Source organism: Canis lupus, chromosome 1 (assembly GCF_048164855.1).
Source record: "Canis lupus baileyi chromosome 1, mCanLup2.hap1, whole genome shotgun sequence".
In the NCBI taxonomy this organism is placed as follows: domain Eukaryota; kingdom Metazoa; phylum Chordata; class Mammalia; order Carnivora; family Canidae; genus Canis; species Canis lupus.
In genome coordinates, this window is record NC_132838.1 from 21,742,831 (window position 1) to 21,855,216 (window position 112,386).

General features: G+C 40.3%; 1 protein-coding gene across 1 annotated transcript; it reads right to left on the reverse strand.

Annotated features, from left to right (window-relative positions):
- Positions 1 to 3,624: 3,624 nt before the first annotated feature.
- LOC140631518 (uncharacterized) lies at positions 3,625 to 110,873 on the reverse strand. The gene is made up of 21 exons (XM_072822859.1): positions 110,450 to 110,873; positions 110,004 to 110,253; positions 107,708 to 107,846; positions 91,880 to 91,987; positions 90,967 to 91,200; positions 90,218 to 90,424; positions 87,198 to 87,428; positions 85,895 to 86,048; positions 83,871 to 83,980; positions 82,977 to 83,090; positions 81,443 to 81,589; positions 80,392 to 80,639; positions 74,238 to 74,837; positions 73,523 to 73,700; positions 72,580 to 72,711; positions 71,839 to 72,025; positions 70,291 to 70,410; positions 21,345 to 21,522; positions 20,913 to 20,988; positions 12,641 to 12,813; positions 3,625 to 5,779 (listed from the first exon to the last, which is right to left on the reverse strand). The coding sequence occupies exons 4-12, from the start codon at positions 91,961 to 91,963 to the stop codon at positions 80,505 to 80,507; spliced, it is 1,416 nt and encodes a 471-aa protein (XP_072678960.1). The 5' UTR covers positions 91,964 to 91,987; positions 107,708 to 107,846; positions 110,004 to 110,253; positions 110,450 to 110,873; the 3' UTR covers positions 3,625 to 5,779; positions 12,641 to 12,813; positions 20,913 to 20,988; positions 21,345 to 21,522; positions 70,291 to 70,410; positions 71,839 to 72,025; positions 72,580 to 72,711; positions 73,523 to 73,700; positions 74,238 to 74,837; positions 80,392 to 80,504.
- Positions 110,874 to 112,386: the final 1,513 nt, after the last annotated feature.

Consider the following 112,386-nt stretch of genomic DNA (forward strand, 5'->3'; position numbering starts at 1 on the left):
GGAAATCTTGTTTTAGAAGTGGTTATTTTGGCAGTTGTTATATGTTGGCAGTTATTGGCCATGGAATCACTTATGTTACTAATAATAGATCTAGGTTCTGGTGTAGGGTGATGATAGTGGATGTTAGGATTTAGTTTGCAGGCACCCTAACTACAGCTACAATGAAGAGGTCATTATGAATTTGTCATTTTTGTCAAGTGGGAGTGATAGTGTGACTTAACTGGATTCACTACTAATACAGGCAGCATTGGTTCAAATGAGTAAGTAATGGATGGCTTTGAATAACACGTCCACAGAAATTCTAGTGCTTATAGATTCAGGTGATAGCACACTGAAGGGTTTGGTGAAGTTCTGTCTGTTGTATTAGTACGTATGGCAGAAATGGAACTGTAGAAATGATGGCACACAGTAATAGTAGTGGATTGTAGAACTGACGGGTGCAGTGCTTTCTATCATGAAATTTCAGTAGAAGCTGTGGTAATAGCATGTTTTATGAATGTAATGCTATTATTGCAGCTAAGGACTCAATTGAATGGGTGGGGGAACTGCTAACTGTATTGTGATAGTAGATTACTTAAAATTTGTGGTTGCACTTTCCATTAACAGGTAATGATGATCGTAGAGAGTCAACATTCAGCTAATGTCATTATGGTGTTGTGACTGGAAAGTCAGTTGAGTTAGTAAGCAGCATAGTATATTTTATTTATACTTGAGGTGGTGGCAGTGGAGATTGAAGATAGTGTTTCAGTTGAGTCAGAAAACAGACTAGCCCAAAGGAGGTACACCTCATTTCCACTCCACTTTCCTTTCCCTCTCTCCCCTCTCTGAAAATCACAGAAACAAATCAAAATAAACAAAATAGAAACATTTTGATTAGAGTCTCTTTAAAAAGCACAATATTATTCCTACGTCTATAGATGATCTCTATTTCACAGATTCCCATACTTATAAGTACATAAGTAAATATACAATCTGCACAGCTCATTAAATACAATTCAAGGGGGATATTAAAATTTTTGCAAATTCTCTAATTTTCTCATTTCTCTACCTAATATATTTACGTAGACATGTTACCAAATGAACTACTCACACTTTGGGCCAAGTTAATATAAGTCGTACTAACATACAATATAGAGAGCTAGTTACTATATACTGCATATTATTCCAAGAATACTCACTTAATTCTAGAAAGTAATACCTGTGTAGCATTAAATGCATCGAGGTAGAGATTTTAATTATGGTGGAATGCTGTGTAATACGTAAATTTGTAAATACTGCTTATTTATTGGTTGGAAAACCCTTACAGTGTTTATTCCAGCCATCCTAAGAGAAAGGGTCATTACAATTTATAGTTCCATAATCCAGTGAGTATTAAACATTTGTTAGGCTTGTATAGTGTCTGATCGTTTAAGACTAGGTTTATAATCAGCTTTCAGAATGCTTAAACTGACTAAGGTGTATCTGTAGTGTCCAAAGCAATTACTTTAGTATATGTTCAATGTTGTTGTTGTTTTATTTTAGATTACTTTGTTTCCCTTTTATTTATATCATTGTCAAGCAGCATGTGATTTCACAAAAACCTGCCTGATAAATGATAATTTCTACGTCATTTACCTTTTTATTTTCCTGTATTAGTCTCTGTAATTTTGCTTCCTCTCAGTTTATTTTATAAGCAGTCAGGTTTTAGATGACCTCAAATCTGGTGTTCCGTATCACACTGAAGACTTTAAAATATAATTTCATCTGAAAAAAAGTCACTTGGAGACACAATTATCTTTTTTTACTATGTTTTTTAATTTTGATATTAATTGTGAATCAATATGAATAAAACTCCGAAACTCAAAAAAAAAAAGAAAGAAAGAAAGAAAGAAAAAAAAAAGAAAGTAGACTAGATTCAGTCACAGAAGTGGAGGTAGCTACAGCAAATAATGTAAATTCTGTTGGGGAGCAGAGTAGGGTCTAGAAATCCTGTTAAACTGATGGTGATGACAGGTTTATTTGAAACGGGAACGATTCAGAGCTGGCTGGAAGTTTCTGGATGAATTATGTAGTTGTAACTTCAACAGTGGTGGTAGGGATTGCAATATGGAGTAGAAAGGGCTGAACTGGTGTACTGGAATCTGATAACAGAATATTCAGCAAAAGTGACAGCAGTTACATTCTAGTCATCGCAGAAGCAGTTCACTTGAAGTGGTGGCAAGTCTTGTGGTTATAGGTTTATTAGAAACAGTAGTGGGGGCTGTTGGAATTTTAGCCTCCTGGCCATGCCAACAGGTGTCCTAGTAGTTGGTTAAGATGAAATGGTAGCTGCTATGGTGGCTCTTGGTTCAGAAGTAGTAGTAGTCACGGCTGTGGTGGCTGTAGCCTCAGTGGTAGTGCTGGCAGTTGTTGTGATAGTCAGTAAAGATGAAGTTGTGGCTCTATAGTGGTTGTAGGCCTCACAGAGGCACTAGTGGTGGCCATGGTAGTTATAGGTTCAGGAGAGGTTGTAATGGTGGCCATGGTGGTTGTAGCCTCAGTGGTAGCACTAGCAGTAGTTCTGGTGGTCTGTTCAGATGCTGTGGTAGCTGCTGTGGGAGTTCTACTCAGTAGAGATGATGTTTGTGGCTGTGGTTGTTGTAGGTTTGGTAGACGTCATATTGGTGGCTATGGTGGTTGTAAGTTCCATAAAAGTGGTACTGTTGGCCCTGCTGGTTGGAGGTTTGGTAGAAGTTGTAGTGGTGATAGTGACGGTTGTTAGCATCAGCGGTAGTGCTGGGAGTAGTTGTGGTATTAGGTTCAGATGACATGGTGGCTGTAGTGCTGGTTGTAGGTTCATTAGAGGCAACATTGGTGGCTGTGGTGGTTGCAGGTTCATTAGAAATTGTAGTGGTGGCTGTGGTGGGTGTAAGTTTGTAGAAGTTATAGTGCTGGCTATGGTGGTTTTAGGTTTAGCAGAAGTTATACTGGTGTCTGTAGTGGTTGTAGCCTTACTGGTACTGCTGGAAATTATAGTAGTAGTTAGATGCTAGCTGGCTCCTGCTATGGTGCTAAGTTCAGTAGAGGCAATAGTGGCAGTTGTGTGGTTGGAGGTTCGTTAGAGGTTGTAGTATATAATTTATATAAAAATTTAAAATACAAATATAAAATATAAATAAAATATAAATATAAAAAATAAAATATAAAAATAATAATTTATATAAAAATTTATATAATAAAATTATTTATTTTTTATTGGTGTTCAATTTACCAACATACAGAATAACCCCCAGTGTCCATCACCCATTCACTCCCACCCCCCGCCCTCCTCCCCTTCTACCACCCCTAGTTCATTTCCCAGAGTCAGCAGTCTTTACGTTCTGTCTCCCTTTCTGATATTTCCCACACATTTCTTCTCCCTTCCCTTATATTCCCTTTCACTACCATTTATATTCCCCACATGAATGAGAACATATAATGTTTGTCCTTCTCCGACTGACTTACTTCACTCAGCATAATAAAATTAGAATAAGGATTAATGTCAGTAAATTTACTTCTGTAAATTCTAAAGTACTGCACATACACAATGTGCAATATTGTAGAGGAAATACTGCATAGTGTATAACACCTAAGTCTTGAGATCGGAGAGTCTTGAATTTAAATCCCATACTTTCTTTTTCCATACTTTTTTTTTTTTAAGATTTTATTTATTTATTCATGAGAGACACAGAGAGAGAGGCAGAGACACAGGCAGAGGGAGAAGCAGGCTCCTGCAGGGAGCCTGATATGGGACTCGATCCCGGGACCCCAGGATGCTGCCCTGAGCCAAAGGCAGATTCTAACCACTGAACCACCCAAGCGTCCCCAGACTAGCTCTTAAATGTCCCAAAATATGGGACTCTGTTTCAGAAAATAAACCCTCATTTGGGTGTTGTGAACGATGCTCACAGGCAATCAGGAGCAGTGCAAAGGCACTGGGTACCAAGGCTGAGGGAATTCAGGGCACCAAATAAGAGAGCCCAAGGATGAATGGTTACTTCCTGCCCTATGTTGTCTAGCCCTTAGAAAGGAAGTCAAAGGTGAAGGAGAGGAAGGCCTACACATTTCTTAGATTAAAAAGACAATTATCCTCATTTTTTGTTTGTATCTTTTAAAAGAGGAACAAGATAGGGATACCTGGGTGGCTTAACGGTTGAGCATCTGCCTTCTACTCAGGGCAGGACCCCACGGTCTGGGATCAAGTCCCACATCAGACTCCCTGCGAGGAGCCTACTTCTCCCTCTCCCTCTGTTTCTGCCTCTGTGTGTGTGTGTGTGTGTGTGTGTGTGTGTGTGTGTCTCATGAATGAATAAATAAAATCTTATTTAAAAAATAAAAAAATATGGGGATCCCTGGGTGGCTCAGTGGTTTAGCACCTGCCTTTGGCCCAGAGCATGATCCTGGAGCCCCGGGATCAAGTCCCGCGACAGGCTCCCAGCATGGAGCCTGCTTCTCCCTCTGCCTGTGTCTCTGGCTCTCTCTCTCTCGTGTGTGTGTGTCTCTCTCTCTCTCTCTCTCTCTATGTCTATCATAAATAAATAAATAAATCTTTTTAAAAAATTAAAAAAATAAAAAATAAAAAATAAAAAAATAAAAGAACAAGATTAATAGAAATTCATCTAAACCAGACATTCACATTCAGACCTGTGCTCCAGTACTATTACTGCCACTAACTAGCTACGTTACATTCTAAACTTCCTAGACCACACACTGTTGCCCATCTATGGCTAAGTAAAGGCATCTAAAGAAACTTTCACCTCTTTGGGTCATCAGAGACATATTCTCTAAATAATTCTTATCAAAAGCATCCTTCCACAATGTCTCTTGACATAAAGAGTTTATCTTCTCTTAATCTGTCAGTCTCTTCAAAATGTCTCTACAGCAGGATTAAACAGATTCATTAACAGATTAATCAGATTGATAATTAATCTGGGTGTAGTCCAGAGCTAGAAGCACTGAACCAAACTGTCAGGCATCGTCAGCAGTCAAAACCAAGTTCTTCCCTTATGGGAAAAGATCAGACCTCAAGGTGAAAAAATGAAAATAACAAGAAACAGAGTCAGGAATTCAGGAAATCTGTTTCTGGGCACCAAACCAAGATGGTGCTAAATGTTTCTGAGTCAAGGTTGAAAACACATGAGGTCAAAATGAGAAGGTTAACAGGAGGTCCACAGTTAGGCTCAGAGGCAGGAAGGGAAGAAGAAGTGAGACCCACAGATTAGGTCCCCAGGCCTTAACACATGATTTCATCTTCCATCTTACAATGTTATCTCACTGCCAATACAGTTGCTGTCACCATCTACTCTGCCTTTCAAACAAAGAGAACTTAAAACTTTGCTTTATTTTCTTCCTTTGACTCTTATATATTTTCTCTAATTCTGTATATCTTCTTTTGTTCCATCAAAATCATTAGCTTTTTCAGTGAAGACTCCCATAAACCTACCTCTTTTGCATTCCCTCTCAGTGACTTGACATGTTCAAAGAATGCTATAGATTTTTCAAAAGAACAATAGTAATGTTCATTTGGTTGTTTTCCTTCAGAATATTAGATTAAGAGTATTTCCGTGTGGATTACATCATAACCTGGAGAAACAGTTTTGCCCCAAACATTATCTGACAATGTTGGAATTCTCTGTTAGGAAATTCTGAGTGTCCAAGTGTCCGTCCCTGTGTTGGTGCAGACACCAGTTAAATCACTACCAACATCACCAGTTATATCAGTTGATATTGGAAACTGACATGATGAACTGTGAGCTTCATGGTTTCTTGGGTTCAGGAATAACTACATAGAAAAGAATGGAGGGAAAAAGAAGCTATTATTTTTGCTGCCTAAGGTAATACAGTCTGACAAATATAAATATGACATATTTGACCAAATAAGATCATTTGAAACCTGATTAAAGAACAAAAGAATACATTCATTATATTTATTCTCAAAACATGAAAATCTAGTTATGTCATCCTAAGTTACACTTAATTATTTTATATAATTATTGATGCTAAAATACAGAAATAAGCATTACTTTTCATCCTCGTTATATTTAATACATTTCTTAAATACTATTACATTGCGATCTGGTGTAGGGAGATCATATTTTTAAAACTCCCACTATGAAAATTCTAGAGATTTTAAGGCTTATCAAGAACAACTCTGGGGTTATATTCAAAATGAGAAAACTAAGATCTAAAGAGGTAAAGTAAGATTCTGGATTTAGTAAATTGCAAAAGCCACTTCTCCCACTGCAATAAACAAACAAACAAAAAAAAAAAACAAGGAAAGAGCTTTGAAAAGATGGAATTTAAAATTTAAAAGAGCTTTTAAACTAAACTAATTGTAAATTAAATCCAAAAATATATTAAAAAATCCAAAAATTTCATAACGATTTATGATAAAATTTCTCAGCCAACTAGTAATAGGAGGATTTTCTATCATCTGATAAATAATAGCTCCATAAAACTTAAAGTTAACGTCATAATTAATGTTGAAATATTTCACACTTTGCCCCAAATTAGCAAGATGTTTACTTTTACCACTTTCATTCAATATTACATTGGAGGTCATAGCCAGTGCATTAAGAAAACAAAATTTTAAAACTTGAAAAAAAGAATAATGACATGACTGAGTTTATAGAAAATCTGAAAAAATCTACAAAGAAAATATCATAATGAATTAATGAGGTCACTGGATACAAGGTAGGAACACAAAAGTCAACTGAATTTCTATAAAATAGCAAGAAAACACTTAAAATTGAACTTAATATGCCACTTAAAACAACACAAAAAGCATCTAGAAATAAATCTAAGAAGAAAAGTACTCAATCCCTATATTAAAATCTCAAATCACTGCTAATAAAAGTTAAAGGAGACCAATATAAAAGAAAAAAAATACACCATGTTCATGGATTTAAAGAATTTAGGTCCTAAGATATAAATTATTACAAATTAATATACAGATTCAATAATCTCCCAGTCAAAACTGCAGAAGTATTTTAAAAGAAATCAACAAGCTGATTCTAAAAGTTTGTATAGAAATGCAAAGGATCTTGAATAGCCAAGATAACTGAGAGAGCAATGTTTAAGACTACCTAATTTCAGAATTTATTATAAAGCTACAGCTATTAAGACAGGGTAGTAGTGGTACAAGAGCAGATAACTAGAACAATGGAACAGATATGAGTCCTAAGACAGGCCCACAAATATACAGTCTCTTGATTTACAAAAAAAGGCATCAAGTCAGTAGAGCCAAGATGATCTTTATAATTATCTGTACATAAAAAAATCTCCATATTGAAACAATGTTTAACCCTACCTCCTGCCATATATAAAAATGAATTTTAAATGGATCATAAAACCTAAATATGCGAGTGAAACAATCAAGCTTCCGGATAAAAACACAGGACCTTTTCATCTGAGTATCTTGACACTATGAAGACACAGTGAGAGAGCTGCAAAGCTAGAAGGTCCATGAAGACCATCTTCAGGGCAGGGAGTGCTGATCTAGAATCAAGAGAATAATTTCTCTGCCTTGTAATTTCCTTTTCAGGGCATAGGGACAAAAATATTTTTCCTCACAAAATGTAATTATCCATTCAAATTTGTACTGATACCACTCAGCACATTTCCATTGCTGCTCCCAAATGAAGATCTCTAATCAGGCATGCACAGTTACATAAAAGGCAATCATAAAATTATTGCCAATACTGAATTATTTCTTCTAAAAACATAGTCAAATAACATTGTATAGAACTGAATTCTAAATATTTCATCTGAATACAATTCTTTACCAAAAAAAAAAAAAAAAATTCATAAGAAATTAAAGAGGCCAATCTGAAGGATTTGCTAGTTTGCTGCCCGGGCCTAGATTTCTCTCACAGATTACTTTCTGACATTCAAAGTTATGTAGAAATCTTTGAGTTATGGCAAATCTACACATTACACTAAAAATCTAGGCAGTTAACACAAAATGTATATGTAACATTTTAAAAACATAACTTGTTAAATGCAATCAAATGCAGATTTATTGACTTGTGCTTGAATTATGATAACTGCAGAGAATTATTTGAACAGGATATTAAATTGTTACTCCAAAATTGCTAAAAATCTTAATGAATACTAAGTTTTTCAATTATGTATGTATTGATATGTAAAAAGTACAAGTTTTCTAATTTTCTAAGTAGTAATAGAACAGCTAAAAATTGGCTCCCATGTGAAAGTTTTAAGAATTCCTTTTTGGGAAGAACCATGTTATCATAAAGAAATATTAGAGTTATATAAATAACTAGGTTATTAACCATGACTTTGTAGAAAATGGAGAGCCTGGTAGAAAGTCAAGCAATTGTCCTTTTGAAAACAAGTAAAACAAAGATTTCAAAGACCTGGAGCTGGAAAGGAGCCTATTATATATCCAGAGCCATGTGAAACTTCCTAAACCAGACTTTTAGGGGCAGGATCTGGGAATCTGATTTTTTGGCCAAATGTCAAGTAATCTTTATCAATGTTTGAGAAATATTGTACTAAACAATGATTCAAAGGGTGATCATGGAGTATCCTTATATATTTAGGAAGAAAATTGCATGTGTGAAGAAACTTCAATTTTCTTAAATTAAAAAAGGGGTAAGTATTTAAATTGCTTATTCATTCAGCAGCACTATTCACTCCCTACTATACCCAATCATCAAGTAAGGTGCTAAATGGTCAATGGTTAATGAAAGAGTCAAAATTCGATCATGTAATTCATTTACTGGAATACAGTAAAATATATATTATGTATTAAAACACTTTCTTGATCATTTCTAAAGTTCTCTTATAAATGCATCCTTTAGCTAAAAGTTTCCATTGGAATCCACAAAAGCAAAGTAAAGTAGCCTTGGGGTTTATAGAACATCAAAGGTGTGAAAAATCTAGGGGAAGATTTTGTTCTACGAAGAAGTAGGAGACAATGCTTTACCCCTCCATGCTGAAACTAAGCCAAGTGGCTTCTGGGACTGCAAAAGTACAGTGATCATATAATTCATCAATCCAAACCAAAATACTTTTGAAAGCAAAGGGAAACAGTATTAATAATTTAATTTAACAGAAACAACACTACTCCATGCACACTAGGACCTGTGGTCACTTAGCTATAAGGAACCTATCTGAATTAGAAGATTTACTACTACTGAGGCACCTGGGTGTCTCAGTCCATTAAACGTCCAACTCTTGGTTTCAGCTCAGGCCATTATCTCAGGGCTATGAGATCGACCTCTGCCTCAGGCTGCATGCTCAGTCGGCTTGTCGCTTTGTCTCTCCTCCTCCTCCTGCTTCCTCTTTCTCTCTCTCAAGTAAATAAATTTTAAGTCTTTGAAAAAAAAAAATAAAGATTCACTAGTACTAACCAGGACCACTGGATAAGCTAAAGAATTTAAAAATTAATTTAGTATCTCTAGTGAACACATATTTAAGTTGAATAAAACACATTTTACTTGAGCTTTTTAAAAAAGTTAATATCGCATTGTAGCACTAAAATATACATATTTAGACTGTGCGCTGGAGTCCATAACCATTGAGTAGATAAAATTTCACATTGTATGTCATGTAGTCCCCCCATAAAACAATATCAAAGGTCTACCCTATTATTAATTAACTGCTACAAGAGCCAAAGGAAGAATGAACAACTAATTTATCATGTCCTAAATTTTCAGTATAAAATTCAAACTTTCTCTATTTCTAAAGAACAAATTTTATCCTTTTATTGCATCACAGACCAACTGCTAGAGCAGAGTGCACCTGGATTATTACAATGTGCAAAGAAACATAGGTAACTCTTATTGATATGTTGAGCATCTCCTACTAAAGCTCTTTTGACATTTGCAGAATTTTAAGCCAAAAGAATCTGGAAGTCTATCTATCTATATTAATTAAGAACGGCTGACAGTCCTTTAACAATTGGTAATTTTTTTTTAGCAGAAAGAATCCAGTTAGTATGTCATCTGTTATAAAATGAATCATAGTAGAGTCTTTAAGATTATAACAAAATTAATTTATTGATCAAGTTACCCACTTCAAATACTTCCATGACTGAAATGTCACTGTGATCTGATACTAATCAAAACACTTTTGTATTTCTGCTGCAGTTCTTCGGTGTGATGACAACCAATATGACAGTTCTAACTCTCTCATCTTAATAATTTTCTTAGGCCAGGTTATTATTATAGTTCATCATGTTGTGCTGAGTGATCAAAATGATAACCAGATACCATATTTAAAAGATTTCATCCAATACAGTATTTAGATTTGCATTTCCTATTGATTTAAACTGGATAAGATAATCATTCAAAATGCATAGAAATTGTAAAAGAAGTTTTTAAGTGTCAAGTCAAAATCAAACCACCACAATGACTATGCCAAAAAAAAAAAAAAAAAAAAAAAAAAAAATCAGGATCCCTGGGTGGCTCACGGCCCAGGGTGTGATCCCAGAGATCCGGGATCGAGTAGCACATCGGTCTCCTTGCGTGGAGCCTGCTTCTCCCTCTGCCTGTGTCTCTGCCTCCCTCTCTCTGTGTGTGTCTCTCATGAATAAATAAAATCTTTAAAAAAAAAAACAAAATCAAGATGGGAAAGTGAACAAACTATCTATCTGCATATTTGTTCAAGAAGCTATCTCTCTTGCCCCTTCCAACAGAAAACAACAACCTAAAGAAATTAAGGGGTTATTTTTCTTTCCCATCAAGAGAAGGCTGCAGGAGGGCAGCTCCGGTGTAGATCTGTGGTAAGGAAACAAACCTTTCATCCCTTGCTGTAGAATGTCACTGGGGCACACTACATGGGCACTACTCCACACTTGGCTGGCTTCTAACTCAGTCACAACCAGTCATTAATATTATTGACATTTCTTGGGAAAGGTTACCTTTTCTAGAACATACCATACTGATCTTATCTAATCCTCCTAATACCTCCCTGAATTAAGTATCATTACTCCATTTTCCTGATGAAATACCAAAGCCTTTAGTGATACTTCACAAGCCTTGAGATAAGTTGGTGGCTTGCCATTCATCCACCCAAAAAATGGTAATTAAATACTTACTATATTCACTGTGTCACATTAGAGGCTAAGAAAAATTAGGGGATGCAGGAGAGGGAAAGATACTTAGAAAATTAATTTCTTATGGATAGAACAATACAACTAGACACTCTGGTGACATGCATCAAGATATATCAAGGCAGCACGGTTGTTTTCTGGTAGGAAAAAAGGAGTGGTGCAAATACTTGAAGACTTGCCCACTAGCTAGAGGAAGATGGGATTTACACCCAAATTTCTATTGAAGGCTCAGAATGCCTGGGCAGAAGGCAAGACTTACTGGCTCTGCAGACTGAATCTCTGTCTGGGGTTCAGGCAAATGATCAGCATGAGAAAACCCAAACACAAATATCAGGGCTGGGACGCCTGAGTGGTTCAGTTGGTAAAACATAAACATCCCACTCTTGATTTCAGCTCAGGTCATGATCTCAGGGCTGAGAGATCGAGTCCCAGGTTCACATAATGGGTGTGAAGCCTGTTTAAGATTCTCTCTCTCCCTCTTCCTTTGCACATCCCCCCTAAAAAAAAAAAAAAAAAAAAGAATACTGGGTGAGAATTAATTACCTAGACAACAATTAGGCAGTGATCCTGTATTGCCAGCTTTGCCCTGACCTTTCGTGACTGCACCTGTGCACACTCACGCACTCATGCACGCATGCATTCAGCAAGCATTCACTGAACTCATCCTGTGCCAGGCCTGAATTAAGCACTTCATGCAATGCTTACATTTTATCATCTAAACCTTCACAACTGCATTTACAAGCAGGCAACTTGTAAATGGAGCGACTCCATTTCACTTACAAGGAAGTGTATGGGACTTGCTCAACGTCACACAACCAGTGAGTACGTTGGGCCCCATGTCTTCCTCTTAGCAAACCTCCACTCTTCTTCCAAACCCCAGCCATACTGCCGCCCACAGGGGCCTTTCCAAGCACCTTCAGGCAGAGCTTCCCCTGCCCTCTGCTTGCTCCATTGCTCTGTCTTGCCTCTGAGCGGCTACTGAGTCAGTCAGTACTTGTGATTAATTATCTACATACACAGCTCTCTTTCAAGATTTGAGTTCCTTGGGGAAAGGAATAGTGGAGAGGTGACATTTCACAATTATTTCTTAGCTAAAAAAATTTAGGGGGCAGCCTGGGTGGCCCAGTGGTTTAGCGCCTGGCCTTCGGCCCAGGGCGTGATCCTGGAGACCTGGGATCGAGTCCCACGTCGGGCTCCCTGCAGGGAGCCTGCTTCTCCCTCTGCCTGTGTCTCTGCCTCTCTCTGTGTGTCTCTCATGAATAAATAAATAAAATCTTTAAAAAATATAAAATAATAAATAAATAAATTAATTAATTAGTAAACTGAAGATAAAGAGGAAATGTAAACACCTGGCATCCCCAAGGCCAGGAAGTGTAATAGAGGAAGTTGGGGGATTTTTTTCTCTCCCATTTTTGATAATAACAATTCAGGTTTAAATACTGTGTGAAAAGTAATTCAATGGAAACGAGTTTGAAAATGTTCCTCACCAGGCGTAGTGTTAAATGCCCTGGGCTCATTCCATCCCTTCTCCCCCGAGCCTCAGGGAGTGTGTAGGTCCCGCCTCACCTAAAGCCCACACCACCCTCAGGGCCACGCCTGGGCATCTGGAGCCTTCCAGTTCCTTGTGACTCAGCACCTTGTGTCTCAACAGGGAGGGCTGCACACTTTCTCCAGGTAGGTGTGTTTGCCATAAAATCCAGGTCAGCCAGAAAAAAGAGCTTGCTCCGGGGACTGAGGAGCTGTGGAGAGAAGAAAATCCAGAATATTAAGAATTCCCACAGGTGGGCAGGCCGGGTGGCTCAGCGCTTTAGCGTCGCCTTCAGCCCAGGGCGTGATCCTGGAGTCCCGGGATCGAGTCCCACGTCAGGCTCCCTGCATGGAGCCTGCTTCTCCCTCTGCCTGTGTTTCTGCCTCTCTCTCTCTCTCTCTCTTTCTCTATGTCTATCATGAATAAATAAATAAAATCTTAAAAAAAAAAAAAGAATTCCCCCAGGTTCGGGTGTTAGGGCTGTAGGCCCTAGAAACCAGACTCTGTCTCCTAAGGATTTCCAGGCCCTAAATCCAAAATGGAGACCACAAAGCCCTATCCTAATCCAGCTGGATCTCCTAATCCATGATGCTTAGAGACCAACACCTTCCCTTAACAGAAGCCCTCCAGCACCATTTGTTTAGTAGGAAAAAAAAAAAAGACATCTGTATCCTAACCCTACGAAGAGTCATTTATTTATCTTTATTTAACAAACACTTAACTAGTACTCACTGAGTGCCAAGCAGTGTTCTAAGCACTTTATGAACATTAGCTCATTTAATTCTCAGGACAGTCCTAAGAGACAGTTTCCCCATTTCATAGACAAGCAGCGTTTCGGGGGCACAGAGAGGTTCAGCAGCTGGTCCAGGTGGAAGCTGGGAAGGTCTGGCTCTGGAATCCAACTTTCGCCACCACACTATGCTGCCTCACGTTTCAAAACAGCATCATATTTTCATATTAAAATAATGTCCCAAATTCCTGAAACAGTGGCAACAATTTTAATAGTTCTTCGAGTCTAGCCAAGCCGCCAGATCCTGAGACCTGGTGCCCTCCGGCCGTGCCCCCGCCTGCACCCCAGCTCAAGACTACCTCACTGGGGTTCCCTGCAGCAGCCCCGGGGGCCTCCTGCTGGCGGGCTCTCCAGCTCCCCCTCGGCTCATCTACTGCCTCATAATCCGACTTCCAGGTCGGCCCTTCATCGCCAGCTTCCTCTTTCCTGCCAGGCCGGGCTCTGTCTCCTCCTGCACCGGGTATCTCTCAGCGAACTGAAGCTCATGTCCGGGCGCGGGGACCACTGTCTTCCAGTCCCACGGGCTAGGGCTACTTGCCCTCGTACTGTTCCTGCACCGACCGGCATAGCCTTCCTCTTCTAGGTCTTCAAAAGGGACCCGTCAGGGAAGGCCCACCTCCCGAGACTTCCCTCAAGCCCGAGCTTCTTGGGGCTCCCTTCCATCTGAACTCCACCTGAGAGCCCGCGTCAGAGTTTCCAGTTCTGCACGAAGGAACCCCGACCTGAACCGCTCACCCCTGCTTCCTGCCTCCTCAGGGTGCATCCTGCCTTTAGCCTCAAACTGGACTGTCCTGAGGTCCAATCTCCGCGTCTGCTCTCTGCCCCATCCCTTTGCCCTTTTCCTTGCTCACTGCCATCCCCACCGATCTCTTTCTTCCCTCTTCACCTAGGTGTGGATGGGTGTGTGACTCCTATTCCTCTGTTCACAGCACAACATCATTATTGGTTCTTCGTGGCTCTTCCCTTATTCACTTTCATCTCCCCAGCTTGCTCCCATTCTACTCCACCTTACAGCGTGGATGGTTTTGCAAAATGAGAACGACTGTTCAGATTCTTACTGCTCTGGCTCTGCCTCTAAGACCCAGGGATACTGCACTCCATACGTTAATCTACCCACTTTTTGCGCAGCCTCCCCTTGAGCTATCTACTCTCCCAGGTGGATATCCAAGTTGTCTCTAGCTCTGGTCACTGCAGATAAGTTTGCAATCAACACCTGTACAAGTACTTGATGGAGACAAGGCAAAATTTCTTTGAGACTCTCTCTCTCTCTCTCTCTCTCTCTCTCGATTAGGGGAATTGCTGAGGCACAGATGTGTTTGTCCTTAATTTGACCAAGTAGTGCCAGACTCTGTAGAAGCACTGCCACCTGCCTGCACTGACCCAGCTTTGTAACTTTTTGCATTGCAATAGGCCTTCAATTCAGTGCAACACCTGGAGAAACACCTTTTAAATAAAACCAATGTTCAAGCCCCACCCATACCGTTTAGATTTGAATCCCTTAGGGTAGGGCTTAGGTGTTGAGGTTTTAAAAATCTTTCCAGGTGATTCTAATGCACAGCCATGGCTGGGAATCTCCGGTATAACACTATACCCCTTTATATGACATATACCTCTTTATATTGTTTGAACTCTTTATGTTAACTTGCCTTTTTTCTCTGATTAGTCATGATTTTGAATACATCTTTATATACTTAATAATTTGGGGGGTTTCTGGGCACCTGGTGGCTCAGTGGTTGAGGGCCTGCCTTCGGCCCAGGGCGTGACCCCAGGGTCCTTGGATCGAGTCCCACATCGGGCTCCCTGCATGGAGCCTGCTTCTCTCCCTCTGCCTGTGTCTCTGCCTCTCTCATGAATAAATAAATAAAATCTTAAAAAAAAAAGAACAAAAAACAGAAACAAACCTCTGGGGGTTTCTTACATGGTAAACTGTTGTCCAGCATATTTCCATGATGAAAAGAAGGTTAAAGTGATGATCAGGTATAGGATTGAAGGGGGAAATCATAGGGACTGAGCTACATAACAGCCTAAGGAGCAATCTCACTCCCAACAGCCTCACTGATAGTAGAATTAGGGAATCTATCCTAGTTTGTGAGGCTCTGGTCTTCATAAATTCTCTGTTGAAGCCACCAATTCCTTATCTGAGTGCTTCTTCCTGAATTACCACTCAGCCCCATCAGAATTAGGGGTGGGAGTCACACAGGCAAGCACCGAGGCAGAGGAACCCCTCCACAACTCTCCAGCCTCAGACAGTGTCCTCTTGGCCTGCAGTCTGCCCTGGCCAGCAGACCAGGGCCAGCCACGGGGAGATGTGTCCTACAGCTGTTACAGCGCAAGGTCTCCTGTCGCCACTGGCTGGCAGTCAATGGGAGACAGTTACTATTCCTGCTCAGGCATGTTAGGGTTCTGTAAGTTGCTGCCGGGCCAGCTTCGCGGCAAGAACTCTGCTGTCCGCAAGCAAGCTGCAATGGCAAGGCTCATATCTTCATCCATATTTCCCAGCAGCTAAGCCTGATAGCTTCCCTAGCAGGGGCTTTGAATGTGCACATCTGAGACAGAGTCAGGAATATGCTCAAACATTCAGATCCAGGGTGCAAATTCATGATGCCACATTGAGGCAGTGCAGGTAAACAGAGTCACTTTGTTCTCCGTTTGTCCTCCACAGAGGGTTGTGCTAAGGGGGCTTGGACTCTGTTATCCATCAATGCCAAGAAACTGCAAGTCTCTAATAATGTTTGAGACTTGGTCCCAAAAGCCCTAAATGACTTCAACATTTTAAACACTTAAAAATTAATATACTAACAATTAGCACAATATGACTCACATAATCAGGAATCAATTATATTAATGTGGGATGTGGCTGCATTTTGATATGCTTGATATGAGGTAGGCCGTGAACTCCAAGAGCATGAATGCCCTTGGAATAAGGTCTTAAAATGGTCCTAGAAAACCTGTGATCCCAAGAAGGAATCAAAATGACACTTCGGTGCCATGTTTTCCATGTCTTTGGAAATCAACTTGTCAACTTTAGAAATACTGAAGGCTGTATTTTAATTACATTAGGCCTGCAAGCCAGCAGTGGATCTCAGATCCTTGGCTGCATATTAAAATCACCCAAGGAGCTTTTACAATTTTCCCTGTTGGGGCTAAATCCCACCCCAGTTACATAAGTATCTCTGGAGGTGGTACTCAGGGAGTCCGTGTATTGTAAACTCTCAGGTAATTTCAATGCACATCCAAGGATGAGTACTGCTGGATTTGAGAGAGTCTTCATCAATCAGTCTCTCTTTACTTGCTCTTTATTTGACCAGAACCCAGATAAAAGATGAAGGCTCTTGTAGAAATAAAGGCCAAACGGACCCTAGTTAAGCTCTGTTTCTAGAGAGGAGTTATTTTTCTGAATTCTCAAAACAGCTTGCTGGATCTAGATACACTTCTAGAAGCTTAATTACTGAGAACACTGGAAGTACAACAATGTTTTGCTTCAGGACTTTTTTTTTTTTTAACATCTGGAAATTTACAGCTCCAAATTCACAATGGCAACTGCAAGAACATGTCAAGGTACCAGCAAGTATGAACCTGAAGCGACTGATTCCACAGATTCACAAGGGACTGAGAAATGAGGCTCCTCTGCCTACGTCTTCAATCTGTACTCTGGAATCAAGAAAAATTGAAATTTCTCACCACTGAGTCTTTTTAATAAGAGTGTGGAATGGGAGATTATGGAAGGAGGAGCAATCATTCTTCCACTGAGGCTGACATTTGAAATCACCCATAGGAGAATAATAATCAAATTCATGCATCATGGTCATTACAGTTTGTAGTTTTTCTTTACCTAAACAAATATTGGTTTGAGAAAAATGATTTTGTCCTAATTATAATTGATTTAAACATTAACTATTTGCATTACATTCATGAGTGAATTTCAGAATCCTGCATTTCAAACCCCGAAAACCAAGTTCAGGAACTATTTTCATTCCTCAAATTCATAATGTGTTTATGATTCTCTTTCTCGTTCAACAATTTCTTGAGAAATTAAAATCTACACAATCAAAATCAGTTGTAAATTTGCCAGTGTTAATTTTGCCAGTTATGGAACATCAGTCTGTGTTCAGCATTTAGCTATAGCAAGTACTTCTCCTTTATTAGTCATTTCCATTCACTAAACAAATTTAATCAAGATGAAAAGAGATAAAAGTTGTCCAGACTTTTAAGAATATTTTATTTTCTGAATCAAGTTGTATATCAAAAAGCTCCAGCTGATGACTATTTTCTTATTCTGTGTTTAAAGCAAAGGTTAAAATCATAGAGCTTACAGAGTCATAAACAATAATTGGTGTTAAGACATAAAATCTTAAATCCAGAGCATCCTCTTATTTGGCTGTCTAGTAGACTACAGTTTATTACCAGCACCTTCTAAATCACCCAGAGCTATTTCTAGCATATAGCAATATTTGAACACAGCACACATAGTAGGAGAATGTGATTAAAAACGGATGAATGGGCCAAGTCACAGTGAGTTCTAAAAGCTGGAGTGGAATTCTCAATCTTCCTTTGGATCTGGAATTACTAACATGTTCTATCTTCTGCCTCCCTGCTCTGGCTTCCTCTCTGTCCCCTAAACTGTTTTTAATCCAGTAAACCACATGGAAGAAATCCTCGTTTGTCTGAACTACCTTTTAACAATCTGCTAGATGACAGATTCAGGACAGGCCTTTGGCTCTGATCTGCTTTCAAAGGCTGGAGTGCTCAGGGAGCCTGGATGATGCTGAGAACAAGTCCATGGTCGTTCTGCTCCAGGAGACACCAGCTGACCCAGGGGACCCGAATCCTACCAAGCCACATAGGAACCCACACCATTAGTCTGATAGCCTCCTAAGCATATCTGAAATGTGGTGTCTGTTCCACTGGCACATTTTCTCCTTTGTTTTCCTGTGTTACTTATAAGACTTTTTTTCTCCTACAGCTCAGAATTGTTTCTTACTAAAGAGAATAAAAACTTTTTACTGGTGATTTTTTTCAGCTTCTGATTTATCCATACTTTGTTTTATTGCCGAGTTCTTCCTGAGATACAATTCTTTTTAAGATTTTATTTATTAAAAAAATATATATTTTATTTATTTGACAGAGAGAAAGAGCTTGTGTGCAGAGGGAGCCACAGAGGAAGCAGCAGGAGGGGAGAAGCAGGCTTCCCACTGAGTAGGGCCAGATCCCAGGACCTTGGGATCATGACCTGAGCCAAAGGCAACTGCTTAATGGACTAAGCCACCCACCCAGGCGCCCCTGAGATAAAATTCAAAGTCATTTCCAGAAATCTGAGGTTAAGGCTAATACTTGCTCTTATTATAATGCTTTTTTGTCATAAACTTTATACCAACCATAGAATCATATTTTGAAGGTGATCATTATATAAATGCAATTCTCTATGATTCGGACCATATCCATAAGTGGTAGGTATAAATTATTTCTTTTAAAATGCACTGAAAACAATTCTGCACAATCAGCCTAAGAGTGCCTGAACTATTAAAAACCTCTGTGCTTTCCTTCTTATACTCAGTGACTGTCACAGAAAACAGGAAAAATGTGATTTATCATTTTTTCATGTCTGCTATTTACTGTCGGCACTTCTATCCCTGTCCAGAATCCACAGGGCAGGGATCTTGATTTTGTTCAGTAATGCATCTCAGGTCCTAGGAAAACATCCAACAAATAATAAGCACTCAGTAAAGACTTGTTGCTAAATGTAAATAACTTTGTTTTCAACTCTCAATATTTTTTCTTTCCTATTTTTACCTCAAGAATAGTCCTGGCATGTGCCTATATCCACCTTGGGTTTACCTGTTTGCTTTTTTATTAAAACTTTTAAAAATTAATAATTTGGGATCCCTGGGTGGCGCAGCGGTTTGGCGCCTGCCTTTGGCCCAGGGCGCGATCCTGGAGACCCGGGATAGAATCCCACGTCGGGCTCCCGGTGCATGGAGCCTGCTTCTCCCTCGGCCTATGTCTCTGCCTCTCTCTCTCTCTCTCTCTGTGACTATCATAAATAAATAAAAATTGAAAAAAAAATTTTTAAAAAATAAAAAATAAAAAAATAAAAATTAATAATTTGTTTAAAAATATATCGCACAAACACGAAAAATTGCATATTAATAATGATAAAATCAATAGCCACACGTCAGCACCACCCAAACTGAGATATGAAATTTTACCCATATCCCAGAAACCTTCTACATCCCTCCCAGAGGCACAACTGGAGGTAACGCTATTCTAGTTTTAGAGTAATTATTTCCTTGTTTGTCTTTGTAGTGTCATATATGCTTACGCAAATCTAAACAACTTCTATTACTTTAATTTTTGCTCTCCAGAAGTGTGAATTTACTGTTCACCCTAGAACTCACAACTTCTCAAAGTCAAAGCATTTATGACTGCTTAAAAAGGCAATTTGTCACTACCTCTCTAATCACTTGTATGAAAAAATAACTGCATAACAAATTTTATGAATTTGCTAATGAATTTTTGCTTAAGTGGAAAGAAAAACAGAAACAGCAACAGAAGAGAATGCAAATATTAAAAACAAAAATAGCAGGCAATAATTTGTATATAAAAGACTTAAATATTTCTTCAAAAGTTTACTGGCATGTTTTTGGTCATTTTATACCCCCGGAATTTTTTCTATATTTCTTGTCCACACTCGGGTCCTGAATATGTTGAAAGCAACTCTAGCATTCATCATTTTACACTAGAATTTATAGTTTGTATGCACAAAGGGCTGCGTTTAATTGGATGTCAATTATTACAAAGGATCTAAACAGGTATGGATCGAGGGAACAGATTAAGTGGACCAGAAACCATTCCACACATTGGATACACCCCTGTAAAATGGACCTGCTGGTTTTTACTTCCTTAGACTTAATGCTATTTGGAGACACAACCTCCTTCCCCACCACCTCTAAAGAAAAGATTTAAAATGTCATTTTCTCCCTGCTCCATGATTAAATACTGCTCCAAATGACAAAGTGTAACATGAATGGTAAAGTATAATTTTAAACATATAATAATAGATACCCACGCATAAGCCACCCCCAAAATATTTTTATTGTTCATGGTAGATTCTACAAGAAGTTGTACAAAGAATAAATGATTAACACATTTTTTATTTAGAACTTTAATCATATTAATAATAACATATCCTGATGGCTAAAATTACGAAAGGATATTCATTTCAAAGTACCTGTATATCAAGATAACTAGTATTCGAATAAGCACGACTTGTGGAATGTAATCATACTGGAACTTCATTTTGTTTCCCTCTGCCTTTTAACATTTCTTGGAAGGAACATAGTTCTTTCTCTGCCCCTACATGACATCTCAAGCAGTCTTAAGAGTTTTTTTTTTATTATGTTTAAGTGATTAATCAATTGTCCCAGAATCACATTAACTTGCCAAATACTATTGCAATTCGGAAATCAGAGTATTAGCGGTGCAAACTCTAAATGTGACACAAAGTTAAATCATTTTCTCACCCTCAGGCAAGGCTGAAGGAGGGCTGCAGCAGGTGGAGGCAACAGGGGGTCAGCTGTTTCTCTCTCTATCCCTCTCCTGTAAAGAGAGAAGGCAAGGGGACCAAATAAATTCTTGACTGGCATGTTACAGAATGGCTTCACATTCTGGGAGCTGGCATATAACGGAACAGGACACTCTCTTTGACAATTAGCGTGGACTCTGCCTACATTCTCTTACCCACATTTCCAGGATTTCTCACCTACCACACACTTGATCCAGTACATGAATCTTCACTCTGATTTTTCCCACAACTTACTTTGAAATCCAATGTATTTGTTTGCAGGGCTGCCATAACAAAGTACCACAAATTTAAAAAATAAATTTAAAAAAATTAAAAAAAAACAAAGTATCACAAATTGAGTGGCTTAAATAAGAGAAATTTATCGTCTTACCTTTTTTGAGGCTAGAAGTTTGTTTGAGATCAAGTTTTGGCAGGATCTGCTCCTTTTGAGGAAAAATCTATTTCATGCCCCTCTTCTAGCTTCTTAGTAGTTTGCTGGCAATCTTCGGTGTTCCTTGACTTGGCCTCACCCAGTCTCTGCTTCCATTCCCACATGGCACTCCGTGCGTCTGTGAGCAAATATCCCCTTTTAGTAAGGAGATCAGTCAAAATGGATTAAAGGCTCACCTTACATCAGTATGACTTTATCTTAACAGATTACATCTGCAACAACCCTAGTTCCAAATAAAATCACATTCTGAGGTACTGACTTCAACATACGAATCGAGGGAAGACAGAAATCAACCTATAACAATATTCTTCATCTTAAAATCTTGGCTGATACTTCCATTTTAATATTCTGTGAGTACTCTAGTACTATCTTTGTGAAGAAGTCATGGTGAGAATTATTCAATTACCATTCATAAACTGAGGCAAAGTACAGGTGAGTACTTAACTAAAGATCTATAAACTTATCATCATTTAAGTGTCCATAAAAAAGTAGTAGAATTGTTTCGGTCCTCACCCTGTTCCATTCCACTGCATGGTCAAAATCTCATATGAATCTAGGATTGAAAATAAGTTGGAAAATAAAGTCTCATCTCCTTCCTGACAGGTTGTAATATATGTCTCTAGGAAAACAATATATATAGTATTTATATATAATATGTATTATATACAATTTTTATATATGATATATAAATATTTACACTTATTTTATGAATATATAAATATAATTAATATAAATATTATAGACAATATACAAAGAAGCGGCAGCAATGTTCGGTAATGCTCTATGGTATCTTGAATACTGGAATAGTAGAGAACACCAATAACTTTGAAGTCACCAGGACTTAGCCTGAATTACAGTTCTGCTGTTACAAGCTATCTACATTTGGTACAGTACTTACTTCCTTTTATCCTTTTCACTTTATTTTTACATTATACTTTTACTTTACTATTTGCATTATAATGGGACATACTTATTCTAATGCATTTAAATAATACCAAAGCATTTAGAGCAAAATTCAAATCTTTCATAAATTTTCATGAATACTCCTAATAACTATGTTAATATTTTATGAATTTTATTCCAGGATGTTTTCTATATACAAATATAGAAGGTAAATGAAAAGACTCCCCTCTCCAAGTTTAATAAATCAATTTAATTATGCCAAATATATAACATAATGCAACCTGGTTTTTAACAACATGCAGAACGTTGCAGACTTTTTTATAACATAACATTTAATATAGACCTACTTTGTTCTTGGATTTTAAGTGGCTACATAATATTCAATAGTATGGAAAACTAGAACTTATTAAAGCATTCCCCTGCTGATATATCTCAGTTGTTTTCTAGTTTTCACTGTTACAAATAATGATACAATAAACGCTGTTGTACAAGTATTTATATATATATGTGTGACTATTTCTTTAAAATAGATTTCTATTAAGTTGAGTTGCAAGATCAAAGGATGTATGCATTTCCCATTTTTCACAGGTTCTATGAAATTGACCTCTATCAAGTTTGTATCAACAATGGTATCAATCTTTTCATATTCTGCAAAATATAACTGAAAAGGCATATTTCATTGTAATTTAAAGTTGTCTTTTTTAGAGAAACTGGCAATAGCAGTATCATATGGACATTAGCCAATTGTTATTTCTTCCAGTATAAATTGTCCATTTATATATTTCACCCACATTTCTGTCATTTATTTACCTTATTTTTATCATAATAACTCTTTTTTACATGGTTGTGCATTCTTTGTTTTTTCTTTCAGCATAATAGTTGAGAACAAGGATTCTGAATCAAACTAATGGAATAAAATCTTATTTCTGACACTTCTTAGTTATGTGTTTGTCTAGAAGTTCCTTAATCTCCCTGTGTGTATGTTCCTTCATATGTGAATGCTTGTATTAAGATATTGATACTAACCACAACCTAGGTTGTGAGGACTGAGAGAGAAGGAGTACAATTTAAACTGAACAGTGCGGGACACCTGCACCCTGATGTTTCTAGCAGCAATGTCCACAATAGCCAAACTGGAAGGAGCCTCGGTGTCCATCGAAAGATGAATGGATAAAGAAGATGTGGTTTATGTATACAATGGAATATTCCTCAGCCATGAGAAACGACAAATACCCATCATTTGCTTCAACGTGGATGGAACTGGAGGGTATCATGCTGAGTGAAATAAGTCAATCGGAGAAGGACAAACAGTGTATGTTCTCATTCATTTGGGGAATATAAATAATAGTGAAAGGGAATATAAGGGAAGGGAGAAGAAATGGGTAGGAAATATCAGAAAGGGAGACAGAACATGAGAGACTCCTAACTCTGGGAAACGAACTAGGGGTGGTGGAAGGGGAGGAGGGCGGGGGGTGGGGGAGTGTGGGTGACAGGCACTGAGGGGGACACTTGATGGGATGAGCACTGGGTGTTATTCTGTATGTTGGTAAATTGAACACCAATAAAAATTATTTTATTAAAAAAAATAAAAATAATAAACTGAACAGTGCCTGGCACAAAGCCATCACTCAATAAACAGTATTTTGTTTCAAAAGGCATGACTGATAGCCTTAAGCAACCTTAATTTCCTCACCTATAAAATGGGATAATACCTATATCCTACAATTATTGTGGAGATTATATAAGATAAAACAAGGGGCTTAGAACAGTAACAGACTCAACTCTCAGAATATAACTGCTCTTTTTATCATCTTACCTAAAATCATTATAGAACAAAAAATGTCACCACTTAATTTCTGGCTATATGCTAGAATTTCCAGCTGCTATTTAAATAATCATGAGGAAAAAAAATAATAATCATGAGAAGGGATCCCTGGGTGGCTCAGCGGTTTAGCACCACCTTCTGCCCAGGATGTGATCCTGGGGTACCGGGATCAAGTCCCACAGAGGGCTCCTGCATGGAGCCTGCTTCTCACTCTGCCTGTGTCTCTACCTCTCTCTCTGTCTCTCCTGAATAAAAAAATAGTTTTTAAAAATGAATGAATGAATGAATGAATGTGAGAATATCTCTTGAGTTCATCATATATGCCAGGGAACAGACTAACAACTGCCTCATGCGTATCATCCCATGTAGGTCTCAACACCTACAAGGCAGGTACTGGTGTTATCTCTATTTTATAGATGAAGACTCTAGGGTGTGTATATATATATAAGTGTAACACTTGTCCAAGTTCACATGTTGGTAAATGACAGAAATCAAAACCAGAAAATCTGACTCCAGGGTTTATGACCTTGGCCACGATATTATGCTGATCACCTGGCAGAGACAGAATCTATAAAATCTTTATCTTTGCTTTTTAGAATAATAGATGAAGTATTTGATTTAGTAATTTAAAAAGAGTAATACAACACATTACAGATTATTACGTTAAGATTTCTGTGGTCATTGGCAGTCTATCCAACATGGAAATATATTAACATCATTTCCAAGTTAAATTAATTTTTGGCCTCCTATAAAACTTTACATGGTTGTCAATTGTCTTTCCCATGAGACAAGTCCACTAATTAAAAAGGTGGGATATAGGAGGAAAAAGCACTAATTTTTTTAGTAAATAACATTTATTTAGAAATAAATGCTTAAAAGTAAATTCTGAGTTTGGTATTTTCAAAATAATCCACCTGCACGTAGAATCTGAGGAGTCTTATGCTGTGTTAAAGTGCCATCTGCAGTAAACACTGAAATATCTACACAAAATGTGTCTGCAGAATATTCCTCTCCATGTTTATTTCAACTGCAACTCCTTACATTAAGTCCCACTCCCATCAGCCATGGTCCATTTTTACTCCATGGTTGTTTCCCTTCATTATTAACAGCTTTTGGAATGCAGGGACTATTTTTGAAAGGAAATGAGCCAGTCAGACATATCTAGAGGCTTCACAGATGGCATTTTTTAGAATAGTTTTGTTTTCATTTTGCTATTGAAAAGTCCTTTTAGACCCCTTTGCAACATGCAATAATGCACTCACATTAACTGATACATGATGTGTGCTTCTGCTATTTTTCCTCTGCTTCACTTGGCAATTAAACACATGATTTCCCTGCAAATGACTATAATTTTTTGCTTCCATAATATTTATGTCAACTCCAAAGGAGCTGGGAGTTGGCATCCTGAAAACCTGACCATTTGAGGCAATGGCAGCAGCTTGTAATTTCATCTGTATCCACTAATTACTGGATGATCAGAACACCAGAAATAAAAAAATCATATGCTGAAAAACCATAATGTGTGCCCTCAGCTGGCTAAATCAGTAATTTGAAGCCATGTGCAAATGAGCACATAACTTTCTGAGTGATTTATTGCTGTTTTGGGAATACACACTGAGCTCTGAAAATATTTCATTTGACCTAAACTACAAACTTCAAGTTGACTGTGACTGGGAGCACCATGCACATCTCACCCAGAGGGCTGCAGAAGCAAGCCCTTCTGTGTCAAAAGGGACGTTCTAAAAAAAAAAAAAAAAAAAAAAAAAAAAGGACACTGTGCAGAACCGTCACTGAAATGGTCTGAACAGGGTAGCATTCAGTTGAAGACAGAATCCATACACCGCAACGTCTGCGGTGATCTTGATTTCTGCCCTTGGGCATCAGGGAAAGAATATAATATGGGGTTTAAGCTTTTGTCGCATCCCCCAGCTCCTTCTCTTCTAAGTTCACAGGAGCCTTCAACAGTAGCCTCACCCAGTTGCCTCGTGTTGTAGAAGACAATTAATATAAAAGAGGTAAAATGATTTTCTCTAAGTTACACATATAAGTAAAAGTAGCAGAGCCCAGCTAGAGTCATCTCTACCTTACTACACTGGGTTCACGGTTGTGTCCAGGGTTGTCTCCTTGCCACCCGGGGAGGACTTGGCTGGCTCCCACGTGCGGTGGCTGCCCTGGCCAACAGACGGACCCCAAGCTGTGGCCTAACAGAGCTCTTCCCTGCTGCACATCTCGCCCCACGTCCCTAGGTTTCATTGACTTGGCAAATATCCAGTAGCTACTGACTGTTCTACTACATAGACATACATTGAGACTTACACTCTTTAGGCCCTGGAGATATAAATAGCACACAGTCAGTTATTGTTATTTGCAGTAGTTATGTTCTATAAAGTAACTGCAAACATTGAATTAGCAAAGACTGAACCATTGCTCCTAGAAGAAATAAAGGATTAGGTTTCTGCAAGCTTTTAATCACAATATTTTCATCAAAAGGCCAATACATAACCTTGTTTTATATGTGCTTCTGCTTAAAGATGTCTTACATAATATGTATCACTGATTTATTAACATTGAATTTATGGCCAACAGCTCTGTAATTCAGGTCTAAACAAACCTTATCTAACATATATCTTCTCTCTGAGGCATATCACAGCTCCCTTGAGCTTAAGAACACAAGATAGCACTTGAGCCTGTACTCAGGGACCATTTTAAACCATGTAATCACCAACAAGGCTCTATGGGACCTGGTCCACCCTCTACTATAAATTCTTTGCTATCAGTTCCTACACCTTTTCACAGTCTCTCACTCAACTCCATCCACACTGGCCTCCTTGATGCTCTGATGTCTTGCCAATCAGATTCCCCTCTCAGGGATGTTGCACTCACTATTCCACTATTTGGCATCTTTTTCCACTAGATATTACTTATTATACTTCTATATACTTATTACTTTCCCACTTCCTTCACATCTTTATTCGAAGGTCAATTTCTCAAAGTTGTCTTCTTTAAAACTAAACACATGGGGCACCTGGGTGGCTCAGTCAGTGAAGTGGCTGCCTTTGGCTCAGGTCATGATCTCATGGGTCCTGGGATGAGCCCTGTGTGAAGCACTGCATATGACTCCCTGCTCAGCAAAGGGTCCGCTTCTGCCTCTGTCTCCCCACCCCGCATGCTCTAATTAATAAATAAAATCTGTAAAAAATAAAAAGTAAAAAAAAGTAAACATACAAACACAGTCATCTGCTTATATGCTTTATTTTTCCCTAAAGTAATTACCACCATCCAAAATAATATATATCTTAGCTACTTGTCTCAGTAAAATTATCCAAAACTTGGAAATAGCTAAATATTTGGGTGTTCTTTTAATGCAGTGCTGAGATTTACTTCTCTGCTGTATAGGTTATTTAAAAATTTTTGTAGAAGCAGAGGTCAACTTAAAAGATCTTTATCTGGTCTGGTAAAGATGCAAATAACATCCAGTAGATGTCTGGTGGAACACCTAAAATCAAAGTTTATGGTTTACATCCCCCTTGGTGATTAACCAGTTTTCGTATCTAACCCAGCAACCTTGTTCTAACATTGGATATAAATACCTAACTTCTTGAATGATCCTTAAAGTTTTTTTAACATCTTACTTGTTCCATTAATTAATGAGCTGAATACAATCTTTGCCACATGTCTATTTTATATATGGCCCTCTTGAAAATCGTACTTTTAACTATTTATTATTTGTCTTCACATGGAATATAAGCTAAATGAGGAAAATAATTTTTGTCTGTGTTATCAATGCCTACCACCATACTTGGCATATTATGTGCACAAAATCCTGTAAACTAAAAATTTTACTTTCAGGAATTCTAAAGAATCTTGAATCTCTCTATTCCTTCTGTTGACTTTAAAACATGATCTCATAAATCTCTGCTCTTCCCTTTTATTTCTTTTTCTTAGAAAAGGGTTTGAGAGAGCACACACAGGGAGAGGCTTTAAATCTATTTATGTTATGAGCCTTCCTTCTAGACACATATTTGTGGTCAGACATGGTACTTAAATGGAATATCTAGTGGAAGAGAAAATTAGTCCCTAAAAAAGAAAAAAAACTAAAAAATTGTGCTTATTGCATATATGAGCAGATAAATCACTTCAAACCAAATCTTTCACCATTGACTGGCAAAGAGAAATCATCTTATGGTTTCCAACTATTTGTTAACTCAAGGAATTTTGACAGGAACTCTATCCAAGTCATTTGTGACCAAAGTTTTCTCTTCTCCAACTAGGGGGGAGATAAAAGAAAAAAAAAAGTAAGAAAACCTAAAGGACAGGAAGAAAGAATGTTTGGTACCTTTTTTTCTAAGCAATTTACCTAGATCTCTGCTTTGGCAGCTTAGTTAATGCCTTCTGGAAAAAAGGAATAGGAAGAATGGATGTGCAGAGAGGAAATGGATTCCAAAATCCATTGAGACAAGGACTTGAACTTTTAAATCATACTAGGAAGGGCCTTGGGGTGCATTCTCCAATAGATATATAATGTGAACCACAAATGTGAAGCATATATCTAACTTTAAATTTTCCAGAAGCCCCATTCAAAAATAAAAAAGTAAATTTTCGTAGATTTTACTTAATTCAACAAACCCAAATATATTTCGATATGTAGTCAATTTTTAAAAATCACTAATGAAATATATTTGCATTCCTCATTTTCATACTAAATCTTCAAAATATGGTGTGTATTTTAGATTTACTACACATTACAATTCAGACTAGCCACATATCAAGTGTTTAGGAGCCTTGCATAGCCTTGCATAGCTACCATCCTGGATCATGAAGGAGGCTAGTCAATTTACATAGCTCTGAATTAGACATTTATATCTACCCTTTTGTAATCTAGTATTATTGCCAACAATTTTATTATCCTTATATGGCTAGGTGAAGAGAGATAACCAAAATTTATCAAAACACCATCAGAGTTAATGAGGAACATTGATTTTCTTTTTTCATTTTGACTCCCACAAAAAATAAGACCTCAGGCCATACCTTTAATAAAAAATGCAGCCTGGAACCATGTGAAGGTTAGATCTTAACATCATATATTATGCTTTGTATATTTATACTTCTTTATTTGGCTGCTTCTACTTCTATTAGAATCTATACAAGCTAAAAGTTATTTCATGGGTCTCCAAACTGCTCTTTTCCTAATACCCTCATTTTAACCTAATGGCCATAATTGTTTCTAATAATAAACATAATTAGCCTTCACATTTATATTGGTTTTTCACACATATTATCTAGTTTGAGCTTCAGAGCAATCTCATGAGGTAAACCCAATTTAGGGGGAGGAGATTGTGATTCCCACAAGGTTCAGGGATTTATCAAGGTCATACAGCTTATAAGTGGGGGGAAAACTTGGTTCATGGAAATGTGTAAACAAAGATCTTCCTGAAGTGAATTTCAGATATTCTTAGTGTCGGTTTTACTTTTTTTAGAGAAGTGACTTACAACATTATCAATAAGTAAGTGTGAGAAATAGGCTGCATTTTCCCATGAAATTTTCCTGGGTTTAAATAGTTTTATATGCCTACCAAACAAATCCGCCTTTTAAGCCTCTTTCCCCGCAAACTGTCAAAGATCAAGAGTAAGCAACCCCTGGGTTATTGTCTGAGACATAGTAAACACAACATATTTTGATGAATGAATAAATGAATACACAAATTTGTTTCCAGTCTTTTCAAATATCTTTATGTTGAGGCAATGAAAAAGGAACACGCTATAGAAATTAGTTGCCTCATTTTACTGAAGAGGAAACTTACACGTAAAAAAATTACCTTGGGTCAACACTGGCCAGTAGAAATATAATCCAAGTCACATATGTATTCTTAGATTTTCTAGTAGCCATATTTTTTTATAAAGGTAAAAAAAAAAACCCCACAGTGAAGTGAACTTATTTATTTAATCAAATATATATATTCAAAGCATTATCATTTTGTAAATACTTTTAAAATTTATTAATGAGATAATTTATATTCTTCCCATAGGAAGTCTTGGACATTTGGTGTGCATTATACCACCAGTTCAGACTAGCTACATTTCAAGTGCTCAAAAGCTGTATGTGGCTAGCGGCTACTGCAATGGAGAGCAGTCTTGGGGTGCAGCACAGATAGGACTTCAGCGCTCTACTCTTCGGATTCCTCACCATCCCACAAATATTTATTTATTAAGCATTTACCATATATATGGTTCTGTAGATAAAATTTAGGGGCAAAAATCAAATAAGGCTCTCAAACTGTTAGATATTTGAGGTATACTAAATTGAAAGACTGACTCTACAACTGGACCATGGCCAGACCATATGTGGCAACAGAACTTGGACCTACAACTTCCAGCAGCAACTAGCTGGGAAGACAAACCACAACTGGCCTAGAACAGTCAGGTGTTAGTCAATGACTAACAGCTTTCCTAATTTTTGTTCCCTCTTCCAACTTAGGACCAACAAGAGAAAACCAAATATGCTCCCCAAACCAACTACATAAGATGACCTGCTTCTTGTTGGTCCACCTCCAGCTTCCCCAAGCCATCAGCCTCCAATCAGGGCATAACTAAAGCCTTCCCTTTTGTCCACCGTGAAGCTTTCCCACTAATCTGCAGCCTCCGAGTCTATGTCAAACAAGTAATGATGGCTGACACTCCTGCCATAGCGAGTTCTGAAAAATGTTTAGTAACAGTTATTGAACACCAGAAAGGAAATCAGCACCTCAAAGATATATGCTTTCATGTTTACTGAAGCATAATTCACCACAGCCAAGATACAGGAACAACCTCGGTGTCTATCAGTGGATGAATGGATAAAGAAAATGTGGTATATACATTCAATGGAATATTATTCAACAAAAATTAAGGTGAAAATCATGACATCTGTGACAACATAGATGAACCTTGGGAATATTAAGCCAAGTGAAGTAAGCCAGACACAGAAAGAAAAATGCTGCATAATCTCACTTAGATGTGGAAACTTAAAAAGTCAAATTCACAGAAGCAGGGAGGTAGGGGAAATAAAGAGATGTTTGCCAAAGGATACAAAGTTGTAGCCATACAGGATAAAGAAGTTCTAGAGATCTAATGTACAGTATTGGTAACTACAGTTAATAATAATGTATTGTATACTGGAAATTTGCTAAGAAATCTTAGGTGCTCTCCTTACGCAAGAAAAAAAATGGTAATTATGTTGAGAAGATGGATATGTTAGTTTGACTACAGTAATCAATATATCTATATAAAAACACATTACAGTTATATATGTACAATTTTTTTCTTTAAAGATTTTATTTATTTATTCATGAGACACATACAGAGAGAGGGGCAGAGACAGAGGCAGAGGAGGAAGCAGGCACCATGCAAGGAGACCGATGCAGGACTCGATTCTGGGAATCCGGGACCACGCCCTGAGCCTAAGGCAGATGCTCAACCACTGAACCACCCAAGAATCTCTACAATTTTTATTTTGAAAAATCAAAGTTTTTAAATAAAACATGCACTATGACAGTGTATAATGAGACCTCAATGTTTTAATTTTCCTAAGGCAAGTGCCATTTCTTCCCAAGACAAGGCTTTATTCTACTACTTATTTGAACTTCAATAAATGCTTGGCAAAATGAAAAATACTATTTTCCAAATAGATTTGAGCTTTGAAGATCAGACATGTTTCCTTATCTCTTTATCCCTTTTTGCTTATTTTTCATTGTACTTCTCTTAACACTCCTGAATGGTTTCTAGCACTCCTTCACTAAGAAATAAAAGGAAGGAAGCAAAATGTTTCCCATTAAATAACTATGGCTCACTCAAAGGTGGTTTAAATCATTGTTTTCTAATTTTATGTTTATTAGTAGTTCTCATTTTATTCAGGCAAAGAACTGTGCAAAGATTTGACTGTATTAAACCTGAAATAATTTTCAATCCTTTTGAATTTCAAATAGTTCAAAAACCAGAAGTCTTTTCTTCTCTTCATTTGGGTACTCACTAATATTTCACTAAAGTCATTTTTAAATCTTAGGAAACTACATTGTTTCATATTTTAATTTTACCCTTGAGTTTTGTGTTTTTCAGTGGTTCTTTCACATTTAATGTACTTTTATTTATTTGGATTTGCTTTGTCTAAGAAAAATTGAGACAACTGGAATTTTAAAAACTGAGACAACTGGAAGTATTTGTCAAATAATGGTAAAATAAAGTATGAAGTGCTCTGAGATTCAAAGCCTATAACTAGTTGCATGCAACTTAATTTATCTTAATAGGTTAAGCAAGGTACTTGAAAAATTCCTTCAAAAAATTTTAGTTATTAACAATATATATGCTCGTTATTTTTTTTGTTGTTGCTAATATCCTTGGAATTCCCATATCTAAATGGTCATAAAACCTAGGCTAATTCAATAAAAAAGCATATCTACTGACCTCACTTAATGATACAAAGTTTACCTTTCAAGACTATTATTTAAGTAGTTAAGAAAGTTTTAGTTGCATATTTTATGAAATCCTAATGTGTATATTATAAAATAATATATTAATATTCTAATAATGTATATTTATAAAAATAAAGCTCTGAGAAATAAAAACCTTTGAATTCTTCAAAATAAAATAACATCAAACATGAAGATGCCATTATTCTCAGAAAGGACTCTAAATTCCAGAATAATTGAAATAGACAGTGATTGTCCAAAGCCTGTTGTCCACTGACAGATGTCCACAAGAAAACCCAAAGACAGTATTACTGTCCACATAGCCAAGAAAGACAAAAGCATTTCAGGAATGAGGTCATGGTCAACAATATCAAATGTCGCAGGAAGTGACTACTGAAAAGTGTCAAATGAAAGGTTGTGATGACTCTAACAGAGTGATGTTAATTATTTGGCAGAGCAAAGCTAGAATGCCATGGGCTGGGCTAGTTACAGAAAGTAGACATATAGTATAAAATTATATATTCTGGAAGTTTGTGAAAGAAGTGTGTGAAAAGGGTGATTGCTAGGAAGACACTCACAGGGTCAAAGGAGATTTTTGAGGGATTTCTGTTTATAACTTTCTTTAATGTGGAAAAGACCTGAGAAAATGAATGTATACAGTGAGGGGAAGAGACATCTGAGAAAGAGAGAAAAAAAGGGGGAGTTTGAACTGGAGGTTAAAGATCTAGGCAACTTTAGATACAGTAAGTGTGTGTGGAATACGTCACAATGTCGATCACAAGATGAGGCTGGGTTAGTTAGTCTTCCATGAGCAACAATGTCTGAATTACTACTTATCTGTCAAGAAAGCCATGAACTTTAATGAGATAGAGACTACCAGCTCAGAAAGCACAGTCTAATAATAATAATAATAATAATAATAATAATAATAATAATAATATCATCATCATTGCTTAGATGTGTCCAAATCCCCAAGAGGCTTTTCTTCCAGATTTTTAATTGACACTCCCTAAATACATAATAATTACAAAGGCAAAAATACTAAGTTTATGGTAAAGAATCCTGGCAGACACTGCTTTAGTCAACTAAGGTTAACATCAGCAGATACCAGTTTAAAAAAAAAAATCAATGTACACCCAGATGTGATACACTGAGAATGTCATTTCTGAGTTAGCCTTCCTGATAATGCATAACCTCAATCTAATCATGTGTAAACAAATTCAAGTTGAGAACATTCCACAAAACAATTGACCAGTATTCCTCCAAAATATAAAGGTTATGAGAGACAAGGAAAGACTGAGGGACTATCACAGACTACGGCAACATAACAAGTGAAGACAATGGAGAATCCCAGATTGGATTTTGGAACAAAGAAGTTAGAAAAACTGGTGAAATCACATAAAGTTCTGTTCTTTAATCAATGGGATTGTGCCAATGTTAATTTCTTAGTTTAAATAAATGTTCTATGGTTAGATATTATATAAGCAAATCTAGTTAAAAGGCATGTGGGGGAACGCTCCTTTTTGCAACTCTACTCTAAATCTAAAATTTCTTTTAAAAAAAACAACACAGCAAGTAAAGTCCTCACTGTTCCCTCTGCAATTCTATTCCTTTCTCTTTCCCCCAAAACTTTCAAGGTAAAATTCAACATTCTTAATTTTGTCCACAAAAAGCTCATTTTATCCTGCACCAACTTCATCTCTATCTTCCTTCCCACCATTTTCCAACACTTTCTGATCCAGACAAAGACACTAAATACAAAAATATTTCCCAAATATTTCAATGTGTATCACATCTCTGCATATTCACTCATACAGTTCCTTCTGCAGAAAATGCCCTTTGATGCCTATATCTATTAAATATGTATTAAATTTTCAAATGACCTGGGACACCTGAGTGGCTCAGTGGTTGAGCATCTGCCTTTGGCTCAGGGCGTGATCCTGGGGTCCAGAGATCGAGTCCCACATCGAGCTCCCTGCTTCTCCCTCTACCTATGTCTCTGCCTCTCTCTGTGTCTCAAATAAATAAATAAATAAATAAATAAAGTCTTTTAAAAAAATTTCAAATGGCCCAAGTGCCTTCCTGGAGTTTCCTATCTCACTAGAGATTTCCTTATCCTGTGTTACCAACTCTCTGTTCATTCTGATATCGTAACACTTATCACACTGTATATTAAACTATAATTATGCATTTATTTATCTTCTCTACTAATCAGCTTCCTCAGAGTTAGAATCATGTTTGACCTAAGTATACATATCTAACAAGCAGAAAATCTTTAAAAGGGTACTTAATAAATGCTTGATGAAATTAATGAATGAATGAATGGTCCAGCCAACCAACTAGATGGCATTTGAGTATCTGAAACTAAGTAACCATATTTGTAAGTACCATATTTGTATAGCCCCCTGTTTATGTTTGATCAAAGTGACAGGGCAATTTTAATCTCTTTTCAAACCATGAGTTACACTATGAAATTGAAGTAAACATCAAGGATTTACACAGTCCAACTGGAGAGCAACAGAGGTTGAAACACTAGAAAAATATTTCCAAAAACATAAGGCAGACAAAGGATTGATAAGATATAAAGACTTATTCTGGGGTTTCGTAGAGTGCAGGGACTGGCACATAGGGGGCATTGGTGTGACTATAAATAGTACAAACTGGAAAACCACCTGAAATAATATATCAAATTTTTTTTAATGTGCATAATCTTTAACCCAGCAATTAATATGTATTAACACATTGCTCAAGAATAACCACTAGCTGTAACATAGACATGTTTCATGTTGACAAGTTTCTGGAGCAACAATATGACAGGATGGTGCAAGAGCTGAGATTTTGTATGACTTCATCTTTGTTTTGTACCAGTGCAGAAAACAAAGACCAGGATGCTGTATCATGTGAAACTAAGTGTTCCCTTCATGTCTACTGAACTAAAGTCAAAACTAATTGGGAGTTACCCCTGGGTGGCTTAGTGCTTTAGCGCCTGCCTTTGGCAGGGCGTGACCCTGGAGACCTGGGATCGAGTCCCACATCTGGCTCCCTGCATGGAGCCTGCTTCTCTCTCTGCCTATGTGTCTGCCTCTGTCTCTCTCATGAATAAGTAAATAAAATCTTTTAAAAAAAAAAACTCTTTTTAATCTATCACTTTTAAATTTCAAAATTCTACACATGTTGAAAGGTCCTAGATTTTTTCAAGATCTTTCTCCTAACTAAAAAAGTAGGTGTTTAATTCCTATCCTTTTGGTCCCAGAAACACTGTAACTGTAAAACACTCTAATGACTTTTGCTATCTGGGTGATGTTCTTCCAATACATATTTTACATGTCTATGATACATTTCACAATGCACATATTTAAAATATTTTTCAGGGCAGCCCTGGTGGCTCACTGGTTTAGCGCCGCCTTCAGCCCAGGGTGTGATCCTGGAGACCTGGGATCAAATCTCACATCAGACTCCTTACATGGAGCCTGCTTCTCCCTCTGTCTGTGTCTGTTCCTTCCTCCCCACCCCCCACCTCTGTCTTTCATAAATAAATAAAATCTTTAAAAGATTTTTTTTATATTTTTCATTTATATGCCTTTTCTTCTTGTTCTCTTTCTCATTTCCAGTCTGTTCCTTCTATCATGATAAATAGAACTGAGTATTCAAGAGAGGATTTTCTCTTTGAAAAAAAAAAAACTAAGAAATCATGTCCTGTCTGGCAAATTTTCAAAAGTAAGAAACACAGAAGGCAGTGACTTCATCTCTAGATAATTACCTTAATTACTCAAAGGGTATAAATTTGAATACATGCTTTAAATCTATTATTGAGATTGTTAAACCCTGTGCCTCTGACCCAAGTGACACACACATATATCATTCAATCAACACCTAATGAAAGAAAGTTCCAGGCAACCCATCCATATTTAAGACCAATATCTTGACTTCTCTCATCTCATTTCTGCTTTATGATTTTTCTTGTAGATATAGACTCGGGAAAATTCCCCATACTTGCCCCTACCACCATCCCACCCCTTACTGATGACCAATTTGCCATAGTTTTGATCCTGGATGACTTCTTCAGATACGGTTCCTCCTTGTCTTTTGACCCTATCCTCTTCTGGCTTTTGCAGATGACTAGCCTTCAAAATGCTGCCCAAGTCCCTGTTCTGTAACCCACAATCACCTATGTGACACTGACAGGAGTAGCATGCTGACTTGCCTGGCTTCTCTTGATAAAAGACCATAAACATTCAAACTTTAAAATTTGAAGAAAAAAAAATGTTCGAACTAGCACAAAAGATCACCTTAACATTTGGTAGAGTCGGAATACAAGGATATATATAGAACAAAACCTCCCTCCCATATGGTCATCTTTGTATCAAATGAGTATGAACATTAAAAAAAAAATGGACATTGTTTCTGTGGGGAGGGGTATCTGCTGCCATTTACACTGATCCCACATAAAGAGACCCCGTCTCAAAATAAGAATGCTATTGTCTGAGTTTTGCTAGGGCAACCAGTTAGCCTACTGCATTTATCTTTAAGAAGTACCTGTTAGCATCTTTTCCTACCAGAACATGCCCATTTACCCTAAACAGGAGACACACAAATAAATGTATGTCAATGTTCCAATGGTGGACAACAAAGGCAGGTCATGGCCAACGTGAAAAAAAATTAAAGATGCATGCCCTTCTGATGATTATGAAAGGGGTGTCTCCTTTATTAATAGTAATTAAAATACTAATTCACATTTGTGGATTGCTTACCACCTGCCAGAGCTTTTGCTAACTTAGAGCCTTACAAGCATTGTCCCATTTAGTCTTCACCATGACCTGTAAGATAGGAGCAATGATTATCTTTATTTTGCTTAAGAAGAAACAGCAGCTCTTTAAAAGATTTATTTATTTGAGAAAAAGAGAGACCATGGGGAAAGGGGCAAAAGGGAGGGGGGGAAGAGAAAGAATGTTAAGCAGGTTCTACACCCAGAATGGAGCCCAACGTGGCACTCATTCTCATGACCCTGAGATCGTGACTTGAAAAGAAATCAAGACTCAGATGCGTAACCAAGTGAGCTACCCAGGTGCCCTAAGAAGCTTAGACGAGCTGATACACATTCCAAGTCACAAAACATATGAGATAAATTTTCAATGATGGAGGAAGGAATAATAGGTCCCAAAGTTCCATTAAGAAGCTATCTTCTCTTTTGGATAAGAAAACAGATACATGAACCCAGTCATAGGAGTATAAATATTAATTTAAAAAGTCAAAAAGGAAATTATAGAAATTTCTGCATTGACCAATTCCACTGTCTTTAAATATCCTAGAGGAGGTTACTCTCCAAGAACTTCTACCTATATTCCTCCTCCTGTAGAATTTATAGATTTCTTCTCATGAAGAAGATGATAAGAAATCATTCCTCAGTGTCTATAGCTCTTTGTGAAGAAAGAGATTTTCTTATTTCAATCTTTCAAATTTCACTGCCATTTCAGTTTTCTAATATTTTTCTCTCTCTCAAAATTAGCTTAAATGTACATACCCGGAGACATTACCAAAAAAATAACAAGGGGATTATAGAGAAGGAAAATGACCTGATTTCATTAAATGACCCAAATTTGACAAACTCAGATTTTTTGAACCACCATATTTGACAACAGGACTATAGGGACTTCAGAGTTAATCAAAAACTTTCCTGTGATAAAGCTACCCACATGCTCAAAAAGACTGATGCAGGGGAAGGAAAGATGGGCTACACCACAGGAGCACTTACAACGTAAGTGGGCTTGCAACTAATAATGCAAATAGTTTTCATATAAAACTTGTATGTGCTAAAATACAAATGAATTCCTGTGCACAGGAAAACATCATGGATAAGTATAGGACAGAGTAATAAAGGAGCACTAGAAGACTCAGCAAGGGATCCAGAAATCAGTTTTTGATTTTCAGAATGCCCACATCATGATAACTCATCTCCATCACGGCTCTAAGTACCTCCCAGAACTCAGGAAAGTATCTTCTTAGATGATTTCAGATTAGGAACGTTGTGGTAGGGATCCCTGGGTGGCTCAGCAGTTTGGTGCCTGCCTTTGGCCCAGGGTGTGATCCTGGGGTCCTGGGATCGAGTCCCGCATCAGGCTTCCTGCATGGAGCCTGCTTCTCCCTCTGCCTGTGTCTCTGCCTCTCTCTCTCTCTCTCTCTCTCTCTCTCTCTGTGTGTCTCTCATGAATAAATAAATAAAATCTTTAAAAAAAAAAGATTTATTTATTTATTTATTTATTTGGGATGGGGGCAAAGGAAGAGGGACAAATAGACTCCATCTGTTTTTCTTTTGTTAATACGCCTTTCTTTCACCAGCCTGATTTACAGGGCCTCAGCTGGAGAACTTAAAATGGGTAGAGGAAGAGATTCTCTCTTCTTTCAGTATCAACTATGTAAAAACTAAAATGGGGGCAGCCCAGGTGGTTCAGTGGTTTGGTGCCTGCCTTCAGCCCAGGGTGTGATCCTGGGGTCCTGGGATCGAGTCCCACGTCAGGTTCCCTACCAGGATCCTGCTTCTCCCTCTACCTGTGTCTCTGCCTCTTTCTGGTCTCTCATGAATAAGTAAATAAAATCTTAAAAAAAAAAAAAAAAAAACTAAACTAAAATGGCATTTGTGGCAAACCGCAAGTATTTTTGTGTCAGTGACAACCTATATTTTGCATTCTTGTGAGGTTTATGCATAAAGTAAGTATTCACAAAGTTTTTTTGTTTGGTTTGGATGTTTTCAATTTCATCATTACTTCCAATCTTTAAGAAAGTATAGCTGAGAACAGTATATTCAGGAAGGAGCAAAGTACACGGAGAGGCAAGAAAATGGCAACGCAGTAAGAAGCTATCCTGGAGAACAATACTGAGGGTCCACCATCCACTATGAGTTTCTAGGGAATCACTTAGAAAAAATGTTAAAAATTTTGAATTGTTATATGTAGATAACTATTGAAAAACATATTAAAGGACTCCTTAAAGGGGTATTAGGACTTAAGTCCACTGATATAACTGCATTTGGCGTTATCTGTCCCAAATTAACTTTTTGGCAAGCTGAACAGCATTCCTTGTACAAATAAACAGTATGGCCTGTTTTCTATGAATTTTTTTAGAAAAGAATAAATCCCTAGGATTATCCTTCTGATAAGGCCCGGTGCTGTGGAGATGGGCATGCCACTTAAATTCTCTATCTTCTTTGTCAGTTCTAATGATGTGTCTAGACATGCAGAAGGAAGTAAAAAATTGAAGCAATCAACTACATCATTTGGACAGAAAATCACATACAGCTGAAATATTGAGTTGATTGGATAAAATGAAATAAACTTCCCGCCAGTCCTCACTTTTCACTGCTTGCTCAGACACAATTCTTGTCTAGGATGTAATAACTGGGCTCAAAATTGGCACAAACAAATAATTTGAAAATGTATGCAATTCAGCTGGTAGTCAGTTCACCCTCATCACAGAAATAGAGACCACTAGTCACAATGAAGTAAACCAACAGTTCTCCATGGTCACAATTCCTTGGCCAAAACCTAAGTTTGCATATATATTACCTCAAAATAACTGGATAAAAGTTGGCATTTCAGCCAAATATGCAGATTTGATAAACACACAGATATGTCATCTGATCTTTGCGTTTTCCATTTCTCTACATATTTACAAAATATCTATTAACTAAAACTTTTTCTACAAATATGGAAGAAAACTGGACTATTAGACATTTGGGTGGGATTTACTGGGGAGACAGAAAGAAAAGAAGCTTCCGGGAACATTATATGTAAGTTATCTCTTGCAATCCTCACACACACAAAAATTGTCATTCCTCCATTCAACAGAAAAACTACATCTGAGTGCCCACTGTGGCAATACAGTTAATGTGCAAAGAGAGATGGCTCCAATTCTCAAAGTTCACAGGGAGATAGACACTGAGCAAATATTGAATACTGTGTGCTCTAATAAAAAGGAATATAATGCTCTGAGAGTATGTAACAAAGGAAGCTGATCTAGACGAAGGATCCTTCATTCCAGAGATGAGGCCACAGAAGTTCAGCATACTGATCAAGGTCACATAGCCAAAAAGTTATAAAGGAAGAAATCCTTTCCTGCCTAACTCCAGAGCTCTATGCCCCTTCCCTTATGTTTCTCTGGAGCTAAGACAACTGCATGAAAGGGATAGGAGGTAGTCACAAAGCCAGGAAGAATCTTTGCAGTGGATTATACCTTTCTTCTAGCTCATCCAGTTTAATATTTCCTACAAAGGTTCCTAAATCTGAGGAAAAGGTTTACAAATCCTCACAGACTAGGGGTACCTGGGTGGCTCAGTTGGTTAAGCGTCTGCCTTAAGCTTGGGTCATGATCTCAGGGCCTGGGATCAAGCCCCACATCAAGCCCCGTGTCAGGCTCCTTGCTCAGTGGGGGGTCTGCTTCTCCCCTCTGCTTCTGCCCCTCCTCACGCCTCATGTTCTGTCTCAAATAAATAAATAAAATCTTTTTAAAAATCCTTGCAGAATTGATGAATTCTGATTTTATTCATTTACCACACCTCTCTGGCTACATGCTGACACCTCTCTGGCTGCATGCTAGGACTTGATGTAGATAGCTGAGCGGGTCCATGAATTCCTGGTTGGTAGTTATTGCTCATTGTCATATTACAAACACAATGCAGGAGATAATTATGAAAACAGTCCCAAGACCCAAGGCAATCACAGGTGGAGAACATGGCTACTATTCTGTTGTGCAAATTATCATTAGAAATTAGCATTAGGTTGATTTCATACTTCCTGTATTCGTATTAAAGGTGGTACATATTGACCAACTTCTTCACATCTTGGTATGTCATTGTTAGGGTGACCCACTGGCCCAGCTTTTCAGGAACTTTCCTAATTTTAGAACTATAAGCCCTAATCCTGAGAAATTCCTCAGGCCCAGGCAAATGAGGATGTTTGGGCACCTGGGTCACTGTGCTGCTCAGGGATCAGAGAGTTATAGGATAATCTTACCTTTTGGAAACACATGCAAATATACATATTTTGATATTGGATCAAAATACATGAGGTGCTCAATGACATACATGGAAGTTCAAAGAAGTTCTCCTCATTAGCAATGTCGATTTCACCACAATGTACAAACTGGTAATCAAGTGCATTAATGCAGCACTGCCATCAATCCCTGCATACACACACACAAACACAAATATTTGCAATGCATTGTCTCAGATGATTTGTACTTTTGGTATCCATTAAATAAACCTGTGCCTTTAGCCTGCACTGGAAGAAATAACCATGGCTTCACATCTGGGAAGTATGCACACCACTTCACACAGTCACACAGTCCAATGCAGTTTTGACTGACATCATCCTGCCAGTCCCTTACCCTCCCCAAGGTACCCCTCCTCTAGCAGGTCAAGCGCAGTCATTACCTGATGTCTTGACAGAGTCCAAACATGATGTGCAGACTGTATAGCTACCCTGCAGGAAAATGCCTGCTTTTCTGGCTAGTACAAATCTATGTAATACATATGATGGGTTTGTTCCCTTCTTTTTGTTTTCACAGATGAAGACCAACTGACAGGTAAAGTTTTTTGTTTTTATATTTTCCTACAGAAAGCAAAAGAGGTCAAAATTGATACACAGTGAACTCATGATTCTTTGCTTAGCTCATTTTTACCAGACAAGAAGTTGTACAATGTTGAAGACCAAAGTCTAATTGTTATATTAGCAGGTAGTTACAGCCTTGACATATTGAGACTTCCTGTCACCTTCCTCCAAGCAAAACAAAACAATTACAGCTATGACACCAGGAACTTTAACAGATGAAAAAGCAGCTCTCCATATAGTCATGCTGTAGTCCACCATCTGAGTCAGTATCTATTCTCCAATAGGCACAATTCCAGATTCAATTTATATATTACATCATGAGCAAAATTCAGCCTTTTGGAATCTTAGCACACCTCTTAGGTAATTAACAGAAATTTTATGCAATTAACCAAGGACAGATTTCAGACAAAAGTAAATAATTATTCCAAGGTGTTATAGGAAACAACCCCACAGCCTGAAAAACATGTCAGTCGTGATTATTGTAAGTGATTAAAGTATTTTTCTCTCTTCCTTACAAAAAAAAAATGTAGCTATGTAAATAACACAGTGTTATTTTCTTAGTGTTGTTACTTCTGATATTTGATATAAATATGTATGTAATAACTTGCTATAAAAAATAAGGTCAAGTCTCCACTTTCACATCCAGTTTCATCAAGCCAGAATTACCTTGGAAGGAAGAATGCACTTGTTTTGCCATCAGTACTACTCTGCTCAATTCAATCTGCTGGAGATCCTTTGGGGGCTCACATTCAGCACACTTCCTAGGCTAACCAAGGCATGTATTGCTGGTGTCATTATTAATTCAACAGCCACCAATTATGGAATCTTTAATGTAATCAGGCTTTGTCTTAGGCTTGCTGCATAAACTATTATAAATCCATACAACTATGAAACAGCCTTAACAAGTTGTTTTTTGAAATTTTACCGATAGGGAAAGCAGCACAGAGTGGGTTGATTAACTGCAAAGATCACCCAGCAGGAAGCAGCAGCAGGAATAGGATCAGGGTGCACACGTATCAGATTCTGTTCACATATCCATGTATATAACAGGACGCTTTGAAGTGTTAAAATATGGCATGAATTAAGATTTTTGCTTCTCTCAGAATTCTTTTTTTTAAAGTTCTTAATTTTGTAAAACATTTTTTGTTTTGTTTTGTTTGCGGTTTTTAAAAGAAGATTTATTTTACAAGTTTCACTTAGTGCAATACACCTAAAAGGAAATCATGATACAAGGAAAAGTTTAAATCAAGGCCTCAGAATTTCATACAAACACCAAGACCAAAATCCTAACGTATGGTGTTGCGTCTCAAAGTTGCCCATTAACTTAAAAAAAAAAAAAAAAGCTTAAACTTACGTGCCTTAGAGGTTACTAAATGAAACTAGAATTAACAAGCATGCCAAATGTGTTCACTTTTAATCATAGACACAGCTCCTATATTGTTTTACAAAAAAGCATGTCTTTCAACATGCATCCCAACAGTGTTCAATGTAACGTGGTAGAAGAACAACATTTAACATAATTCAACTGTTTTAACCTAAATACACTTGCTGCTTATTAAGTACATCCTACAATAGAACTAGAGAAAAGCTGAAAATTGTTTAACAGTTCTAGTTTACTCAGGTGTTACATCCTAGATGAATGTTTGTGTTCAAAAATACTGTTTTTTAAGTGGGAGCACAAATGGGTTATCCAGACTATCTTTCCTGTGATATTTGAATTTTTTCTCAGCGTGTTTGTCTTTTATTGATGCAGATGCTCAGCCCTTGACCACAGACTCCCCCAACGGGTACAGCTGCTCCTTCCATGGCTGCTTCTTGGTCTTCAGTTTCTCCCCCTTGTTCAGTCGGCAGCACATGACTTGTGTCTTCTGGGGCTGCAGACCTGGGGGCTTGTACTTCCTACCACTGTAGAATTTCCTGAGGTTCTCTTTCTGAGTCTGGTTGGTGAAGGTGAGATCACTGAGATGGGTTTGCTAACAGCTCGCATCCTGGAGAGTTTGAAGCCACACACCCTGTCAGTTTGGCGCCCCAAAGCTGGGACATCACCACCTCAGGTCTTCCAGCAGTTTAAGAGGCTTCCCCTTGGTGCGAGGGTCTCGAGCCTTAACAAGACCTTTGCTGAACAATCTGCACCACCGCCGCCAAAGGGAAGAGCCACATTTGAAATATTTTAAACATAAAAAATTCTGAAGCTGACCAGAATGTTAAAACCCAAATAACAGGAGACAGCTAATTTTTTACAATTGTAAAATAACTAGAAATAGATGTGTTAAGTATTAGAATAATTATCGAAGTTAGTTCTCTACTAGTTCTAAAAAATAGGTAAATAAGGAAGAGTATATAATTCTAATTATTCATTTTATAAAAAATAAAGTTTTCTTAGAAGAGACAAATATTTTTTCTGCCAATAAACCTTAAACAGCAGGACGCCTGGGTGGCTCAGCAGTTGAGCACCTGCCTTCGGCCCAGGGTGTGATCCTGAAGACCTGGGATCGAGTTCCACATCGGGCTCCCTGCATGGAGCCTGCTTCTCCCTCTGCCTGTGTCTCTGCCTCTCTCTCTGTGTCTCTCATGAATAAATAATAAAAAAATATTTTAAAAAAATAAATCTTAAAAGGGATTGTTAAAAACCATTGCCATTTAGTGAGTGTCCACTCTATGCTAGGCCCTGGACTTAGCAGAACGCATATATCACATTTAAGAAGAACAAACATCATTGCAATCCTTTTGATAGACTCATGGAATAAAAGAAAATATCTTTGACTATAATTTTGCAATTGTTTTGAGGCATTCTTCAGATGACTATTTTTTTATCTGCCTTCTATTTTAAAAAACATTGTACAGTATTAACTATTAGGAAGAACATTTCTAGAAATTAAGACAAATAAAAGATGTGACCTGGCAAGTTTTGATTTCTGAGTTGCTGGCCGGGTGCAGGAACAGAATGAAAGAAACTGGAGAAAGAAAGAAAGAAAATCCTTTTACCAGCTCTGTGAAATATCAAATACCTTAAGTAAGCATTTGGCATTTTCAAAACTGCAGTCAGTTTATAGATGAATTCCTTAATATGTTCCTGTTTCATAGTGCTCTCTGTTGCCAAAAAATCCCTGATATGCAAAAAGGAGTGTTAGAATTCTATGGTATTGCTAAAAATTCTCATGTGTAGTCTCTGTCATCCTGTCTTTGTTTTAAGTAAGCTGAATACATATTTTGTAACTTGGAATAGGTAACATTCACTTTAGAACTTGCAAATATATACTGTTTTTAAAATGGGAACTATGATTATTTAGGAGGCAATCTACATCACTGCTGTAGGTAAACTTTGAGATTTGCTTTTGTATTTTATATTCCCCTTGTAGGTTTTTGTTTTCATTATTTAAGATAAACAATGCCTACTCTCTGTAATTCTTTTTCTCTTTGTACTGTTTTAAATGAAATGAAGCAATTACTAATAAGGCATTTTCACTATATATATTTTTTGTATTGTAATTTTTTTAACATTGAGACTCATTCAATCTAGTTGCAATACTGGAATGACTTGAACTCAGAGTTTTATGATGACTACAAATGGATTATATGGAAATAACTGAAAAATATACTACCCTAGGGACACCTAGATTGCTCAGCAGTTGAGCATTTGCCTTAGGCTCAGGGCATGATCCTGGGATCGGAGCATCGAGTCCTACATCAGGCTTCCCGCAGGGAGACGTCTTCTCCCTCTGCCTATGTCTCTGCCTCTCTGTGTCTCTCATGGGTAAACAAATAAATAAATCATACACACACACACACATACCCACTAGCCTAAAACGTTACATTTATATATATGTATGTGTGTATATGTACGTATGTGTGTATATATACATTTATATATTTGTGTATGTACATTTGTAATGCAGTTAATTTATATTCAACATACACATACACACACACACACACATACACAAACAATGAAGGTGATTCAAAGTGTTTAGTTGCCAGTCAGAAGTAACCAAGACAGCATCTTTGCTTGTGATAGCTTCCATCCTCCAGAAATCACACTCAAATATCTCCTACCACCTATTCAGGACCAAGCTGGGCTATTTTCTCCTAAACTGAAAAATAATGAGTCCTGGTTGTATGTGCTAGATTTTCATCTGTGAATAGAAGAAGTGATCTCTTCCAGATCTCTTCTCAGTGGGGTCTGAACTGACACTGGATTATCTATCTGCAGAAACATGGAATCCTGACATCTCTAGGTAAGTCAATTAAGTCCACTCTTCAACTGGTCTTTAGCTCAAGGCATTGCGTTATAATTATGTCAAGCCCTCCTATTGTGAGCTATCCCATATGTCCTCACCTGAGAAGCATGCTCCTTGTGTTTCACTGAACTATTCTTCAGTGAGCTCCACTGACTAAATTTTATTATCCTCCTTTCAGTTTATCTGAAATATCAAATGGCCGGTTCAAGAGAACTGAACAATGACCCACAGCAGTGCTGTATCTGTGAGCTCATTTATTCATGTTCACAAGCTCTTTTCTATTGGTCAGTGTTTCTCAAAGAGTAGTCTACATTATCAGAATCTCCTGCGGAGTTCATTAGAAATGCAGGCCCCCAGGTCCTACTTCTTAAATTAGAATCTCTCAGGGATAGGAATAGATCAACGTGTTAGAAGTTTTTGTTTTTGTTTTCATTTTCTTGTGTTTTTGTTTTGTTTTGTTTTTTAATTTCCCAGGATGAGCCCAGTGTAGCCACTTGTAATGTATCTCCAGGAAAATTATTTAAACGCTCTCAGTTTCCCTGAGCCTTAATGCTGTTAGCTTCAAAACAGGAAGAATAAAAACCATCATTCAAGGCTATTTGGTGTAGTACAAAGTTCATGTTCAACTTGACAAATGATAGATTTTTTTTTTCATTTGCTAGATTGCTTCTGGGTTTGGGGCTTCTGGTGTTTCTCTGGGAACTATGGGGAGGAGTTCATATCCAGCAGCCTCTGCTGCCTAGGAACAGAAGAAATGAAAAAGACAGAGGCCAACAGGTGTTGTAAATTCTTCTATGAACAATGGATCTTTTTAATAATATTTTACTTATTAAAAAAAACAAACAGAGGGCTGCTGATTTAAACTTCAAAATGAGCTAAGCAGGAGTCAGAAGTAAAGAGCGTATGCTGGCCTATACAAAGAGGACTTAAGATACTGGCTTTATTTTTTTTTTAAGATTTTATTTATTTATTCACGATGGGGGGGGGGCAGACACAGGCAGAGGGAGAAGCAGGCTCCACACAGGGAACCCGACGCAGGACTCAATCCCGGGTCTCCAAGATCACGCCCGGGGCCTAAAGCAGGCGGCAAACCACTGCACCACCCAGGGATCCCCGATACTGGCTTTATTTTTAAGTCAACTTGGCTGGGCCATGGGGCGCCCAGATATTTGACCAAACATTATTCTAGGTGTTTCAGTCAGAGTGTTTGAGAATGAAATTAACATTTAAATTGGTGGACTGTGAGTAAAGCAGACTGCCCTCCATAATGTGGGTGGGTCTCATCCAATCAACTGAAGACCTGAATAAAACAACAAAATAAAATAGCTTCCCCTGACCAATAGAAAATTCTCCAGTACACTAAACTTCAGACTTCATCTACAATGCAGCATTGGTTTTTCCAAGTTCTACAGCAGAATGCCTTTGAACTTAAACTGGAACATCAACTCTCCTGGGGCTCCACCCTGCCAGCCTTCCAACTGGAGCTGCAGCATCAGCAGCCTGCCAGCCCACTCTGCAAATTTCAGACTTGCCAGCCTCTATTATTATGTGAACCAATTCCATATAATATATCTCTATACACACACACACACACCCTATTGGTTCTGTTTCTCTGGGGAACCCTGACAAATACAGAGGTCTTAAATAACAGACCACATTATAGAACCTTCCTTTTCTAGGTGATGGGAAGACTTTGAAGATTTTTAAGCCCAGGAATATCATGGCCAGGGCTAAGCCCAGACTTAGCAATCTCAGAGTGGAGTATAGGATCATACAGAAAGCAGAGACCAAAGAGAAGATGGTGGAGGAGTAGGAGGACCCTGGGCTCATCTTGTTCCACAAACACAATTTGATAACAACCAAATCGTTCTAAATACCCTAGAGATCAACCTGAAGACTGACAGAACAAATTCCACAACTAAAGGGAGAGTAAGGGACACTTGGGGGGCTCAGCGGTTGAGCATCTGCCTTTGGCTCAGGGCATGATCCTGCAGTCCTGGGATCAAGTCCCTCATCGGGCTCCCTGCATGAAGTCTGCTTTTCCCTCTGCCTATGTGTGTGTGTGTCTCTCATGAATAAATAAATAAAATCTTTAAAAAATAAATAAAATAAAATAAAATAAAATTAAATTAAATTAAAATAAAATAAAATATAAAAGGAGAGTAAAAAGGAGAAACCAGATGCAGGATGGTCAGTTAGGAAGTTACCATATTTAGGGGGGAAGCACTGAGAAAGAAAAGATGGAGATGGATGGAAATTTTCAGAAATAGAATCAACAGAACCTGGTGACTGGTTCAAGGTTGAGAGAGGAGTCGGCGAGGACAGAAGTGTGAGGATAGGGATCTAGAAAAATGGTGATGGCCTTAACCTAGATAGGAATGCCAAGAAAAAGAACTGGTTTGTGGGGAAGTGCTCATGAGTTCAGGTTGGAAATACTGAATTTGATTTGCTAGTGGAGTATCTAGGACACCTGGAAAATTGAGGCTAGTTATTAAAAGAGGAACAATGGTAAAAATGTATTGAGAAATTAATATGTGCTAGCACAGTGTCTCACACTTCAATAGCCTAATCCACTGTAATCTCTCCAAGCATCATGAAACAGAAACTCTCAACTCTACAAATATCCCCTTTACAAAAGAAACTGAAGCTTCAGGAGTTTAAGTCCCTTAGGAGACAAGCATGCACAGTGAGTCAGAGAACAGTAATAAGGCCAGTGTGGCTGAAAGGTAGAAAACTAAAGGCATGGCCAGGACCCAAGTCACAGAGGGCCTCTGGAAACCATTTGCACTGCTTTTAAGGGTGATAAGAAGTCACTGGGGCAGCAGGAGACTCGGGTTTTTAATGTAATTTAATGTTTCAGAAGATTCATTCTGTCTGCCATGTGGGAATAGGCTGGAGGAGGCAAAAGTAGAATCAAGGACCTAAGGTAAAAGGCTCTTGGCCAGAAGAGATGATGCTTTGGACCAGAGTAGGAGAAACGGGGTTGGGTAGGAAAACATTTGGAAATCAGAACTTCTAGGCTTCATTCAAGAACTCCCTCAGGCAGTCGGAAAAGTCTAGGATGACTCCTGGGTCTCTGGACTCAGCAAGTGGGTGCTTGGCTGTGCCATTTACCATTGTGGATAGCACAATGTGGAAGATGGAGAAGTCAGAAGGGGACACCATGAGTTCTATTTTAGACATGTAAAAGTTATCAGCATAACTTAGTAGAAGTAACAATATCCCATGTATGGACCCCTAAGCATAGGTCGACAGAATAGAATCTGAAATACTGAAAAGTACTCTAGACCATGTCTTCCTATTGTTCATGGAGGGTCATCACTTTAGGACTGAGTTATTTTTATGTGTATGTTATAAAACCTAACCTGAACCTAACTGTACCATAAATGCTAACCCAAATGGAACTGCACAACACAGTGTATATCAAGCCCCAAAGTCTTGGGGAAGTGCAAGTGATGCATGAGAGGCTAATCTTTTCCTGTGGAGAAGGAAAATCCAGTGGAGACTGGAACAACAATATGGACCAGTATCTAATGGGAATTTACTGTTCTAAGTCTTTACCTGCAAGTTCCCTTTAACCATATGGGATAGCTAGTATTATAGCCTTTGTTGTATGGAGAATTCATCTAAGTGACAGGCTAGAAAGATTTGGTGGCCATATGCTAAACAGAATAGAGGCAGAAAGTCAAAGTCCTGGAAAGCAGTCAGGAGTCTCCCTTCGATAGGCCATGTTTATTCATGAGAGATGGCAATAAAAATGAAGAAAATAGAAACGTCATTGGAGAGACGCTGATTAGAATGTAAGCCCCAAAAGGAAAGGAACCACACCTGTCTTGTACTTGGAGTGCCTGAAACAATGACTGGAATATAATAGACAATAAACATGTGCTAAAGAAAGAAACAATCGGGAAAAGGAAGGGAAAGACAGAGAGAGGAAGGAAGGAAGGAAGGAAGGAAGGAAGGGAGGGAGGGAGGGAGGGAGGGAGGGAGGGAGGAAGGAGGGAGGAGGGGAAGGGGAAGAGAAGAGGAGGGAGGGAGGGGAAGGAGGGAGGGAAGAAGAACAACATAAAGGATGTAAAACTTTTTCATGTGTGTGTTTGGGAAGTAATTTACATGATGGAAATTTTTACTGCCAGGCTTCTCAAATTTTCTGAAAATCTGTCTAGTTCTCCTTAAGCAAGCTCCAGTTTCTTCATCTAAACTTGCCACTAATGTGATTTTTTTTCAGTATCACAAATAGGTGTTGGCAATTTAATATAATTACCATTAGGTATAATTTCTTCCTCACTCTTCAAAATGTTCCCTAAATGTTTGAAGGTGTGTATATAGGGTATAATGGAGAGATAAAACACCCCATCATCACAACTATAAAATTTCATTATTGTTGCTTATATAATAGCTTTACTACAGCTCTCCATGTTTTTTTCAAAATGCTATATATTTCCATGTGAGTTTAACAAATAGAAATTAATCATGGATAGAATCCTCTACCCAAAAATATCTAGTATTTTTTTATTCAACATTTTTACTATACAAATAATTTGTTTTTAAGTACATAAGACCCTAAAGGGTCTGGACATGCAAATACCTGACATAAATTTTTTTTTTTTAAATGAAAGGATGTATGAATAGGAAGAAAAAAATCTCTGGAAATTCAAATACCTCAGTAAAAACTGTTCACAATATGCACTGAATTCAAGTGAGATGTGTTAAAATAAATCTGGCATATGTTGTTTTCCATTCTGTCTTTTCAAGAGTTCATTCTGTTGTTTCCTTCTTTGTTTCCTTTTTCTTTTCGTTTTTTTTTTTTCCCCTCTCCTCAAATTGTCATTTATATATGAGTTTAGGACTCAAGATTCCAGTTTTATCACTCTGGAGAATCCTTAGCACAAAGGAAGTACTGGTATTCCTGGGATATCGTCTTCACTGATTATTCCTACAATGAACAGACTGTCATAGATATTCCTACTTGAAATGAAATAAAACAATGTTTTCAAAAAGAATTGTCCCTAAGAACTCTGGGTATTCTACACTGTACAGTATATAAATAACATTGTGAGCAAAGGTTAAGAAATCAGAGATGACTCCGTGTTTTGGCAGCAACACAGAATATTGGTTAAGTGCAAGGCCCTAGAGTCAGGCTGTACAGCTTCAGGTTCAGGCCCAACTGCTTGTTCTTGATTTCCCTGTGCCTCAGTTTCCTCTCTATAAAACAGGGATACTAATGACAATAATGGTATCAGAACACTGTTGTGAGTTGTAAACAGCTTAATTTATGTAAAGCATGATGATGCCTAGCACTTATTATCATTTCTTTTTAAAACACACACTGCTGGGGCTCCTGGGTGGCTCAGTCAGCTAAGCATCTGACTCTTGATTTCAGCTCAGGTCCTGAGATGGAGCCTTGCCTGAGGCTCCACACTCAGCAGAGTCTGCTTGTCCATTCTCCCTCTCCCTCTGCTACCCTCTTTTCTATGAATAAATATTAAAAAACACATATACTGGTTGCCACTTCCATGAAATCAAAAGAAGATTCTTTAGTGATCTGGGATTCAACCAATAAGAAGATTATCATCCAGGGAAGTTTATCTGAATTCTCTTTAAAGAATTTTGAAGGGAATTGTCTACTTCTATGATATACAAAAATTACAGGAAAAAAATAAAAATTAAAAAATATATCTGGGAAGATATATCTGGGTTTGTTTCGGTAGATGTTAGAAGACTTGGTAAATAGTTGTTTTTATTTACTTTAATTTCATAATTGTTAATAACAAATAAAAATCTAGTCCTAGCTCTTTATCCTGCTCTAATGAATTTTTTTAAGTTCCTTTTGGCTAAATGTCCTCTAATTATTTCATGTATTTTTTTTTAATTTTTATTTATTTATGATAGTCACAGAGAGAGAGAGAGGCAGAGACACAGGCAGAGGGAGAAGCAGGCTCCATGCACCGGGAGCCCGACGTGGGATTCGATCCCAGGTCTCCAGGATCGCGCCCTGTGCCAAAGGCAGGCGCCAAACCGCTGCGCCACCCAGGGATCCCTATTTCATGTATATTAAGCTTGTTCTCATCTGAACTCATCTACAAATTCACTGAGACCTGAAGTCATGATGAGCTCCTCTCCATTTTTCTTGCAGACCCAAATACCATACTTCAGGTTCCCAAAATCTTTGTTGATTAGTTGTTACTAAGTCCTTAAATTTGTGTAGTATTTTATAATTTACAAAGCATTTCCATATATACCATTGCATTTTGTCCTCATAAAGAGATTATCAACATTTTCCAGGTTAGGAAACTAGGGCAGAGAAAAATTAAATAATCTGCCAAAGATCATAAAAATTAGTATTAAAAATCAAACGTTGAGTATCAGTCTTCAGAGCCAGCCCAGTATTCCTCACACTACACTTTCCCCACCATCTATTCCCCATCCTCAACCCCTAACAATGAAGGGACTCTCAGGCACATCACGGGTTTACATATTCAGGAGTTAAGTAGCTTATCCAAGGCCACAGTTTTGAATCCCAAGTCCTGATTCCCAGCCCCATGCTCTTTCTACAAATGAGAAAGTGTGTGAGTTGAATACGGAAGGAAAAGGACAGGAAAAGGAGAGTAAAGTCAATGAGTCCCTTTGGTGTGAAAGATCAATATTTTCCCCTCAAATCAATTAGCCGTGAATTAATTCTAGTGTAGCCAATATGAATCTCAGTTCACAAGCTCAGGTGTTCTAGAAATATTGGTGTTTTATTGCTTTTTAATCAACTGAATATGAGACCAACTTGCATTTTCATCCCAGTCATATGGGCACCCCTTCCTTTTTCCTATGCTGCACCAGCATCAATGGGGTCAGGTGAAGTGCAGAGAAGGCAGGAAGAGCCTTGAGTGAACATCCTCATTCTCCAAACCCAGAATAGTTCTGCAAGAGCAGGGACACTGGCCTCCTTGCCATGAATGGGCCATTAGGGATCTTTTCCTGGATTGGCTGTCCTCAGGCCAAACGTCTCTCTTTCTCTAGGTGCCACTTTTCTGTCTTCCCATTTTCTCAGCCATTGCCCTGAAGCAGGGCATTTACTCCTACTTGCATGAGAACTCAAACCTTTCTCATCAGTTTGAGGAGAAGCTTCCACTTTGATTTCTCCAGGACCTTAAAGGCCTTCCCTTTTCCTGATGGGACATTCCCACTAGTTCTTAAATCAACTCTTTTCTAAGAGAAGGAAAAAGGAGGGAGAAAAAAAAAAGAGAGAAAAAGGGAGGGAGGAAAGCAGGTAGGAAAAAGGGAGAGAGGGAGGAAGGGAAGGAAGGAAGCAAGCAAGAAAGCACTGCTTCTCCTTTCCGTCCCACAAAAATCTCTGAGCCAAAACAACAACAAGACCAGGAGATATTATTCCTCAAATAGAGAAGGAGGGGGCAGCCTGGGTGGCTCAGCAGTTTAGCACCACCTTCAGCCCAGGGCCTGATCCTGGAGACCCAGGATCCAGTCCCGCATCAGGCTCCCTGCATGGAGCCTGCTTCTCCCTCTGCCTGTGTCTCTGCCTCTCTCTGTGTCTCTCTCATGAATAAATAAATAATATCTTTTAAAAAAAATAGAGAAGGAGGGGAAATAACAGAAGAAAACAAGCAGCTGGGCAGCCTGGGTGGCTCAGCGGTTTAGCTCTGCCTTCAGCCCAGGTCATGATCCTGGAGTCCAGGGATCAAGTCCCACGTTGGGCTCCCTCCATGGAGCCTGCTTCTCCCTCTGCCTGTGTCTCTGCCTCTCTCTCTCTCTCTCTGGTCTCTCATGAATAAATAAATAAAATCTTAAGAAAAAAAAAAGAAAGAAAACAAGCAGCTGATTTATCCTGCTACACTACTTTGCTCCCAGGGCTTGGAAATAAGTAAAGCACAGATGCTAAACGATTTCATATAAAACAAGATTTAACAAGACTGGATCCTCAAAATATGAAGGTGAGCACAAAAGAAACCACACATTAAGAGGTATTATGCAAATATAAATCTCAACAGGCCCTGCAGATACAGCGGATACAGCACAAAGTTACCAGATAAACAAGATCTCTCTTGTGGGAGGGAAGCAGTACAGAGGTGATGATGGCTGAGGCCTTGCCGAACAAGAGCAAAAGGCCTGGACACACCCACTCCCCATCTTCTCCTGATCCCTTTCACACCTTTAAATGTATCCATCTTTTCCTGGGATCACCAAAAGGGAAGTAGAACAGGCTTTGGAGAATAAGGAACACACATTTTTCACTTTTCTAAAAACATCTGACCTTTAGCTAAAGGAATAGTTTTTGAATACCTATAAAATAGTATTTAGGGGCATGGTAAATAAGGACGGAAGGAGGAAGAATGACATTATCAAAGCCTACCCTCCTCGATGTCAGCAAAATAGAACTAACTACTCCAGCCTCATTTTTCTAAGTGAGAGTAAAAATAGAAGGACTCTAAGGAATCTGCCAAAACACTATATACAGGATTACAAACTTAAAAATCATTTTAAAACAAAGGTGGAAAAATCCCAAGGACTCTTCTTTTCAAAAATACAAAGTTACTGACATTGTTTTAAAGCTTTTCAAAGACAGAGTATCTCCCTCTGACATCTCAAACCTCTCCAATGTGGAGTTCATTATCATTAGGTGTTACAAATTCTGTAGGACCGCCTGGCTCTTATGTAATTTGTTTTGTTTACAATTAGATACTTTTATTGACCTGAGATTGAAAAATGTATTGGGTTTTGGATTATAATTCAATATTACTTTATTGCATTGCCCAAATTGTTCCAGTCTTATAAAATGGGACTGGAACAATGAAATATTAATGAAATATTAAAATGAAATATTAATAATCATAGTACAGTAGTTTTAAAAAGACAATCCTTTAAGATAGAGATTATCCCCATTTCACAAAAGAGAAACTGAGGCTCAGATATCTTAAGTAATTATTCAAACTACACAGCTCCAAAGCAAATATAAATTTTACACAGCATTGCCTTCAATGGCTGACAGAAAAAAACTGGATAAAGGCCAAACTCAGTGTTTATATTGCACTTGAATGAAAAATGAGTGGTCTTTTAAAACAGACTATTACAAGGCAGAAATATAATAATGAGCCAAACATAATCATTTAACATTATTCTATCTAGATATACGTCAGATCTTACCAATTACTGAAGGGCAAATAGATGCAGAAAAACACAAAATTAATGCTCTTAGGAGCAAAAAAATATCTTTGAGGAGTAAACTTAACAATAGTAATACCGTTCACCAAGGTATCACCAGCTGGCCCCATATATCCAAATTTTCAAATGTGCAAATTTGAATTTTCTCTCATTTTCCTCCACATCTAACTGTCCCATTTGTAAAAGCCCCCTTTAAAGCTCCTGGACTGCAGTGATTAATTGAATCAAGGGGCAAAGCTGTAAAAAGCAATGTAGGAAGACTTAAGAGTCCAGGGCAAATTTCACTGCGCCTAGGTTTGTTTAGGAACTGTCCATGGTCCTCCAGTGGAGCCGCTGGGAGAGAAGAGGGCAGCGGGAGAGGCAGGGTGGGGCCCACCTGATTTATCCCAGCCCCTCAGGACACCCAGAGCCAGCCAAGGAGCTCTGAAAGGAATGCTTGGGGGAAAAGGGAAGTTTAATTAACTCCTAGGCCTGAGATTCCTCCTTTCCTGTGCACGTATCCTAAGCACATAGTAAATCTAAACCTTCACAGTTAAAATTTTACCTCAGAAGGCTGAGTAGCAGAGCCCACTGGTGGCTGCGTCCTAAAATCACCTCTTAAATCTCTGAGACTAAGGCCACGTTCAAGACCCATGAAAACAGAAGCCCTGGGAGTGAGACTCTGGCACTTGCACCTTAAATGCCTCCCCAGGGATTCTAACAGCTGAGTCTGAAAGCTACTGTGTGGAGACTCAGAATCCGCAGCTGGGGGACAATCAGAGCAAATGTCCACTTTCACTTTGCTTCTGAGAAGGAAAAAGCCAACAACAATGTGAAGTAAAAACCACACTGAATGCATTTGTTAACACTCTTCTATTCTGTTCAACTTGTAATTTTAATAACATAATCTTTTAGACCCAAGTTATCCATAAGTTCTGAAAACTCCATTGTAGTTAAGTACCTCTTTTGCTTAGAAAAGAAGAGGCAAGAAGAGAAAACAGAGCTATTAACCTCAATGGTTGTCACTTAGAGGTTCTATATTTCTATATAATATTTCTGTCTTAGATATCCATGCTTTGATTTTGAGGAACAAAGCTGCTGGGGAAAGAAAGGCAAGTGAGGGTTTTGATTCAAAGTTACTACTTAGCAGCTGGCAGAAAGGATACAATGCATCCTCAGCTGGAGCAGAGCTGGGAGTGAAAGGTGGCAAAGCAGATAGAAGCAATCCAAGAATTCAGCAAAGAAAACCTCATCAAAAAAAATAAATAAATAAATTAATTAAATAAATAAATAAATAAATAAATAAATAAAAATAAAAAGGAAAACCTCATCAACCCAAAAGAACCACTATCACCAGAGGATACACAAACTCAGAGAATTCTCAAATCATAAGAGAACACTTTACCAAATATAATTAGAAATACAAATCTAACTACCACAGCCACATAGACACTATGGTTTACTCTGAAGACAAGCAAGTATATTTATTTATATTTTGTTTTATTACGACCTCAGACTAGTTTGGTGAGTCAGGAGTACAGGTCGAATAAAACTTGCATCGGACCCAGAGGAGAAAAGGTGCAATTTCAAAGCTTAAAATGGCTTAACAGGAGTCATTAGGGACAGATGGCACTGCTGTTTGAAAAGAGCAATGATTCTCCGTGAATGAGGATAAACTCCCACTACTCCACCTAAAATACAAGGCTCCCTCAACACCGTGGGCTGTGTTGTCTGTGACCCTTCAGCAGCATTTCTCTTTGTTAACTTAGATTTAGATTGCATCGGATCTAAGAAGCATTTTTGTCCCTGTGAGCGAGATATGGTGCGTGTCTGCATGTCTGAATACACACACATATCCTGTTAATTACCCAAGTAGTGTGTGGGAGAATGAGGAAGCACAAGTTCACCTTCACAAAAGCCAAGGCTGCGGTTTTCTGCTCACGCCGCTTGTAACTCTACGTAGAACAACTCAGAATTTGGCAAAAGTGTGGCTGCGGGTTACTGTGCCCATCAATAGTGCAGAGGAGAGATCTGACAGGGGAAACTACTTCTGTGGAAAGGAGTTCACAGTTTCCTTTAAAAGCATGGAGATGTACATTAGGATCTTTCTCTCTCTCCCTCTCTCTCTGAAAAAAGAAGGCACACCTGAAGTAGGAAAGCAAAAATTATAACTGGACAATGTCTACTAGGCAACAGCATCTCTCAAAGAAGATTTAATAGTTTAGTCTTTTCAGGAGGCCTGGGTGGCTTCAGTCAGTCAAGTGTCTGACTCTTGATTGTGGCTCAGGTCATGATCTGAGGGTCATGAGATCAAGCCCCATGTTAGTGTCCTTGCTGGGCTGGAGCCTGCTTAAGATTCTCTCTCTCTCCCCCCCTCACCCCTCTCCCAGCTCTCTCTCTCTCTCTCAAAATAATAATAATAATAATAATAATAATAATAATAATAATAATAATAATTTAGTCTTTTCTAATGTGCTCTGAGAATAGCCATATTTATCATCCAAGTTCTATAGTTGTATCCTTCTTTATAATTCTGAGGCAGAGATTGATAACTATCACTTAAAATTCATTCTTCTCTTTTCACAGTAATAGAATCTCTTGGTCCCTGGGTGGGTCAGTGGTTTAGCACCTGCCTTTGGCCCAGGGCATGATCCTGGAGTCCCAGGATCGGGACCCACGTCGGGCTCCCTGCATGGAGCCTGCTTCTCCCTCTGCCTGTGTCTCTGCCTCTGTGTATGTGTGTGTCTTTCATGAATAAATAAATAAAAATCTTAAAAAAAAAAAAGAATCTCATGGTCACTCAGAACATAGGTAAGATTCCTCAGTCTCTCTTGCAACTAGCTAGGAGCATGTGACTATGTTTTGGCCAATAGGATGATTGTAAAAGTGATGTGTGCAATTTCCAGGCTTTCTTTTAAAAGACTCTACTAAAAAAATTAATAAATAAAAATAAATTAAAAAAAGATTCTACTAGGATATAGATATGATGGTGCAGCACCTCAGACCTCACATGAAGTGGCCTTGTAATGACAGCATAGTAAGGCATAAGTCTGGGCCGCTGTCCCTGTGATAAAGGAGAGCCACGTAACAACTTAGACTTCTATATGGCAGGAAAACAAACCATCACAGTTAAGCCATTATTGTTGGGACTCTGTTTCCACAACTAAACCTACATCCAAACTCCAGTTATTCCTTCAGTAATTTTTTGTGTTGGTGACATGGTAAAGAATTAAGTAATAGAGCAATAAAAAACACCATGTCCTTTTCCACGTCACCATTCGGCCCCAGCCAGTATTATGGTAGCAGCATCATATCACAAGGACTACAGCTGTAGTGTCCAGGCCACTGACTGCCTATGCAACAAGCAGAGCCACAGGGCCAACCTGAGAGAAGTGAGAAAGAATATGTGCTACAGGAAAACTCAGAGGGCACATGAGATAAGTCCACCTTTCCCCTAACTGTACTAAAAGCAGGTGAGACTTGGAGAGAGAAATTGACAACATGGGCTCTACCTATAGGTCTGGACAAATGGGGCTGAGAGAAGATGGGTTACTGCACAAACTCTCATGAGGAAGAGACCTGAGATCTTGTGTCTACTCCATTGCTGACGAGCTGTATGACCCTGAGCAAGTGACTCAGCCTCCCTTAGCCTGACTTTCCTCATCTGGAAATGAAGTTAGTTATGGGGCTATAGTAAGGATTAAGTTCATGATGTACCTTAACATTTGGCACAATGCCTGGCGCGTAAGTGCTCAATAAGTGACTTTATTAAACAGCAATGACAATGTAAAAACTCTCTACTCCAGCCAGGAAAAAAATCATTACCTTTCCTCAAAAATCAGTCCTTATTCATTCCTGCTCCAGGTCCCAATCCTCCACTGCTAAAGGACCCTCCATCTTCCCTTTTGCACAGGCTAAGTCTGAACAGAATCTCACCATCTCATAAAGATGTTAGTGCCTCATTCTTCCCCTTCTCCCAACTCTACAGACGCTCTGTCTTGTCTGTATCACTCATTGCCACCTAATCCCTCAGTTTTTCAACAGAACTTAAGACTTTTCGTGTATATTAGCTCTGTCTTCCTTCAGAGTCTAAGCCTCAAGACTATGTTCTCTTCCTTTAGATCACTTATCCTGTTTAGCCCAACATGGTGTGCTCCCAGAAGTCTCATTAAAAGGAATAAATGATACCCTTCAAACAAATGTGCATGTGTAGCTTACAGAGAGCCAAGCAGAATAAATGTCATTCTATTCATATACTGAGTAACCAAATGGCAAGAATACCTTAAACTTTAAAAATCAAATTAATGGAATCGTGACATTTGCAATCATGAACGAAGCCAACGCTATGTACTTTAAATTTTTTCATTGACAGGAATAGTTCCTTCCCCAACAGCAGGTAAGTTCTAGCTGCAAAGTCAGCTCCCTGCACAGCTGTTTTCCCCGCCATTTCAAAGCCCATCATGGTGCTATATTTTGTTGGGCTCTAACCAAGTAATATTCATTAATTTCTCAAACATTTATGTGCTAAGCAACCCTTGGGGCATCAAAAATACATAATTTGAGAGACTTCCAATCTAGTGTAGTTTACTACTCACCTACTTCTGGGTGAGTTTTAAATATCTGTGCCTTATTATCCCAAGAACAAACTCAGAAGGACAAGAAACACCTGCATCCATTGTAGGTCTAACTTCATGGGATGTTATTAACTGTTACACTCCACAGGAACGGACTGGAATGACTGGCACATATATGTCAATCTATGTAAATCACTTAGAACAGTCCCTGTGATATAGTTAAGTATTTGACAAAGATTAGCTACTACTAGTAGTAGCACTCATATTACTAGTATTAGTTAGATTTTAAGTTATAATGTTCAATGTAATGCCAAAAATAATTCCACTCCCAGCTCTGAGTTTCAATAACAATTGAAACCTAGGGAGGGGGTGAAGGTAAAAAGCACAATGTGATAAGTTTGGTGCAGTTGTCCATAACTGGGTATTCTCAGTTAGCCTTTCACAATCCAGAGTTAATTAGGAATACAAAAGTTAAAGTGCAATGAATTTATTGAGTAAATATACTCCTGATGTATCAATCATGCTCCAATGGGATACATGTAATGAATGATATATGGAGCCCTATATATTTATGAACATTAGAAATAGAAAAATAAAGAAATGCATTTAGATTATTTAACTCAAAAGTCTGGAGAATTTAAAAGGATATACAAATGGTTAAGATGATAAATTGTATTTAAAAGTATTTTATGATTTTAGAAGTTTGTTAAGGATACACAAAACAATGCAAATATTCTCAAAAGGTGCAACAACCACTGATGATGCCTATAAATTTTTAAAACTTCAGTGTAAATGAAGTTCGTACAAAAGTGTTAGCAGTCGATCACAAGATGAACTAATTTTTAAGTCAAACAGAATTAGGAAAATTAACTTATGAGCTTAAAGAGAGAGAAACTTAAAGGTGGACATTAAAGATTTCCTTGGCTTTAAAAGGAAGCCCAATGCTGTATGTGTAACTAACTAGAAGCTTCTATGTGAGAAAAAGATATGAAATATGAAGTCATAATATAAAAATGTCAGCTTTTCAAAGCCCTGCCTATTTAATGGTAAGATGAATGGTGCAGCACCATCGGAGTCTGGCATGAAGGAAGAATCAGTGGTGAGGTCCTGGGAAGCCTTCCTTAAAGAGGCAGGCTATGAACTATGTCCTTTAGGCAGGAAAAGCAATGATACTGAACTTTAGAGAAAGGAGACAAAGACAAAGATTTTGACAAACAATATGCAAGTAGAGGATTAAGAGATAAAATCTCATCCACTTTCCCCTTGAAGTTGTTACTAGTATTGTAATGAGTCTATGTGGTCCTGGGAGAGCCACCAGTGTCTTGCAATTGCCACTCTGGGTCAGGCCCCACACCCAAGCCAGAGCACAAAAGAAGCTAAGAGAGAAAAGCAAGAACATAAACTGAAATTCTTTATGTATGGCATTCTAGCCATATCTTACAATCTCAAATGTTGGTCATTGCCTCAATCTGTAATTTATTCATTTACATTTCCCATTTCAATTTTAAATTGCATTACTAAAGTGAGCTCAGAGGCATGATACACCTAAACAGAAGAAGTCAGTGAGAGGATCCCTGGGTGGCTCAGCGGTTGAGTGCCTGCCATTGGCTCAGGGCATGATCCTGGAATCCCAGGATCGAGTCCTGCATTAGGCTCCCTGCATGGAGCCTACTTCTCCCTCTGCCTGTGTCTCTGCCCCTCTCTCTCTATCTCTCACGAATAAATAAATAAATAAAATCTTAAAAAAAAAAAAAAGTCAATGAAGAAGAAAAGAGGTGCTTTTTCATGTTTGTGTTGTCTGTGACTAAAATATGGTTCCAGGGTTACTATTTCCTGTCGAGTGATGGTTTCTCAGCTCCTCCCAGGAGCCAGTTTCAGAAGTCCTCCTTGCTTAGCCCTCCCATCACAGCCTGGCTGGACTGCAGTTCATCTCTTTACATGTCTGTCCCCCAACTAGTCTGTGAGCTCCTCAAGGCCAGGGACTCTGTTAAGGATCAAGTTCTAGAGCCAAACTGCCCAAGATTGAATCCTATCACTCCTATACCCTAGTCATATGATCTTAAGTAATTCACCTAACCTCTCTGGACTTTCTGATTCATCAACAGAACCCATGAGTTAATATATAAAAAGTACTTTGAACAGTCAATGCCTGTCTATAGTGACATTCAAAATACGGTAACTATTTGATTCCTTCAGAGCCTAGCAGAGCATCTGGCATATAATGTGTGCCCAAGAAATACTTAGAGAGTGATGAATGAATGAATTTATTGGGGGCGGGGGGAGGAATGATTTGTGTCTTCTGCATCTCTCCCACAACTAACCTAGCATAGTGATGGATGAACATATTTATATTTAAAGAAAGGCTACAAGGCAAGGATTTTACCTGAAACAAAGAAACAAAGCCATTGGGATGGCACTCCAGATTCCTATGAGAGATTTAGGACCATCGATCTGATCTGATCTTCAAATCGTTCTATTCAGGCAACTCTTTAGCTACCTACTTAATCTACCAACACATGAGATACACATGAACTTTACTGCCTATAAAAAGAGGTGAATGTAGACAGGGATGTGAAAGAATCCATCTCCCATCCCTAAAATACTGGTTGATATTCTACAATATATACAATGGTGTCACCCCATCTTTCCTGAAGCATCCTTCTTTAATAATAACTCACAGAAGCATTAGAATTTTAGAGCTAATCATTGGTTTGTGAAACACACCCAAGAATCAGCAATTGGCAGGTGTAAACCTGTCCAGAATTTTATAGGTGGAGTGTAGGTAGTATGGCTAATTCTACTTGGATTAACACCCGTGTTACCCAGAAACAACTCATTCCCTGCAAGATTATACTGGTTTTAGTCAAATATATGAGCTGTATCTTGCCTAAGCACTCTGGTCTATTGAGGAAATCTTCCATAAACATAAAGATGAGACTTTAATTCTAAAGAGTGAAAATCTGAGAACACTGGAATAAAAGTCAAAAAGATGATAGATAGATAGATAGATAGATAGATAGATAGATAGATAGATGATAGATAGATAGATAGATAAAGATTCTAATTCTTGTGACTCCCTTGTGACCCATAAGGCCAGGGACAAGTCATCTAACATTCCTGAAATGGAGCAATAATACCTGCCTTGCCTACCCTGAGTGGCCAGTGTAACCATTTATTCATTCAACAAGCTTTTGGCAGGCACCTATATAGACCAGGCTGACAGTAAAGCTCCGGGTAAAACAATGCACCTGATCCAATCTCCCAAAGAAATATATTAACATAAGACTGCAACATGTTACAGGATAGTATTATTTTATTATCATAACCATAGCTGCATTTATTATTTAAGGATAATAAAAATAAAAATCTCTCAGCAGGCATTCATGGATTGTTTCCTCACCTACTCCTCAGGAAAGTATTCCCCCCTCGTCTCCATTCCCTCCTTATTTTGATTCTGCCTCCCCAAAAAGGCCTTCCCGGATCATCCTAACACATCCCTCCTCTCACTGTTATTTTTTTAAAACCACAGAACTTGTTTTTTTCCTTCATATACATATTTGTAATTACATGTGTTTATTTGTTTATTATTTCTCTCTGCCACAAAACACACATTCCATGAGGTCAGGGATTTTGTTCTTGTTGTCATCATCTCAGCAGTACTTAGTACAGTGCCTGGAGCATACTGGGTACTCAGTAAATATCTGTCCCACAAAAGAATGAATGGGAAACAATCATGTCATAAAGAGCCAGGCAAGAGGAGGCAAGAGGTTTCTCTTGTTTGAAGAGAAACAAACGTGATGCTTAGAAGTAGTAAGATTGGAAAATGAATCAACGGAGATTTTACACTCAAATTCTTGGTTCGGGTTAGTCTGCATTTGTTTATTCAGAGGTATGAGAAAGCACATGACTGACCATATAGTTGTTATTTTGTTCGTATCTTATAAAAACAACCTTTTCAAGTGTGTACTGTTAATCTCATGTTACAGACAAGTAAACTGAGGCTCAAAGACCACACCACCAGCTCAGGTGGTAAGTGGCAGAGCCCGTTTTGTTGTTTTTACCACTTCATCCCTGCCGACTAACATGGAGGAGCAAAAACAGCAGAGAGATTATGGCCCCATAGTTTTGCAAACTAAGGAGATGAGAGGGAACAAGACATAGTAAAAACTCACCTCCCCACAGGCCTGAGCACTGAGGCAGTGTCCTCATTCCCCGTACGAAGAAACCGAAGAAACCGGTTTGCTCCCTCAGGGCAAGTGATCTGCCAAGTACTTGGGTCCCAGGTTTCCCAGGTCACAGTAGTTCCTGAGAATACCCTCCCCCTTGCATCTACCTTTTCCCCATAAGGAGTAAGAAGCCGTTTAAAAGGCACAAAGACCACATAAGAAGACAAGTCACCGCATTCACAGAAATAGGATTTGGCCTTCACCACAGCCTGAGCTGGGTGCTTTACAATCAGGTTTTCATGTGTATGTATTAAACCCTTCTTTGGAAACTAGAGCAATGGCCCAGAAGTCTGTAAGAAATCAATTTGTTGCAGAGTTTCACATAGAGGCACAGCTATCTCCTTTGGTAAACAAGAACTTGTAAATGTGCAAATACCTTCTCTGGTGGTGTGTGAGCGCCATCTGGCGCCCAGAGGCAAGGTGGGTCCAGCTTCAGACTTGGGGTTTCAGGCTTGACATCCTAACCACAAAATGCCATCATATTGTTGAATCATTATATTGTACACCTGAAACTAATATAACACTGTGTGTTAACTATACTGGGATTAAAATAAAAACTTAATTAAAAAAATGTAGAGCCACCTGCTCAGATTCCATGAATTTCCTTGTCAATAATACATAAGCCAATAATATCCATGCTCAAGACGTGGATATTACAGCCTCAGATGTATATCTGATGTCCATATTTTCCTTTATATGAATTTTATTTTATAGTTGTGGCCTGAGTCTTATCAAGGCATAGCTCATACACTTAATATTATGTCATCTCCAATTTCATTCATTCAACCAGTATTTGTTGAGCACCTACTGTGTGTGATACCCCATTCCTGTACTACAGAGGAAACAAAAATGAATAAGGAGGGGGGAAAAAAAGCAAAAACCTGCCCCCAAGGAGTTCCCACCCTGGCAGTGGAAATAAAACATCTTGACAACTTAGGGGAGAAAGGTCAACATTGCAAGTATTATAAGAGGACTGCAGGAAGCTAGAAGATTATCTAGAAAGAGGCCCACTCTGACAGCTCAAGGACTATGGAGGTTTTATGAATGTGGGCACTAGGTCACAGGTGGCAACTACTGCCCTGACTGAGGGTAGGGAGACAGCAGTCCTCCCAGAGACTGGTGGGCTCAGCAACGGGAGGATTATATAGGTAAGGATGGGCCTGCGACTCTGAAACCCGGCACCAGGGAAGCAGTAGAGACCCAGGCACAGGAGAAGGCTAAGGCAGAAGAATGCAACCCAGCCGCAGGAAGAAGTTCCCCCTTTTATAACAGGATACCCACCCAGGTGATGGGCCCCCTTCTTCCAAATCCAAACCAGAAATGATGCAAATATCTATGGGCTTCAGCTCTAGGTTCCTCAGCCTGCAGATCCATCCCCACATGTGGGCTGCAGACAGTGAACTTGGGATGTGAATGTCAGAGTGCCTCACTGAGGAAGAGCAGAGGCCCCTACCTCTCCACTGACTGTGAACTTAGAGATGCCTTCTTTCCACAGCTTTCTGGTCATGGGCCATAGTTCAGCAGCGGTCCTTTAACTGGTACAAGTAAGCTGGAGCACAGAAAGGCTTTCGGGGAACACATGGGCATGGACCCTATATCCCAAATGTCCACGTCTTTTCCTAAAAGTGACAACCCTAACAGGCCACTGATGGGGGCAGGGGCCTTCTGCTACCTCCTCTTCAACAATCCTCCTTTCCCTCCTCAGAAAGGAAAGACACAGCCTTCCCCAACCTACCCCGAAGCACTGTCCTGGGTTTCAATCACCGCCAGGTCACTAAAACCGCAGTTTAGGAGACAACAGCCCCTGAAACAGAATCCTGTGAGGACAAAGCAAAGCAAGTACTGCAGGAAAAAGTGGGGTAAGGCCTTATTCATCCAGTATCACACTGAAGGCAAGTTTTTGTCTTCTCTCTCTTGCTCTTTCTCCCTCTACTTTAGGATGAGAATTCAGAAGTGGGTTGGCTGTCATAGGAATGTGGAATGGAATTGAAAAACTTTAAGAAAATCTTTGTCAGGAAGTTGTGATTTGGTTATTTCGATTGACAATAAGAAATGATTTTTTTCAATTAATTACATGATGGGCATATTTTATGAATAGATAATTTAAATCAACTTCTAAAATATATTTGAAGCACATAAATAACATGCAATAATCTGGTAACTGCATCATAACTGTAAAACTAAGCTTAAAAAGTTTTTAAATATCAACTATAAATGTGAGAGGGGAGATAAAGGTTTCCAAATTATTTGGAAATAATGTAAGCAAAAAACAAACAAAAAACCAAGAGTGAGAGAGAAAAAGAAGTACTGTGCTAATAAACCAAAGTAAATATTACCTAGGTCGGGCAGCCCGGGTGGCTCAGCGGTTTAGCGCCGCCTTCAGCCCAGGGCATGATCCTGAGGACCCGTGATCGAGTCCCACATCGAGCTCCCTGCATGGAGCCTGCTTCTCCCTTTGCCTGGGTCTCTGCCTCTCTCTCTATTTCTCATGAATGGATGGAATCTTTAAAAATGAAAAAAGTAGTAAAATAAATTACCTAAGTCAAGTACTGGTTGTCGTTTTCCACAGTCCTGGAACCTGGACCAGCCACTATGTGACTTTCATGCATTAACAGGGCCCTCAGTCTTTAACCAAATGTGAACAACCCAGCTCTTGTACACAGGGCCTTCCTAGGACTCTGGAGGATGAGGGCAATTCAGAATCTCCTTCCTGTCACTTAATCCCAATTTGAGATTTTACATTTATAAGCACTTCTGAGACGCCTGGGGGCTCAGGGGTTGAGCATCTGACTTCAGCTCAGGGCGCGACCCCAGGGTCCTAGGATTGAGTCCCACGTCGGGCTCCCTGCATGGAGCCTGCTTCTCCCTCTGCCTGTGTCTCTGCCTCTCTCTCTGTGTCTCTCATGAATAAATCTTTTAAATTATATATATATATATATATATATAAAAAATCACTTTCTGTGGTGTATACTGTTTCTTTGTCTTTAGAGACCAGACAGCCATACGGCAATGCAGCTCTCCTCCCCGCTGTTCTTCCTTTGATCCAGCAAGGTGCACCCAAGCTGCACTCCACAGAACACGAGCGCTGCTTACTGGCATCCCTTTAGAAGAGATCCATGGGGTAAACTTGGGAAACGCTGAACACCCTTCTACCTACAGACTCACAGTCTGTGTTAACATCGTCTCCCTGTCTACACTGCCAGGATCACTGCTGTGGTACTCACCCCAGCCACCTGGTAGGTGCTCAACAGGACTTGAAGAGACCAGGACACCGGAGACCCTGAGTCGATTAAGAACATCCATGCAGGGGTCCTTGGGTGGCTCAGTCGGTTGAGTGCCCACCTCTTGGTTTCAGCTCAAGTCATGAGCTCAGGGTCATGAGATGGAGCCCTGCACTGGGCTTCCCAATCTGTGGGGAGTTGGCTTGAGATTCTCTTTCTCTGCTCCTCCCCCTGCTCGTGCATTCACTTGCGCGCGCTCTCTCTCTCTCTCTCTCACACACACACACACACACTCTAATAAATAAATCTTTTAAAAAAAAAAAACACCCATTCAATGTTGTTTAACCCACTGTTTCCCAGATTCTCTAATCCCAGAAGTATGTGTGTGTCACTAAAACGGAATGCACAGAGAATCTCAGAGACAGCAGTAAACTGTCTTGTTCTGCTAGAACTCCTATCGCCTATTTAAGAATAATTCCTTCACCTGGCAACCCGTGTTGCTTTGAGAACATTCTAGCTCATAGGTACCCCAAGGAACATAGGAAAACTCATTACCCATGTTCTGCTGGCTCCTACAGTTACCTGCCAGATAGGACCCTAAAACCCTCAAAGCTACCTTGCGCATTTCCTGAGAATCCCCAAGGACTGCCTCAAGTATACCAACAAACAAGCTCAGGTATCATGAGGAGCCCCAGCCACCATCTTCGCTCATGTCATCCCCATGAGGAACTGCCTCCTCTGGAAAGCACCTGTCATTTCTTCCAGGTACCTCTGCATCCTCCAACCACTGCTACTGTCACTAGGTGTCATGATTATGCCTGGTACCAATGATTCTGCTGCCCGTACTGCCACGTGCTGCGGCCTGTGCTGCTGATAAATCCTTCATCCGCTGTGCTGATGTTCTAGGGGCCTTGAAAAGCCAGAGATGCTCTGCATTCTCTGGGATCCTCAGTGTTGCATTCCATGAAGTGGGGAGATCCCTGCTCTCACTGGTCATTACACTCCATTAGCTACCTGCCAAAGGGGTATCTCAGGCCCTATTTGAAATAGGCTTCAGGGGATCCCTGGGTGGCTCAGCAGTTTAGCGCCTGCCTTTAGCCTGGGGGTGATCCTGGAGACCCAGGATCGAGTCCCACGTCGGGCTCCCTGCGTGGAGCCTGCTTCTCCCTCTGCCTGTGTCTCTGCCCCCACCATCTCTCTCTGTCTCATGGATATATATATATATACACACATATATATATATGACCCACTCTTACTGAGAAACAAGAAAGCTACATGAGAAAAACTATAAAATCCTTCTGAAATATACAAAGTATGACTTACATGATTCAAAATATTGTTTTTACATTAAGCAGTTCATTTTCTGTCAATACTTTCAAATTATGTGTTTAATTCTACTCCAATCAAAAACCCAATATAAATTTTTTGGAATATGGAAAAATAATACCAAGTTCATCTGGAAGAATAAAAATACAAGAGCTAGAAATCAGGAAAAGAGTGATTCAAGGGAGACCTACCCTTGAAGATAGTGAAACAGCCGGCAAAGCTACTACACAGAGGACAGACAACGCGGAACAGAGAACCAGGAGGGGGAACCAACACAATATATTTGTAATAAAAATGACATTTTGAATCAGCGACGCAAAGATGAACTATTCGGTGACGAAGTTAGATGGCAGGCTAACCCCTGGATAAATCAGATGGGATTCCCTGCTTCACAGACCGCTTACTTTTTGCTCGAAACCCCTGGAGCTCCACAAGGACAACAGCACAAGCAGTGGGCCTGCCCGTGGGCCGCTCGGCGGACTCCGAGGGCAGCCCTGGGGCCACCGCGGAGCACGGGGGGGGGGGGGGGGGGCGCCTAAGGCCACCCCACCCGCATGGCTGGGGCTGGCTGTGCCTCGAGAGCTGGATGGAGAGCAAGGGGGCACACGCCCCCCCACCTCCCAGGGCACCCGCAGCAAGCGGGGGCGCAGGCTCACTGCCGCTCCCTGCCACCCATCAGGGTGATGACCTGCCCACCCGCCACAGCGAGGGCGCGCTCTGAGACCCGGGAGGACTAGCCGGCTCCCAAGCTCCCGCGCCGACCAGCCTGAATAGACTCCAGGTTACTAAAGCAGTGTTTTGTTTTGTTTTTTTTTCAAGATTTTATTTATTTATTTATTCCTGAGACACAGAAAGAGAGAGAGAGAGAGGCAGAGACATAGGCCGAAGGAGAAGCAGGCTCCCTGGAGGGAGCCCGACGCGGGACTCGATCCTGTGACCCCGGGGTCACGCCCCAGGCGAGGAAAGACCACGGAGCCACCCGGGCGCCCCTAAAGCATTTCAAGGTAATGATTAAACCACAGAAAACTTAGACTATGGGTGACTATTCATATGAGAAGGGGTAAGAGACACTTTCCTAAGCAAGACAACAAACTATATCCCATAAAAGAAAAGGCTAACACAGGTGACTACCTGAACATGTAAAACTTTATGACCAGCAAAACACCCCAAAATAAAAGTTTGGGGCACCTGGGTAGTCAGTCCTACATGTCTGACTTTGGCTCCGGTCATCAGGTCCTGGGACTGAGCCGTAAGGCTCCTCACTCAGCAGGATGCTGCTTGTCCCTCTGCCCTCATCCCGCCTGCTGTTTGCTCCCTCTGTCTTTCAAATAAATAAATAAAATCGTTTTAAAAAAAAGGAAGATGGGATCCCTGGTGGCTCACCGGTTGAAGATCTGCCTTTGGCTCAGGTGACCCCGCGGTCCTGGGCTCGAGTCCCGCATCGTGCTCCCTGCAGGGAGCCTGCTTCTCCCTCTGCCTGTCTCTCTCATGAATAAATAAAACCTTAAGTAAAACAAACAAACAAACAAAAAAGTAAATAAGGTGCAATGTTTAATACCAAGGAACAAAAAAGACTTTTTATAATCTGGCAATTAAAAAACACAAAAGACAATTCACAGAAGTAAAGACCACAAGCCGCCCCTAAAGATGTAAAAGATGCTCATACTTCACGGGGAACTAAGGACACATAAACTAAAACAATATATGATTTTCTGCCTGTGGGACTGCGCCAGGTGATGATTATTGATCATACAGTGTTTTCAAGAGTTTGGAGAAAGGAACACACCGGTGGCGAGAATCTAAATTAGCAGAAGCCTTCAGGATGGCAGGGTCCGCAACAGCGGGCGTAAAGCGAAGTATGAACACTTCGACCCCAGCTATGCCCCCACCCCCCTCCCCGACCCCGCGCCCCTCCCCCAGGCCCACCCCGCGTCATCGGTCCTGACGTCGCTATCACGTGGCCCACACGCCGTGTGGCTCCCCCTGCCCGCCGGGCCTCAGTCCACCGCCCTCCTCTCGGTCCTTTCCCACTTCCGGCGTCTCCTGGGCGCGGCGCGGGGGCTCAAGGGGCCGGGCCCCAGGGGTGGGCTCGCGGCCCTCACCCCTTAGCGGTCCTCGGGTCACGCAGCCCACGCTTTGCGCCCCGCGCTCGGGGGCCCCGGGCTCCCGACTCTCCGAGGGAGGCTCCTCGCGTCCCCGCGCCGACCGGAAGCCCGCGGCCTCCACGCCGGAAGCCAGGCCGCCACGGCCCTTCCCGGCGGCCCATTCGGCCCCTTCTGCTGCCGGTCTCGCGAGAGCTCAGAGGCTTGCGTGGCTTCCCCACCTGCACGTGCTCGGGCGCATCCGGCAGCGGCGGCGGGAGTGGGAGCAGCTGGCGGTGTCCCGCGTCCGCCGGGGTGAGTACCGGGAGGACACCCGCAAGGCCCGAAGGCCGAAGGCTCCGCGGTCGGGCTGCCGCGTGCGGCGCACTGCCGGGCCAGGTGCTCAGCGCAGACCGAGGCAGCGCCGCGGGGCGGCCCCTGCGGTGTGGGGCGGGGGGGCGCCGGAGGAGGTACGGCCGCGCCACCGAGCCTGGCACCGGGTGCGGAGGCAGAAGGAGCAGGTGAGCTGCCGAGCGGGGGCTCGGAGCGGGCTGTCAGCGGGGCGGTGCTGGCACCCGGGGCAGAGGGCTGGGGCGGCTCCGAGAGTCGGGGCTCGGGGAAGCGGAGGGGCACGGCCGCCCGGAGCCGGGATGCGGGGCGCGCAGGTGACCGGTCGGGAGGGGAGACCCGAAGCTCGCTTTGCGTCCTGTTGAGCTGCCGCGTTGGGTAGGCGAGCGCGTGGGAACCACCAGGCAGAGGGGCCCGCGGCAGCCACAGCCGGTCCGCCCAGCTCGCTGCCCGCCGACAGCGGGCGTCCCGGAACCACCCGGCCTGAATCAGGCGTGCTTACCACCTCACCGTGGACCCTCTGAGATGGGAAGGCAGCGATGCGCTAAGGGTGAGCCTGAAGTCGGGGAATGGTCTTAAGCAGCTCTGCACTAAGGTGAGCCTGAAGTCGAGGAGAGGTCCTCACCATCGTACCCCACACTTGGTCCACGTTGCCAGGAGAAGCACTAGTTGAAACCCCCCAAAGCTGTCTTCGAAAAACATAGAAAATCAAAAGAACGTATTGAACACATCGTTGGGAAGGTCAAAACCTCTCGGTGCAACCAACGCTTTACAAAGTAACGTTTCCCTTCAACACCCTCCTCCATGAGTGAGAGCTGGGTTCCTGGTTCCCAGAAATCTTTTTCTTTCTCTTTTTTTTTTGTTAAGATTGTCTTTCTTTATGAGAGACAGAGAGAGAGGCAGAGACACAGACAGAGGGAGAAGCAGGCTCCATGCAGGGAGCCCATGCGGGACTCGATCCCAGGACTCCAGGATCACACCCTGGGCCAAAGGCAGGCACCAAACTGCTGAGCCACCCAGAGGTTCCCAGAAATCATCTTTTTATAGAGCAATTTTATCTCCACAAACTTTGGAGGCTCAATTTCAGGCTCAATTTCTTTATCTGGAAAGGAGAATGATTGGACTAGGTCATTGAGTTTCAAACCCTTTTGTGTGAAGCGGAGAGTGTGAAGGCTAGTAGGGGCACCAAGCACCCCCAGTTTGGCTTGCCCCTCTCCCAGCCCCAACTTTATGGACTGCTTACAGTACTGTAAGAGCATCGTCTGGACTTCATGGAACTGGTCGATATGGTCCTTTCCCAGCTCTGAGGGTGTCTTTTTTCCTCCTACAGCCTTCCTGAATACCAGGGGAGGGGAGGTGGAGCACTGGTGAGGATCTGGAAGGCAAGGAGTAGTACAGCAGCACATAAAGGGCCTTTGGTGAAGGATGTAGGATCAGCACAAGCAGGAATTCTTTAAAACACGGTAACAAGTCATATGGCATTCCAGGTGGTTATGGAGATGCCATAGCTGGTGACAGAGTAATCTGGCCTGTGACATTTAGTGAATGAGGTTTCTCTCTCCTGTAAACAAAGATGCTTTAGGGAAAGGCTCAGATAGTAATTCAAGTTCATGTGGATTTCCTATTGTGCATGCATCATTGATGGTTGGAGCCCCAGCCCTTCATCTACCCCATCATTCAAATTAAGCTGTCCTTACCAGCGTCTGTCCCAAAATAATTAAAATTTTCCACCAATACTCCTCCACCTCTTAAAGCTTCAAAAGATGAGTTTTCTAATCCATTTGACCTTTATGTGTTGTACTTGGGGAATTTATAGTGTCTGCATACACAGAATTTTCAACATTTCCCTATTGCGATTCACAATGATTCTCACGCCCCAAGAAGAGACAGATGGAAGGGACCTTCTGAATCAGCTGTTACCTCGGAAGTGGTTTTTCCAAACAGTCAGCAAGTGTCACTGAATGTTAAGAGGGAAACTGCCAAAAGGATTCACTACTCTTTGCACCATATTACACCACCCTCCCTCCCCTTCCTGCAGCCACTGCAGAATTACAAGAGGGTCTGTATCTCCCCTAGCACGTAAAATCACAGGCACTCCTACTTCCTCCTAAATTTCTCCCACTGTGGCAGATAGTGACTATAATAAAGAGGTATCAGAAAAAAATGCAAGATTATTTTGTAAATACCTTGTTTTGTAACCACTTCAGCTGTAACTTAAAATTTTGAGTTGACCTCATTCCAGGGAATTTCTCTGCCTTTGAAGCCAGAAGAATAGGTTCAAGAGTGGTGAGACATTCTATTGATTTTCTTGATACTGCAGAAGCTTTTGAAGTTGACATACTCAGACAGCTATTGGCTTTATCTCTGTATTGTACAGGAAGAGGAATGAATTTGACTAGTACTTAGTAAAAAAAGATGACCTACAAAATTACAGAGCTACTATTATAAGTTTCACGTTGCAAAGGGACATGGAAAAAAATCTTTAAAAAATTAATTGCCCAAGGCTGAATGGATCAAAGCCCTTGCATTGTTTCATCTAAGTTATGTGCTTATGCAATTTAAATCTCTCTCAAAAAAAATTAAAAGTCATTTATATATTTTATAAAGTATTATTTCATTTCTCGTGTGCAAGCTGACCAGAAGAGGGGGAAAGAAATCATGAACAAATTACCAGCCAAACAGACTAACCCTTTTTGAAAGCTGATAATCTCTTCCTAGACCACATCCCTCCACTGCTCCGTCCCTAATTACAGAGGAAAGTGAATCCTGTTTGGAAAAGCATTGCCATGTTATCTAACCTGGCTGGTACAATGCACCACACTCCCGCTACCTGGGAACTGGGCCGGAATGGATTGGAGAGAGGAGAGTGTTAAAGGAAAAGATGCTGCAGGGCAAGCTGACCTTGACCTCCTTTCTTCTTAGTTCTGAAGCCCAAGTTCCTCTACTCTTGGCTCAAAAGGCAATACTCAAGAGACAAGTGTTGGTTGGAAAGGAAAGGTTGCTTTATTCAGGAAGCAGGTGACCTGGGAAGATAGCAGACTGCAGCCCAAACGTCATCTCCAAGGTCCTGGACCAAGTAGGAGTTTTTTCAGGGGGACGCACAGGAAGTGGTAAGGGTCAGTGTGAATGGGAAGCATTCTCGACATGATCTCAAGCACACTTGCTGATATCAGGGCTGGCTATTTTCTGGCTAGTCAAGTTTGATCTTCTGGGAACAGTTGGTTCCTTGTTTCCCCAGGGCCAATGTTCTTTTGAAATTTCCAAGAGGCTACAATTAATCAAACTATAAGCCAGCAGGCACAGATTAATGAATTAGAAGTATACAGACTTTCCACTGCTTGGAACACAGTTACCTTCCAGATAACCATGTAGAGCTGAAAGAGCAGGGACAGCCTCAGCCATCAAAAGCCACCATGAGGATCGGAGTTAGATCACTCTATGTACGTGCCATGGCTGTCAACACTGAATCAAGAAGGTGACACATATAAGCCAAGGGTTTATCTGAAAAGAAAGGAAAGAAAGAATTAAGCATAAATACTAAGGAAAGGAACCACAACATGAGTGAGTTTCACAAAATACAAAATTGAACAAAAGAAGTCAGGTACCAAAAGGCACATTTGGTATGATATCATTTACATAAAGTTCAAAAACAGGAACAACTAATTTTATCATACATACTGGGAGCAATAACGGGAGTTGACACGACTAGAGCACCTGACTGACCTGCTGTTTGGATGAACATGCTCAGTTTGCAGAAACCCATCAAGCTGTAAACTTAAGAAGTTAAAAGTTAAAAACCTAAACGGGTGGCAGCTAAAAATATGAGCTGAAGTAAAGCGGCCGATTAGAAAAGTATCCCATCCGAAAGCAAATACTTTATGTGGAACATTCAAGACTTATGCTCATTGGAAGCTCAAGACTTTCTTTTTGCTCCAGCCCTTGATCAAATCAGGACTTTTTTTTTTAAAAAAACACTAAACTCTAACTTTTCCCTTTTGTGTATTCCTGCTTCTGTCTGTCCTATAGCTGTCTGTATGTTAAGTATTTTTTCCCTCATCTAGGCCAGGTGGGAGCTCTGTACTCTAAACCTGTAAACCCAACTCCACGGCTTACTTTAAAGATAGAAGGTATATTTGAAAGGACAATTCTTCTTGGCTAACGGGGATTTTTTCTTCTCAGCTTTTACCATCTATAACTCCTTATGAACAGAGAGAAATCATCTCTAAGGACAATATCATCTGAACAGTGCTAATACTCAGTGATACTAATAATTGTCTATTTTCACTTAATTTATTCCTTGGTGTACTAACACCTATAGCACAGTGCATTCTTAATACCAAAACAAAAACAATTTAAAACCCTGCCTCTTGGGGCTCCTCGGTGGCTCAGTTGGTTGCGCCTCTGCTTCCAACTCAGATAACTCTCTGGATCTCAGGGTCCTGGGATCAAGCCCCACATTGGTCTCCCTGCTGAGCAAGGAGTCTGCTCCTCCCTCTCCCTCTCTCTTTTCCCCTCCCCACTGCTCCTGCACACGCAAACACACTCTCTCTCAAATAAATAGAATCCCTTTTAAAAAATAAATAAAAAGAAGACAGAAAAGAAAGAGAAAAAGAAAGAAAGGAAAGAAAAAAGAGAAGAAAGGCAGGGAAAGGAAGAAGGAAAGAAGGAAGGAAACCTTGCCTCCTGGCTGCTCAATTTCTTGAAAAGAGAGACAAAACAAAACAACAATGATTACTAATCCTTTCCAGATTTTTTCAGGTGATAGTTTAAATGTTTTGAATCTTCTTATCGCCCTGATCTCCAAAGTGGGCTTTGGATGTGTGCTAAGGGCATTGTCAGACATTGAGTGAGTCCAGGGCCCCTCACTACTACCAGTGTGGCACAGCATCCCAGTTAGCCTGCACGTCACAGCTTGCTTCTTTTCATGGTGAGCTACTCCACCCTCTGAACCAAGGAAAAGTCTGAATGCATCAGGCTAAAATAATAGTGATAGATTTATTGCCAGCAGGATGAAATTGAGCATTACTGAGCCAAGATAAGAGATATGAAAGACACCTGTTGAGGCTGCATAAGGTTTCTTGTTAATATTTAATATCAAAAAATCAAAACCGTCTTATCTGGATGTTTAAACTTCAAAGACTAGAATGAAGCCTCTAATCCTCCCTCCCCCCCCCCCAAAAAAAAAAGTAGGGGAAAAGAAACTTTATAAGAGTTGTGAAAATCACCAAAGGAGTTGTATGTTGCCTTCTCTGGAAATATGAGAGCTAAGATAGACTCACCTCTCTAACTTTTTTCATATCTGTTACCATGGATTTCTTAACATAAGTGAACAAATAAGCATTCTTTGTTTACTCATGATAAGGATTGAGTTCATTCAGGGAAGTGTTGGGAAGGGAAGAGAAGCACATAATTGAATAAGAAACACTTAAATTACACATTTTGGGTCTCTTGCTTATCTTACCACAATGCTAACCACATAGTAAAGGCACAATTTCTTAAAATGAGTAAGAATGTCACAAAAATGAGCACTATTTTATGATGCTACCTATGTGAGGTGCCTGAGACCAGACAAATTCATGGAGACAAAGTACCAGGACCTGGAGGAAGACAGGAATGGGGAGTTAGGGTTTAAGGGGAATAGTTTCTGTTTGGGATGATGAAAAAGTTCTGGGGATGGATGGTAATAATGGCTGCACAAAAATGTGAATGTACTTAATGCAACTGAATTATGCAAGGTTAAACACGTAAAAACCATTTAAACAATGATTAAATGGTAAATTTTACATTTTGTATATTCTATCACAGTTTTTAAAATTTTTAAATGAATAAAAATTTTAAAATAAAATACAAGCAGTGAGAATTTGCTAGATAAGGATTGTGAACTGTGATCTCGGGAGGCTGTGACCACCTCTTTATAGAAGCAGCTGGATCCTGGGCCTCTGGTGTGTGGGAGGCCCACAAAGGAGAAGTGCTGGCATGGTGGAGGGGGGTGGGCTGCCTCTCTGTAGATGGTAGCAGCCGCCTCTCCCACTTGAAGACAGTGCATTTTCTAGTATAGACTTGTTTCATGTGAGTAATGTTGCAATCTGGGTAAAGTACCCTTCTCAGGACTTAGTGTCCATTTCTGCAAACTAAAGTAATGAGACTAAGTGACACATGGCCTCTACCAGCTATATGATTTCATAGTTCTAAGTTATCCTTTAACTTCTTTTTCTCAAACAGTTCCAACATAAGTACAATGAAGAAAACACTGGTTAGCTAACACTGTTCTGTTCTGAACATTTAAGTGCCGTCGTCTTTTCAAAGGAACAGCGATCCAAAGATGAACATGCCAGTTTCATAAAGCTAATGTGAGTGTAGACTATGGAGGAGACACCACTTACAACTTCTAATTATAGCACAGAATCACTGTGACTTTTTTTTTTTTTTTGAAAGGGCTTTCTTTTTTAGTGTTTTAATTTCAGCACAGTTAACATACAGTGTTATATTAGTTTCAGGTGTACAGTGTGGTGACTCAAGAATTCCATAAGAACCCCACTGCTCATCACAAGTACACTCCTTAGTCCCCATCACTTACTTCCTTTTTAACACCATACCAAAAAATAAATTCAAAATGGATTAAAGACCTAAATATAAGACCTGAAAAGACGATAAAAATCTTAGTGGAGAACACAGGTAGTCCTGTCTCTGACACCATCTGTAGCAACATAAAGTATTTCTAGACAGGTTTCCTGAGGCAAAGGAAATAAAAGCAAAAATATCAGGACTACCTCAAAATAAAAAGCTGCTGCACAGTGAAGTAAACAGTCAACAAAACTAAAAGTCAAGCAACTGAATGGGAGAGGGTATTTGCAAATGACACAATTGATAAAGGGTGAGTATCCAAAATATATAAAGATCGTTTTTAGTTTTTTAAAGCAATTATACTGCTGAGTCATTTTTGAATGTTGAAAAAATACACTCATTGGAAATCAAGTTATATAGTAACATTTAACTATTCTCCTTTTCCGTAATCAGTTGGGTGATAAAAAGCAGCCTGATTACTTCTCAACAGGGAAGGATGAGGCTATGAACCAAGACACGTTTTATAACCAACCTCCACTATTTAGAAGCAATAAGGAACATTCAGGATTGTTTACCTAACCTGTAGTTCCTCTATTCAAATTAATTCATTCCATTCAGTTATTCAAAGCACTGTTTAAAGAGTTCTAAGATTTCTTAAAACAGTTAAGAACAATTCGCACCATTTCAAAAGAATCAACTGTGTATTATAAACTGTGTGTATAAAATGGTTCCAGTGGGTGCAGTTTTAAAGGAGGTTTTCAAATGTCTGGGTTTTGCTTGAATGATGCCAAATAATCAGTCTGATTGAGCAATTCACTCTTTAATCTGTGGATTTGGTAATTAATAAAGTTGATATACCAAAAAGCTTAAAGCACTTGAGTATAAGTGGACTAAGTGACCCTTGAGAATAAAATGGTATGAAAACTAGAAATCATCCCAAAAAGGGATAAAGAAAGGACTAAAATTAGAGTAACAAAGTAGAACACATCCCGCCATAGAATAACATACCAACAGTATTCCAATTGAATTGTCTTCATTAGATTTTTATTTTTAAGATTTTTCTTTTTTAAATACATAGATTGGATTCCTAAGTCATATTTCAAGGATGCATATAGGGAAACCAATAATGCTTCAAATACATAAAACCACAAGAACAGATTTCATTGAAAATTACAATGGCAAAATAATATACAAAGATACATAAAATCTTTACTAAATAAAACCTGATACAGTACTTCCTAATATAAGAAAATGGATTATGAACTAGTTTATAGTACATAAAAAAGTTCCTAAAGTAAAACAAAACTTAGAAACTCTGTCTACACACATTGCCCTTTGCCTTTGATGACTATTTTCCCCTCTATCTGGACGTCCTCTTTCCATATACCTATTGCCTTTTGCTGTTCCCTACATCTTCTCAACGATGTTCCTCCTCCTGGATGGTGACCTATTCCCTATAAAGTCTCTTCAAAACAACACTGCCATCATAAAACTCCCATTGCTATCAAGTCTCATCTTGACTGGCTCTTCCAGAAAAGGTAATAAGGTAATACACAGTAGTTCCAAGCGATAATAGGCCTTCTGTTATCTGATTAGGTATATAAGGGAGATGGCTACTTCCTCATGTTAGAAGGGATCCGACTGGATAGGATTAACGGCCTATATAAATGGTCCTATATAAACCAGAACTAACAGCTGTCCCCAGGCACAATGAAGGGGTACCAGACACTTGTTAAAATGTAAACAAAACCCAGCACAGAGTAGATCTGAACAAACTTTTCCACTAAGATAATGCCCCCAACTTGGAGACCACCAGCCCCTACCAGTTTTCAAGTGATGACAAGCGGTGTGTGCATCCACATAAAGAGCCAGCATTGCCAATGGACTAAGTAAACCACATGCTTCTCAAATACAGGGATGACTACTCCTCAAATGTAAATAGTTGCCGATGTGATTAACAAAATCCAATACATTCAAAGAAGGTACTGAATTCATAATTAGTTTATCACTGAATATTTTCTCAGCTAATACACAGTAAATACAAAACCAGTCAAATGAGGAATCCTTGAAAATTCTGCCATTGTATAAAGTATCTCCATTCCAACAAAAGTGTCAGGAATCAGCAGCCTAAGGGTTCTATACTGAACTCTCCAGACAAGATTTGAGGTTCGTGGGTTCCGGCGCCTTAGTAAGTATGTACATAGGCTGACTTTCTTTCACGGTGAAGAATGACAAAAATACATGCATAATAGTAAGATTTACTGATCTGCATAAAAGGATTGATTTTTCACTGAAAGTAATAAAATCTGAGGTAACAAAAGGAAAATAAATAAATATATACAAATACACTAAAATCCATACAAAAACATATTGATTTATCGGGTCTCCTCCACAGATTTACTAATCGACACAAAATATACTGAAATGCTCCCTTAGCATGCACTGCCTGTAATCACCATCAGCTAAATGAGCTCACACGGCTCTTTTGTACCTGCTTTCCCACCTCTACTCTGTAAAGAGTTCCAGGTACATTAGCAAAGTGATCCTTCTTTAAAAATAATAACAGATGAGGAAGGAGAGTAAATGTGAACTCATCAGGCAAATCTAAGGCAGGTTGATTGCCTGATCCTCCTTGAATTTGGGGATCTTCTTAAACTCGCTTTGCTTTTTGAAGAAAAGTTGGGCCAGGATATGGTCGGCTGTGGCCTGGAGATAATCATCCATGTCAAGGGTTTGCAACTGGCAGGGGAAACGAAAACAAGATGTATCAGCACCAAAGTCCTCAGATCCCTACAAAGATCCTACAGCTGTCAAGGCACTTGCCAGACAGCAGGGTACTTGGCTGTGTGACTTGACAGCCTTATGAATTCCTGTGAATGGTCACCTGGTATGCCTGCCTTCCCTCGAGCTCACCTTCTCATGCAATTGATCACTAGAGGTGCTGAGGCACCTGAAACTCTTTGGAAGGGCATCTATCCTACTGAGGGTAGTTCTCTTTGATGAGGGAAGACCCTCCGTCTTCCTGTGAGTGGGGACTAGTAACAAAAGGGCTTCTCCTAGCTCCATACCCAGCAGAGCAAACCTCGTTGCCTGCCAGGTAACTCGTCGTCCTACTCCACAGCCAGACACAGGCCGCTCTCCGCTTGTCTGACTGGCCGTCCAGGTGGCTGGGGCTGACCCTGTCCTTGTTCCCTGTCTCTCTCACTCTCCTTCCTCTCTTTCTCAGTCAGCCTCTCTCAATTGGTCCCTCTGGATCCGTCTCACTGTGTGTTTCTGTCTGTCTCTATGTCTAGGTATGTGTTTTTCCCAACTGGTTGGCAACTCGGGAGTCGGGAGAAAATGTGACCTATTAGATCCCTTTATAACCAAATGAGATTATTATTTGATTCTTCTCTTCACACATAGGTTCTGCTAGTTCATTCATGCATTCATTCAGCTCATGTTTACTAGGGCCTCCTGTGGTCCAGGCACATTTGCTTCGCAGGATATTCCATACATCATGGGCACTCAGCAACCTCTACAACTGGCTTATATTCATTCACCTGGTCTCCAGTGCTGAAGGCAAGAAGGAAAAGAAAATCCTCATCACATGCGCTCCTAATGTAATGTTGGGTTCCGACAGGGAAAAATACCACATCTCCAATGTAAACGTTAAACTCCATGGCACCCTGAGTATTGATAATGCCCACCTAAAGGGGGGGAGGGGAACAATGGTGAAGTTAAGCAAATAAAACCAAATATTCATTAAGGAGAAGTATTAATGAAGAACAGATGAATAAAAACATACAGTTATAAAAGGACTTTTTTAGTGAGGGTAAAGCCACACAGAAGTCAAAAGATACTCTAAACATTCCTCAAAATGCATTAGTGAGTTCAATACTGTGGAATATCTTGCAAAAAGAGCATCAATCACTATGTTCTAATTAAGGGTTATAAATTCTACAATTAGGCAGAAAGCCTACATTTCGGTGTTTTACTGTCCTCGTGCCCTCCTTTCTGCTTACTCAGGAAAATTCAGCCTTCCAGGACTGCAGCATCCTAACAGTCTTCCTTAAAAGGATCAGAGATGAAACGTGCACAAATGCACGCTCATGAGCACACAAGCAAACCAAAAATAAAATCTGATCCTTGAAATATAATTTGTGAGAGATCATAATGCCCTTTTCCATTGCATTAAAGCCTTCACCTCTCAAAACATAAAACAAGACTTTCGCTATGTATGACATAACCAGCGCAATTCAGTCTGGTTTGGTTCTTCCTGTTGGAAAGGTACAGACAAATACAAGCTAGACATCCATTTGACCTGTGTAAGCCATTGGAGAGTTCCCCAGGGAGTCCCGGGAAAGTCCGGAAGAACTATGGTCAAGTCACTACCATAATATGGCTTTTCTTCAGTTTGGCTTTTTTTATGATCATCCAAACCAAGATTCTCTTCAGAGTCCCCAGTTTCATCAAGACCAGCATACATCAGAAGGATCCTGCAGAAATGGGGATACGTGGCCTTCCTACCGCTGCCGCTCCACACTTCCCCAGCCATCCCACTCACATTACTCTGAGAGGCAAAGGGCTACTTCATATTCCCCAAAGGGCAGCACAGTAAACCTTGCAATACCTAAACATGTGAAACTCTGAAACTGTAAAATGTTTCAAACCCTTCACTGTAAGTGATCACTTCTTTATCATTTCTGATGCATTCTTAGCCTCTTCTCATGCTAACATCAAAGTGAGAAGCTATCTAGCATGGCCTGTCTTCTGTGGATCCTGTACCCCCAAAGCCATTAGCACCAAATCTTTAAATGTTACCAACATCTGAACCAAAACAAAAACCTCCTGTTTCCTTCTTTCTACATTAAAAAAGAACATTCAAGGGACACCTGGGTGGCTCTGTGGTTGAGCATCTGCCTTTGGCTCAGGGTGTGATCCCGGGGTCCTGGGGTCTAGTCCCACATCGGGCTCACCACAGGGAGCCTGCCTCTCCCTCTGCCTGTGTCTCTGCCTCTCTCTGTGTCTCATAAATAAATAAATCCTTAAAACAATAAAAAGGAAAGTTCAAAAAGCTGTTCCTGGAGAAATTACCTTTGCGCATCCACTTATTACGTATCCCATTTCATTTGCATTAAAATGAAAATGTGGCTGTCGTAATCCATTGTTATAAATTCTGAGTGTACTCAAAGTGAGGGCATTTTGATGCTTGAAAAAGGGGGGAAAAAGTAAATCCAGTTATTCAGCAAACACTCGACTCCGCAACTTAACCATTTATATAATCCTAATTATAACTTTTCTGCAGCCCTCCCTGAGAACATGTAATTTTTTATATCCCTTATTTTTATGATGTCTCTTTTTCCTTACAACAATCTTGTAGGGTTGGTACTATTTATTCCCCCTCTTTTTTGCAGGGGATGAAATTGAAATGTAGACTGGCTGAGTAATTTACTTAGGGTCGGACAGTGGTAGTAGCCCTAGGACTTGACTCAGGGAATTTGATGCCACCATTGTACTCTGTTGCAATGCAGCCAGTTGAACATTTAAAAACAAATGAAAGAGAAGTCTCACAAGCATCCAGTCTTCTCATTAATGTAACTACCCATGCCAAGAAGTAAAGCTCCCACATCCACAGAGGCCTCAATTAATAGTTTCCATTAATCAAGTAACATTTGACTAGATTTTTCCTTTTCCTTTTTTCCAAAAGAAGGCTGAATCCAATCTAAATCTCATATTTCATCCATCTTAATGATCGTTAATTTTTTTTCTCAGGGCTCCTGGTGGCTCAGCTAAGCATCCATATTTGGGTCAGGTCATGATCCTGGGGTCCTGGGATGGAGCCCCGAGGTGGGCTCCCTGCTGAGTGGGGAGTCTGCTTCCCCCTCTCCCTCTGCCCCTCCCTGCCCCCCCCCACCCCCACTCATGCTCTCTCTTGAGCACTCTGTCTCAAATAAATAAAATATTTACAGATTTTTTTTTCTCAATTACCTGATTCAGGAATTCACTAAAAATTTTTTCAAGGTTGCTTAGTTCACTTGCATTTTTCCAATATTGTGCCAGTTGTATTACTCCTCCTGGAAACTGATATTCTTTTGAACCTGAGTCAGAGAAAGTTTAAAAAACAAGATAAAATACTTCAAAATGGTAGTACAAAAGGAGAGCCAAATGTAGTCCCACTAAGGTACATAAGCTCTTCTGTAGTTATAGGAAACGTGTGTAGGAACCACTGCCACCACATCCTATGTGCCCCTAAGACACTGATCTGAGACGGTCAGATCAATGTCCTACCTTCCAAGCTCTCCTGCAATTTCTAACATAGAGTGACCTCTTTCAGACAGACCTGAGAGTCATCCTACAGGTCAATCTGTACCTCACTCTCAAGCCAGTCCACTAAGTCCCATCAGTCCTACCTCTTAAATTCTCCTGCTTCATAATAATTATCTCCCTCTCAAAACTGCCACGTTGCAGGCCACCACCACCATCCCTCACTTGAGGGACTTCAGGAGCCCCTAACTCATCTCCTTGCCTCTCATCTGTCCTCTTCCAATCCACAATTCAGCTAGATTAGCCATCACTTCAAAACACTAACACTAACACGAAAAGATACCTGCACCCCCATATTCACCACAGCATTATTTACAACGGCTAAGATATGGAAACAACCTGAGTGTCCATCAGTCGATGAGTGGATAAAGAGAACGTGACATATACATAGAGTGGAATATTATCTAGTCAGAAGAAAGAATGAGGTCTTGCCATTTGGGACAATACGGATGAACCTTAAGGCATTATGCTAATGGAAATAAGTCAGAGAAAGTCAAATACCATATGATCTCACTTATTTGTGGAATCTACGAACAAAAAACAAGCTCATAGATACAGACAACAGATTGGTGGCTCCTAGAGAGAGAGTAAGGTAGCTGCAGAGTGGGTGAAAGGAGTCAAAAGGTACAAACTTCTAGTTACGAGATAGTTAAGTCATGGGGATATACTTCATATGGCCGTTATAGTTAATAATACTGTATTGCATAGTTGAAAGTTGCTAAGATCTTAAAAGTTCTCATTACAAGAAAAAAAATTATGTAACTGTGTGTGGCGATGGACATTAAGTGTAGTGGATCATTTCACAATAATAATGGATCATTATGTTGAATGCCTAAAATTAATGTTTTCTTGTCAAGTAACTTCAAAATAAACAAAATAATTTTTAAAAATAAATACAACACCTAATTTAAAATTTCAAACTTGGGCAGCTCAGCGGTTTAGCACCACCTTCATTCAGCCCAGGCCCTGATCCTGGAGACCCGGGATTGAGTCCACGTCGGGCTCCCTGCATGGAGCCTGCTTCTCCTTCTGCTGTGTCTCTCCCTCTCCCTCTCTTTCTCTCTCTGTATGTGTGTGTGTGTCTCATGAATAAATAAATAAAATCTTTAAAAAAGTTTTTCAAACTTAATTTAAAATCGATTTAAAATCCCTTAATTGCTCTTCCTTCCCATCAAAGTAAAGTATAAATTCATTAGCACAGCTTCCAATACCTGCATTCCTAGACCCTTCTCTCTCATCAGCCTTTTTTCCCAAGGCACCTCTAGCTCCAACGCACACCCGTCACCCTTTGAAATCCTCTACAACATTCTCTTTTGCTTCTCTTCCTTTCCTCTCATTTCCTACTCTGTAGAGAAATGTATTTTTTCAAACTCCTCCTGATTGTGACCCGCTATTAAAAAAAAAAAAAAAAAGAGGGCAGCCCCGGTGGCTCAGCGGTTTAGTGCCTGCCTTCAGCCCAGGGTGTGATCCTGGGAACCCGGGATCAAGTCCCACATCAGGCTTCCTTCATGGAGCCTGCTTCTCCCTCTGCCTGCATCTCTGCCTCTCTCTGTGTCTATCATGAATAAATAAAATTTTTAAAAATCAAAAATTAAAAAAAAAGAAGCTTACATCCCAATCCAATACACCTATATAATCATATACATAAACACTTAACTAAAAAGGTTTCATAGAATAACGTACTATACCTTTAAGGTCATAAAAATATCTCCACACAAGACTGTCTGGAGACTGTACATAACTGGGATTTATAACCAATTCTGCCAAGTTGGGAGGAAGGTTGACCCCCTGATCCTCTTGTTGCTTCTGGAACGTTCTAATGAAATTAATTCCACCTTCAGGCTGAAACACAGAAGAAATTGTATAAGGTAGGGGCAGCCCCGGTGGCTCAGCAGTTTAGCTCCGCCTACAGCCCAGCGCATGATCCTAGAGACCCTGGATTGAGTCCCACGTCAGGCTCCTTGCATGGGGCCTGCTTCTCCCTCTACCTGTGCCTCTGGCTCTCTCTCTCCTCTCTGTGTATTCTCATGAATAAATAAATAAAATCTTTTTTAAAACATTGTATAAGGTATTTGTGAGAAATTCTGCAAATTTTCATAATAGAAGGGTAGGTGGCTGAGGACAGGATAGCGTTGAACCAGTGTGCTTTTCAGTGGCCTAGTCAAAGGGCTGACTGACCTCAATCAGCCTAAGGCTTGTGATATTTATGACAATCCTCCAAGTTCTCGATGCATTTTGGCTTTAAATGTGTTGATGTTTTATAATCCTCATAACTCCTACAAAAGGATACACTGGTTCTCATATTTACCAATATTCTCCTAATGACTCATTTTTTTCCTATTCTCCCTTTAACATTAGACCAGGATCTGCTGCAACATAAATCTCACCCCCCACACACACCCAAATAAATTTCTAAATTTATCACAGAACTCCTTCCAGTTGCCACACCCGGGCCATCACCAATTCTTCTGATCACCCATTTGTATTGTCAGCATCCGTATCTGGCCCTCTCCGACTGCGCCCAGCCCTATGAGCAGTCAGTCCCTCCATGATAACAGAAGTATTTAGAGAACAAGAGTAGCTTTCCTTCAGGAAAACAATGAGCTTCTCTACATTAGATTAGAAAAACAGAATTACATCATCTGTAGCAACCTTCTCCCTGAATGAGCTTAAGGCTTTTCAGAGACGTAAATTATAGTAATTGTTATTAACTCTATCAAAACTTTTTGATATAATTCACTATAGTTTGTATTCACTTTTTGATATAATTCACTAAGTTTCCTGTGGAAATCCTTCATAAAGGAAAGTAAAAGCTAAGTCAATTTCAACAAGTTTTATATCTTTAGCAGGAACACAGGTTATGTTCTTGAGTTCATTACCCAACTCTTACCCTACTAATTGCTACCCTAGAAACACAAATACTCATGCTTTCTTTGTGCCTATGTAATGCACACCCTCAAGGAGGGATTTGTTTTCAGCAGTGGTACAGACCTTAAGTGACCTGGAAGCAATGTCTTCAGGTACAGAAAAAAATACATCATCAACGTCCAGGGTCTGAAGTTCATCATGTGTGGAAAAGAAGAGCAAGAAAAAGCAGTCTTCATTTCCCACATTCTTTATCCAGTGTAGAGTATTTTTAGGGAAGAAGATCACTTGGCCGGCTGTTACATTGTACGTGGTAACTTCACCACCATTAGCCACCACCCCAATCCATGCTGTGCCCTGAAACATAAACAGAAAACATATTTTACACCACTTAAGAGTAATGTTTCTCAAACTTTTTTCACCACCTCTCTTATAAGGTACCAATTTAGTTTTTTTTTTTTTTTTTTTTTTTTTCACTAATCACCACCCTATGAAATTTTAACACTACAGATGTGAGGATCCCTGGGTGGCTCAGCAGTTTAAGCGTCTGCTTTCCCCCTGGGGCGTGATCCCGGAGTCCTGGGATTGAATCCTGCATCGGGCTCCCTGCATGGAGCCTGCTTCTCCCTCTGCCTGTGTCTCTGCCTCTCTCGCTCTCTCTCTCTCTCCTCTCTCTCTCTCATGAATAAATAAAATATTTTTTAAAAAAGAAGTCTTTGTTGTGTCTACACAGGCATGTACAACTCAGTTCCAGATGGGTATTAAAGATCCAGGGGAGGGCAGCCCTGTTGGCTTAGTGGTTTAGCGCCACCTTCAGCCCAGGGCCTGATCCTGGAGTCCCAGGATCGAGTCCCACATCGGGCTCCCTGAGTGGAGCCTGCTTCTCCCTCTGCCTGTGTCTCTGTGCCTCTCTCTCTCTCTCTCTCTCTCTCTTTGTCTCTCATGAATAAATAAATAAAATCTAAAAAAAAAAAAAAAGATCCAGGGGAAAGGTAAACTTCTAAAGAGCTCTCTCCAAGTCCGCAGGCAGAGAACAGCAATAAAGTGTGTATCCATCTCAGGGGACCAACTACTCCAAATGCCCAGCAGAGACAGCACAGTAGCCAGCGGGGTAGGCACTGCAGGGCCATGCACACTGGCCACCCCAGATGCCCACTCCTCTTGAGTCCACTCCTTCCAAGGCTTTCCTGAAGACACTCAGAAACAAAAGCGCCCTCCATGGGTGAATATGCAGGAGAGGGGCTTCCTTCACATTCTATTGGCTGGTTCCTTACCATGTGAGTGAGAGATCCTACAATTTTCCTGGGATCTAAACAATATTCTAGCCCACATGTATTTCCTTTACAGTTGAATTTTTTTATATTTTTGTAATTAAGATATAATTGACTCACATTATATTAGTTTCAGGTGTACAACATAGAGATTTGATCCTTGTACATATCATGAAATGATCACCACCAGTCTAGTTTTAACATCCACTTGCCTCATTAGAATTTTTTCTTATGACGGGAACTTTTAAGATCTACTCAGCAATTTTCAAATTTATAATACGGTATTATTAACTAAAGTCACCATGCTGTATATTATATTGCATGATATATTCATTTTGTTAACTGGAAGTCGTAACTTTTGACCATCTTCTAGCCCACACTTAGAAGTTCAGATTATAAACTGTCTGGACTTCCAGAACAGCTCCCCAGACTAAGCTGGATTCCAGGCCTTTTATCTACTGGAACATGCTCCAGACTAATTTCCCAACCTTGGGGTCTGTTTTTAAGGGTCCCCTTCTACTTACCTGCCTTTCTTTCCTCCTACTACCCTGCCACTACTCAGCCAGAGCCATGGAAACTAACCTTTTAGAGACTTTTTTTCCCCCAAAAGATTTATTTATTTATTTTAGGAGACGGGGAGGGGCCCAGGAAGAGGGACAGAGAATCCCAAGCAGACACTGAGCGTGGAGTCTGACACAGGCCTCAATCTCTCAACCCCGAGATCGTGATGTCAGCTGAAACCAAGAAGTCAGAGACTTAAACGACTGTGCCACCCAGATGCCCTGAGACTATCCTCTTTTACATATTTTATATACGTGGTAAAAGACAAAATGTCAGAAAACATCGACTTTGTCCCAGTGCAGCCAACAACTACAGTTTACCTTTAGAAAAGTGAATCTTTCTGAGCCTCCATTCTCTCCTAAGAATAAGAAGTGTTTGGTCTCAGATAGATGAAACTCTAATCTCTCTTCCTATTGAAAATTCTAAAACTGAATGAATTGCTTTAAAAAAAGGAGTTTTAGTAACACAACAGAAATATGTCACATGACACTGACTGATCTCTTAACAAGATCATGGGGGCAAGACCAAACTCTGAAAGTGCCATGAGCGCTTAGTTACTGCTCCTCCCCTAGTATGTGGAATACAGAAGGTAACAACAAATACTTTTTAGGGATCCCTGAGTGGCGCAGCGGTTTAGTGCCTGCCTTTGGCCCAGGGCGCGATCCTGGAGATCCGGGATCGAATCCCACGTCAGGCTCCCGGTGCATGGAGCCTGCTTCTCCCTCTGCCTGTGTGTCTGCCTCTCTCTCTCTCACTATGTGCCTATCATAAAAAAATAAATAAATAAATAAATAAATAAATAAATAAACAAATACTTTTTAGAATTAATGAATTATTTGAAATTCAAGTGGAAAATGCTCATATCACCTCCAGCTCTCTTTCACGTGACTCCCAAAAATTCTAAAAAGTCTGAACCACAAAAGGGCATCCAATTGCCCTGGTCTTAGGGACTCCACAGGCTGAACACCAGCAAATTGCTTTTTATCCTTAGAAGAAAGCTGCCATTTCTTTGATCACTGGATCAGAGCTACGAGTTTCAGCTTTGGCTCAAAGGATGGAACATTAATCTTATTTTAACAATAGCGAGTGAAAAATGATTTCATACTGAAGAAAGAAGTTCAAAGTGATGCCAAGATTAATTACAACAAACAGGTTACCGCTTCAGGGCACTGCTAACTAATCTAATTGAACACACCGCCAAAGCCTGGGTGTTGCCCATCACTTATTTGAGTAGGTTTTGCAACAACTAAAATAATAGCTGGAGGACACATAGCATAAACACTGAGGCGCAGAACACAGGCCAACTGGTTATACCTGTACAAGGTAGCCATGCTCATTAGCATTGAAGTGCCAGTGAGGGGCCCGGAGGCCATTGCTTTTTATTCTCAGGGTCCCCAGAGTCATCTGTGATCTCTGACTGTTCAAGCTGCTGCCAAAGGCCTCTTCTTCAATGCTGAGATACTCTTTGACGTCATTCCTGTACCGGGCCCACTGGATTGCACCACCGGGGAATTCAAACACCTGAAAAGTCACAGGCAAGCGACCGTCAACATATGCAAGCCACCTGAAGGACATGAGGCCACTGGGCCTGCAGAGTAAGTGGGAGGCAAGACAGAAAAGGCTGTGGTGAGGAGTGAAGACTAGCGTCCCAGAAGAGGAAGGATGGGTCTGCTAGACTCCAGGAATGACAGTAGTAGTAGCCCCCGGGCTTTCAGTCCAGCCCATGACAGACGTGAAAGGAACACCTGTCCTGACAAGAGAATAGAGAGCTTTGCATTTGTCTATCCACAGTCCTCCCCTTTAACTGGACGCAGAGCTGGCTATGAGAGACAATCTCTGCCTGGGGCCAACAGGAATCCAGCCCTTCCTTCTCCCAATGGCTCACCTCCCTTCCTCTCGATGGCCAACAGTTGGCTCCTTGTCATGAGGAGAGAACAAAGCTTAGTACACACGCAATGGAAACTTTGTTTTGAAATCACTGTTACAATAGATGATTCTTTTTCCTTTTTTTTTTTTTTTTTTTTTTTTTTGATGATTCTTTTTCCTAAATGTGTGATTCATACCTTGGATTTAGGCAAATGATTAAGAAACTGGAATTTTGGATCAACAGCCTTTTGCACCAGGGGAACCGTTGTTTGCAGAGGCCCAGCTTGGAGTTCTAGATGGACTTGTGAATGTGGCTGAGAGTTCTGAAGATAAACCAAGGAAAGTATCAGCACTCCTACTGCTGTAGTGACGGTGCACGCCAAGAGACACACCAGGAAAATGCGCATCAGTGACCACTGCCTCTTCTTCTCCTAAGAGAAATTATGAAGCCATTATTTTCTATTCTTGATGCGTTAAAAATATGGCCTCCTTTCTCAATTTGGCTTATATTTTCTTTTACTTAAAAAATGCATTTGTCGAATAAATATACTCAGTAAGATAATACTGTGTAAATATGAGTATAAATAAATACAAACATACACACAAACATATCCCATACACTTCACTGACACCCAAATAAATAAGGAAAAAAATGAACCTATGAAACGCTGAAGCACAGAATAAATTACTAGAAAATGATGTAGCCAGTTCAGTTTGATTATAAAATGCATTCCAGTGCAGCTAATTAGTCCCTATTTACCAACCTCTTCACCTGAAAATTAAAGAAGTTATAAAGACTATATTCTAAGAACTTCTTAGTTCCAGAATGTACATAAGCACTTCCATGTATAGGTAATAAGCACGGGGAAAGTAACATAACTAGCATGACAGGTCCACATATTTTTTTGTTACTATTTCTTGGTTTCACATTACAAATACATGAGCTAAGAGTTTATGAGACAGAAAGCAAATCAAGAAATGCTCAGAGCAGGAGATGCTACCTTTCTAAAGAGAATCACCTATGGAAAGCTGGTCTAAAAGGGTTCCTTCCCTGAGCTCTGCATAAAGGGTTAGGGGGAGCTCATCTCAAGGAGTAAACTTCCACCTTACCATTCTGTAGGTGGTGTTCATCTTCCCCATAGATGAAGCATTCTGGGCAGAATCTTCTTGCATTTCAAATGCTGAGTTGTCCATTTGCAAAAAGAAGCAATCAATTCACTGAAAATGAAAAAGGGGGGAAAGCGTAGCTTTAGCTGATGAGGAGATCCCTGAGAAGTGAAGAATGATAACCCCTAAGTAACAGAGTACTTATATAGAGCTGAAAGTTAAGGAAACAAAATAAGGAAGCTACAACCTTGGTTTAAAAAAAAAAAAAAACACAAAAAAAAACCCCTAGAAAGAATTGCCAAATTAGAGACCAATAAAACACTTCCGTTGGTCCTCAACTCTTTGCCAACTGATGACGAATACACAGATAATAACAACTGATACTGATTTCCTTCTCCACTGTATGCCAGGCATGGTACTAATCACATACATATGTGACTGATTGCTTACAGCAATCCTATCACGTACTCTGAGTCTTGCCATTTTGTGGATGAGGAAACCAAGACATGGAGGTACAGTAACTGCCCAGCTGATATTAGCATCAGAGCAAAGTGCTGCCTATCAGAAGATTTTTCATGACACAGGTTCTCTGCAGAGTTTCATGGTGGGTGCTTAGTTTAGTACAATCTATTTTCATCCAAATCGGTCTTGCCGCTAAACAATGGACTGATTTTCCATGTGCTTTCTTGAAGAATTATGTTCCCTGAAATTTAAGTCTTCATTCAAAATTCCCTTGCATCATATTTCTTGGTGACAAATGGTGGCCTGAGTCATCTAAAAGCCACTCCTATAATCCATAAAGTAGTCATCCATCCTTTTCTGCTTTCTATCTTCTTATCTGTCTTCCTTCAGTGAACATAGGTGAATGCGAACTATACTCCAGACTGTCTGCTACTCCTGTGCAATCTCATGAGGCCTGAATAGCTTCTAGTAGGAGATATGGAAAGGAAACCACTACCAAAGACTGTGCTGTGTAATGACACAAGCATGCATGATGCCCTGTGAGGACAGAGAAGACAGGGATTGCATCAGAGATGAGACTTCTCTGGAATCATTTTTTTGAGCTGAGTCTTTGAGTCCCAACACAGCTTCAGGAGGTAGGCACGGTTAGTCAGTTGCGTTCTATTTCCCATCTCTGGCTTGTCTATAAGCAGTTCCTGAACATAATGATAGAAATGTACACCCTATCTGGGTTGGGCAGCTCAGGTGCCAACAAAGATGCAGGTTATCACTATGCTGAAGTGAGGAAGAGCTGACACTGTGGCCTTCCTATCATATTTCATCAAGTCTAAGATGCAGCAGTGCGTCACACCAGTGTAGCCTTTCTCAACAAGACCTGGAATTTCAATGAATGTTACTGATTTTGAGGTCATAAAATATTTGAATTGTTTATCTGTGGGGCCAGTAAAGTGACATCATCTTGTTATCAGGGTACCATAAAATACGATGTTTTTCCTGTTTGATTTTCCCTGTGCATTTGTTAACTGGAATGAATTCCACACCTTAACATTTCTGAAAATGGGACATGTTTTATAATGAAAGGTCTCTAAGACTGAATGAAAGCATGCTATTTTTCCTTGGTCTTATCAGCTAATGGTACTATATGAATCTCCAATGCAAGTTTTACACAATGTTGTATTTTGCCATTTTTCTTTCTCAGAAGTACGAAAACGTAATCCTCTGTCACCAGCATTATCTGGGAGCTACATTTAGCATTTATTTAAATGGCAAGACAAGCAAATCATCATCCAGACTATATGAAAACTCACTTCAGCACTAAATCAAAGCATGCTGCAGCCAGATGAGGTCCTCTCGATCTTTGTGGATAAGAAAACAGAGGGCGGGCCCTGGGTGGTGTAGTTGGTTAAACGTCAGACTCTGGGTTTTGACTCAGGTTGTGATCTCAGAGTTATAATCTCAGGGTCATGGGATCAAGCCTTGTGTCAGGCTCCACATGGAGTCGGCTTGGGATTCTCTCCCCCTCTCCCTATGCCCTTCCTGCTCATGCTTGCACTCTCTCTAAAATAAATAAATACATCGAGAAAGAAAGAAAAAGAAAGAAAGAAAAAAAGAAAGGAAGGAAGGAAGGAAGGAAGGAAGGAAGGAAGGAAGGAAGGAAGGAAGGAAGGAAGGAAGGAGAGAGAGAAGAAAGAAAGAAAGAAAGAAAGAAAGAAAGAAAGAAAGAGAGAGAGAGAGAGAGAGAGAGAGAAAGAAAGAAAGAAAGAAAGAAAGAAAGAAAGAAAGAAAGAAAGAAAGAAAGAAAGAGAAAGAAAAAAAACAGGGCCCAAAGAGGCTAAGTATTTTTCCCAAAATAACACAGTAAGTCACTGGCAGAGCCAAACAAATGTCCAGCTCTTTCACTTTCTGCCAGAGATTTTCCCATTTCCATTTGCTGCCAGAAAACTTCATGTCTCTGATGTACGTGTAAATAGTTCAAGATGAATTGAAGCAAAAACAGCTGAAAGGAATATTATCAAAATAATTTTAAGACATATGAATGTAACTGAGTTGCAGCCCAAAGGCCACTCAGTAGGGGGTAGCTAGCCATTCCCATCACCCTCAGGAGTCCAGTAGTTTCTACTAGACCAGAAATGCTTGGCAGGCTGGGAAGGAAGTAGGTGGGGCTGCTCACTGAACCAGAGTCTACAAGCAAGTAGCCAAATCACCAAGTCAGTGCCAGGCACATATAGAGAGTAGAACACTGGTAACCCCATTTTTCAAACACTCCATTTTCGTAACACACCTAATCACACATGTAACCACCTTTTTTAAGAGTTTATTTATTTGTGAGAGACACAGAGAGTGAGGTAGAGACCAGGCAGAGGGAGAAGCAGGGAGCCCGACATGGGACTCGATCCTGGGTCTCCAGGGTCACACCCTGGGCTGAAGGCAGACGCTCAACCCCTGAGCCACCCAGGGGCCCCTAATTATCACTTTTAAACAAGAGCCACACTACTTCTACTTTGCGGCCAGAGACAGACATGGGTTAATGCCACAAAATTGGGAAGAACAATTAACAAATGCATGCCAAACACTTTGGTTTGGATGTCAGAATGTTCAAGCTACTGCACCTCCAAACAGAAACACCTGAAAATATTCCCTAAAGTTCACTTACACTGTCAAATGGAATAACTGCGCAATTGAAACATAATTAGAAGATACGAACATTTGTTATTCACCAGTGGCCCCAAAATATTCAACCGCCATAGGGCACAGCACTGAGTAGTCAGAACAGAAGTAGCTAGTTGGCGTGGCCGCTAGATGAACGCGAACTAGATGAACATCAGTCCTGTCCAGAGTACAACCAGGGCACCATGTTAGAGTCGAGTGGTTAATGTGCAAATTCTGGAGCCAGACCACAGAGGTTTGAACCCTAACTCTGCACTTATTAGCTGTGTGACCAGGGGCAAGCTATCCACCCTCCCTGGGCTTCAAGTTCTTTAATTATACGATGGGACTAACGCAGTTGCCTTCATAGAAGCCTGACAGGATTGAACTAGTTAATATATATAAAGCATTTAGCTGGGCAGACCAGGTGGCCCAGCAGTTTAGCACCACCTTCTGCCGGAGCATGATCCTGGGGTCCCAGGTTCGAGTCCCACATCGGGCTTCCCTACAGGGAGCCTGCTTCTCCCTCTGCCTGTGTCTCTCTCTGTCTTTGGGTCTCTCATGAATAAATACATTAAAAAATCAAATAAATAAGGCATTTAGCATAGTGCCTGTACACAGTAAATGCCCAATTAATGTTCGCCTGGCTCCTTTTTATTATTACTATTATTATTTATGTATTTATTTTTTGTATGTGTGTATATATATATATATATATATATATATATATATTTATCGGAGTTCGATTTGCCAACGTATAGTACAACACCCAGTGTTCATCCCATCAAGTCCCCCCCTCTGGCTCCTTTGTAATAAATGCAAGTAGACTTGCTATAATATCTATATATTTTTTTTAGCTTTTAAAAAAAATTTAAATTAGCCAACATACATTATATCATTAGTTTCAGACATAATACCTATATTTTAATACAGTATAAGGACCCTTGAGTTCATGAACCCTCTATGACCTTCCACAATAATTCAAAGTACTACATCCTTATCTGTTACCTTTTTTTCTTAAGATTTTATTTATTTATTCATGAGAGTCACACAGAGAGAGAGAGAGAGAGGCAGAGACACAGGCCGAGGGAAAAGCAGGCCCCATGCAGGGAGCCCAATATGGGACTCGATCCCAGGACCCTAGGATCACGCCCTGGGCTGAAGGCGGTGCTAAACTACTGAGCCACCCAGGGGTCCCCTAATCTTTCTCTTTTAATCCCTTCATCATCTTCTAATCTACCTTCCCACATTTAATATTACTATTATTTTTTAGTATTATTTAAACCATGGTCGCTTTAATCCCCAAAATACAAAGTGCTGGGAAGAGAGTGGGAATCTTTAATATCTATCAGTAACCATCAGATATCTGACAAAAATCTGTTTTTTTTTTTTTAAGATTGTAGTTATTTATTCATGAGAGAGAGAGAGAGAGAGAGGCAGGGACACAGGCAGAGAGAGAAGCAGGCTCCATGCAGGGAGCCTGACGTGGGACTCGACCCTGGGACCCCAGGATCACGCCCTGAGCTGAAGGCAGACGCTAAATCGCTGAGCCACCCAGGAATCCCCCAAAATCTATTTTTTTTTATGTAAGAAATAGAAATCATCATTAGAATACCACAGTAATAATTGCTGCAGGCAAGATCCCTCAAAAGTACTAAAATTATGGGTCAAAAACACTGAAAACAGCATGTATATTCTTAAAAGGTAGCTCTCAAACATTTGATAATTACACAAAGGTCAGGGGGGCGGGTTCCAAGTGCAGGATCCTGGAAAGTGCCATCCTAGCCAAGTGAATAGAGTCAGCATCACGTGTGACACATCCTGACATCACACAACCTCTGCTATGATGTACGGAGGGCAGATGACCTCTGTCTCTGGAGCCTTCCAACAAGGCAGGACTCTCAGTCTAATCATGACAAAACATGAAACAAACCCAGACTGAGTAACACTTTCAAAAGTGGCAAGGTCATAAAAGGCAATGAAAAGACAAGAACTGTCACAAATTACAAGAGACTAAGGAAACATGACAACTAAAGGGATTGGATCCTGGAACAGAAAAATGACACTATGGGGAGAAACAAGTGAAATCTGAATAAGATCTGTAGTTTAGTTACTCGTATTGCGCCAGATTTTGAAAATTGTTCTATGGTTATAAAGACGTTAATATAAGAAGAAGCTGGGATAAAGCCACTCGGAGTATCTGCAATTCCAAGGTCTAAAGTCTATGATTATCTTAAAATAAAAAGTAAAAAAGAAGAGCAAAAATGAAGGAAGGAAGGAAGAAAAGAGGGAGGGTGAGCAGAAGAGGGGAAAGAAGAAGGAGGAGGGAAGAAGGAAGAGAGAGGGAAAGAAGGAAAATCCTGAAAAATAACTGATGGGGGAACAGGGCTAGCTGAGGGAAAAGCACAGCTGATATCCCACAGACGACCCGTCCCCCCCAAGGTGGGATACATGTGACATTCTTCAGGAAGTTTCTAATTGTCTTAATGTTGGGGCCTAGAGGGAAAAGCAATCTTTACCTTGACAATGGCAAGGCCTCCAGTATCTTGTAGGTCCTCCTTAGCATATGAAAATCCTTTTGAAATCTTCCTTTTCCTCTTTGCCTCCCGCCCCCCCCCCCAATGTCTCATGAATAAATAAATAAAATCTTAAAAAAAAAAAAAGAAAGAAAGAAAGAAAGAAAGAAAGAAAGAAAGAAAGAAAGAAAGAAATCTTCCTTTTGCTCACCTCCCCCAACTCCTGGGTATATAGCCATCCCCCCCACCCCACCCCGACCCTGGGGCAGTCCTGTCCCCCTGCTTTAATAAAACCACCATTTTGCACCAAAGCCGTCTCTAGGACTTCTTGGTCGTCGGCTCCAGACCTCACCTATATTCCAAAACTTCATCAATAACCATTACCCCCTTCTGGGGCACATGAATAATTTCTATGTCCCAACATCCTTAACAGCTAGATGCAGCCACATAACTGAGTTGTAGTCAATGACCTACGAGCAGAAGTGCTCTATGCCATTTCCGAGCTAAGACTTAAAAAAAAAGAGGGTGAGCCCCCACCTTGCCCCTCTGCCTTTCACAGCCGGATGCAGAGATGCCCCCTGGGATGGCACAGCCACCAGACGAAAGGAGTCTAAGTCCCCAGTTCACTGTGTAGACAAAACCACCTGCCAACCAAGAACTCCCATTTTAAACTCCTGCATAAACAAAATATCAAGTTTTTTTCTGTTATACCAGGATACATCTGGGCAGTTTATTTTTTACCACAAACGAAGACAAATACATTTATACCCTCTCTAGCCCTTATTTTTTACTAAGGTTTGCTGCCAGAATTTTTTTTTTTTAATGTTTCTCTCCATCACAAGCACTAGGAGCATACTAACAATAAATCTGGCAAAAGTGCTAAATGATGCTGATTGCAATATCTATCAAACAGGGGTGCCTGGGCAGCTCAGTCAGTTGGGTGTTCAACTCTTGACTTCAGATCAGGTCATGGTCTCTCTGCTGTGAGACCTTGCCCTGCGTCAGGCTCTATGCTGGGTAGGAGTTGGCCTGGGAGCCTCTCTCTCTCCCTCCCCTCAGCCCCTCTCCTCTCTCTCTCTCTCAAAAAATCTACAAAGGGGCAAACTGAATGTAATTAAGATAGAACTCTTCATTAAACGACTGGAGTTTATTTTGCTGGAACACATCCAGTCACAAAAAAATACTGTTTTCCTTGGATAAATGGGGCCTACAGGATCTTGTATGCCATGCCGATGAGGTGGAAAAGGCAGTGCTTCATGTTCCAATAGGAACATTTCCCCAGATTCCCCCAGCTCTAAGTTATCTGCCTCCTATAATAATTCAGGTGGGAAAGGCTGATAAGCCAGTGTTGGGCAATTCTTTCTGATTACTTCCTTTGAAATCTCTACCAGTAACAAGATAGGTCAATGCTCTCATTATGCAAATGTTTCTTATCAGCTTTGCAACTTCCAGATGACCACTGGATATGAGATACATGAGGATGGACCAGACACTACGGAGATGGCCAAAATCCTAGATGCCACAGACCCTTTCCTCAAAGACTACAACGTAATGATTCATTCCAGTCAGCAGATGCACAAGGAAAATCGAACAGAGAAAATGTGCTGTTTTATGGCACCCTGATAAGATGAGGGAATCACCTTACTAGCCCCACAGATAAAACCTAAACAATTTGAGTATTTTATATCTTCAAAATCAATGCCATATATTTAAATTCCAGGTCTTAGTGGAAAAAGGCTCAGTACAGACCCTCCCTGCTCCTACACCATTATCCGTTCCAGAATGTTCTCAGAAAGAACTCTAACATAAAAGGTGTTATGTGGTTAGGAGCTTAGGTTAGACAACACTAGGAATGAGCTCGAACTCGCAAAATTAAGAAAATGAAAATATTTTATTCGTTCAAGTCCACGAGACAGTCTGATCTTGGACTAACCTTGCTAAATCAGTTTCCTCGTGTGTATAAAATTAAAGCTGGATTAAATGGCTGTATGACAGTCTAGCTCTACTCACTTGGGTTAAGGATGTAGTTATTTTAAGAAAGCATTAAATTGCTAGCTTCCCAACACTCCTAGTTTTTCAAGATTCTGTTGACATAATGATTCAAGATATTCAACATTCCAGTTATTTTTCTGCAAAATAAGTTGCTTCATATATAATTTATAGTGTCAATCTAACAGAATATTAGCAGAGAAAGAGAACTCCAGGAAGGCCACTGAGTGGTTATATAAACAAGAGTCAGCTGAGTCCAACTCCAGAATTCTTGTTACAGCTTAAGGGGAGCAGATTTTGCCAGCCTAAGATATGCCTCGTTGGCATATTGATTATTTTAAGCTGGTTATTTTTCATAAACAGCAGAAATGAGAGAAACTCTGAAAACCAAGGAGAAGTTACCTTTCTGTAAGAGATTTGCCTTTGTAAGGGCAAATCTCATTTGTAAGGGTGTTTCCTCCTTGCTAGGCCAGGCAGGGCAGAGGTGACTCAGGCTTTAGAAACTCTTATCAAGGAGAAGGCCACAGAATTAATCTGCATAACAATCTTACTCTATTTACCGTGTTTTTCCCGGTAACCTCCCATCGCTGACTCCCCACCCGCAACCAACACCTTCTTTTTTCTTTAGCGGAAGATGGTATTTAAGGTAATGGTTTCAGTCATTATGGGGAGCTATTCAGTTTTCCTGGGTCTCTCCCATCCTTGCTGGAGGTATGCGTGTAATTATCAACTTTTGTTTGATTTTCTCTTGTTAATCTATCTCATTACTTCTTAGAACAGCCAGAATAATCTTGAAGGGCAGAGGAAAATTTTTTCTCCCCCCCAAAATATTAACTTAATGCCCCATACGTGCCAAGCGTCATTCTAGTTGCTTGGGATATATAAGTAAATGAAAAAGACCAAAGTTCCCTGCCCATATGCAGGTTACATTCTAGTAGAAGAATCAGAACCAATAGATTATTATTATTTTTTTAAAGTGGTAGTTTTCATCCTATGGGGCAAAGCAGAAGTGTGTGGTGTGGAAGGGAGCAACTTTAAAGTGATCAAAATTTCCTAGAAAAGAAAGGCTCAGCTTTATTGTGCCTATAGGAAAGGAATATAAACTGCGTCTTTCTAACTCTTAGGCTAGATGAGTGTTAAAAAACATTCAACCGAGTCCATCTGAAGATCTAATTGGCTTCATTAAATAATTTATGAATGGGCGACACCCCATCTGGCAAATGGAGAGGAGAGCTCCACTGAGGTAAACAAAAGAAAGGTTTTTAAAGGCAGAGAGAGGGCATAAGAAAAGAAGGAATTAGCATGGAATACATTGTTTAGGCTGGGCTGCCCTCCTACGGGGAGCTGAAGGGCCTATCAGTACATTTCCTAGTAGTGACCAGGTAATTCCATGGTGATTGATTGGTTACAGGTTATATTCCTGGGGTGGGGGTGGAGGGTTGAAACTACAGTTAAGTTAGGTACTAGGTCTTGGTTTACTGAGTTAGGGCCTTAACGGAAGCAGTACCATTTTGGGCCTGTGTTTTTCCTTTGTAACACAGCCCGTAAACTTTGATCCTATGATACTTTCTTTTTTCTTTTTATTTTCTTTTTTTTTTTAATTCACAAGGCTTTGGAAGCAAAAGTATAAATTATTTCTTTAAAACCGAGCTTTTAATAGCTACAGTTTCATCTCCCGTCTCTGTGGGCCCATAATGCCCCTAAATACAGCAAGCTCCATCTGAACGTGCGTGGTTCCCTGTTCTTGACCCCTCACCTGCCAAGTGCCATTTACTTGCTCCCTTCTGTCCAATCTAACCCCCCCAGAACTAGGTAAGTGCTCCTATAATGCATTCTCAGAACACTCTGTGGGTCTCATTTGAAGTTCCCATTTCAGTTAATTGTAAAATTGTTTGTTACAGCCATGCCTCCACTGCCAGATTATAGACCACGTAGAGCAGGGACATCATCACCCAAGCCTCGCGTAAGACCTGGGACATTTAGTAGGCAGGCGTGAATAAATGATTCATTCTTACATGCTCTTCACATTCCATGCGATCATACTTCTTCCCCAAAACCATTACCTACTAGTAACCAATGTGCCCAGCCGTCATCAGTCTCCCTGTCCTACCCTTCTAGAATGCTGTTAAATAGAAGACAATCGAAGTAGTCAATGAAATTGTACACAGAACAGTTTTAAAAAACACAACATAACAAAACAGGTATGGCTTAGCAATATGATGAGCTTAGTAAGAAACCTTCGTGTAAATTGGTGTATACAGTCCAAGTTCTGTCACTACTGAAAACAGCCCATAGCATCTGCAGCAGCTGGAGTTTTGCCCTCCATCCACTCTTTTCTTTCCTAGAGTCCATGATGGGGAACAGGGCCAGCTGAGGACAAGGCATGAGCCTGGGTAGCACAGTGACAAGTCCTTGAAACAGGCAGAGGGAACTTCCTCTGCGGACTCAACTGCCTCGATGTTCACACTTTGCTAAGGGCAAGAGGCAATCCTAGTCCAACCCCCAGCAGCCTGTGAGTCTACTTTAACATACAAAAATTCCTCTAGAAATTTCCAAGATACATGTTGGCGATCACCCCCCAAGCACACGGCCCACTGATACACATCTGAAGGGTCTCAGGACTCAGGTTTTATTAGACGGTAATAAGTGACCTTTTCCCAATAATAACCAGCCCCCTCAAGGTCCTGGAAACCTTGCTCCCAAAATTCCTCAGAGGGTTCGCTATCCCCAAACCCCTCCCAACTCCCAGGTGTATAATCAGCCGCCCCTCACAGGCCCAGGGCAGCAGCTCTTCCTGCCCACGGGTCCTGTCCTTGGGCTTCAATAAAACCAGCATTTTGCACCGAAGACGTCTCAAAAATTCTTTCTTGATCGTTGGCTCCAGACCTCACTTATATTCCAGAACTTCATCAGTCCAGACCTTAGTCTATAATACAATTCTCTGCTACGAGGAACAAGAACCCCTCATTCCTTGAAAGGAGGCTATAACTATGTCTCGTGGCAGGAAAAAAAAGGGGGGGATCTGAAATATCCCTTTGTTTCCAGAAAGCAATGATGTTTTCAATAATGTCAACACAAAGGAGACTTTCACAAGCCAGATTGTGATAATTTGAGTGTCGAGTAAGTTATATCGTGGCCAATTGGGACATATCGTACCTCTAAAATGTTCAATGATACTCTAAGTCCACAATGATACTCAAAGGATTAAAGGTAATATAAAGGGTGGATAAAGTAGTTATAATATGAAAGGATTAATAGAATATATTCTATATTTTAGTAAGTAGAAAAGTATTAATATACAGGGAACTGGTTCTTGTTAATAATATTTCTATTCATAAACTACAGACATATGTGTATTTCTATGTAGACACCACAGCAAACACAGGGAAGGGAACAGTGAGTGACCTGAGGGATCGTAGGGAAAGCAGATACTATACTCAAACCAGGAAGGACTGAGGGCACCAGGGGTCACATGTAAAACTGGAAGGAAGAGCGTCTCAACAGCTACTCAGCCCCTGTGCTTACACACAATTACCCAGTACAAGAAGGGTTCACCTGTGTCTTCCAAAAGGATACATTTCTAAGAAGAAGCCATAATTATAGAGCCAATCCTCATCTCCCAGGAGGAAGAAAACCTTCTAGATGGTCCTACTAATTATAATAAGATTTTTTACAGAATCTGTAGAGGCTGCTTTTAGGCAAACAGGCTTGAGCGATGGAATGTAGAAATGGCCCCCAGCGACCAGCCGGCTGGAACACACTCAGGCCCATCAGGCAACCCATCCCAAAATATCCATAGGCCCGAACTGACCAATGGGCCTCTTACAACCCGGAAGTGTTACCAGAAAAGGGGGGATTCCATATGTCACCATACCTCCTCATCTTCCTCCTTTAAGAACAGCCCCCACCTACTGCCTCGAAAACAGCCTCTCCTCTGCCATCCTGCCCACTGCTCCCTTATTCAGGAAACTTCTATCCCCTTTGCACTGCCTCAGGTGAATCCTTTCACTGCAGCACCACAGGCCTCCACCCAACTGTCGCTCCGCACTTGGGGGCCCCCCTCTGAGCAGACACCCCATTTAGACACCACAGAATGGGTACATTTTGAAAAATGCCAACACACTAGGTCAATCAAGTATAATAACAGGACAATGGCTCAGGCACTCCAGGCCTTAGGCTGCAACTGAGTCCCACAGGGCTATAGGTATTCCATACACACTTAGAGGGTTACTCCTCAACCTATATTCCAGAAACATTCCTAACTCTTCTGTAAGGGGCCAGATAGTAAATATTTTAGTCCTTGTGGTCCAAGAAGCAAAATCAAAGATATTATGTAAGTGCCTGTACGCCAAGAAAGAAAATAAATTTCAAACAATTTTTTGTTGAAATTCAAAATATAATGAGTACAATTTTTTATGATCAAATCAATCAATGAAGAAAACTGGATTCTTTGGAGGGAGATAACATTTTGTTTATTGGGATTCAAAATTAATGCCCCGTATCATCGAAAAAAATTATACATGTTCATCTATTAATGCTGACCCATATGAAATTTTACATATTTTATCTTTGAAAACATCTTTTCACACAGATAGTTACTGACAAACACTGATACCAATCCACAAGGATATTATTTTAGTTGAGCATATATCATTTGAGAAGCATTTATGGAGTTCCATTAGAGTCTTCACTTGATATTTGCCCTTTTTAGCTTGTCATTACATTTATTACCTCCAACTGAAAGTAAGGTGAATAGATTTTTTAAAATATGGAAATCTCTTTAGCATTTGCTAGGACGTAAAAAAAAAAAGAAAAAGAAAGAAGAAAGAAAGAAAGAAAGAAAGAAAGAAAGAAAGAAAGAAAGAAAGAAAGAAAGTAAGTTGCTGAAACTAGTTTAGTTTGAGCTCCAAAATACATCCCCTGAAAATGTGTGTAGGAGTTGAGAACTTGTTTCTTATTTTAACATTTGAAAGTACAGGAAGTGTTTGACATTACAACACTCAAACATGACTTAATCAAAATGCCTTCACCACGGTATAAGATGTGCACATAACTGATGTTTCACCGTGCAGTTTTAGGTGGAATTCATTAAGAAACACTATGAAATCTGCTTTAAAAGCTAACTTCCAAAGCCATTTGGTGCTCCATTATGTTTGAGGCTGGTTCTTCTCATTAAGAAAAATTAAAATTTTGGCCCTAAGGCAAAAAAAAAAAAAAAAATCGCAAGAAAACTTTACTACTGCAGAGCCATCAAACTCATGTGTGATGGAGCAAGAGAGATTTAGATTTCTCTTTTTTTTTTTTTTTTAAGATTTTATTTATTTATTCATGAGAACACAGAGAGGGACAGAGACACAGGCAGAGGGAGAAGCAGGTTCCATGCGGGGAGCCCAATGTAGGACTCGATCCTGGGACCCCAGGATCACGACCCTGGCTGAAGGCAGCACTAAACCACTGAGCCACCCGGGCTGCCCTAGCTTCGATTTCTAACAAAAATTCACAGAACTGCTGAAGGTTAAGTCCACAAGAGCAAGTGAAGGGCACCAGTAACATTACTAGTCCAGCAACATGCGTAGACCCAAATACTTTCTGCAAAGCACCTGCTAATGAATAATAAACAAAAATAAGCTTCAGGCATCTTATATTTTCACAAGACTTGTACTATTAAGCTTTTTCTTCCTGCTTCATGCATCTTTCAATTACGGGAAGTTGTAATACATCTTAGCAGATTCCACTTCATGTTTAACTTTCATGACTGATTATTCTAATTCTCTGAAAAAGTCCTCCTTTATGTAATACATGAAGACTATGCACAGAGGCTAATTCTTTTGTCACTTCAAACACAGCACTGACTTCTGGAATAAAAAGCAAGTTAGTATGTACATCTTTTGTGCTCATCAAGAACCAAGAGGGGGCATGGGGGGCGGGGGCACGAGGGAAAGAGAGAATCTTCAGCAGGCTCCACGCCCACACTGGAGCCAACACGGGCTCCATTTCACGACCCTGAGCTCATGACCTGAGCAGAAACCAAGAGTCAGACACTTAACCGACTGAGCTGCCCAGGTGCCCCTCATTTGCCCTGATTTTTAATTTACTATTACTAATGATATTGCTTCTAAAGTCATCAACTCTTTGGTCAACTATTCTCCCCAAAAAAGCTAATCATCTTAAACAAGTTTATTGGGATCCCTGGGTGGCTCAGCGGTTGAGCATCTGCCTTTGGCCCAGGATGTGACCCTGGAGACCCAGGATCGAGTCCCTACATCGGGCTCCCTGCATGGAGCCTGCTTCTCCCTCTGCCTGTGTCTTTGCCTCTCTCTCTGTGTCTCTCATGAATAAATAAATAAAATCTTAAAAAAAAAAAAAAAAGCTTATTATCTCCGGACACATCCCTTCAGTTGTTGTAATCAATTACAATTTAATTAACCCACCATCAATAAATAAATTTTCCTTATTTGGCTAACAAAGCCACTCAAAACAGTGCAGCTTCAACCTCATTTTTATATTTTATTTTTGTGAAGAAATACTGCTGTGATTATCACAAATTCTTTTTCTAATTTGACTTGCTTTTCTGTGAATTAGAAATACTGCAAAGAGTACTTAGTCTAGTAATGTTGATGTAGATTGTATTATCTTCTGTGTCATAAAATATTCTTTTAGATTTTATTCAATCATTTAAAAATGTAAAACAAAACAAAACAAAACAAAACATTCTTAGCTTGTGGACTGTACAAAGGCCAGCAGCAGGCTAAAGTTTGACCTGTGAGTCAAGCTTTGCCTACTTCTGCTCTAGAGCACAATTATTTCTCCCCATGGTCTAGAAAGGTATGTGATAAGAATCCGTTAACTACCATTTATTGGGGGCACCAGGTTGGCTCAGTCAGTTAAGCATCTGACTCTTGATTTCAGCTCAGGTCATGATCTCAGGGTTGTGAGATTGAGGCTACCACAGGTGTGCTGGGCATGGAGCCTGCTTAAGATTCTCCTTCTCTCTCTCCCTCTCCCCCTACTCTCTGTCTCAAAAAAATTAAAAAAAAATAAAAAAAGAAAGAAAACACCTAAAAACTAAAAAGAAACATCTCTCCCTTTCTTAAAAAAAAAAAAAAAAAAGTCACCATTTATTGGTTTCTTCTTCAAGAAGGGTAGATCCTTATTCATTAAAAGGATAATTATTTCTACTAGATTGTTTAGATCTTGCAGAACTACTGGTTGCTCAGTTTTAAGTGAGTCTATAGCTTTCAGGAAACTCCATCGTTGTGTCTGATTTTATCCCTTATTTCAACTTGCCCTTTTCAGTTGAGGAAAGAATGTGTGGCCCTTGGGTGAGACACTGTTAGAATTATTGAACCAAAGCTCAGGTTTGGGTCATTCTTGACCAGTGAGGCCTTCCAACAGCCCGAGAAGCCCCCGTTATGCAGGTACTGCTAAATTTGGACTTTTTTATTTGAATCTGACACTATGGGTCACAGAGAATACTGTGAAGAATATATGCTACGAAATCTAAGCATTTCTAGTACCTAAAACTGGGCTATAAGGACTCCAGCTCCTAGTTTTATACGTCAGAACTGTACAAAGGTGGCTCAACGGGGAGCTTCCCCAGCACTATTCCCAGTGGGCATTAGAGAAATCCCTAGCATTCCAGTCATCCTGAAAGATCGTCCCTTCTTTCTTGTCCCTTATCTCTATACCTGACTCACCCCTTCATGTTTGGGGGCTCCTTTTTGTTGCCATTGCCAAGTGGAGCCCCTTCACATTGATATCCCACTGTATACAGATGAAAACGAGGGAGGAACTAAGTCACATGCAGGCTAGGATGTGGATGTCATATCGCCCCCCTGCAAAGTCACTTCGTGTGCACAGGCTCCAGGTAGCAATCCGAAATTTCTACTAATCCATGAAAGGCCTACCCTAGGCAGCATCTGTTAGTTCCAAATAGTGATGTTACCAAACTTTGTATTACACTTTGTCGTCCCTTCCCGCTTCGTTTCTCCCTGACTTAAAATGAAGAGACATTGGGGAAGCTGTGGTCACTGGCTCAGGCAACCAGATGAACGTGCTTTAACCCTCTGAGTGGGGAAGAGGCTGCAGGATGATCAGTGCACGACGGGCAAGCCTATGTCTTGTGACGACCCTTTACAATGGCCAAAGGCCAAAGCATGTGCCGAGGCTCACACACTCCCCTGTTACGCAATTCTAGGGTGGCTGGTGAGCCAGAGACCTGGAACGACGCACGTCGACGGTGCTCCAACAGGAATCCTGGGGCTCAAGTCTGCTGAAGAGAGTCAGGGTCTTAATCATAAAGTCTTACATCTAAAGATAGATCCAGTTTACAGAATGGAGAAGGATGCTTCTCACTCCTAAAAAAAAAAAAAAAAAAAAAAAAAATTATACCTTATAGTGGGAAGGAAGAGGGAGAAAGACCCTGTCTTAACCTACTCCTGCACAGTCTTGAAGAGTTGTAACTGGAGAATGAATGGCAGGGGTTGAGCTCAAAACCAGACTGGGGGGGGGGGGGGGGGTAGCCAGATTAGGGGCAATAAACCAATCAGTGTCTTAATTTTGTTATTTTCAAAGAAGATAGTGCCCTCTAGTGAGAAAAAGGTTTTAAGCAGTCCTTACCAACAGCCCTATTTCTACAAAACAGGCGGCTACAGAGCAATTATGATCAGCTGAAATTCTGAAATACTTGTATTTACTGGCGACATCTGACGCCGAATACTCAATACGTGCGAGGCACTGTGCTAAGCAAGCTTTTCATGAGTATTATCTCGTTTAACACCGTGTGAGGCAGGTACCATTATCTCTGCTTTATAAATTGATCTTAGAGCTGCAATTTGCCCAAGTCCCCCAGCTAGTAAGGGCTGCAGTGGGGGCAGGGGGAAGGAAATGCTCTTTAAATTTTTTTTTTTAAAGATTTTATTTATTCATGAGAGATACAGACACACAGAGAGAGGCAGAGGCACAGGCAGAGGGAAGAGCAGGCCCCATGCAGGGAGCCCGACACGGGACTCGATCCCAGGACCCGGGGACCCTGGGACCCCAGGATCACACCCTGGGCTGAAGGCGGCACTAAACCGCTGAGCCACCAGGGCTGCCCATGATCTTTAAATTTGAAACTGTCCTAAGAAATCTCAGAAAACTACATGCTCACACACTAAAGGCCAAGAATACAGAAATTTGGAAAAACTTTGCTACAATTTGCTCATTTTTTTTAAAGATTTTATTTATTCATGATAGTCACAGAGAGAGAGAGAGGCAGAGACACAGGCAGAGGAAAAAGCAGGCTCCATGCAGGGAGCCCGACGTGGGATTCGATACCGAGTCTCCAGGATCGCGCCCTGGGCCAAAGGCAGGCACCAAACCGCTGCGCCACCCAGGGATCCCTAATTTGCTCATTTTTAATACATACTGATTCTGTTCTAACTTGCAATAATGAAATAAGCAAATCTGTTTATGAATAAAATTCTTCATATTTCCCCTAAGTCTCTCTCAAAATATTAAAGATTTAAATGATACGAGGGGTGCTGAACCATTAGTTTGTCGGGCATCATCACGTTGCTTTTAACCCCTGGGTGAGCCAAGTTCTGCACAATACTCTCCTCTATCACCAGAGCTTCTGAATTCCCTTCCAGAATACTTTATGCTCATTTCTCTTTCCATCTTATACGCTTGTCTAGAAACCCAAGTAAATTATTCAATAAATCACACAGCATCTACTACTGCGAGCTAACACAAGTCAACAGCCCTCCAAATATTATAAAAAATAAAACTTACATTCTGAGAACTTTACACTAAAACACCACAGGAGCCTCAGTAAAAGTAGCTCTGTGTCTCTGAACAAAAACTAAATAAAGCCTGCATTCTAATTTTACTACCTAACGACATTGCTAACACAATGCATCTTTGCCATGGTACCAGGTTTTAAGGACTAGTACCTACTGGAAAGAAGGCAAAAGGTTGGTTTTAGTATTTGGAAAAAAGTTCAATTTGACCACAACCACCAACTAATATAGGGACTAACACAAAAGATTAACATTCCCTGTAGACTGCACTGGAAACATCGGTTCCCTTCCTTTTGCCTACAGGATGAAATCCAGAATTCTTAGCTGGATTTTCAAGGGTCTTAGATGGACCCCCAGGCCGCTTTCTCCGCCTCATTCATTCAGAGAACACATATTTATGTTTCACTCCAAATTAATGCTAGGCACAATTCTAGTTGTTGGGAAGAAAAGAGTGAATTAAAAAAAAAAAAAAGTCTCTGCTCTCAACTTGAAGAAAAATAAAGTAGGAGTAAAGCCAGGTGGGGACTGGTGGGGGTTAGGCCTTCCTGATAAAGGGACGTTTGCGCAGACACCGGAGGAAACGGTTTCCTCACCGGTTATCTGAGGAAAGGGTTGCCAATGAGGGACACAGGTCAAAGCCTGGGGCCGGAGGCGGATCTGTGGTTGTTGGAGAACAGCGAGGGCACGGGCTGGATTCTGGTTTGGGGGTGAAGGGACAAGCATCGCACCCACCTAGGATCCCTGGGCTGCGGCCGAGGCCTCATACTGACCCTGAGGTGGGAAGCCCGGAAATTCTGAGGACAGGCCCATCGCAGACGTGTCTTGCAGGAGTCTGCAGGATAGAATAGGGCAGTCCAGGGGAGCAGCACATGTGCGTCCCCCGCTGGCACGTCCCCCCAGATGCCCCCACACGAGCAGCCAGAGCCGCCGAGTCTCGCGGCCGTGCATAACGTTACCTCTTCCTCCTCAAACCACACAGTAGCTGTAACAACAAATGGGCGGGAAAACCAAGACGACTCAGGCAAGGCCCAGTTTCGCGGTGCGGTTCCCCCCGCTACAGTGTGACACACACGACCGCCCTGGCCCGGGAACCCCAAGTCGCACCATTCTCCACTCTGGGCTCTGCGCGTCACCCTCTGCCTACAGCACCCTCGCACCCAATTGCTTTGATGGCAAACCTGTTCCTTTTTCTAGATCAACTCCATTTCTCTCCTGAGTGAAGTCATTCCAGGCCTTCTCCAGGCCACTTAGCTGCTCCATCTTCTGTGCCGTTACAGCACTTTCTCCATCTTTCTGTGAAACAATACTTGCTGGTTACAGCGTGTGTCCACTTGTCTCCCTCCACTCTTGAGTCCTCATGGAAGAACGCTTCTTAGTCTTCGTCACCTCTCTCACCCCATTATTCCGCCCTCCTCCGTCCACACACACCCAGCACATCCAGGAGCCAAATAAATGCTAGCTGGGTGGAGCAGTAAATTATTAAGGAATCGAATGCAGAAGGGCGCCTGGGGGGGCTCAGTGGTTGAGCATCTGCCTTTGGTCCAGGTCGTGATCCCCGGGTCCTGGGATCGAGTCCCGCATCCGGCTCTACCCTCAGGGAGCCTGCTTCTTCCTCTGCCTGTGTCTCTGCCTCTCTCTCTATGTCTATCATGACTGAATAAATAAATAAATGTTAAAAAATAAAATAAAAATAAAATAAAAAATTAAAACAAAAGAATCAAATGTAGAGTCGCCATTCTACTCTTTGCATCTTACATGTTGGTGCCACAATAGAAACCCGCCCAAAGGAAAAAAGATAAATATGAGATGGTGGATGGATTAACTAGATGGAGGAGGGCACTCCTCACAATGTGCATGTATAGCAAGTCATCACAGTGTACACTTTTTTTTTTAATTTTTTTTTTTATTTATTCATGATAGGCACACAGTGAGAGAGAGGCAGAGACACAGGCAGAGGGAGAAGCAGGCTCCATGCACCGGGAGCCCGACGTGGGATTCGATCCCGGATCTCCAGGATCGCGCCCTGGGCCAAAGGCAGGCGCCAAACCGCTGCGCCACCCAGGGATCCCACAGTGTACACTTTAAATATCTTACAATTTTGTCAATTATACTTCAACAAAGCTTTAAAAAATTTTAGACAAAAGAGGCAAGAAGAAAAAACAAAGTGAGAAAAAGACAAGTCAAGAAACAGACTCTACTCTCCACTGTAGAGAACAAACTGATGGTTCTCAGAGGGGAGGTGGGGGGGGGTGCGTGAAATAGGTGATGGGGATGAAGGGGTGCACTTGTCCTGATAAGCACCAAGTGATGGAACTGTTCAATCACTATATTGTACACCAAAAACTAATGTAACACTGTACGTTAACCATACTGGACTTAAAACTCATAAAAAAAAAAGAAGAAAAAGTGGATGGGTGTTAGACTTATTGTGACCAATTCACAACATACACAAATATCAAATCATTATGTACACATGAAGCGGTTATAATTCAGTTTTTTAAAAATAAAAAAAGTAAAGCATATACTCTAGGCTTCGCCATGAAGTAGGGCTCTGGATTATTGGTCAATTGTAGGCTCTTAATCAACAAAATATTTAGAGAACATCCAAAAAAGTGAGACAATAAGAAACAAACCTTTGTCTAAAGAAATATTTTAGAAATTAGAAACAGTCTGAAAGATAGAGCATTACCCTTGCTTTCAATACTTGGAAGGCTGAAATGTGCACGCGAGATTGTCTTGGGGGGCAAAATTAAGAGCAATATGAAGAAAACACAGAACAGCGAAAAGCGCTTTAATTGAAGCAAGAATATGGTATAAAACAATGCATTCCAGTTGCAGGAAACTCATTTCCAGAAACATTCCTACAAAAGCGACGTGGCTACCTTGATGAAAAATAACGGAGGGAACGTCTGGGATTCCTCTCTGACCTGATGGAGCAGAATTCCTATAATCCCAGGATCCTTGCAGGCGTCCCGGAGCTCCAGTTCGGACCCAGCTTAGCAAGTTCTCAAACTCATTAGACGTTTAGGGGCTCGCGGGCAGGCAGCGCAGTCGGTGAAGCACCCACTGAGGTTTGGGCTCAGGTGGCGACCTCAGGGTCGGGAGACCCGGCCGG

Excerpts from the sequence above, each read along its gene's own strand:
- LOC140631518 (XM_072822859.1), bottom strand. The coding sequence starts at position 91,963 with ATGGACAACTCAGCATTTGAAATGCAAGAAGATTCTGCCCAGAATGCT. Across the intron at positions 81,590-82,976 it reads TAATAAGTGGATGCGCAAAG|GTGGGCATTATCAATACTCA; the intron begins GTAATTTCTCCA and ends CCCCCCCTTTAG. Across the intron at positions 80,640-81,442 it reads CCTTCAGCACTGGAGACCAG|TTGCAAACCCTTGACATGGA; the intron begins GTGAATGAATAT and ends TTCCCCTGCCAG.